Consider the following 115594-nt stretch of genomic DNA (forward strand, 5'->3'; position numbering starts at 1 on the left):
TCTAAGGTAGCTCTTTCGAAGAGGCTTGTGTCTGTGTGTGCTTTTTTCCCTGGCAAGAAGTTGAAACAGCCAGCATTTGCGGAGCCATAATGCACTGCAGCTTAGTGCAATAGGAGAATATATGCAAAATACTCTAGGGGTAAGTGCTGTGTAAGAATACAGAAAATATATCCTCAAAAAGAGAAGGGGAAACATCGGTGTTCTCTGCTTCTTTTTGCTTTTTCTTTTTTTTCAGTAATACTACTAATGTCCCTCATGTGTTGAGGCTTACTGTGCACAATATTAAATCGCTTAGCACATTATATTAGATATTAGCATAGTAACACCTTTGCTGTAATGGTTTTGCAATGATCACAGCCTCTTTTTATTTTATTTTTTTTTCCATTTTTTCATCTTGCACCAGGGAGAACCTGAAATGTTCAATTCTCAGAACAGAGGTTTTATTTTGGTCTTTGCCTCTTTGGTCCGTTTTTATGCAGATTAAAATTATTCTAAAAGTTCTGCAGTGCTTTGCAGAAACCCAGTGTTGTGTCAGCTGGCAGCATGAATGTTTCAGGTTTCTGCTGCTAGTGCTGCAGATAATATCAGCTGTAGCAAAGCTCTTCCTACGCCGTTGTAACAACAGCCCTTGATCAAAGGGCATTGAGAGGTTAAAAAAAAATGGGTGTGGTAACAAAAACATCCTTGACCTGTATAAGATTTGGGTATCTGAAGTTCAGTGAACAGGCCTTGATTTTATTTTATTTATTTGTTTATTTTACATGGGAGCTGAATGCAACTGTGGGCAAAGGGCTAAGGAACCTTTGACTTGACCAATGAGACTTGTTGACCAAACACCGAAACTTAAACATTTGCTGCACTGTACAGTTGTAATAAACAAAGAGAAGAATGTTCGAATGGCAGTTACATTTACCATTCTGTTAGAAATCTCTTTTCAGTTGCTTTAATATTTACCTCTGGCTAAACCTGTACCTGTTCTGCCTACCCCTTATCAGATATTCATTTGACTTATAAATGGGTGCTTATCAACTGGTACTTTGCTCCACTGTCTGGTGTTGTATCTCAATATGTGTTGTAAAACTTTACATTTACAAAAGCAGTGTAGTTCCATGAAGGGGAATTTTTATCAACTGTACTTGCCTTATGTTTTACAGATACTCTTTGTGTTAAGCAGAATATTGATTATTCAGGGTATTTATTTAGCGTAAAATGAAGTTTGATTATTCAGGGGTTTTACTTAGTGTAAAATGAAGTCTGTGTTGTAAAAATCTTCATTCTTTAAAGATTACCAGTCGTCATGTTTGCTAAAGGGAATATAGTCTGTGCAGTGTCATTCTGCAGTAAGGTCCATTGTCTGCCTTAAGATGTAAATGAACAAATAGGAGGCAACCATTGCTTGTTACAAGCTTTTATGGCTACGTTGAGTCTTGTGAATAGTTGTATAGAACATCCTGTATAATCTTAAAGAAAGCATACTATTTGCTAGAAGTGTAATTTCATATGCCTCTAATCAGCATCTCCTAGTTTACTCTTGCCATCTCGAATAGCAGACTTGTGTTAAATGGCTGAGTAATGTCGACATTAGAGGAATAATCTTATTAGTAAAGTCAACAGTGCCTGTGTTCTGGATTACTGAATATGGCTGAGTCCTAAACGTAAATTAGTTGCTTCATAAACTTCAGTGATGGGGTTGGAGCAGACAAACGTAGCAGTACTGCTGCCCAGTCTCATTTATAGTGTGCTTTTTCTAGACAAGCGACTCCATATGCGAATGACTACTATATATTTCTTTGGTCTGTTTCAAGTATTATAGACAAGCCAATAGCTGGTCACTCCTTATTTTGTTCTGGAGCTAAACTTAAATGCCTTGGCCAGTGGGAATGCGTCCTGAAATGCAAATACTAAGTATGATGGGAGATTCCAGTCTGGGTAAGAAATACAGTTGCTAGGGGGGAAGATGAAGCCTCTTACGTATCTTCCAGCAGTGGTTTAGGGCTGCCCTCCCCAAGCTATTTGCTCTTCCTCTCTTTTGGCATCAGCCTCACAGTGATGGTGCATTTGTATTGGGAGGAACTGGAACTACTGAGATGCAGGCACATGTTTCCTTCTGTCATGGCAAGGCAGAGGAGCATAGCAGACAGGTAGGACTAGCAAAGGCTTGAAATAATACTGTTGTTTGCTCAATGCATGCAAGCTAGATTTAAATTTATAACCAGAATGTTTGCCCTCCTTCTGGTGAGGAAGGACTCCTGATCATGTTATAACATCCTGGCATCACAAACTCTACGCTACTGCTGTTCCCAAAAGAAGCCGTTTTGACTTCCCTTATCTGTTCTGTCTCCAGCAGCTTGTTCCTTTGCCAGCTAACCCCTCTTTTGATTAAAAATAGATGAAATTAATCACTTACTTAACTAGATCCTTTTCTGGATGTAGTTCAAAACGTGGTAACATGGTAATATGGTGCCAGCTGTAGAAAGGAGTGGTGGGGAGGCAAGGAAACTTGGGGAGGAAAAGGAGGATGATGGCATGGCCATGAAAGGGGGCTGGTTTGTTCCCATTTAAAGTGTTCAGAAGCTATGGCTTTAGTGTTAACTAATACAGGCACTTGTTAGCCTCAAGCAGTACGTCTAGAAGGTGAGAACCTCTTACTGCAATGAGGTATTGATTCTGGAATCCAGGGAGAGCCATACTGCCAGATTTCAGTCAATTGCTCGAGTGGACTATCCTAAGATGTGCTTACCCTATAATTTCCACTACCGCTCCTCCCAGTTTCCATCGCCTGTACAGGGCTTGTACTGAATGCATAAATAACTAATATGCTTTATTGCAACTTCTGCCCTCTATTTTCATACTCTTCTTTTCCATATCAGCAATTACACTGTTCGTATAAGCTTTATTTTGCTCCAGTAGTGTGACACGTGATCTCAGAACCATGCCTCTGGGTTTGGGCTGAGCTCAGCGTGAGCCAGCGTCATAAGTGCTGGTCCCTGGTGTCGATAGACATTTTTTATCTTGAAGTCAATATTTAGCTGTTTATCCTGCTCCTGAAGATGCTCTGTTTTAGGGATTATGGCGCAGTAGCGCTGGTGCCTGTCAGGATGTACATCACCTCTGCAAAGCACTCTTGGGATGGTGCTCGCAGCGCAGCGAGGGCGCTCTGTGCTATGCGGGCTTTGTGCAGAAATACAAAGGACCACATGAGCAGAGGAACAGGGGATGATTTTCCACAACCCTTGCTAGTTCCTTCTGCAGTGAAGCAACTCTGACTTCAAAACCTACCGTTCACTACCCCTTCCTCCATCAGTGAAATCCATTTGCAAGATGCTAAAACTGACAAATGGCCATGAACTGGAACATTAAGGCAAGGGAAACACTGAATGTGTTTTCAAAGCTGTGTAAGCAGCTGTGGCTCATTGATCTTGCTTGATGGTGCAGGAGCATCGCACAACGCCAGCATTTTTCTTGGCTCTTTCCCTATCACTTAGCAGAAAAGGTCACCTTTTTAACTTTCTAGTTTAAGACTTGGTCATGACAAGTGTCTCATGAACATGGCTGACAATTTTGCTGACTGTGCAACAAAGTGTCTTAGCTTTGAGGGACAACTTTATCGCCTTCGTGTTGGCTCTGGAGTTCTTACTAATCGGTGTGATTCAGAGCCCTGTGCCTTTCTTGCATATGCTTCATCAGTTTGCCTTTCTTTAGCACAGTCCTCGTCAATCCATTTATTTTAAAAAATGGCAATATTTGTTTTTATCACTTTCTGCAGGCTGTTCCAGTGGAAAAAGCTCAAAATACTCAGGTTGTGGGCCTTGAGGTGCAATTTTTTAGTTTCCTATGTGGTTCCCACTGGAAGTTTACTTGCCTGGGTATGCGGCTTGGGGTCTTGTCCCACTGAAGACTTGCCTATTTGAAAGAGTTTACCAGAATAATTATATATGCCTTTAATAACAATGTAAGTCTCAAACTTCCGTTCAAGTAGGTTTTCCCAGGATTGTTTCGGGTGGCCAAAATAAACCCCCAACCCTTGTTTTGGGTAGATTTTGAGGGCTTGTCTAGGCTTTACAAACCTCTAATTGTCTTAAAGGTTCAGTACCTCTGGCCCCACGGCCTGAGAGCAGCCCGTGAGCAGCAGCGCTGCTGGGATTACCCGGCCGCGGGGTCAGGTGCAGCAGCACCGACCGCCGCTGCCTCGCTACAAGACTCTGAACGCGCATTGCCTGTCAGCGTGTCACGGAAGGGGGTTTGCTGAACACACGCAGGTCATCCGTGCATCTTGTGCACCGTGTAACAGCTCTCCCGCTACGTCTCGGGGCGTGCTTCCAGGTGGCTCCCGCAGGGAAGGGCCAGCCCGAAGGCGGCGGAGCGGCGCCGTGGGCTGTCCCAAGCAGCGCGCAGCCTCCTCGCCACGGAGCCCGGGCGGCGCGGCCCGGCGCAGGGCTGCCGCGCTGGGCTCGTCAGGAGCCAGGTTTTTTTTGAAGCAAGCAGAGGCGGCGGCGCGGCCGCACCGAGGCGGACGTTCGCGTCCTGCCTTCGAACCACCGCGATCACACAACGGCAGGAAGGCAGCGGCCCGGGCCTGACTTAAAATCGCTTGACAAAAACCGGCGGCCGCTCCCCCGCGCAGCGGAGTAGAGCCCGGCCCTGACGCCGCGGCAGGCAGCGCCTGGGCCCTTCGCCTGCCAGCCGCCGCCGAGGCTCCCAGCGCGGGCGGCGGCCGGGGCCCCGGCTGCGTCCCCGGTACCGCCGCACCGGCAGGCGGGGCGGGCGGCGGGGCCGTTCCGCCGCTGCAGCGGGGAAGGGGAGGCCTGGCCCCGCCCCAGGCGCCCTCGCGTCAGTCGGGCCGCCTCACGGAAAGGCGCCGCCGGCTCCCGGCGCCGAGGAGCGGCCGGGAGGCGCCGCCGGCCCGGGCCCGGGCCCGAAAGGGGCGGGGCGGGTGCGCGTGCGCGTGCGCCCCCGCAGCGCTGCGGTGCGAGCCTCCCGCTTCCCTCCGGCTCTCTGCGCGCGTGCGCAGAGGCGGGACGTTGTTCCCGTGACGCCCGGCCGTGGTGACGTCTGACGCTCCCCCGCCTCCCGCCGCCGGCGGCGCGGCCGACGTCACGAGTTTCGGCGGAGGGGGAGGCGGAGCTTTCGGTTGGCAGCAGGAGCGGCGGCGGCCGCCGGCCCCTCACGCCTGACGGGATTCCCCCCGGCCCGGCCCCGCCGCCGCGCCAGCGCTCCGGGGGCACCTTCGCCGCTCCCCTCCTCACGGGCCCGCCTCGACGCGCGGTTCCCTCCGCGCCGGCCTCGGTGCCTGCTGTCACCCTCCCCGCCGTGCCCCGGCGCGGGCAGGCCCCGGGCCCCTTCCCCCCCTCCTCCGGGGGGGTGGGCTCCTCTCCGGAAACCTGGCCGCTCCCTCCGCGCCGCCTGCCCAGCCGGGCCTGCGCCCGCCGCCGCCGGGCAGCGCGGGGGGGTCCCTGGCGGCCGCCCGGCCTCCGCTGTGACACAGGTCGGTGCCGGCGGGGCGGGCGGGGGCGGCTCTGGGAAAGGCCGGACGGGGGGCGGCCCTCGGCCGCCCGGATGCCTGTGCGGTGGCGGGGGGGCCGGGCCGGGCTTGTCGGTGCGCGTTGGAGGGGGCCGCCGGTGCGGGGGACGCTTGGGGCGGCCTCGGCATCCAGGGGGTGCCCGGGCTGGGGCGGGGGGAGCGCGAACCGCGCTGCTGGGAGCCGGCGGGGGCACCGGCCCTGGGCAGGTGGCGGCGGACGGCGGTGTAGTTATTTGGGGTGCTGGGGGGACACGGCGTGTTGGTTATTGACGTTACAACCGCAGAATCTCAAGGATTTTACAAGCTCTACAAATATTTATATGTCACCGTAAACCTTCCTGCCTCTGCATACTGATGCTGTAGTCTCTTGTCTTTAAATCGCTCTGCAGCGATAGCAGTGCTGTGAATTGGGTATGTAGGTCAGATTCTGCAAGGTATTTTTGTCGGGGGAATAAGTGGATATTAGGTTATTTTTTTTCCCTTACTGCTTTTGAGGTGCATTGCAGCACCCACGAGGTTGGGTTTTTTCCTGGCTTCCTCTCTTGCTTCGTAAATCTGGTTTTAGTTTTTGGCTGTGGAATTACTGAAGATCAAGGCATTAAATAAGCTCAGCACTTCTAAGCTGTATCGTATTGTGAAGTGCCCTCTGAGAGGGTGGTAAAAGATAATAGAAGCCTGCCTTCAAATAAGAGGGGTTTCTCATCCGTGCAGAAAATGTTTCTCAGCTATAACACTTCTTTTCTTTAAACAATGCAGCACGTTGCAGAGTGTAAGAGGCCTTCAGAAATGTGTTGCTACCTATATGGCAAAGACGTAGTATTTGCAGAATGAATGTCTACGTGCTTGTCTTGCACAACAGCTTGGATTCTCTCGTGGCATAGCGCTTATTAGCAGAATACCCTAGAAAGTGTCCTTTCCTATGGAATTCCCTTATGGATAGTTTTGAGGGAATGGACAGCGATGAGTTAGTACTTATGCTACACTGAAAAACCTTAGAAGAATTTTCTTGGTTCGTTGGGGTTTTTTTTCCCCTACCCTATGGCTAAACCCTTCACTGTCATTTGAAAATAACAGAAATACTGTATGAGGAAATGTTACTTTCGTGTTTGCCTTTGCTTACAATGGCTTTTTAAATAACTGCTTTCCTCAGAAATATATTAAAAAATGAGAACTTGCTATAATTCCTGTTTTCTTACGCTTTGTGTTCTGTCATTGCCACTGAAACGTATTGAACCTGAATATTGATTCAGATAATGAGGCTGTATATAATTAATTTGATTTTTTTTTCCCCCAAGGTTTTATAGTATTTTGATAAAGCAAAATAGCAAGGTAATGCTTGTCAAATTGACTCATTGCTGGAGAAAAATCTGTGTACAGTTTGTCTTGATGAACTCTGTCAGTGGTTTACCTGACACTAATGGAAGACCGGTGAAGGAAACAGATGTTTCTGAATTGCTTGTCTTGGCTTGCTGAGATTTCTAAACTGTCAGAAGAAACTTTTTCTAAGATAGCTGTGGCGTTTGGTAATCTTGAGAGCTTTTATAGTATATGTGAGTAGGCAGATATCTGTGACAGGTAGAATTTATTAACGTAGTGTAACAAGAGCATTATCTTGTTGTTTAATATCATGGTAGGGAAGCTTTTTTTTTCTTTATGTTGATAAAACTCTAGATAATTTAGGGTAAAATAAATAACCTTTCAAATTTAATCATAGACCCGTGAAAGGTTCTTTGCTGTGGTTCTTAGGAAAGCTAGTCAATGCGCAGACTTGTGGAATTTAAAGCCAATTGAGGCTAAATGCAGAAGACTTATTGTTTTATTATAAAGTTTTCTTCTGAAGAAAGCAAGAAAGTTGATCATGCTGTAAATTTAATTCACATTTATAGTTTTTACTTTACATTTTTTCTTACAATTTCCTAAAATACAGTGTTAATATTTAGGTACAAGTCAGAATTATTATTTTTTAAAACCTTATCATTATTAATATATATTTATGGAGAACTTCCTGAAAAAAGCTTTGCACATTAGCAATCTTAAGTTTCATTTTTCATCTTTCATTTATGTTATCTTTACTGCAGGCTGGCTTTTTATGTCAGCAAACAAAGTCAAATGTATAATGTGTAATTTATTTTTGTGACAGATTGCTCAGTGGCTCTCTAACTGAGCATTCTCTGAACTGAAAATAATGTTTTCTTATGAAATGCAACCTGAGAATGATAATAGAGTGATTTCCTTCATTGATTCCCCTCTCCCACCAAACACACAGCCAAAGGTGTTCTGATCTGTCAAGAGGTACGTGTTTGGTCTGGAGTAATGAACATATTTTCTAATAATTTCTCTTTAGATCTTTGCTGTTAACATTTTCCTCTGTTTAGACTACTATTTGGAGAAAAACAGATGAATGATGAGAATGTGACTGATCAATGTAATTAAGTACATCTACATCTTGTTACTTTTGCAGAGCTTATTTTCATACATATGACAAACTAATGTAAATATGTATACTGACTAGTGACTCTACCTAGGTTTATCTAATTAGCAAATAATTAAGTTTGCTGTCCTGAAAGTTTAACTTCTAAATTTAAGCTTTTAAAATTCTGAAGTAGAACTGACACAGTATTAAATTAAAAAAAAAAAAATCAGTGACTTCTATTAAGCACACTAATTTTTCTGTGGGAGAGAAGAAAAATCTTTTTTTAGAAGAATAAATACTGCATTTTCTATTTTAATATTCTGGTGTTCTGTAGTGCTAAGGAATAGGTCAAAATAGGTCATGCGTGCTATAATTGCACATATCTTGCAAAATAACATGGTAGACATAATTGGGCAGTGGAAACATGTTCAGAATGCAGTACGTTAGTCGTGATTCTCGCTTCTGGATCTTAGCGTGAGATCTTGATTTAGTAATATATTAATAACGATAAATGCAGCTTATAGCTCTGTGTTACCCTAATTTCTTAGACTAAACAGGCTTGTTTGCAAGTTTTTCTGAGATCTTTTTAATATGTTCACCTTAAGTGCATTTTTTGAGAAGCTGCAGAAGCTTTGGTGACAATAAGCGAAGGAAAGATGGAGTTCTGTGTTGGGATATTGCACTGATTTCTGTCTGTGGGAACCGCTGCTGTAGAGATGCTTGGCCCACAAATACGCATATGGCATAGCTTAGAGCCCAGCTTAATGAGGTCATTTGAAGTTGGACTTACCCCTGCTTTGGCCTTGCTCAAGTATCTGCAGTGTGCTTTAAAAACTGAGAGTCGGAATTGGTAATGTAGGGAGGCCTGTAGAGACGTGACTTTTTCCTGTCCATTTGCGAAGTCTTTTACTTATGTTTACTTCTAGATCTCAAATTATTGCATAGTTTTGAAATTATACCAGCAAACTGTAACCCAGTTTTTCACATGAGAGGAAGATACTTTTCTTTAGGCTAAAGGTTTTTTTCTTTGCTGTAGCTTTGTTTTCAGCCATTGTTTTTCTTTGAGTCCTTCGCTGTTTTTTCCTCACTTGCTTCTCTTTCCGTATTTCCATTCAATTGTTTGTCCACTTCTGCAGTAGTAAAAGATGCTGCTTTTGTGTTCCTGGTACATTTTGCACTAAGTACACCAACAGTCTGACAACAGCAATGTAATATTCACCAGCAATGTAATAAAATTCAAATGTGTCAGATATTTATGTTGCAAAGACTGTACTTTTGAAGCTCAGGTGTGATAACACTGATAAACTGTTCTCATTTGGATAAATGAAGAAATGATAGATGTATAAGAAGGGAAGGGATTTAATTACGCCAGTCCCTACTCTGAGGCAAAAGCAAATACACTGAAATCACGTCTGACGGAGATTTGTCTGATCTGCTCTTAAAAAACTCGAAAGAGGGGAATACCACACCTCTTCACTAGTCTATTTATAGCTAGTATATAACCATCAATATAGTTAGGAGGCTTTTCTTAATATTTAACTTAAGTCTCTGTCTCAGTGCTAGTTAAGCCAGTTAGTTCTTGTCCAACTATTACTACTCATGCAGGATAATGATTTCTGTACACTTTGCACCAACTGTTTGCATACGTGAAGACTGTTCTTCTGTCTCCTTTTACTTCAGACTTCTCTTTACTAAACTGTGCAAACAGGCCTTTTCTTCACAGGTCTTGTTTTCTCAGGATTGTTGTTGTTGTTGTTAACTCTCACTGGACTCTGAGTGATGTGTCTGTATCTTTTTCAAAGTTCCCCAGACAAAGCCTTAATGACAACAGAGTAATTAACTTACTCTATAAGTTGCAGCAGAAGTAACATGACAGCCTTATTAAAACATCATTCTAGGGTGTGTGTGCGTAGGTATGGTTGGGGTTTGTTTTGGTTTTGTTTTTTTCCAACAACATGAGGTCAGGTTCTTGGCTCCTGCATTTGTTAACACAGGAGCTTGTATTAACGTATGTTAAATCAGGTATCTCTTTCTTCGTATGTATGAATTTGAGTTGTCTTTCCGAAGACTAGAACCTTATACTGTATTGAAATCAATCTTTATTTCAGGTTAGTTTTCTTATATTAGCCATTTCTATACTCAACAGGATCCCTGTTCAATAAGTTATTCTACAGGAAAGTATGCAGTTTCTGCTCTTCCACATCTATTTCCCAACACATACAGTCCCTGTGGCTTTTGAATATAATCCTGCTCTACAACAGGAAACTTGATTGAGAACAAGTTCTCCTAGGTTAGATGCAGCTTCTGCTGGCAAAAATGTGTCTTTACCAGTCTATTTTATACACGTGCTGTCTTTGAAGTAAGTCATATTGCTAAGACAACTTCTGTTGGTGTAACTGTACCTGAACAAGCCTTTTGCCATTTTGAGGTGTCATACAGTCCAATGACACAGTAGAAGAGATTTTTATCCTATAAGCGTGCTTTATTGGAAGAATTGGAGAGCCAGCTACAAAACAGATGTGTTCAACATGTTTCCTGGCTTTACTCCATTTTATCTGACTTATGTAAATTATTTTATCCATAATTTTTGAGGCTAGATCACAGATGGAACAAATTGTGTGATTCTTTCAGCAGTGCTGCCTTCACAAAAAGCAAAATAGACACCAATAATAATTATTAAAGAAGGCCTTTAGTTTCTTGCAGGAAGAAGTATTCGAGTAGTCAGTGCTGATTACCTCTTACCTATCCTCAAAATTATTTTAAAATAATTTAGACAAGAGAGTTCTGTAAATGCCAACAGCTTGAATGCCATGTTACCAAAATGATAACAATGGGAACTGTAGTCTCACCGTCGAACAAAGATTTGGAAATTGGAAAACATCTGGATCAAGCTGTTGTTTGAATTAAAAAAAAAAGAGAGAGAGAACTAAAATACTGACACAAGCAGTAATTAAACTTCTAAAGAAAATAAGATGTTCTACTGAAGAACGTGAGAATTGTCACCTTAAATATTTTTTTTAATCTAATTGCTGAAATCTTACTGATAAAGCTCAAACTGATTGGTAAAGCTCAACCTGTATTTAATTGTTGTTTTGTCACACTGACTGTGTGTGTTTTTAGCAGTGCCACAATTATTGTAACTGCAGCATGAGGATATTTATTTTAAAAAGAAAAAAAAGTAATTGGAATGGCAAACCCCCAAACCTTCAAGCAGTGTTTTGTTTTTTCTATAATGGCTTGATGATAACTGAATGGGTAGAAAGTAGTAGTTAGAAAAGAGTTTCTTGTGCTGCTGATACCAGTAAGTGCAGTAACGTCTGGCAGAGATGAGGTGGATAGTGTAATGAATGACTTATTAAGCTGCTGCAGCAAGTTCCTTTAGAGAATATCTATTAAGGCTCTGTGTCTGTGAAACTGGCACTATCATGAATACCAAATGAGACTTCCAAATGAAAATTTAAATGGTTTTGGTGAAGTGGCTGACAAGTTTTAGGTAAAATCTTAATCCGTAATGAAATCAGACAAAAGATAATCCAGTATTCTTCCTTCAATGGTAAGCATGAATGAATGTTTATGGAAGAGTGAGAACAGGGCAAGCATATATAATACTTAGCTTGAATATTCTTTCAGTCCCTAACTATTTTCAGTAACGGTCTGTTCTTAATCTGGTGTGGGTTTTGTGTAATTAGTAACTTTCGGATTTTTCTCTTCAAACTTGCCCAATCCATTTTTTCATGCAGCTAAATGTCTGGCATCCAAATATCCCTTGGTAAGAAATTCTACAGGTATGCTATTTGTTATGTTAAAATCTACCTTCTTTTTTTTGAACTTAGCTTGTACTGGTTTCCTTTGGTGCCCCATTTCTTTTGGAAGAGAGTGAACAGTGACCTCTGTCCAATGTAACAATCCATCTCTCTGTTCCTCATAAGATTTTGTAGCCCTTTATCGCTTTCTCCCTCCACCCGAATATTTCCGAAACCAGAGAGTCCTAACTTGCCTCTTTGTTCCCCCCTTGTAGAACCCATTCTGTGCCCTCGATCGTACCTTTTGCTCTTCTCTGAAACTACTGTATACTGCTACGTCCTCTTCTGGAGCTGAAGGCCCCAGGACTGCTAGTGATATTCAGGATGGGCAGACAGTGATCTGTTTTGGACTGATTTCTGTGATGATAATTCCTAACATAGGCTTTCATTTCTGAGTGCTGGTAGTATTCAGTGCAAAGCCCATCGGTTTGTTATGTGCAAAGTTAGAACTGCTTCTCTTCCCCCTCCCCTCCACCCCCCAGGCTGCATCACTTTCATTCATCTGCTTTATGGCTCAGTCCCCTAGTCTGATAAAGACCACCTCCTCTACTGCAGTCAGCCCTTTCCTTGTTCTCCTGAATAACGTAGTATTGAAAGTAGCGTCAGCAAACTTTTCACCTTGCTTCTGTTTCTTGGATAATTTAGAATATGTTGAACAACACAGACTCTTGTGGAGCCCCACTGGTAGCCTCCCTCCTTATGAGAACACCAGCTATGTTTGTCCTACATTTTCTATATTTTAACCAATTTATTCATGCAAGGGTCTCTGTTTTTTCTTATGCTGTGACTGCAAGAAAGCCTTTGGTGAGACTTTTCCAGCACTGGAAATGCAAGTACACCATGATAGTGACTGAGTTCAGGTCTTTTTACACATGTTCAGAGTGCACCAAGAAATTTGAAAGTGAGGATCTCTTTTTGGAACAGCCATATCTACTCTTCCCTGCTCTATCATAATTATTCATATGTCCATTATTTCTAGTTTATTTGTTATAGGTCACACTTAACTGTTCGTAGTTCCCTGGAACCCCTGCATTACACATGCTGTCTTTTGAAAAATATTTTTAAAAGATCAGATCTGTGCAGTGGCCAAGAGGGGAGGTTCCAGCATGAGTTCTTGCTCCTTTCCTTGTGTTGCTATTGGTGCTGTAGAAGTGTGAGATCAGTTAGATGGGCTGATGGCTAATTAAAATGTAAAATAAATCATTTCAGCTGATCATCTGTTTGCTCTGGATCTCCTCCTGCTTGTCATTGAGGTTCAGCTGGAAAGCAGCAGGTACTGTAGACAAGCAGGACTACTCCCTTGGCAGAAATGCAACCTTAGCAGTGGAACTGTAGTCTTAAAGATGATGATGATTAGATGTGGGCATGTATGTAGTAATCCTTCCACTTGTATATGCTTCCAACTTTTGAGTCTGTAGTTAGTTTACCTTATTAACTGTATTTATGAGGGTTCTTACATTTTTATCAGTTGAGGGCAAAGTATAATTATGTAGCATCATAGATGTCATTGTAATGATTTGGTACCCGCTGCTAAGGGGTGTGCTATGGGAGATGCAAGAGGGAAACCTTATGAGGATACATTGTCTTTATGTCTTTGCATTTGATTCTTGAGTGTTTTGACAAAGCTAGGGTTTTATTGTTACATTTTGGTTTAAATGTTATTATGAGGGATTGAGTTGAATTTATGGTTTTTTTCTGGTTCACAGGAAGCTAAAGATTGTTACCAAAGCACAAAGTGAAAAAGGACTTGTGTACTTGACAGTTTAGCAGTATCTTAATGTGTTGGCCTATGTGGGTCATCCAGTTTAAAAACAGTGCCTGCTGAATATGGATAAAAACTTACAAGTTTGTCCATTTAGACCTGCTCAGTGAGACCTACTGGCTACAAAAATGATGCACAATTGTGTTACACGTGTGGTAAAAAAAATCTTTGGATTTTGCATGGTATGTGTTACCTATGCATGCACACAAGGTTCTCTCAGTTGCCATTAATGTATATTAAGTACACACCTGTCCATCTTCTCAGTGGTATTATTGAGCCCTCTGTACAGTGCCAAGCCTGAGAGGTCTGAGTCTACCCATACGTGTGGCTCCCTGGTTAAATTTATTGCTCTTTGTTGTTGTCGTTGTTGAATGTTTTAATCTTGAGTTTGAGATTGATTCAGGAGTGTTTTTTCTGTGCTGTGTTGGAAATCTGTATGGCTCATGAATGTCTTATCCTACTTAAATATTGCATGTTAGTGTACTATGAGATTCTTTTGCTTTTTATGTTCTTATTATTGGTGATAGAAATAATGGAGGAAATGTCTGATTGAATGTACAGAGTTAATTTGAGTTATGATGGGGGGAGAGCACATGGGGTATTGAGCTAGGAAGATTGAAATGTGAGCCAGGAAAGGCATTTCGGGCAGAAGCTCCAGGTGATGGTCTGTTAATGTTGTGGGAAAACTTGGTGGCAAGGTAGCAGAAGATGATGAGAAAAATGGTAGTTTTATTATCATACTCTGGATTTCTTCCTTGAATCGCTGCCTTATGTAGCGTGCAGGAAGAGCTGTGCTTTGAGGAACAGCTGTGCTTTGAGGAATGAGTAAGATGGTATATAGCGAAGACTGTTTGCTGAGGATTCCTCCTTGATTTGTTGCATAATTTGGAAGATGTATAGCAAATAAGACTGAGATGTCTTCACGGTGAAGATATGAGAATGTCCCTAGAGATTTAGATTCTGTCCTTGCTGGTGTCACAGCAAGATGCCAGGCAGATCATGTTAATCAGAAAGGTTCATGTGCTTTGTTGTGTTCAGGATTGTTTTGGTGCTTGATTTGCAATGATAGTAGTTGATTGGCAGTCATGACTAAAACAGCTGCAACTGTGAAACTGGGGAGTTTTGCTCTGAATGGAAGGTGCTGTCAAATGTGATGGTTATACTGAAGAAAAACAAAGTTTCTTGCTTTTAGCACCTGAAGATAGATGTTAAAACTAGCTGTAGAAATGGAGAGTGGGTTTATTTCTCTGGCTTATTTCCCGAAATAGTTGTCTTTCAGCCCATCACAGTCACAGAAATGGAAGATGAACTGAAAAGGATAGAACTAGTTACTGGAGCTTAAGGATGTGCTTTCTTCTGTATGCTCTCAGAAGCAAAATCTGACTGATGAGTTGTGTGTAATTACTCTCATACATTAATTGAAATGTTCCATTTGTTTACAATACTCAGTTTCTGCTGGAAGCCTGCTTTCTGTCTCATGTACTTTATTTTTGTTTAAAGAATAATGTTCATAGATTATAAGTGGTTTGTGGTAGGTTTACTTTTCTAGTGAACAGCTACTCTTAAAATTAATTTCTTTGTCACGGGTTGTAGCATGGTCTTCCCTTCTTAGACGTGTGAAGATTGCAGGAATCGCCAATACCAGTAGTGCTGTTACGAGTAAGTTTGCTTACCGTGTACTAGTAGTTCTTTGACTTAACTGATGATCTTGAATTCTGTCACAAGGAAGAGAGATATACCATATCATTTTAAGGTATATGCTGTGAACTGTCTGTGATACAAAAAAAAAAAAAGTTTTCCTCCTGTAGGATCTTGGATAGGGGACACACAGTTACATTTGTAGTGGGGAATGGTTTTCATTGTAACACCTTTAGCCCCTCTTCACAAATATTTTGACTTGCCAGTCATAAGTTTGGAGTAAACCTAAGGCTGATGCCACCCATGACAGCTTCAGCAGAAGGCCTCCAAATGACAGCAGCAGGTGCTGAGCCCAGAGCACCACAGAGGTTTTTTAGAAGGAGAAACAGAAACGCCTAAATCAGATTGTAACACTCATGGTAGTGCACGTTTATGGGATTCTCAGGATTAGAATTTCATGTACCTGTTTTCTTTGAGAAGCCTTTCATGGGGCTACTCAGTTCACGTAAGATGGTAAGTTAGGAAAAAGTTACAAACATCACAGAAGTGTTTTACTCTGTGTATTTGTGGGCGTTATAATGTTACCTTAATATACTGAGTAAGCCTTAAACGTTTTTGTAATGTGAGTAGCATTAATCAGCTTGTGTGGCATATAGCTTAGTTAACAGTAAGGAATTTGTTCTTCTTAGTGTTGTGATGCTCTGAGACTTTCCACCACGGTGGTGGTGATAAATTTCCAAGATGCCAGAATGATTTGGAGGCAGTGATGCAGTTATTTGTAGCCCAGTGGACTGTGTCTATTACTTTTTAACATACTTTTGTGAGAAAATCTGGTCTCGGATAAGAGTAGAGGAGTATGAGCAGTTGATTTCTAGCCAGTATGTTCTGTTGCAAAATGGGCAATGCTAAAATATTTTGCAAGGTGTCACTGTGGCATCTGTCCGCAAGTTTCAGCTACTGTGACCCTTCCTCAATTTCAAATGCATATGTTTGTTTCACAATAGTTGTGTTTTTTTTTTTTTTTTTCCCTTGAAATCATGAACGGATCTTAAGAAAGCATCATGACTTTGAAGGCAGATTGGCCTGATGTATCAGCAAAGTCATTCTTCGTTTAGGTCAAGAAATGAGCTGTGGAGGGGAGTGCTTTGCCTGCTGCCGAGGCAATAACAGATAGAGGAAATGGAGAAGTTCTGTAAAACTTGAATTAGGTGAAGAAAGAGGTCTTGTTGAAGAAAGTAGATGCTTTTCTGTTAGAGGTCAATTACAGTCTTATCTTTTTTGTGTACTTCAAGTGGAGTGGGCTTATGAAGGGTTAGCCAGTGGAGGCTCTTGATACCATTTGGAAAGGAGAGGTTCATTCAAAGCAGGAAACGTGCATTTAAGTGCCTTGAAACTCTCTGAATACGCTTATCTCTCCCTATCAACTGTAAAGGAAGTGTAGGGAGATTAGCTTTCCTAGACTACAGTTACTCTTTGTGCATATTGCTGTAAGTGTTAAGATATTTATCTCAGAAGCGTAATTTTGCTATAAACTCATCTTGAACTAAATTATCTGCTACTTTGCATTTTTATGAGAATAATCCTTAAAAACTGCGTCCTTGCGTTCTGCAACCTTCCAGCGCTTTTTAACTTTTTCGAGTCAAGATCATTGTTCATCAAGCTGATAAATGTTATATGAACGTGTCAAATTACAGTTTATAGAACAGCAGGAACTAAAGATTTAATCTGAGTAGGATGAAGTTTTACTTTTGACACTGTGCATGTTGGATCCTTCAGTTCATTCTGAAGTCTGTCTCTCAAAGTGTTTTGAGAGATGAGCTGCATTCATGATGCTAGAACTAACAGCACTGCTTTTTGAGGTTTTATCCTTCCTGTAACTGGGAGGGCACCATCCATAATTAGAAGTTGTATTTTATGCAAGTCTGGTTTGGGTTTTTTTGTTGTTGTTTTGGTTTGGGTTTTTTTTTTTGTTTGTTTTTTTTTTTTAATTGAACCTCTGGAAGTAGTACAGCTAGTAACCATTCTTTTCAGAAAATAAACAAATACCAAACCATGTGTGTAGCTGTACAGATGAGGTAAGTCTGTGTGGTCTTGTGTGCTAAATTAGACATAAATTCACTTTTTTTGCTTGCCAGGAAGATTTAAAAAGTCTTCAGTTTAAGAAATTTCAAGTCTGCACATCATAGAGATACCTGATACATCTGTAACAGCAATAAAGGTTGTGATGCTTCAGCCATCCCACACTTGCTGTCTGCAGTCTTTCTGATACTCTGCACTGAACGGTGTATCTGTAGGTTGTGTACAGAAGCAAGATGGCTTCTGCATACACTGCATTTTTATACACACAAGGATCGCATTATCCCTCTTTAATTTTGTATTGCACTTATGTTATATAATTATACATTGTGATCTAATAATTCTTCTGAATTGTCTCTTGCTAAGACTGTCCGATCTTGCAGCTGCAACTTTTTTCCAATTTCCTAACTGATTGACTTTATGTCAAACTACATTCAATGCAAAAACATTTTTGAATAAACATAATAAAACACAATATTTAGACTTACATAAAATACAACTTGAATTACGGGTGGTGTCCTCCTGGTTGCAGGGAGGATAAAAGTTCAAAAAGCGGTCCTGTCAGTTTTAGCACCATAAATGCAGCTCATCTCTTAAAAAAACAATTATTGAACACAATAAAAATTAATATTAAATGGGGTGAAAATAACAGTAAATTATTATATGTATTTAAAATATTTAACTGTATTTAAGTACATTTTGTTGGACTGTGTTTTTAAACACAATTCAGGTCATTTGCTTAAGCTGTAATTTGTGTATCTCATTGTGCCTACTTGATCATTGCTGGTCCGTCGGGGGTTGCACTAGGAATCATGTTCATTGATGTTTCCTGCTAAATAGGGATATGGATCTCAAAAGATTTTATTTTAATCCATCAACTGAGTTTTGTTAGTTAATTGAGACTTTAAAGCAAATAATTAGAATGTCATGTGATATTTTGCCAAATAGTTGGAAAAACCTAAGTAGGGTAATAGCCGTAGTTAGTTCTGTTAACTAATCTGTAATCATTTCAAAAAGCCATATTTTGCTTGGCAGTAATAATAATCCTTGAAATCAAAGCATTACTGTGTTGTTGCTTTTAATTCCATGGTAGAAACCAAGCTAATTATTACATTATTTTACTCTCAGTTGATGTGGAGGTAAATAATTGGCAGCTCTTTGACCCTTTCCTTTATCCTTCTTAGTTATTTAGACAATATTTACAATCCACTAGATTCTTCTTGTTTTCCAGCTATTTCCACATATTTGCAAGAATGGTCCAGAAAACTGAACCGCTGATTTTGTGAAGAGTCGTAGTTAGACTCTAATAAGTCCCTGGATCTTTAATTTAAAATGTTTGATCTGAAGTATATTACAAGTAGTGCATTGTATCTCTTTGTGGATGGTGAAATTTCTATTCCAGTAACACTGTGCTGTGGTTTGGATACATCCTCTTGATTTTTTTTCAAAACCAGAACAAAAAATGGATGCTGGCTATTTCTTCCTGTTTTTTATCACCACTTGCTATTTCACCATCTAAATTCAGTAAAACACGTGTATCTGAGGTGTTTTTTTTCCCCCTTACTATGTTTTTATTTAAAAAAAAAAAAGTCTGTTAACTTTGAATGAGTTGGGTGCTATTGTTTTATGAAGCCCATTATGCTGATAGTGGTAGCTGGCACTTGGTACTGTGCGTTTAAGGTTGCTTGGTCTCTGTACAATAGGTTAAAATAGATTGGGTTCTGATAAAACTGGTTTAATTACAAGAGAGTGAGAAATTCAGGGCAAAGTTTAGAAGTATACTGATTAAGCTACATACAATCAGAACAAGACATAAAATATTTTGAAAAATAAACCCAAGTACTTTTGCAGGAAATAAACCAGAAATGCTCTTTCTGCAAAGGAGTATTTGATGTGTTTATGTTCCTTACTCTGTCAAACAGTCATTCTAGTGGTAGAAGGGTTTAGTTCAGCTGTTCAGGATAGAATTGTTGAATGATGGTAACTATGGAAAAGCAACCAGTAAGGGGAAAAACAGGGGGGAATACAGTTTCTGTCTGATGCTGCCTGAGTCCAGGACAGGTAGTCCGTCCTGAATTGCTGCCCTGGTTGTGAGAGATGCTGCTCTAGATTGTGTCTCTTTTCCTTGCTCTGGGGCATCAGCTGGCAGAGCTTGATTGGTTCCGCTGTTTTACCAGTCTTTCCTAGGACACTAGAACTAGGTGGAGCCTCTCAGTGTATCCTGTCCAGTGCAATTAATCTCACTATTTATCACCATCGGGATAAATTAATGGGGAAAGAAAGTGCTTCAGAATAGAAGGGGGCACGTGGCAGAGGAAGAGCTAAGGAGGACACTATTACTGCTCTGTGGCTCATGCCCTTACTGGCGTGCTGCTGATAGGCAAGATCCCTCCCTGCTGGCTTTCAGACCTTAAGATTCCTTGAGATGTGCAAAGAATGCTGGAATCAAACGTTTTAACAGTTTTTTTTCTAAGAAACTTTTATCCATTCATTCCCCTCCAATACCTTTTCATTTTAAAAGATGCCATAGTACTGTGACAGAAAGAATATTTGTTTTTTTAATCACTAGTTAAACTTAATTTCTAATGTTCCACTTTTGACCTGCTGAGTCCTGTTTTTGTTTTGTTTTGTTTTCCAAATGTTACCTTAATTTATCAATGTGTCATTGGCTTTTGATTTGGGTTAATTGAATCTTTCTCTCCCTTTTCCACTTTCCCTGTGAACACCTTTTCTTATGTATTATTACAATATGTTAAAGATCTGAATTTTTGTAAAACTGAACTCACATCTGATGTGTTATTGTTAGACTCCAATTATTAACAGACCTTTCTGTTACCTGCTTAAATATTTTTTTTCTTGTTACTGCTCTTTGCTTCTCTTTTTTTCTGTCCTTCATGATTTTGTGTTGCTGCTGCTTTCATATTCTTTGAAAAGGGTGGCTTTTTGTGCAGTGTTCGTTTGTGTGTATGTCTGTATAAAATCCTCTCCTTTACACTCGTTTCTATGGAGTTACCTCCTTTTAGGTATCCACTAATGTCTTCTAACAATACTGAGTTTTCTTCTAGGCTTGCCACACTATGTAAGTTCCTGTCATTTATGCCAACAATGGCTTTGAGCTATGAAAAATTTTTCTACGAAGTTCAGATTTAGGTATTACTGTTTGCTGTCGTGTTCACAGACATTATTTTTATTTGATTTTAAATAAAAAAGACGACAAGCAGTGCTGCACGTTATTTTGGTTAAAGGGTCAGTAGGTGTACTTGACTAGGTGATCACTTGAGGTTTTGTCAGCTTTGCTTACTGTGATTTACAAGAGGTTCGTTGTGTGAGACCAAGCATTTGATTGTTTAAAAGTAACATTTTGGGGGTAAAACCATTTTGTCTGGCTTATTTTTCTTGCTATGAAATAAATTTTTATAGTCTTACTTTATATTCTGATTATCCATTCTACAATCTGAAAAATTACCTGTAACCAGTCACTCTTCATGTTTACCTGGTTCTTCGTATCATCTATTTTTTTTTTTAATAGACAAGGTTGTCTCCGAATAACAATGCTAGCAAATCTTGATTTCTTGTCATTTTGGTTTAACTTGCTTATGCCTAATATAGTATAATTTCCAATTTAATCTTTACCTGTGGTTGGAATAATTATAGTGCATCTTTCTTCTTTCACACTGTGTCATTTTGCTTTGCTGCAAGAATGGGGAACTATGCATCCTTGGACTGATTTATTTTAGTGAAAATTTGTAGGGAGTTGATACCCTGGAGATTCCTGCCCCACTATTGGAACAGCTTTGGATTCCAAAGGTGCAAGGCACCTTTCTGTGTAGGTAAAGTGTTACTGTGTAAGTATGAGTTCCTTACAAAATCAGTCTAAGATAGATTGCTTGCTTCTTTATATTTTTTTTCTTGATTTTTTAACATATGAGGCAGCATGAAAGCTGGCTTATGTTCTTAAGTGTTCTTAAATACTACCTTTACTGTTCTCATCTGATTAGTTTATGGCTCTCATTGTAGCCATAGCTAATGTTACTCTTTAAAAATTGTACTTCTGTTACGAAGCAGGATGCTGTAGAAACCATTTCATTTCTGCACGCTGTGTATCTCCATATTCCACAGAACTAAAACACCCTTTCTAGCTCACTTAATAAATATTCACCTCATATAGCATCTACTTGCTTTCTTCCTCTGCTGTGTGAGGGTAAAGCTTTTTTTTTTTCCCTAGCCTACAAGTTTTTGACTGTGACCAAGTCAGTCGTGAGAGACGATGTAATATGTATGCTGGTGTTTGTGTACTTTTATCTCTCGGTAACCAAGAGGCAGTTTAACCCTGTTGTGTTTATTATAGAAGAAGTGTATGCATATGAACAATTAGCACAGAGTATTTGAACAGCTAGATTATTGTCCGCCTGACTTATTTGCCCGTGGGCTTTGTTTCGTTTGCCATGAGAAAGCTAAAAACAATTTCCAGGAATCACCTGGGTATTTTCTTCCTTCAGCGGCTTTCTCAGATTCTGAAAGACTTCCAGGCTCTGTGGAAGGTGGCTGATGGAAAGCGAATCATGAATATGCATCAGCATCTCTCCACCCTTATATCCAAAATGCTGTTGCTAGGATATTCTTCTTTGCTTGCTACTCTTATCACATCATCACCTTTTTGAAATTCACTCTCTGTCATCCTTTCTTTAATTACATTCAAATTCAAGCTGCTTGTGTTTCTCTGCAAGACCTTGACGTAATCTTACTCTACCTTTGCGTCTGTTCTTGTGTTTTGCTGCCTTTGCTTCTCCTGAACCTTTCTCTGAGTTCCAGTTTTCTCTGTTTCGCTTCCTTTTTGTCCTGGACTGTCATCTGCTCTGTGTGTGCGTGTGTTTTGCTAATGCTACTTTGTAACCCTGGGTTAGGGTATGCTTTTTTTTCCCTTTCTACTGAATGTATATTTTCTTTGTTTAAAAAATGTTCATTTTTGTCAGCTTGTTTTTATTCTCTCCCCTGTTATTATAGTCCATTGCGGAAACAAGCAGTTAAAAACAGAAGTGTTTTCTCAATTCACAAAGGTGAAGTGTTCATAAAGTTTGATCTGTGTCACCTGTTTAATTGAAATTTTAATGTTGTTAGCTTATTTTTGAAGTGACACTAAATGCTAACAAAAAGATTGTTAAGACATTTAGTTGGTGATTAATTATACTTTATATTTGAACAGAAAGAATTTTGGTTAAAAGGGACGTGCAGTGAGGTGAGAAGTCCCTAAGTTATTCAGAGAAATTTAATTTTTCTAGGTTTTTTTTTTTTCTTCTAAGGAATAAGAAGGAAGTGGAAGGGAAAAGAAATGGATGCTCACTCATTAGCTGATGTTCTTCTAATGAGAGATGCCACAGAATAATACTGAAGAATGAATTCTTGTAGCTGGAGGAACTTGCAGAAGATGTTTCCTAAGATGTTTCTTCTTCTTCAGCTTGCCTGCCCTATATGAGCCCTGTAGCTCAAATGTCTTGAGCTTCCAAGTTTGGGTATTTCAGCTAGGTTGAGGAAGAACATCTGGGGTATTTTTGTTTGGAGATATAACTTGTTCTTGTTTTCTTAAAGTGTGGCAGAAGATGTAAAATGCCTCACAGAACTTTTGTGTTTCTCCGAAATGCTTACAAGGAAGTATTACAACAGTACTTCATCCAAAGTCATGAGACACATTTTTATGCTTAATGTATTAAGACAGTTAATTAAATCAGACATTTTATGAAGATGACACTAGCTCTCATTTTAAGACAATTGGATCAAATACAGAATTAAAAAAATGTTCTATAAGTACTTTAGCGAATAATTCTTTGGAAGATCCCTCAAGACTATTGCTGATTCAAAAAACATATCTCAGGAAATAATTGAATATATGTTCTGTTTTGCTTTTTTGACTCTTAAGGATGCAAAAGATGCAAAGAATCAGACATGGGGAAAAATGTTAGCTGTGTTATTTAAGGCTATAAAGGTAATCCCAGTTCATGAAGTGAACCAGATCTCCTGGCGTCTTGTGTGAGAGCAAGGCCCAAAGATTCTGTCCTTGTTTTGAGTGATCTTGGCTACTATCATTCAGCAAATAAATGAAAACTGAGCCCCTGTTTTCCTCTCTGAAGATAAGTACAAATCCCTTTCTTTTGTATCTCCATGATTTCCCTTTTCTGTTGTGGAGCAACAGAAGCTTTTTCTTTTTTAATTTTTTTGAAGCAGATTTTTCTGCCTCCCCCTGTGGTGGCATCAAGAGGCTGGAGACCATGTTAGTAGTAAAAGTTGGGGTCGTGTCTTGAGACTGCAGGCAGCCCAGGCCAGATATGCTTCTCACACTCTTGCAGGCTTTAATACTTTGCAAAGCATTAGACGGGAGTTTCTTTCCCACAGCACTTGGAAGCTGTTTCAGGTACTGTGTTGAGGCTGTCCATAGACTTGGGAGTATGTAACTCTGAATACACTTCAGCCGTGTTTTCGGCTTTATTTTACTTCTAATGTGCTCTCTTGCGTGCTCTCTCAACTAAACTGATTTCTGATGGCAGAGTGGGGCCTCTGGATCTTCTTTAAAAGCCTGATCTCTTTTTGGTTGTTATGGAGCTTGAAATAGACAATAGTAGATGAGTCATCTGATATATAGGTAAAAGGCAGTATACGGCAGAGAGCTTTATATGGCTTTCAAGGATAAATTTCTTTCTGAAAAAATATGCCAGAAGTACTTGAAGCTTTCTAGTTCCACTGGTGAAATGAATGCTCCTTAAAAAGGCTGTTTTCATGAAATGAGTATATAAGATACATGATGCCAGAAACTCTTAGATGCCTAACTGAAGATGCTCAGAAATCCTTTGGAAAATTGTAATTAATTTGTTGTTAGCTAGAAGACTTGGCAGAATATTCAGGCAAGGAACCCTGGCTGGCTGGTGCTGAAAGAGCTGGCCCACCTCCCCTCTGTTCTCACCTGTGTGCTCCCACAGGTGGCCCTGTGCTGGCATCAGGGGTCATTTGGCACTGGTAAGGAACTAAACCATGAGAAAACAAATTCTGTTTAAAAAAGAAAAAAAAAATTAGTCATATTCTGTTGGTGTAGTTCCTTGAATGAATTTGCAGGGGAATTATGTTTTATCAGAGTAGGGTAGATCTTTCGGCTCTTAGTCAGAAGGATGGATGGTCCACTGCAGCCAGGAAAAGGGAGAAGGGAATAGGCTCTCCCTGCTTGGTCGCAGTGACTGCTTGAGAAATTAGAGAGTTTTCTTCTATGATCTTGCATTAAAAATTCTGAATTCTTCATGTGGTAGCCTGTATTACAACAAATCTCATTGTCTATTTAGGGATATGTCTTTAGTTTTTTGCTGTTAAGCTCCATAATAGCATCTCATAGAAAGATTATTTTAATTGGTCCTTAATTATTGTTTTTTTCAGTCGGTTGATGTTCAAGATATTGTGATAGACAGGGTGTGTTCATAAATGTGCCCCTTGTGCTTCTGCTTTTCTGGATAACTTGTATATTGTATGTTAAAAGTTAATACCTGCTGTCTTCCAGATGCATTTGCTTTCAGGGGTGTTGGGATATCTGTGTAATGCTCTTGAATTATGATGAAAAAAACTTATCAATTGACATTTTCTACTTTATAGAATCAGTAGGCATTGATGCCTTTTGATTTGTGCTGTGAGTTTCTCATATATTTATATATATGAGCTATTTATATGTAGTTCTGAACACAGAGCTTTGGACATCAGATACAGGAGCCTGTAGAAAAAGAATCGGTTCTTAATAATCTGTAGTAGTAAGTATTCCATGTAGCAGAGTGTTATGGCTAATGAAGCTACTAATCATCACTTTCGGGTGTAGATAGATACTAAAATCAGCTTAAATCTAGAAGAATATTTAGTTCAGGCTTTGTGTCTTTTAAAAGTCTATATATGTTGCTCAGAGCCCAGTGAGGCTTTGGGGACAACATTTGTTTTCTTCACATGTCATACCTACAAATGCAATCTTATTTATAGTTTATATGCGTATTTGATACATAAAGTATTAAAAAAACTGCCTGTAAACAGTGAGGAGTTGACTGTTTTACATGGTTTTGACAACTTCAATAATTGTGTATTTTTGGTTTTGCACTTTAGGAAATAAAATAATGTTAATGAAGCAACCATTTCCCTGAAGTTCAAGTTTTCAGGCTCACTGCCATTATGGGTAAGTCTTGTGTGTAGCATATATAAAAATTTAATTTGGATACTTTTCATTTCTATTGAAGACCAAAAACATTAATGTAATACCATTCCTAGGAAATGTGCGCTTTGGCTGTGTAACTCTATGTAATGTCTACATGAAAGGCAGTGTTCAGCTGGTTTGCTAGTATTCAGAATACTTCTGGATTTTTCCATTGGAATATAGCACTTTTCCCTCACTGTGTGGTAACTTAAAAATCCAAGCATAGGAAATTGAGATTCATGGTATTAGGGTATTGAGCAATATTTACTGTGCTCTAAATGGTAATGGCTATTGGGGGGGGGGGGGGGAACCCACAGTCTATATTAAAGAATTTTATTGTATTTTCTTGTGTCATTGCAGTGCAAAGCCAGGACTGTGTAGATGGCCTAACTGTGTTTTTCTAAATATATAGCACATTTGTATTACTTTAAATTTGATGTTGATTTTACGAGTTGTGCATGCTTTTATGAGTTGACCATGTTGTTATTGTAATAGCTTATGGGTGCTCACCCTCAAAAAAATCCCAACAAACCAACCAACGAAAACATTTTTGTATCGCTTTTGTTTATCTTTTATTGTTATGCTAATTTTTTCCTAACCTCATGCTTAATAATAAAGTAGCTGAATCTTGGAATACAGCACTCTCTGGATTTCTGATATGCTCCAACATTTTATGTGAGAGAAATGACTATTGAGTCGTATTGGATATTCAGTAAACTTTAGATGCTTTGCCACAATGCTTTGGTTTCCTTTACATGAAATATGCTACCTAGTGACCGCTGGGAATGAAACCTCCTCCAACCAACTGCTAAAAGAACATTTTTTTATTTATTTTTTTTTTTTATCGCTGAGCACTAGAATAGGCTATAACACAATAAAGTAGTTTAGCTTTTTTAATTGTGGGAAGTTTTGAAGTGTGCTTTAGTGTGGGAAAGGATTAAGTGTGAGCTGCAAGAATGCCTTTGGTTCTGCCATTAAATATTGCTGGTAAAACTTGCTTTTATAGATTTGCATATCTTACTAGAGTATGAATAATGACAGCATGAGCAATGATCAAAGTTACTCATTTTCAGACCAGCTTTCTGATCTGTTAAGAATCTGTTAAATTAGAACACTGAAATCCCACAATTTCCTGATATGACAAATATATTTGGTTATATTTGAATAGAGTGTGAAGGAATTCCCATCATTGCTGAATACCTGGAATGCTTCCTTGCTGATTTTAATGCTGAGTTTTTCTCAGGTCCGTGTCTGAGAAACACTGTTCTTTGTAAATCACAGCACTTAGCAATGAATTCTTCAAAAAACATATCCATTGTGAAGTAGCAGGAAGGCATACAAACAACATTGTAAATAAATTTTGTTATCCAGTGTTCTAGATGCATGTTGAGTATAGTACTGTTTCTGTGGCAAAAAATAAATACAAAATATTAGTGACAAATTTCCCTTAGTGATGGATGTACAGGCTTTTGAGCTCCTAAGTGCTTTCCTGTCTAAAGGAGCATTCTAGTTCCAGGGCAAACCTTGTCTAGCATGGCCTCAGGCCATCACTGCTGCAGCAGATCACCAGGATTTAGGATTTTGTGTGAACTCGAAATCTAAGGTGCATAGCACTCCTGCCCCTAAAGTGTCCCTTGGGTTCAGTGCTTCTGTTTCTCCTTGTGGTTTACTCCTGCAAGCCCTAAAAAAACTACATTTGCAGTCCTGGAAAAGTTCTGTGGTGTTTTGTTTTGTTTTTATTTTTATTTTAAATTACTTCATGGGCCGTTAGCAGATGCTCAAACAGGGGAGGTGTTCCTCTAGGAGTCTGTATGCTTCTTCTGTGTGTGACTGTACCTGTTCAGGACAGAGGAAAAAATTATTCAAAAGTACTTGCTTTTCTTTTATTTTATGAATGGGGGGGCAGGGAGTATGATTTCTAGTTAACGTCTCATCCATGGACATTATTTGAAACAAAGTAGATAACCCTTTTTTTTATTAATACAGCCTGCAGTTCTGTAGAGTTGTCAATCTCTTTTATGACTTCATTTTTTTAAACCTACCGTTTAAGTGTGTTTATTGATTAAGCTGTTTATTTCCTTAAGCACCGTTAATGATAAATGAAATAAAAAAAATTACTGCCATGTTGCATCTTTAATTTGTCAATTATGTACTGAAGTGTAATATGGACTTTTAGATTTTAGAATAATGCCTGCCCAATTGTGAAATGAGACAGTAACGCACTTCAAATGTAACAGTCACTTATTCTTATCTGGTCTTTTTCTCTGAGCAGATGAGCAGCAAGTTTTGAATTCAATCATGCAGGATTTGGCTGTACTTCATAAGGCCAGTCGTCCTGTATTGCCCCAGCAAGAAACAGGAAAACCAAAGTCATCTTCACCTAAAAAACAGGTAATCTTTAATATCCTTACTAATCTATTGAACACTGAATGTCCTGCTGTGACTTCTATAATTATTTTTCTTGCCAGACCAGTGAGCATACCAGAATGAGCTATTAGTCTCCCACATGTGCTGCCATTTTCTTTGTTCATGTTCTTAAGTTAGGAGCAAAATGAAATGGTGACATTTCAGACCAGATCATAGTGTATGCTTAAATGACTCCGATCCTGATAAATTGAAGATCATAGGAGTGTTTTGACACTATGTAGAAGATTTATTATTCTTATTCTTATTCTTATCATCATCATCATCATCATCATCATTATTATATTGGTACTAGACTATTTTAAAATATCAAGGTGTGCTAGCATCTCTTATTTGGAATGCTTCTTTAGAATGAATTTTATAGGTGTACTAGATTTCCCAGTTGTCAGCTATGTCATACTGAAGAATGTCAGTACAGCAGCAGCAATGTACTTAAGCTCCTTTACTGCATCTTTGGCCTCAATTTTTTGTTTGTTCATATGCTGGAAATGTGAGTTCTTTTCAGCTCTTTTTTTTTTCTGCAGATACTGAACACAGATGGAAAAGTAGTAAATACTTAGTTGATAGGTTTGAACTACCGTGTGGAGAGATTAGGATAGGAGAGGATGTGGATTTTTACCCGAATTGTTGTAATAGCCCTATTGAATTAACTGTATGTTTATTTGATTGCATCCTTAATTGACAGTCCAATATTTCATGAAACTTCATTTTGTGCAGTCTTGTTTTAACCTGTTAAAGACCAAAGTGTTTGAATATATTTGGCTCTTACACTGTCAAAAACTGATGGCTACATCTTTTTAATTCTGTGCTTTAAAAGCTGTAGGAGTTCACTATATAACACAATGGTGCTTTGCTATAGCTCACTTCTGAGCTGTGACTTTAGACATTGAAGTAATGTGCATATATGATCCGAAATGATTTGAATACAATACATGTTCAGCAAGTTAAACTCAGAAATGGCTCAACTATTTTTCTTTTAAATGTGGTAGTGGTGAGGGGGAAATACATATTTGTCATTCTGTTTAAATTTGTGAATTTTGAAAGTAATCACTTGTGAATCAAGTAGAATCATTAAGGTTGGAAAAGACCTCTGAGATCGAGTCCAACCATTAACCTAACTGCCAGGTACACCTCTAAACCATGTCCCTAAGCATCACATCCACACGTTTTTTGGACACTTCCAGGGACTGTGATTGCACTGCTTCCCTGGGCAGTCTGTTCCAATGCCTAACCACTCTCTCCATGAAAAAATTTTACCTAATATCTAATCTAAACCTCCCCTGGCACAACTTGAGGCCGTTTGCTCTCATCCTGTTGCTTGCTACCTGGGAGAAGAGACCGACCCCCACCTCGCTACAGCCTCCTTTCAAGTAGTTGTAGAGAGCCATAAGGTCTCCCCTCAGCCTCCTCTTCTCCAGACTAAACAACCCCAGCTCCCTCAGCTGCTCCTTGTAGGACTTGTTCTCTAGACCCTTCACCAACCCTTCGCCCTCCTCTGGACACGTTCCAGCACCTCGATGTCCTTCTTGTAGTGAGGGGCCCAAAACTGAACACGGTACTCGAGGTGCGGCCTCACCAGTGCTGAGTACAGGGGCACTATCACCTCCCTGGTCCTGCTGGCCACACTATTCCTGATACAAGCCAGGATGCCATTGGCCCTCTTGGCCACCTAAGCACACTGCTGGCTCATGTTCAGCTGGCTGTCGACCAGCACCCCTAGGTCCTTTTCCGCCAGACAGCTCTCCAGCCACTCCTCCCCAAGCCTGTAGCGTTGCATGGGGTTGTTGTGACCCAAGTGCAGGCCCTGGCACTTGGCCTTGTTGAACCTCATACAGTTGGCCCCAGCCCATCCATCCAGCCTGTCCAGGTCCCTCTGTAGGGCCTTCCTACCCTCCAGCAGATCAACACTCCTGCCCAACTTGGTGTTGTCTGCAAACATTACAAAAAAGTAATTCTTTTGGAAGATACAACGTTGTTATTTGGGTATAATCTCTGTGGTTGAATGCATTTTTTTTTCTTTCCTGCAATAGTTGCAATACAATTTGATTCTTAAAATTATTATTTTGCAAAACAATTTTATTTCCATGTAACTGCAGATATTTACAGGTATCTTTGTTATCGGGAAATTGATTGCATGAATGCTAGCTTAATTACATATGTAGGTTTTAATGGTAATTCTTATGAAACAAGACATGTTTCTTAAGCCTGGGACGCTCAGCTCCGAAGTGTACATAAAAACCTGTTATGGCAGTTAAGTCTACCTGCCTGTTCATGATGGAGAATTCTTTGGTAATCAGTTCCACTCTGAATTTAAAATCATGAATCTGTTGTAATATTAAAATACATTGATAGAAAATGATGTGTTTACTTAAAGAAGCATTTGTTGTACTTCAGAATAATTTTTTGTATTTTTTACACACTGTAAGCCTCTATCAGATACCTCAGCTGAAGCAGGTTGTTAAAATGCTTGGTATATCAGAAAGGACAGAAAATTAATATGGACTGCTTAAGAATTTTACTTCTGGTGTAGGATTATTGAGTGGGATTTCATGGCCTTTATTAAAGGAGGTAGTAACAAACTAATAGTGGTTCCTTTATCTCTTTTCTTACAGAATGATGTAAGAGTCAAATTTGAACATCGAGGTGAAAAAAGGTAAGGTGGGAACACAGGAAACAATCTTGCCTTTTAATTATTTACAGAATTTTGTTGGGCTCCTATCATAAAGTTTCAAAGAAACTGTTCAAAGCATTTCAGATATCTAAGCATTTGGTTTGAGCTTCAATTTAATTTTGATATGAACACAATTTAAGGAGAATTAATCTGTTTAAAATGTGGGCTCCAAATATACATAAATGCAGAATTATCTTACTGTAGCTGTGTCCCATGTAATATCCTTCATTTGTTTACCCTTCAGATAGATGTTTGTAACCTAGAACAATTACTTAGATCATTAGCATAGATCTCAAATATTAGTAGACCAGCAAATAATTTTTTTTGCTATATCATATGCGTAATGAATGCACGATAATATATTGTTATTGTAACACCCAGAGGAAGAAGCCTGGATCTTAAAGCTCAATATTGGATTGTACTTTGGAGGAACCAATCTGAGAACTGTAATAGGAAAATTTATTAGACTATAATTAGATTGTTTTCATGGATAATTTTGAATGATCAGTTAAAATTGATTTCCATTTTGTGTATGAGAGGTGAATTATGTATACGCTTAAAGTATACAAACATCTGTCTCTGTATATCTCTCCTCTGATGGCTGCTTGAAAGCTTTTACAGAAGTCGACCTACAATTCCGTGCAGAACTGGTTTGTGGACAATTCGTTTTGTCTGTCTCTTTCTGAAAGCATAAGCCTTTATTGCACCCGCAGAGAAATGGTTATAGAATAAGATCTTTGAAAATACTTAATGTAAAAGCAAATAACATCCTGGTCATGTTATTTGTCAATAGAAATGATAAATTCTCTAAGTAAAGATTGCTTCAGAAAGAAACCTATGCTACTTCTGGGCAGTCCTTAGTGTGATGTGCAATAGATCAGTGTGCGTCCGGGCTGATTACAGTATGTGCCCTCCCTTTACACGGGGGAGTAAAATAGCAGTAAGTTCCCTAGGTATTAACGTTCTTCAGCTTCTTCCTATCACTTTTCTGAACATCACATGTAACAGTGCCTCGGTAATGGTTGAGTGCTGTACGTAATTTGTAGCAAATAAATCTTTTCAAAAGCTTTGAAAATTGAGGACTCTTCTACCTAGCAATTTCTTGTGAAATAAGTGAAAGCGTGAATTTTAAACAGAAAACTGTTGACTCACTGCCAGTTTGCACGGGCAGTGCATTTTTGCAGTTTATTTAATTCACTTTCACAGTGGACTATGTTAATCAATTCAATATGAATACAAGCATAAAGTAAGTGTGTGGAATGATACCTTTCCCAAGCTTTTATGCTGATGGGCCTGGCCCTGTTTTGGACTGTCCCAAGTAACTTGAGCCTGCTTGCCCTGGGGTACTGGGCAGCCCAGGCTCATTGCTTAGGGTGAGTTATAATACTTTTATTGCCTGAGCATGTAGGTCTAAAGATAAATTAATGAAATGATGCAAGAAAGATAAGTTATGCAATAGCTTTCTCACTGGTTTTTCAAAAGGGAAGTGGAAAAGAGAACTGATTCCAGAGTTTCTTTCGGCAGTGAATGTGGCGCTCGGTACCAAGGAGCGTGCACTGTGATGGGCAGAGTTCCAGGCTTGCTAAACAAATTGTTAACTACCATGAGAACTGGTGGGGTGTGTGTGTTGGTTTGTTCTTTTTAAATATTTTATTTTTTTTTTAAAATAATTTTTAATTGAAAATGGCCTGGCTTCTAGCCTCATTACAGTAAGAAATATTGTTCCGTAACCAGTGTACCAATTGAAACACTGATAAAAGAGCCAGGTATCCTTTGCTAATTTTTCTGCCTCACAAAATTTGAGTGCTATTTTTTTTTTGAATGTGAATTGAACGTACCTCACTAGCTTAGTCTTATTTTTGTTTAGTGGTGTTGTGTCGCAAACAATATAATAGTCTTCTATAGTAAAAGGTCAGTTACAGGCATTTTGGGCTATTTGGTTTGACGAGACATTCAGTTAAAGGAAAATCTGAGTTGTTGACCTACAACTGCACTGTTCTTACAGGAGCACACCTGAGGCACAGTTAGTGAAGAACTCAGCAGTTTGAGCATGTAATTCATTATGGTAAAGATGGTGACATTTAGTTACATTCCTCAGATGAGATAGTGTTCTGGATTTCAAAAAAAAAATGGGGACTGTAGGAGTAATTCCTTTCTGATGCTTGTGCTTGTCAGCCTGTGGTACTCCATTGCCTTAGTTTTCTGAAGCAGGAAATTTTAGAAGTTTCTAAGTATTTGCCTCTGGAATGGAGGCCTGCAAAGCACTAAGTTACAAAAGAAGCCATATGCAAGCCAGTAAAATAGTCATAATGAGATCTAATTTTATGTGTGATTATCCCTTATAACTTCTTCACTGCTTTTCTCTGTTTTTTTAATGACTCAAAATATGGGGGACAGTGAATAAAGCATAGCCTCTTATGGTCTTTGTAGTAATAAATTTAATTCTAAGATTGCTCTTAAGTAATGAGTTGCTAGATTTTCCTAAGGAATGGACAAAAATTCTTTAAATTGTGTTTCAGGATCCTGCAATTGCCAAGGCCTGTTAAACTTGAAGATCTTGCAGCTAAAGCTAAAGTTGCTTTTGGACAGACTATGGATTTACATTACAGCAATAATGAGGTAACATCCTGTGTCTTCTAAATTCTCAGTGACTTGTATATTGATTATTTTAAGGCTGAAATTTGCTCTTGTAAGCAGTGAGAATCACTCCTGTGACAAAACCCCGGATTTCTAATGTGTGTGTTCTCAAATATGTAAGGCTTGTCTACATTAGGATAGGCAGGAGATGCCTGAAATGTTTTATGAGGACAGTCATGTCTAATAAATCATGTCTCAGACTTGATTGGGAGTGAGTAAATTGTCTTCCACAGTCCTGTTGCATGACTCTGGGAGAATCTTTACCTCTTTGAGCTTTGCTGCGTTTGTAAATTTGAAATAACATTTATCCTTTCTTGTACACTTTTTTTCTTTAAGGATTTATCTTGTTAGGTAATTGCTAGAATGCTGCATTTAGTAACGTTTGGATTGGAGCAACTCCAGTTGCTCCTCTTAAAGTGGCTGGTTCACAAAGGTTTCTTAGGAACAATACTAGCGCTGTCAAGCCACTTATGCCTGATCAAGATTACTTCCAGCTTTCCTTTAGAAGTAGAGATGGAATTATTAATAGGAAATATATTTACAGATGCAGGATCCATTTTTAGGAGTTACTTCTGGTTTTTGCCTTGAGTCAGCAAAGCGCATGGAGGATTATTTGTGTGCTTGGTTATGTACAACATAATTGCTGTATCTAATCTGCATCTTTGCAGAAGAAAGTGCCTGTTATCGCTGTTTTTTGGTTACTCACTGCCTTACCAGGCACTTCTGTGAAACTGATCCTCAAAACGAAGATTTCCTACAGAAGGCTTTTGGAGATTAGGAAAGTCAGAAGAAATGGCCATTTGTGATGCTTTAGCATCAGCTCCTTTCTCTGATAGGTTTTTAGGCATTTGAGCACGTTTTCTGCTTGTCATCTTCTGCACTCGTTGGCAAATCATCCCATCAACTTTCAGAAATGTGATGATAATAACCTGTTATTAACATTAAAACTGCAACTTAAAACTAAGAGTATGCTCATTTGTAATCAAGACCTTCATCCCTCACTCTCATTTCTTTTTGTATAAAAATACTGTATTTCAACTGATGTTGTATTTGAGCATCACTGACTGAGACTGTTTACAAGTAGAATAGATTTTTTTAAAAATGTATATCGTGCTGTTCCTTTGTTACAAGCGGAAGTTGTAATTTACAGACCTGAAACATAAGCCCAATTTTAATTGTTATAGAACTCACATCTCAAGTATACTTTAATGGCATATCATTTTCTGTTCCAAAGATCTACGTCTGCCAAGTTAATTCTAATTAATTAGATCCAGGGAGATTCTAGTGAGGACTACACTTGTTCCATGTGGATCACATCATGCCTGATAACTTCCTTAACAAATTCTGTTATTCAATGGAGAAATTCTGTTGGTGATACAACTTCAAATAAATATAGTTGTAATATTGTGAGATAAAAAAATGTGCTTTATGCTCTATAAAACAGAACTTCTTTTTATTTATCTTCTAGACTTGCATTAACTTAGGCGATGGCAAATACACTGACACTGTTGCACATGTTTCTCTGAGACTTGTAGGATATTAAGTTGTACATGCGTAAAATGGTTGCTCCTTCATTGTGAAGACTTGTTCAGCCATGCTGTGCCTATTGAAGGCATCTGAAGGAAGAGTTAAGGTTGAACTTCAGACATTTTGGTGGTAATTTGAGGCATCATTTAATAAATTTTATTTTCAAGACATCTTTTCTTTTTTTTTTTTGTAATTTTTTCCCCTTTTTGTAGCTTGTAATTCCATTAACCACACAAGATGACCTGGACAAAGCTGTTGAACTGCTTGACCGTAGCGTTCATATGAAGAGTCTCAAGATATTACTTGTAATACACGGAAATACACAGGTCTGAGTTGACATGCTAAATGTCTTTTTCCTCAATTTTTATATTGAAGTATAATTTGTATCTTTTCTTAAAGATTACATTTTTCCCATTGAAAATATTACTGATTGCTTCTTCAGTCCACTTTAAGCATGTAGTAGCATTTTGTATTGACTCGGTTTTAACTTTTTCCTAGATACTGTTCCTCTGTCTTTGTATGCCTTCCCTACAATGCTAGAAAAGTGTTCCTTAATAGGATGATGATGTGATACAAATTTGAGAAGCACATAGAATTTTAAGTAACTGTAGCTGTTTGAAACTGTTCTTTAAGTGGTATGATGGTGAGGCTCTGTTGTTGCAAGTTAAATGTTTTGCTGTAGCAAACAGTAGCAGTGGACTATAAGCTAAATACTGAGTTATTTTGGTATTATCTATCACACCACAGCCATGATATTGATAGGATTTGTATACTAGTACATATTGAAAATTATTTTTAAATACTAAGAGTGAGCTACTAAAATGAATTTTGATATAAATTGACAAGCTTCTTTTTGACTGCTTGAAAAAAGGGATGTGTTGCACAAAGCCTTTAAAAGTTTGCAAAGTATTTTCATTGTATAAAGTAATAATTGCAGTTTGTAATATGTATGTATTTTCAGTCACCCAGTGTAAATAACGTGGAACCCTTGCCCTCACTGGAAGATTTAGATAATACAGTGTTTGGTGTGACAGACAGAAAAAGGCGGCTGTCTGTAATAGGTAAGCTACATATTTCAATAGCTTTAATTGTAAAACCTTTTCTTTTGTAGTATTCTCTTCATGAAGATCTTGTTCTCAGCACAGGCTGTTTGAATTTGTCTTGCTCATCAATGACTCGTCATACTATAGAGTTTGCACTCAGGGGAGTGAATTTTGAATTTTAAGTCAAAGATGGTTTAAATATATACAGTACAGAAAGCTAACCAAAAAAATCACAAGTAAATGGATCTATGTAGAATTATTTGAGGCAACCAATGGGTATCCTAAAAAGTTGATGTTAGTACTCCCCTTTATTTTCAGATACAGGAATGAGTTACTGAAAAATCTGTTTGTTTATATGGCAATGGGATTTTCCTTGCTCAGTTTAGGACTCCCATATTTTTTAATCGTAATGTGTGAACGTTTGTTTAAGATACTTATTTTGGCATTATATAACCTTTTTGCCTATTCATGTTTTAAAGTTGGTGTGATGTTAACTTCCAAATTTAATTATTAAACTAGAGAGTTTAATGAATAATTTTTCAGGCAATTTAATTAATATGCATTTATTATGAATAGAGGTATTCATGTTCTTGCAGATGTAGTATTCTACAAAGAAAAACTGAAATTCTCAAGAGTTGGAAAGGATTAGTTGACATGGGTGGAAGGATTTGAATTTTTGTTTTGTTTCAAAAGAAGAAATCTACCCAGTTAGATATGTGAGCACATTATATTTCTGTTCCTATGTAATGAAAATTCTTTTTAATGCCATTGAGGCAACCCTGCCCCAAATTTTTCATAATTCCTGGATTACGGATTTTAAATGCTATACGTAAGTCTTGTATTGCCTAGGCATTTGGGAAGTTTTTAAAGCAAGAAGTGATCCAGGCAGGCTGAGTGCCTGTGAAGCATTTGAATAAATCTGCTGGATTCTGGGTTAGTGAAGAGACTCTGACTAGCCCTTTTCTTTCAAAAGGTTCTAATACTCGTGACAGGAGTTCACCTCCCCCAGGATACATTCCAGATGAGCTGCATCAGGTGGCCCGAAATGGGTCCTTCACCAGTATCAACAGTGAGGGTGAATTCATTCCAGAAAGTATGGATCAGGTACGTGTATGTTTTATTAAAATTAAAGTTTTTGTTAGATTGATTTATGAAATACTGCTGTTCAAAAAGGATGTGGAATTGTTAGAAAGAACTGCTAAAAAACTGATGACAACCCTAGAAAACATGATCTGTGAGAGAAGATTAACCACAATTGTGGTTGTTTAGTCTTGTAGAACCTGTTTTTTCTCTGTAAGTCTCATAAATTATTTAAATATGTTGCTACAAGGACAAAGATAATATTCCTTATTTCCATGATAGTTGAATGAGGTAGTGATAAATATAAATTACAGCAAGAGGCGTCTACATTAGAAAGAAAAAAACCCTTCACTTTAATGAGAAGGATATGGAAGCAAGACCAGCTTTACAACTTTCCCAGGTAATCAAAGGAGGTTTTAAACGAAAGTTTGGATCTGTCAGAATTATTTGGACTCAGCTGATACTGTGTTGGGGTAGAGGCAAGGGGATGGTGATGGGCCTGGTATAAATAAGGTCCGAAATACTTTCCACAGTCATGTTTTTGTGGGGGAGGGTGTCACAAAAGTATGCTATTTTGTTCTCCTTATTCACCTGCATTATTGGTGTGGGATATCAGCACACTTAGCATGAATAAAAATCCTGCTCTCTGAATATCAAAATTGCCCCTAAAAAGAGCAGGAAAAAAATGGAGGAATGTAATGGCTCACAGAATTGGCAATGGACAAAGAGATATTTTAAGAAGGAAAAAAAAAATAATGCTGCATACCCAAATCACTTCAAGTTCTTGTTGACTTTGGCACTGTATTCACAAATGGCAAGAGGCAATGGTTTTTATGAGCTGACTAAGTGAGAGACAGATGATAGAGTAAAAATAGAGGCAAAGAGATTGTGCAATTTGTTGCACAATTTCAATGGCTGAGCTGGGAATAGAGACTCAAATCTCCTAATTTCCAGACCAGGGTGCTATTCATTATCATAGCCCTGTGGTCAGATCCAGCCCAGGCCTGGATTCATTCAGTGAAATGATTACTTTTGGCCTGGGTAAAGTCATTTTTGGTCACTGACTGGTCAAACAGACAGATGATCTCTGAGGCCAGGATGTCCTTTCAGTCCAGAGTATTCAAGAAACATGTAACCTGTCTTGTACACAATGCTGTGTAAGCTGTCAGCAGGGTTTAAATACAGGAATTTTACTTTCATAGGAAGCCACATTAGTTCAAACTAAGCAGCCTCGAGGGCCAGATTGGGGTGTTGGGAACTCACAACCTCTGTTTGCTCCCTTCCCCCTAAGTCACTGCATCACCTTGGCAAGTGTTGACCAGGTTGCCTACATCTGTCACAGCCCACCCCACAGAGGCAAGAAGGGAATTTGGGAGTGGAGGGCTTTGCTCTGCTCTCCTGTTGATCTGCCTGAGCACAGCTATTTGCACTCCGACAGCAGACCCCACACTTTTAAGAAGAGATGATGGGTTGGATAGAAGCAGGCCATGGTCTGCCAGTTGGACCATGCTGCATTAAGTTATAGCGGTAATGAATCTGGCAGCAGATGGGCTTTTTTCCCTTTCAGGACCCACTGCTCAGCATGAGAAAAGAGGAATATAATTGCTGAACCTATGGTAAATGTTGTCCTCCCCGATACAGAGTTAATTTATGTGTCTTGAATTTGCAGAGTGCAAACTCACTTTCTGGACACTATTTCTTTAGTAAGTCCATGATTGGTGCTCGGCAAAGTATGTGCCCAGGACCTTTAAGATGCAGCACAGACCATAAAAATTGGAGGGGCAAGTGCTTAATTTACAGCAGAAGACTGGCATCCAATTCATAGAAAATAATAGATGTTCTATAATATACCAAAACAAACTTTATTTTAGGAAGGAGCTCATTTTAAGACAACATATGAGCTTTCCACTCTGTTTTTGAGAGGCAGGCTGGTAAAATTGTCGCATTCAATAATTCAAAATTTAGATTCTGTTTCCACTTCTTTCGCAAAGTAAATCTGTAAAACATTTCAGATTGCTTTACTGCAAAACAGAAGGGAGTGATGTTTGCCTGTCATCATACTTAGGACTTTAAGGGTGGTAGTGCCAGATAAATGAAATGAATGTCAGCCAATAGAAATAGATGGTAGTCAGGAGGATGCTCTTTGCTATCAATCCATTTCTTTTTCTCTGGATTAGAATTCGAGCAACAGAGAAAGTGCTGCTGCTGATTTTCATTATGTAATAGATCTGGCTGGGATAGTCAGTTTTATGACTTCTTCAGACTGATACATGGCAGATTTCACACAGCTCACGAGCATTGATTACTAGGTAGGTTGTCAGAAGTGTTTTAGGAAAAAAATCTGTCTTTGGTGTTTTTGTAAAATCCAGTTTCAGATGAAAGTGTATTTTATTTGAAACAGGACTTTGGGTTGGGTGAAAAGGGAGAGTGTTTATAAATTTTATGTGGTCTCCCTCTTTCTCCTTCCATTTTCTCTTCAGTTCTATTTAAAATTCTGCATAACTCAGTTGAAGTCCTAACTAGAGATTTAACGTTTAAAAGCTTTTTACAGTATTTGGTTTTCGCTGTTTTCTGTGACTTCTAGTTGGCCAAACTGAAACCACTACAGAGATTATATAAATTCTGTTCATCACAATCTGTGTCATATTTGAGGTTTTTTTTTCTTTGGTGACAACAAAACCCACATTTTTTTTTTTAAATGTCCCAGCTTTTTATCCTTTAGAGGCCTTATTTTTGTTATTCTATTAATCTACTCATGCAGGCATTGATACAATGTTAAGAGACAATGGCATATACAGGAAGAACATAGCAGTAACAACTTGTTAAGTACAAAGCATGAAGCAGGATTAAATAGCTTAACTATACTCTAGTTAGATGCGAGAAAAATGACAGAATTGTTTCAGGAAAAAGAATGTAATGCAAGTTCAACTATGGCAGCTAACTTTTTCTCTAGTAATTAATGTTTCTGGTTTGGTTTTGTTTTTTATTAGGTGGTTCAAAGCAGAAACCTTCAAGCATTTCAAAAACAAAAAATTGAACTTGTTGGTCTTTCTCTATTTATTAGATGCTGGATCCCTTGTCTTTGAGCAGTCCTGACAACTCTGGCTCGGGAAGCTGTCCCTCACTTGACAGCCCTTTAGATGGGTAAGAATTACTTACATTTATTATTTATCTTTATTAGATTGCATAATGTGTCAGTTGTAACATGTAACTCTCCAGCAACAGCTATTATGGAACTTCTTCCAGAAATTCCTCTGTAAGTTGTAGAACAATTATAAAAGCTTATTGAAACTTAATTGCTTACTAATGCATGGAAAATAGAAGTAGCTTTTTTTTTTTTTACAATTTGCATTTGAAACACAAAAATTTAGATTTCAGATCCTACAAAAATGTACTGAAGACTTTTACTAAATTTTGCCAGTCTTACATATATGTGAAGTATATTCCCTGGCAGTGAGCAGCCCTGTCAAATTTACATTTCTTAGGTACTGCTATATGAAGTAATCTTCCTTTTTCCAAGGTTGAGGGTACCTGATTCAAGAAAGAGCGTAGAGTAATTTAAAGACTTCAACAGACAGTGCCCTCCTTTTCTTTGCAGTTACTGTGCATTCCTCTCCCCTTGTTCCCATTGCAGACTTTCCACTTATTTTTCCTTGTTTAAACCTGTCAGCAAGAGGCAGCATGTACTGTGGTGGGTCTGGAGATCTATTTTGATTGATCTGTTAGGAGATTCATGTGTTTTGATAGGGTCACTGTCCACAGTTTCTCAGCATACTCCTGTTTGGCTTATGGTTGGTCAGGCAAATAACCTCAGGTCTTGTGTTGCTCAGATTGGCTACTCGTTTATTTGGAACTGCTATACAAATAATACTCTACCTAAATGTTTTATTTAATTGGTAGAAAGGTAAAAAGTTGGAAATGATTTCCTGTGGCGATTAATGAGAGCTATAATATTCCATAGTACCATTTCATTTGAGAATATGTGATTTGAGGAGACAAATAAATTTGGTTTAACAAATAAATTTGAGTTAAATAATAAGTCTCCATTTCACAAGCAAGAAAACAATAGACATGAAAAGTATTTTGTGGTTGGAGTGTGACAGGTTATACACACAGTGTTTAATGTAGCTACATAGGATAGAAATTCTACCAAATATCACATTTTTAGTTTTTTGTGGGGCAGGGGTAAGTGGAAGAAGGGGAAACAAAGCAATCTTAATTCAACTCGTGTTTCTTCTTCAGAACTTCTTTTGGTTGTTTTTTATTTACTTCATTTGTCACCTCTACTTAGTTTGTTTTCCTTTTTTTTTTTTTTTTTTTTTTTTTATTCAAGTATTTCCTACAAAGATGTAGGTTTTGTCTCCATTTAGCTTCTGTTACCCATTAGAGAAATTCTTACGAGAAAGAGGAGGACATTGTTTTGGTATGTTTATGGAAATATACTGTAATCGGTTGCTCTGACTGGCAATCCCATCCATTCCTTTTGGTGGCTGGGAGTTACATACCAACTGTAGGTAAGAAACAATGTGATCATATAAGAACCAAAACATTCTTCATCATTCTATAACTCAATAAAATTACTATCTTAATCCTGTGACTTTCATGGAGAGAAGAGGAAATATTTTGAGACGTTAAAAGGTTCTGCCTTTCTTTGGTTAAATTTCCTCAAGAGTTTTTGTAGCCTGTATAAGAGATTTTGCCAGTCTATAAACCTTTGTGTTTAGCTATAAAGGTGTTAAACATAACAGTGCGCCTTTGTGGCTTTAATTGTGATAATTCATGTTTTTACTAATATCATTGCTCATTAACAGAGTCTGTTGCTTTCTTACTACATTAAGCTCAATAAGCAAGCTTTTTCATTGTTGCTGATCTTGAATTGTTATTGATACTTGTTAGATTTTATTTTCAAACTTGGGTTTCACATTTGTAAACTGGTGCAGCAACTTGTATAGCAGTAACTTTTCATCAGTCATAAAGAATTGTGAGACAGTAAGATGTTTAAGTACTAGATTAACAGCAGTTTTTAGATGCTGTATGTTTTTTATACTTCCAGAGACAACTATCCTAAATCTCGGATGCCAAGAGCACAGAGCTATCCAGATAATCATCAGGAATTCTCAGGTAGGCAAAAATCACTGGACGTACTAGCTTTCCAGAACTCTTCCTCTTGCAAATAATAGGGCATAGAAGGGAAGTTCACATTGAGAGGTATTATGTTATGCAAACTTAACATGGTAGGAGAAAACAAACCCCCAAATCCAATCCAAATGCACACAGTAAAAAGATAAAATGAAATATAAGATCTTCCAAATGTTTTCTTCTTTATTATTGTGTAACACCAGTGTTAGTGTGCACAGTATAACTTATCTTCTTCTCTGAAAAGAACAAATGATGCAGTGGATAGAGGCATGCAACAGTTTGTTAAAATGGGACTGCAACAGCTATCTCTAAGTTGGCACATAACCTTGGTTAATTTATTTAATTTTGGAGTGTTGTGATTTAACCCCAGTAGGCAGCTAAGCACCACACAGCTGCTCGCCCACTCCCCCCCGCGGTGGGACGGGGAAGGGAATCAGAAGGGTAAAAGAGAAAACTCAATGAGTTGACATAAAGACAGTTTAATAGGTAGAGCAAAAGCTGTGCATGCAAGCAAAGCAAAATAAGGAATTCATTCACTACTTCCCATCAGCAGGCAGATGTTTAGCCATTTCCAGGAAAGCAGGACTTCATCACACCTAATGGTTACCTAGGAAGACAAACGCCATCACTCTGAATGTGGCCCCCCGCTTCCTCCTTCCCCCAGCTTTACATTGCTGAGCATGAGGTCATATGGTATGGGATATCCCTTTGGTCAGCTGGGGTCAGCTGTCCCGGCTGTGTCCCCTCCCAGCTTCTTGTCCACCCCCAGCCTACTCACTGGTGGGGCAGTGTGAGAAACAAAAGAAGCCTTGATGCTGTGTAAACACTGTCAGCGGTAACTAAAACATCCCTATGTTATCAACACCCTTTTGGTCACAAATCCAAAACATAGCCCCATAGCAGCTACTATGAAGAAAATTACCTCTATCCCAGCCAAACCCAGTACATGGAGCCTTCATTTTCTCATGTGTGAAACAAGGATCACTTTGAAGTTCTCACGACTCCTGTAATTGAAAGCACTGCAAAGTGAAAGGATGAAGGAGAACTGTGTGCTGTGCCTATAAATTAATCATCACCACTACTGTTGCTTTCATACAATACTCTGGCTTCAATCCAAGTTGTTGTGCATGGTTCAGGATACGAAGTGCAATGGGTATCCTTGAAAGTGCTTTGAAGTGTCTCTCATGGACATGCCTCGCTACAGACTTTTGCTGTTCAACAATAATTACTTTCCAGTGAATCTGGGGTGGTTTGTGTTTTTTGGTCTATTATATACTTTAAAGCTTCTTTTTATTTTGTTTATGAAGCTTTATCTAGACAACTGTGATGGTGTGCTTTTAGTTTTAAGAACTCCAGAGCACTTAACAGATTGCACCACTTTTAAATGAAAATAAAACTAAAACTATGTATCAGAAGCATTTGGGTGGCAAAGATAAATACCAAAGAAGTTGGAAATGTCAGAAATTAGTTTCCCTCTGGTAATCTTAATCTAGTTTACTTGTGGTTTTTTTATTACAGTTACTTTTCTAATAAGATGATCTTGCAATGTTTTTTTTGTTTTTTTTTTCCTGTGGGGTGTTCTGGTATTTTAACAATGGGATAGACAGCAATCATCAATTGAAACAGAATAGTATACAGAGTCAGAAAAAATGTCCCCCTGGCCTAGTCTTTTCTCCTGCCACAACCAGTACCAGGCTTCTATAGAGGAGCGTGTAATATTGCTTCCTCAGAATATATTCCTAGTCATGTATGGCTTCAGGGTTCTGCAAATGCAAGATGCTCTTCTGTGATTTGATGGATTTTCTTTTTCCTTCCACAAATTTTTCCAGTCCCTATTTCAACTTGTATAAACTTTCTCAGTATCAACAGTATGTTATGACAAGAAATTGTGCAACTTATTGAAGAAGTATGCCCTTTGTGATTTTTTTTTTTTTTTAATAGACCTCTTTATCTCCCTTTCAGCTATTGCTTTTCTAGTCTATAGAGGCCTACATTCCTTATGGAGAAGCAATTTTGTATCTTTGATCATCTCTGTACTTCTAAATCTTTTCCAGTTTTACTAAAACCTTTGAAATGGAGTAGACCAAAACTTTTTTCAGTATATCTTAATGATTTATAGCATTTAATTTGCTTCTTAGCCAATACAGAGAGTTCAGCTGCTGCTTTATTGGAACTCTCTATCACAATCCTTTACACTAGCCTACATTGAATTTCACCTGCCATTTTAGCATCCATTCATGTAGACTTTTAAGGGCTTTCCTTAATTCTTCTGTTGGCTTTATTTCTTCAAATGATTTTGTTACCTCCCTATTCACCGTTCCATCCAGATAATTCATGCATAATTAAACTGCATGAGTTGTAGCCAAGATCCCTGTGGAACTGTTGACCATTTACTCCCACCTTATGTACTTATCATCTAACCACTTATTTATGCATGAGGGACTTTTCCCTTTACCTTATGAATACTTTTCTCCTTTAATAATTTTTAAAAGAGGACTTATTGAATGTGTTGTAGTAATTCAAGCTGTGTTGACTCATTCACCAATTTTTCATATTTATGCATTTTTAAATTTTATTCATTGTAACACTTTCTGCCAATTTTCCTGGTGAACTGTAATTTCCCAGAATTCCTCTAGAAACTATTTTTAAAACTGGAGCAGTTAGGCATGCTGCAGTCCTCTGACATTCTTTTAAGCAAGAGGTTACAAACCACTTGAGCTATTGAATTCTTGATCCTTTGGAACTTTTGCCTGAATGTCCTCTTAGGTCGTGCGATTTGTTAGATTTGTGGCTTTTGTTCTATAATCTTTTCTTGCTCTGATGCTTCAACTTGGAGCATATCCTCTAATACGTTCCCCCACGTTTAAGTTTATAATACCAAACTGACTAATTTAATATGCTTTTGCCATGTTTGAAATTTTGAAATGTATCTTTTCATTTTCTAGTAGAGTATGATATCCCAATATTTGAGAAATTTGGAAAGGGGGGGACTTATCCCCGAAGATACCATATTTCATATCATCAACAAGACTACAATGATGGTAAGTGTGAATACTGTGAGTTCTACTTTATTAATCTGCTTTTTCTTTTCTGAAAAAGTGAAGAAGAAAATTTGGATTGTAAAATCTTAATGAATGAAAATATTGAAGAAATTCTTTCCCCAAACTCACTTGCTAAACTTCTAATGATTGATAGAGCTGCTGAGCAGCCTTACCTCTGGTAAAGTTATGGATTACAGAATTTGTGACTCATATGCACAGCTATGAAAATGTTCTCTATCTTTGGCCATGCAGGAGTCATCCAGTGTAAGCTTTTGACCTTTGTGACCCTTTTCTATCCAAAGTAGGTATGTCAGTTAGTTTGTCATTTCTTGTTTTTCTTACCCAAACCAAAACAAAAAAAAACACAAAACAAAACAAAAAAAACCCCAAATACAGTGGAGTTCCTATTAATGCATTCTCAGATGAAGAATAAATAAAATTGAAGAACTAACAATTAGCTGGTGAAAGAAATTGTTGGAATGCAAGGCAGCACCTGCTGATGTGGCCACAAAACTGATTTGGACAGTAATAACATTGATGTAAATTTAACACATGTTAAATTTCCAAAGGAAGGAAAGGGGAGCAGCTGAAGGATTGTCTGGCTTGAGGGTGTGTCAAGCACTAGTTGCAAAGTGTTAAGAAGAAACTTCTCCAAAGACCAGATGGTTTCATTTGCAGTATGGAATGAGCACAGGAGTAAATGGAATTCTGTTAACAGAAATCACAGAAATACCAAATTGAAAGACTGCAAGGCAGCTTCGGTCCAGTCCCTTGCTCTAAGGCAAGATTAAAGAGGCAAAGATCTGTCACGTTGACTTTTAAGTAAACTCTAAACTGGCTTTAAGAGAAGAGATACTCATTTTCTTCATGTAACTAACTTCGAAGATAGCTTATCTTATAACTTACCTTTCTTTGTCTTCTAAATAATTTTTCCTGCAAATGAAACTAGTAACTAGTTACTCCATTTTAACACAGTGAAAAATTGGTCACTGTCTGTATATAACACTATGTCATACACGCATCTGTTTTCTCTCCTTATTTTTCTTTCAAGCCTCAAGCCTTACCTCAGACATTTTTTCAAGCCTCATATTTTTCTTTCTGGTCTCTTCTCTGTTCTTGTAGTGGCCAAACTCGATAGAGTACTCTAGCTGAGGCTTTTCTCATGGCCACTTTATGTATAACATAGGATATAACCATAACTCGGTATGTAACGGTCATTTTAATAGATTCCAGAATGACACTTTACTTTTTTTCATAGTCACCATACTGGCTGCTGTTCAGTCTGTGGTCTGTAATAGTTCCTATATCCTTTTCTACATGACTTTTAGCCAACCAATTACTTTACACTTTGTGGTTTCTGCATTTGATTTCTCTTTAATTGTGTAAGTTGTACTTCCTTACTGAATTTCATCTTGTTGATTTCTGAATCATCTCCAACTTATTAATATCATTGTGAATTTTGATTTTTATCTTTAAATGGACTTCCAGCCACACTTAACTTGATGTCATCTGCAATATTTCAGTGTGTTATGCTCCATCATATATACATCATCAGTTAAAATAGTGTATGGAAATGGACTGAAGGTAAACTGCTGTGGGTGTCCACTTAAATTATCCTCCCCTTGGATGAGAAATCACCGGTAACTGCTCTGACTCTGTCTTGGGCATACTCTGCATAATAAATTGGTCTATGCAACACTTCACTAGTTAGCTTATGAGAATGTCCCGATGCAATGGGGAAATTGGATTAGCTGCATGTGCCAAACCAATTATGGCTGGTTTATCACCTTATCTTCTCAGTGGTTTATAAAACTGCTTGATAATTTGTTTGCATATCTTTCTTGGAATTTAAATTGGCCAGACTAGTATATAAATCTGAGTCCACTTTTTCAAAGATATTTTATCTGCCTTTTTCAGTCCCTGGGAGCTCCTTCGCCAGTGTAATACCTAATGAATCGGAGACTCCTTCAGCTATTTCTATGAGTTCTGTAAGATGAAACTTGGTCAAGCTATGCTGACCTAAAAGTGTTCATGTTATCTAAATATGTTAACATGAATTGTGTTAGTCATCTGATTGTAATTAACCTTTTTGAAGATTAATGCCCCCCCTTTTTTTTTATTCTAATGCTGTAGCCATCTCTGAATTATGCATTGTTTGTGATCATTTCTTTATTGTTTTTAGTATTTTTGTGGTCTTCCTGTTGATTCCATGTGTAGGTCTTTCTCTGCGTTCAATTCTTACTAGTTTACAGGATGGAAGATGCCAACCTGGGCACCACTGGAATGTAAACATCTCTCTCACCCTCCTATTTATCAGAAAATTGGTATTTACACCCTAATAGAGCAATAAAAGTAGAGGCAGGGCATTTTCCTTTCTCCTCTCACAGCCCTCCGGGTTTCTGAAGCGTGTCAATTACATTTCAGAACAGTTCCAGAATTTGGTCCTAATTTCAGTCACTTAAATGTAAACCAGTTTTTGATTCAGTCTAATTCTTACATACATCTGTGATGAATGGTTGTTTTCTTCTAGGTGGAAAGTTAAACGAGTAAATTTCATGATCATTACAGTATCATACGCTGTGGAAGATTTGAACTACATTATGTGGAATTTGTAAATTATTTGCATACACACATTGCACAGCAGTGGTTTTTGTAGTGTAACATTAGGATTCTTTATATATCATTGAAGGTCGTAAAACTTTTCCAAGAGCCAGAAGGACTCAGGGGAACAGCTTCCGATCACCAGTTAGTTTCAGTCCCACTGATCACTCGCTGAGCACCAGTAGTGGAAGCAGTGTCTTTACGCCAGAGTATGAAGATAACCGAATGAGGAGGAGGGGAAGTGACATAGACAATCCTACCTTGTCAGTCATGGACATCAGCCCACCCAGTCGCTGTAAGTTAAGGCATTTTGTGAACTCCACTGTAAAACTCTTACCTTTCAAGTATATCATGTCAAAACTGTGTCATCAAAATACATGCAATTGAATAATATGTTTTTATCTCTCTAATAGGAAAACATCAAGACTGTATGCTCATCAGTTTTTTCATTGCTTACTGTACCAACCTTCATGTAGATTTTCACATGGAATTTGCATCTGTGATAAAAAAGCACTGTAAAAATATTTTTGATGATTTAATAGACTCTTGAGGACTGAAGAAGGGTTATGTAGGTTGCAGTTACTATTTATTTTTGCAGATGTTGGTCAAGTTTTCTGATAAATTGTAGACCCCAAGTGGTACTGTTGTATATCTGTGGTGGCATTTCAGGAGCAAATATACTTTGTGATGACGTCAGTAGCTGGTACATGTTAATCGTACCTCGATTTATTAAAAAAATGTTACTAAGTTTGTTTTAACATGCCTTTTCTGTTTTTCAGATTAGCTGTTGCTAAGTTGTTTTAAGTATGTCTATCTCTACCACAAATTATTTTGTGAATAAATTTAAGTAGCTCATGTTTTCCATCTTACAGGAAGTTTTATTGATCTTTGTAACTTACATGGGGAGGTTTAGGACACACAGTCTCTGTTGTAGAAAAACGTAGTCTTTTAAAAAATTATTTTCTGTGTATTCCAGTTTTTCTCGATCAGCTGAATAACAAGCTCATTTGAAAACCAAAACATACTTATATTTTCAGCACCACGAGCTCCAACTAACTGGAGACTTGGTAAACTGCTGGGTCAAGGTGCATTTGGCAGAGTATATCTGTGTTATGATGCTGATACCGGAAGAGAACTGGCTGTTAAACAAGTTCAGTTTGATCCTGATAGTCCAGAAACCAGCAAGGTAAGTGATACCAAAGAGAGAGTTTGTAAAGGGCTTCCGCTCAAGTGGTGTGTTCTAGACTAGACTGACGTTCTTTTCCTTGAACAGGATGATGTTTTAAAACATGTTGTGCTTTCATGTCCTTGTTAGGAATTCTGTTTTGTTAGTACCTCAGAGAATTAGTTTGGTTACCTGATTTTAATGTTACATCCCATTTTTTAATTTTCAGACATATCCTTACGCAGTGAACATACATAACTTAATTTGGTGACGTCTTAGTCTCTAAAATTAAACAATCCATTATGAAGAGTGCTCTGAAATAGATAATTATACTTCTAGGAATTAGAACAAGTTCCATTTATAAACGGAAAAATCTGTACTAATTTAAGTGTTCCTGGAAATAAATTCTTGAGGACATTTTGTTTATCTATGAAGACAGTTTGAGATACTTTTTTTATCTTTTGGGGAGATTTTTTTTTTAAACTTTGGGCATCAGGGCTAACTACTGCTATTCACTGTATTTCTCTCTGAAGAGCAAAAGTTTCACTGTTAATTTATTCTTTCTCTAAAATCCAACTTCTCCTTCTTTAAATACTGGACACTTGAGGAGAGAAGCTATTTAAAAGTAGCACCGATCTTCTTTTTCTTTTTTCCCAAACCGTACTTGCTGCTTTTTACAGGATGGAAAAAGAATTTATTACTTTTCCTGCATTAGGACTGCATTCTGCACTGTGGGGAGCAAGGCTGGGGAAGCAATGGCTGTAGCAACAGTTTTGTGACCTCACTTGCCATAGCGTTTTGTAATGTGTACCTCTCGGTGTCAATAAATCTGTTTTCCTTCTAACCTCAGAAGTGTGAAGGTATCAGGAATAGTCTGTGACAGACAAAGTAAGTTTTGATGAAAGACTTCTAGGTGAAATTCGGAATCCAGTCAAGTTTGAATTTGTAGGTTAGTATTTTTCCAGCATCTTGCTGTACAGTCCCTTCCAAAATATCTTCCTGTTTGCAAAATTTTTAGTATTTCGGATAGCTCTAGAGAAAGCACCATATGTGTTAATGTTTTCCTTTGTTGTACTTCATTATTACAATATTAAGTGGTCCTCAAAGGCATTTTTAAAGTATATTTTTTAAAATATTTCTAAAGTCATACTGGTTTTTTTACTTCCCTCAATCTAATGGTGAAACTTTCTTGTTATAAAATGTATAAATTTACATAAGCTACAAGAGTATTTTGTTACTTAGTTTGCATAACCCTTCAATAGGTACATACTGTCCTGCTTTAAAAAAATCCAAATCCAAAACATTATTATTACTACATCAAGCATGGTAAATCTTGTCTGTTTTTTTCCTTTTAGGAAGTAAATGCACTTGAATGTGAGATTCAGTTGCTGAAAAATCTGCTGCATGAAAGAATTGTTCAGTATTATGGCTTCCTGAGAGATCCACCAGAAAGAACACTCTCTATATTCATGGAATATATGCCTGGGGTAAGCAAGAGAGCCTGTCCACTTCAACCATCGTTTCTATGCAATATGATGAGCACCTAAGTAGACAGCTTTTGCAGAAGTGCACACAGATATTAAAGTCCAAGTTAAAAACAGTGGCCAGAGGTGGCTACTGACAGGTGCTTACAGGAGCCTATCTTCTCCATTGCTTGTTCGCGTTTTCAGAATTACAGTGGTTTGTACAAAAGTTGTTTGGATTTGATTTTGGCATAAGTGCCTGGCAACATCTTTGAAAAGACAATATTATCATTAATAAACTCTTGAATCTTCCTGAATTTTAATGGTTTTTTTTGCTGTACTTCAGCTTGTGCTGTTGTGTAGGCACCATCTCAACTGCTCAATTATTTTGGGCCAACAAAAAGTAGCTAAGATGAGTGTGGGAATAAGTGCATACAGAAAATAATCTTGGTGCTTGTTTTTTGTGTGGCACTTAGGTACATGCTGAACTGTTGCTCTACTGTTTTGTTAAGAAATACTGTCAGAAAACTGTAGATTTTCAGTTTTTCACCAAGTGAGGTCAGCAGAGCTAAATAAAATGTGCTCACATGAAAACACAGGCTCTGTATTTCTGAATAGTTACAGCATTCTCCTTTACTGTGAGACTCCAGAGAAGAAAAGTGGTGTGGGGGGTTTTGGTGGTGGTGGTGGTGTGTTGGTTGGGTGGGTTGGTTGGTTGGTTGTTTTTTTTATATGTGAGTTCTGGGCTTTGTTTTGGGGGCCTTGTTGAATGTTTCCGAGATTCGGAGGACAGTGTCACAGAAGTAATCTTAGCAGTTTGTAACTCTGTGTGACAAAGCCAGGTTATACAGAAATAGTTACGAAACGATGAATTTTTGATTTAATGTCATTTTAAGCCAAGACTTCCTTACCTCTTCATTTTTACATAAAGCACTATCCTCCAGCATGGGGTGTTTTTTTCTTGACAACCTTTGTTTTTTCCTGAGTATAAACTAACCAGGGTAAACAGCATGCGTTTTGTCCTACTTGAGTATCACCACTTAGCCATCAAAAAAGTTGAGAGTGGCGTTGGAAAATACTGCTGTTCTCTTTTTCTGTACATCACACTGGAACTATTCAGCTGCTTGACAGTTTTAAAGTTAATAGCTTAACATTTCAGTATATGACTTCTCTGTCCAGCCACGTTTTTGTCAAAGTTTGTATTTTTCTCAGTGGAGGTAAAACTATATCCGTGCTTTTAAGTCTATCTAGAGAAGTGTTACAACTTTAAATGTCTACATTTCAGGCATTCATTGAAGTTTAACTGTAGTATTAGCCCACTTGTGATTCTAGAAAAGTTAGTGGTTTATGCTTCTTGTTTGCCATAGGGTTCCATCAAAGACCAACTGAAATCATATGGAGCACTCACAGAGAACGTGACTCGTAAATATACACGGCAGATTTTGGAAGGAGTTCACTATTTGCACAGTAATATGATTGTCCATCGAGATATTAAAGGTAATGACAGTAGTGTGCACAGTCCAGTGCTCTTTACTACAAATTTTTTTCTAGTCTTGTGTGAAGCGCTAAAACATAATTAAGTTTGAAATGCCAAAATACTGACTTAAAATCAATGAGACTGCTTTCCATCATTTATTGCTGTCACCGTTGTAACCTGAGGGGGGAAAAAACAAGCATCTTTGTGATGTTCTAGCAGACTTCTGAAAATGTTTCCATAGTCTCTGTCTGCAAAACAATCATGATAAATTTCTTTCTGAATTTATTTTAGTATTAATAGTTTTGAATACATCAAAGGGTGATGTCATTGCAAATAGATAGAATGTGCAGAGGAAAGCATCATGACTCGAAAGTTTATTTCTAGAGTTTTGTTTCTACCAATTACGTAGAAATTACCCAGCATTTCACTGGTACAAGAAATGACTGGCAGAGGTGACTTGCCTGATCCAATGACTCAGATTTCTTTGGGTTTACTGCCGGGAAACCTGAGGAAACAGACATATTTACTTTCTGCAGATAGATAGAGGTGACTTGCAAGTGCTGCATAAGCAAGTTACGAATATGTAGGAAGATGGTGGTGTGCAAAATAGCTGTGTTGAACACAACGCTGTAAAACTTTTACAATTTTCCTGTTGCTTTGTATCATTAGTTTTGTTCCAAAAAAGGTTGAGATATCCTGATGAATTTGTGCATACTTCCGCAGATGAGTGTTTTGAACAAATCTGTAACACAGTTTGAGATTTTGCTTTAATATAGTATGAAGACATTTTCAGTTGTGTGGAAACTTCTTTCCTGTTTCTTTTTATTTCCCTTGTATGGCACATTCCTTACTTTGTCAGGAAGGCTTCACAAAGTGACTGGACCTTCCCAGAAGAGGCTTAGGATGCAAACCAATGTGTACAATTCATTATTTTCTGAACCTCAGAATAAAGCACTAGGAATGAGCAGAGAAAGTAATTTCTCCGGCTTGAAATGCTAGGCTGGTCTTGCATTCTATCACTGAATCCAAACTTTTGTTGCCATTTTCAACGCCAAAATGTTAACAGGCTGTTCATGAGCGTAACGTTGTGTTTCCTTCCTTCCAGGAGCAAATATTCTGCGAGATTCAGCAGGCAACGTGAAGCTCGGTGACTTTGGTGCCAGCAAACGACTGCAGACGATATGTCTCTCTGGTACAGGAATGAAGTCTGTCACAGGAACTCCGTACTGGATGAGTCCAGAAGTTATTAGTGGAGAAGGGTACGGCAGAAAAGCAGATATCTGGTATGTTAAAAAAAACTTCTCTACTGAAAGGTGTCATATCAGAATGGGCTCTCTTCCAAGAGAGTGTAAATGCCCGTTATCTGAAGTTCACGTGTTTCATTCTGGGGCTTAAGCCGAAGAAGGGGGCAAGTGTGAGCACTGACAGTCATATTTGGAGAGTGTAACACTGAATTTTTTTATTTGGCAATTCCTCAGCCCGTTGATTCAGGTATCATAAGAGAATCCTTTGAACAGACCTTTCATGAAGTTAAGATTACCAGACTATTTATAAATCCTGGAGAGGTACTGGGTGAAAGCAACATGTGAAACTTTGAAGCATCAGTTAAGTCAATGTCCTGTAATGAATCTTTATCACCAAAATACCTTTGATGCAAGGCAGAAAATGAAATGATGGTCCTTTAAAAGACGAGCCCATAAGAATGAATTAGCCAGATTTAAATGGGAGGTATCAAAAAATCATTTGATTTAAGTTGTTATTAAATATTTAAGAATTAAGAGGGGAAAGGTACATTTTAAAAATGAATGTTTGTGATACATTGTGTAATATGACATAGTCTAACATAGTTCTAGCCCAAGGGATAGATGATTTCAGCGATTAGACTCCTTGCACTGCAGGTGATCTGCAAACACACCGAATAACAGGTAGGCAGCACTAGATATGCAGGAGTAGTAACACTGTGTGTGTTTAAAAAGGGACCACATTATATCCAGCCAATGGCAATACTTGTAATGTCAGGGAAATTAATTTAAGCTATTTCAGACCACTTAGTAATTATTCTGCTATACTTGAATAGCAGAACAGACTTATAGATTTCAGGCAGTTGACTTGTTCAGCTTTGAAGTATTTGTGCCAAGGCCAATGCATGTTTTTGATGGAGAAAATCCTGATTAAAACCAAGAAAAAATACTGAATTTTGACTTCTGTCAGTCAGCAAGTCATTATTGTGTAAAGAAATGTACCTCTGTCTAACCATAAAACTTCTTGCAAGCATCTTGAAAAACCATAAAACTTCCTGAAAATTGGGAAATTATTCCAGCCTCTCCATTTTGCAGTATCATTTGCTTGTTATTGGAAGAGGCTGATCTTGCAGGAATTAGGGAATGAAGTTTTTCTGGCCATATGCATGCCCTTCTGCCTTCCTCAATCCTTTAAACATAAGCTTTGTATACAAAGATTGTTTAGGATCTTAAAATTTTGTTTGGCCAGCTAAGTATGTTTTTAGTATCCTTAACTAAAAGAGGAAGATACCACTGAAGCATGGTTTTAAACTTTTCAACCACCATGTTATGTTTGCACGTTATTCATTGGTGATAAGTTGTGCGTTTCTGATGAGCTAGCGATATACGCAGTATACTGAAAGCATTCCCGTTCCTTTGCATTCCCCTTAGGCCTTAATGAGCGAGAAGGCTTTCCAGCGCGTTCCAATCCTGCAGGTGTCCAAAGAGCTGGGGCACAAGGGTTGCGCAGCGCTTGTGGCCTGTGTTGGCCTGCTGAGCACTGAATAGCGGCAGTGCCGTAACGCAGTTGGGATTGCCTAGATCAATATCTAATTATCTCTTCACTGAGGTAGTAGCTTTTGGCGAAGTGAAGTAATAAAGTGAAGATGTAGGTCGTGATTTGTGTAACTTTGAGATAAAGTGTATAGCTGTACATGCAGTTTTTTTAAACACCTGTTTTCCGCTGAAGTTGCTCTGTAGAGTTAAGTGGACGCTACTTATCTGTGGTATTTTAGTCGCTCTCTGCTATTTCTTGTTTTCCTAGGAAGGCATGACTCTGTAGTAACCTGCTGTTTCACTTCTGCCTCTGTTTCAGGAGCGTAGGTTGTACAGTGGTAGAAATGCTCACGGAGAAGCCCCCGTGGGCAGAGTTCGAAGCAATGGCTGCCATCTTTAAAATTGCCACTCAGCCAACCAACCCCCAGCTACCACCTCATGTCTCCGACCATGCTCGGGATTTCTTGAAACGGATTTTTATCGAGGCCAAGCTGCGACCATTTGCAGATGAACTGCTAAGACACACGTTTGCACACTATCACTAACAGCCTGCCTCAACTCAGCTTGCATCTACTGCATTTATTTTCTATTTGACTGCACTTTTATTTTTATTTTTTACAAGAAAAGGAGAAAAAAGACAAGAGAGAGAATATTCTCTTGAATCTTTGTTTCACTTAGATTGTAAACAATCTAAATTTTGTATCTAAAATGAGAATCTTCTCTCCCTGGCTCCTACCAGGACTAGAACTTTTTGTTTCTATAATGTACTGATGTGGTTCATGTAGATAAAGCACTTTAGTACATATTTGTTCCTTATTTAAGGGGAAAAAAAAAAAAAAGAGACAAATGCTTGGACAGTCAGGAACTGTGTGACTTTTTCTGACACCGCTGACTGACTCAGGGTGCAGGGAAAAACAGACATGCAGCTAAAGACAAGAAGGTTACTTCTCTGTGATTCTTCTTTATATTGTAGGTACTTGCAGCAGAGAGTTCTAAGTTCTTATTGTATTTTAGCATTTTAATCAGTTTCTGGATTTTACAGTTTAAGCTGGAACACGCAGTTCTAAGAGTTAATGATAAAGCTGGAAGAACTTGGAACTCTTTGTACAGCAGCATGTCTAACCGGTACTTCTACGTGACCAAAAGAAAATAACAGAAAAGAACTCAACACTGATGTACTAGTTAGAGGTTTTGGTGTAGAACTATTGTATTACCTTAATAGGAAAATTATTGCAGGTAAACAGATTATGGACCCAGACTCCTAGGAGCTGCTATACTGCAAGGGGAAAATTTCCATAATAGACAAGGGTCAGCTGTTGGATGTAAATAGTTAGGAGAATGCCTCCTGTTGTATCTGCCAAAGAGAACCTCTGCTGCATAAGCTTGGAGGGAGACGGTTATCTTAGATAAGAAAAAATAGTGATGTTGAGAGTCAGTTCTCCTCCACAATCCCACGAATGGCTGGAGGGGAAGGGGAGTGACTAATCCTGTGCAGTATACGAGTTACTTGATTCAGAATGAGCTATAAGAAATGTTTTCAAAGCTGTCGAGAGGCGCTAGGCTGGAATGTATGTCAACATCAAGTGCCTGAATAATATAAAATTCTTCCCATTATGCACCAAAAAAATCATTTTAGTAACACAGTTCAGTCATCTAGGATGTGTTGAAAATTCCTGAAATAAAGTTAAACATCTTTTAACACCAGGAATAAGTCACTGAGAAAGATAACACTCCAGTTATATTTTTAATAAGGTAGCGATGATGAATCTGCACGAACAAGGAGGCACAGCACAAAAGATTGTATGAAGAATAGGCCAAAAGCGCAAAGAGACGTGAGCGTGATTACTCCAGCCTGATAATCCAGATGATTGGTGTTTGTCAGATTTCCAACTGTCATAAAACGTACGTTAATCACTTTTTCCATTTCTGAAAGGGTATAATAAAAGAACAAAAGTAAAACTCTGAAATACTGCTTCTCAATCGAGAAGTCCAGGTACCGATCAGGTGTAATGAATAACTGACTTTTCACATCAGGAAAGTCAAACTCTCATATTTTTGTAGAAGAAGACAACATAAAAAATTTAAAAGGGCATTTGGAAATAAACTATTGGACTACAGAACTGAAATAACGTATACTGTTTTGGATGATTCATTGCTTGCTTTTGTTGCTTTGTAAAGGCAGAGCGGGCTGGTGCTGTGAGCCTTGTCCACTCTGAGGAGGCTCTACCTGTTTTGCATCTTTAAAGGACTATCAGAATTACGAAGTGCATGGAGATAGAACAGTAAGTTTACCCATTCCCATGGTAGTTCACTCCGAGATTTCTGAATTTATCCTGCTAACTTCCAAATTTTGTACCAGAGCATAGGCAGGAGTATGGATCTATCCTCATCACTTTACCTGTAGTGGAGTAAGTAGTAGATGACGTTTTTGAGGTCGTCTCTCCTGAGACTGAGAGGGGTGCCTCCTTTGGTTTATGTGAGTATTTTACCCAGCTTATAATTTTCTCGGTCAGGGTACGCAACTGCCCAAGGTTTTCTGAGCACAGGAAGAACTAGTCAGACCAGGTAAAGTTTAGAAGGCTGCAAGGAAAGTCAGCTTCTACTGACTTTTTTTTTTTTTTGTGCTTCTCTGTCACTACATAAGAGCTATGAAAGCAGCCTTTAAGAAGAATTGGTATGTACTCTGCTGTAAAGGACCTTTGCTTTATAAGCAAAATTTAGTGACAGCAGGGATGCGAAGTATAATATAGAGCCTAATAGTTTATGTAGGTAATTTAAAGATCGTATAACTGAAATGATTGATTTCAAACAGATTAAGAAGTTACCAAAACCAAGGTGAAAATGTATATAAAAATCAGTAGTGGACAGTGATATCTGAAAAGGTAAGGAAATTTTATATTACCAAAAAAGGACGTTAAAGGGAAAATGTAACCAGGTTTATCTGTAGTGTTCATAACATTTAAATATACTATTCTAAAAAGAAACTGCACTCTCTGAAGCTTGAAAATTTTCAGAATCTAGTTTTCTTATAACGTGTCCTTTTTGTGAGACAGTGCTGGCTCATGTATATTGCAATATCACTTCCTCATTGTGAGTTTTAATTACTGAATCATTGAGTTTGCTGCTTTTGTGCCTTTTCTAAAAAATGGCATTCAGTCATGACAACGGTAAGCGTTTTGGAGCCAGGAAAAACAGAATTTGCAGAATGCATTGTCCTTAATTTCTTTGACATATCAGAAAGCTGCAAATGTACAGACAGGGCCTCTTAGATGAAGATGACATTTGCCAGTTCCAGCGATTCTAGTAAAATTCTATTAATTTAATCAAGATTACACTTGAGATGGGTTTTTTTCACCCTGTGGAGAATTTTTCTACTGACTTAAGCAAATTAGAGTAAATTAGATGGTTATTAACTTAAATGTTTTGAGCTAGAAATAATTATGAAGCTAGATCATAACCTTTTTACCAAAAGGTTAGCTAATATTTATCCCCTACTGGAGTAATTTAGTAAAACAAGCTGCAGTAAATAACGCAGTACCTCTGTATACAATGTCTGTAAAATACTTGCGTTGACTCCCGGCGTGATAATGAACAAACCCTAGTTCTAGAATTTGAGAAGGCGCGTGGAATTGCACGCTTAAAACTCTGTTGGAGGAGGCTTGCAAGGCCAAGACCCCTGCTCACGACTTCTAATATCTTGCTAACAAAGATACCAGCATTTTAGAATCATTTGTTGAATCCAATTACTAGAAAATGCTGATGAAAACAATACTGTTGCAGGCTTGTTTTGCTTTTCTGTAAATGCCACGATGAAGCTAAGCTCTCAAAAAATAAGGATCGAGGTTCCCAGTGAGTATCTGCTAATGAATTTTGTTACTCTGTTTGTTGCACATATTAAGTAACAAAAGTCAAGCGACTTCTGTAGTACGGCTTTAATGGTGTACCTAACAGTCCCGTTAGAGTGCGACTGAAAGTTTCAGTCGTGTTAGAGCAAGTTGTTTATTTTTAATTGGGGTGGTAGAAATATCCATGCAAGGACTTAAAAAGGTGTGGATCTAATAACTGCAAAGTTAAATCTACATAGACTTTTTTTCTTGACAGTTTAAATATAGTCTTAAAATTTTAACTTGATTTGCAATTTAATTTGTAGCTAAACAGTCCTTTCACTATAACAAAATGAAAAGTTATTTGGGTTTTTTTTAGCTAGTGCCTTTTTATCTGTATGCCTTAATTTTGTTCGTATTTGAACACCATATTGAAATACATCATACAATTCCACGTCACCAAAACGGTCTTAGAGTGTGGGTTTGTTCAAAGTGCCCAAACCAGAATTCGCCAAACTGCATTGGAAAGGGTTCTTTAGTTATAACCTGCTGCAGACATTTAAATTGGGAATTTTAAAACCCGGGGTTTGGAGCGCTTCCAGTTTTCTATTTGCATTTTGGAGATTGTACACCGATGCACATAACAGAAAAAGGACTCACGGAAATACTGTTAGAGTTGAGATTTAGCTTCCTAGCTCTGGGTACTCGACTCGGAGTTTACTGTAGAGACCGCAGCAGAGTTCTTAATGGACTTGAAATTACAGTCGGTACATTTGTAAACGTGGTACTGTATTAAAAGCTGTTTACTTTCAATACACAGGAATATGATGAGTCTAAGCAAATCAACAGATTTCTCAGTGAAGCTAGCATCGTGCCCATGAAATTCTTTCCTGTGTCTTTTGGATAATCCTAGTGCTGCCGTTGTCTTGACTGAAAGCCTTGTAGCACCTGTAGGTACAGCGCAGTACAGCAAGCCATTCTTTCGGACAACACAGAGCAATGTCTAACTGCAGCTTCAGAGACTTGAGCAAATTGGTCAGATCTTCAGTTATTTATAACCAATTTCTTTCTTTTTTAATCTTGAAAGTCTTTGTCACGCATATAGAAAAGCCTAATGTGTGTGCTTGAATGTAAGTCCCTATGGTGTTTCTGGAAAAGCAAAAGTATTACTGCCAGTATCATTTCTTCTTGCTGGTAACTTGCTGTCTTGTGTTAATGACAAGTCTGCAGTGTAAAATCACATACAATTACCAAAGCTTTTCTATCCCCATATACATATAGCCAAAAGTGATGTTTCATGGATTAGTACTGTTACTTCTAGATACGTATATATCCATCAGTAAGCTATTGCTAACTGAGTAAAGCAGGTACTAGTAAAAAGTGATAGGCACTGCCCATATTTAAGAGATTTGGATGTTTATAGTTGCTGTTTTGATGTGCAAAATTCATGCCAGCATTAAAATGAAGAGTTTGCTTTTTAAAACTCTTTATAACTTAATCTTATTGTTGTCATTCTAAAATCAATGCCGAAGCTTGGTGACTAAACCCGGTGACTTTAATAGCCAGGTTTGAGCTTTGGGACATTTAAGGAACTCCATGAAGATAAGTAGATTTGTGACCTGAACTGCTCTGTGCGCCATAGTAAGAACGTTTCAAAGCTGCTGGGAAGCGGTCCGCTTGACGTGACGGCCAAAGGTCCCCCACCGTTACCGGGGTGCCGGTGCTGCCTTCGGGAGGAGCCACAAACGCACACCAAAGCGAGCAGGCAGAACTGCGACGGCCCGGGGTGTCCGAATCAAAATCCTCGATCAGAAGCAAAGGAGCTCCTTTCTCTTTTTATTTCCCCCACTCGGCCTGCACGGTTTATTTTTCTCTCTGGTTGGCAAAACTTAAATACTGCGTAGGTGGCTGCCACTGATGGCTCCTGAATAAGGTGCGAGTTAACAACGTACAGCTTTACACCAGGGCCCCGTCGCTTGAGCCCAGGACGCTGCAGCTCCTGGGTTTCTCTAGGAATATGTACATGTGCGTATTTGAGGGGTAGACGGGATGGAGGAAACGGAATTTCTCACGTTTCAAAGCACGGATGCTAGCAGTCACGCTTTGGCTAGGTCTTAGTTTTCATAAACTTACTTTAAAGGGAGAGGAACTGGATTAAAACACATAAAAATTCTGTCTCATGGTTCAGCCCTTACGTTGAGTCCACCGATGAGGATGGGAGGTCAGGGTCTTCTGTCGAGAGAGGAGGAAAAGGATACTGTAACGCCAGAGTGGATATTCGTGAGAAATATGTCAGAGGTTTTTCACGTCTTTTACCCCAAAACCAGACGATCCTTTTCCCCAGAGGTGTTATAACGTGGATGTAAAAACAAGGATTGCCTTTTCTTTTCTGAGCAGGCGTTAGCTTGTCGGTTCCCTAGTGTTTGTTTCTCATTGATCCCGGTATAAAAGGTGGTGTCATCCTCAAATTGGAGCGGTTTAGTAAAGCATAGTGTCTGTCATCTCAGACCTCGCAGGAGTCGTATGACGGAGTATCACTGTAAATACGTGGAGGAGACTTAGATGAATTGGAGCATAGGCTTTTAGTTTTCATGAAGCTATGAATGAAAATTTGTAAATTTACTCTTGATCTAATGTACATTTTTATGTAGCCATTAAATTCTCTATTTAATCTATCAGTTTCTCACTGTAAATGTTTTTACTCTCAGTTGAATGCTGGGCACAGTTTGTAATGTATGTACACAAAGGTGTTTTTTTCTATCAACGTTGACTTTTTTGCACATTTTTGGAAATATTTAATTTGTACACTGATTTAATACTCTGACCAATTGTTGATGGGTGTATGAGAATCACGTGTGTGTGCAATGTACTACTGTCTGGATGTATGGTTTTTTTATTACTTTTGAGATGTTGCTACCAGTAACTGCACTGCTGTTGCTGCTTTACATGGAATATCTTGTGTATAAAAAAAAAAAGATAAAAACAATTAAAAAATTAGCCTATGGTTATCTTGGTTGAGGAACTCAGGAGTTGAGCGTTGCTTACCAGTTCCGTTTGTCTGACGGCCTTCCCGACTTCCAAACAACCCAACCCACAAACAACCCGCCCCCCTGTAATCCGGTATATGCTTTGAACGTGTGTGTGTGTGTGTGTATATATCTCCCAGTAATCTTATTCCACAATTTCATTTCTACATTTTTATGAACTTGTTTTTTAAGGGTACTGTTTAGTTAGAATAATTAAATATATAAAAGCTTTGAGAGATGATTTACTAGATAAATATATTTTCAGCTGGCTGATGTTCAGAATATTTTCTTAATTTTTGTTTTTAACCATTCAAAATGTATTTGTATTTCCAAAATCAGACACGAATTGTACTTAGAAATATATTAAAACACTCTGTAGGGACAACAGTGTGATTTCTCTTTTAAGAATTTTGTATTTTTTTTTTTATTATTTTTTGGTACCTGAATTTCCAATTGGCTTTTTTTTTTTTTAATTGCGCTTTGCGGAAGCCTATATTTTTAATTTATTTATTTTTTTTTTAAAGAAACCCAACCCTGTCTCTGTCTTGCCCCGCTGGTACGTGGCTGTTTCGAGTGCGGCTGCCCGCCGCAGCCGAGGCCCCGCTCCCCCGCCCGCCCGCGCCTCCCCCCGCGGCGGCGGCGGCCCCGGGAACAAAAAATCGACGGCATCGGCGCTGGCCGCGTGCCTCCTCCCTTCCCTTCCCCTCCCCTCCCATCCCGCGCGGCGGAAGTGACGCGCCGGGCGGGCGCTGGCGCGCGGCGGGCGCGGCGCGGCGGCCATGGGCAGGAAGGAGCGGGGTGAGCGGCGCGGGGCGGGCGGCGGCGGCGGCGGCGGCGGCGGGGAGCGGAGCGCGGCCGGGGGCGCGCGGGGCGGGGAGCTCCGCTGCGGGGGGCCGCGGGGCCGGGCGGCGGCCGTGCCGCCCCGTCCGTCGCAGCTGCGGCTCTGCTCCCAGATAAGAAGAAGTCCAAGAAGCGCCATTACGATGACGACGAGGACGATGAAGACGAAGCTCCCGGCAAGGAGTCGCAGGAGGCCGTGCCCTCTGCGGCGGGGAAGCAGGTGGAGGACAGCGGCACCAAGGTGGACGAGTACGGGGCCAAGGACTACCGGCAGCAGATGCCGCTGAAGGCCGACCACGCCTCGCGTCCCCTCTGGGTGGTAGGTGCGGTGCGGCCCGCCCCGCCGGGCTGCCGTCCGCGGGGCCGGGGAGGGCGCGGGCGCCTCCCCCGAGAGCTGGCGGCCCTGCTCGCAGCGGGCTGCGGGCCGCCGCGGGCGAGCCGGCCGCCGCGGGCCTGTGCGGGGGGGGTGCGGGCTGCGGGCAGCCGGCGGGGCGGGGCGGGGCGTGCGCTCTGGGCTTTCCCCCGCCGTGAGGAGGCCGGGCCCGAGCCGCGGGCCGTCCGGCAACGCGCGCTCCGCTCGCCGGCGTCCCGCGAGGGCGCCGAGAAAAAGGGTCTGCGGGCGGGCGGAGGGAGGCCGCCCCGGGGCCGGCCTCGCGGCTGGGCCGAGGGGAGGTGCGCTCTCCTCCTGCTGCCCGCGGCGCCCAGGTCGGGCTGTGAGCAGCGCGGCAGCGCCGCCAGCCGCTGCCCGGGGCCCCTCGGACGGGCCAGCTGAATTGCTGCCGCCCCGGCAGCCCCCTCGCCGGTCCCCTCTCCCTCGGGCATCCCTGGCTGTGGCCGTGCCACCGACCGGAGCGGGCAGCGGAGCACCTTAAGCCAGGTGTTTCCAGGAGGGAGGTAAAATGGCTTGTGGGAGCGACTGCGTTGGCTCAGGATACAAGCGGGATCTGTTGTTGCAGTGTCACGGCAATGGGGTTTGTACGTTGGAAGGAAACAGCCTTAAGGCAGGCGGGTCTCGTCTTCCGTAACTGGTACCGCTTGTTTTCTCTGCCTGCCCAAGACACGGCCGGTCGTACAGGCGTGTGGAGAAGAGGTGGTTGCCCTGCCAGCACCTGTTCCTGAATGCTGTGACACAACTGCCGTCTCTCCTGCTCCACTCCTTCTGCGTAAAACACATGAGGAGTTTTGTTCCGTTTCAGGGGAACGGGCTGGAAGCTTGCCTCTGCTCAAGCAATTTGCTTAGCATTAAAAAAGAAAAAAATACCCCGACATGTCAGACTGGAAAAGCTTAATCGGTCTGGGCATGGTTTATTCCTAGTGCCATAGAAGGGGCACGGACAAGTCAATGTCTGGACCCTTTGAGAACACTAAAGTTGAATGCTCCTGTGTCTCCTTTCTTTTTCTCATAACTTCGTTGTTAGGGCAAACGCTTTTTTTGAAACCCTGTGGTGCGTTATTACCTAAAGAGCGGGCTGCCTCTATATCGTAACATCTGCTTTATAGGACGTTTCTGATTCTGCTCAACTAACACTGTTGCGCCTTCAGCCTTTCTCTTTATTTCTGTAGGCTCCTGATGGCCATATTTTTCTGGAAGCCTTTTCTCCAGTTTACAAATACGCACAGGATTTTTTGGTTGCCATTGCTGAGCCTGTGTGCAGACCGACCCACATTCACGAGTACAAGCTGACTGCTTACTCGCTGTATGCTGCTGTTAGCGTTGGCTTACAAACGAGCGACATCACGGAATATTTACAAAAACTGAGCAAGACTGGCGTCCCAGATGGAATAATTCAGTTTATCAAGGTAAGACTATTTTATTGGCATTAGAAATATATCTACTGCTACTAGTGAAAGCCTTTCCTGCCACCTCTGCTTAATTGATTTTTTTTTTAAAATCGTTAATTCATTGGTCTTACCGTCTTATTCTATTCTGTCACTGTTTCAAGAGAACAGAGGCTTTATCTTATTTTTGCCTGTTTCTATAGTATATGGCTGCACACGTACTGTTTTCACAAGATATCCTGTGCGGGGTTTATGCCATCTAAAAAGAAGTACACCTAAGCATCTGTGTGCGCCCTTTCAGGCAGTCGGAATTGTATGTGGGGAAAGTTCCCTCGCGTTTGCTCTGGAAGACTATGAGTGTGGGAAGCGGTCTGGAATAGCTGGACACTGTAAAACATAGCTTATCGTATCCTGCAAGCGTCGTCTTGCAGTCTTGGAAGCAGGTGGGAATTGGGTGTAAAAACTGGGTATCTGTGATTGATCTCCTGCGTGAGACGATGCACGCGTCTTCTGAAAATACCTCTTCGGGTTTGTTCCGTAAGCGTAACGACATTGCAAGTAAATGTTTTATGATACCGTGCTTCCCCACAAAGACCCAAAATGCGCTGCAGCAGTTGGTCCCAACTGTCGAATCGCTCTTTTGCGTATTCCTGATGACTGCTCTTGTTCCTCTGTAGCTGTGCACCGTCAGCTATGGGAAGGTGAAGCTGGTACTGAAGCATAACAGGTAAGCGGCTTCTTCCTTAACGCGGGTGGCAGAGGAAGTCCTCCAGATGCACAGCTCTGCATAAATGAGTGGTCTCAGTAGCTGTTGAGTCTTAAAGCTCCCAGCTGAGTGTGGCATCTGTCAATACAAGATCACTTTTTTGGTTGTTGAAAGTATTTAATATGTTAGTCAATGAATTCAGCTTGGTTGTTCCGAGCTACCAGTGGTTATCATTACATTTTTAAAAGTAGGTTGCAAATTTGATATTCTAGCTTGTTTCTTTATTGCTTGGACTTGCAACATATCCGTAACGTTTTCAGATAATTGTTTTGTTCATTCCTTCCTAATTTACGTGAGCCTGGTTAGACAAGTTTTTCTACAGCTGTCCTTCAGCCTCGTGTGTTCCGACCTGTAATCCATTATTCAGGAAGGATAAGCAAATCCATGGGCAAGAGGTGTGTGCTTGTGGCTGGGTCGAATCTGGTTTGTTTTAAACATAGAAGATAATGTTGGAAGGGACCTTGAGAGGTCAGCTAGTTTAGAGCTGACCAATTTTATACAAACCTGTGGTTCTGCGGTAGAGAGAGGGAAGGGAGAGACAGCAGAAACCTGAAGCTACGTCCACACCTTGCTGTGTTTTCTCTTTCTCCTTTTATTTCTTCTGCAAAGTTCTCTCTTGTCCAGCAGCCATAGATGGGCCCTGGGACTGTAATGCTCTGCTCGTGCTGCTGCTTTTTTGAACCTGCTGCTTTGGGTAAAACTAACGCTAGTATTACTCGCAGGTTTTTGTCCTCTTCCGAGGTGTTTCTGAGAATAAGATGTCTCCCATGCCAGTTCAGACTTAAGTCTCTCTTGGCTCACATTTTAACTGTGATCTCCAACCAGCGTCTTTATTGATGAATCTCTAGGGAGAGAAACAATTTCAGGATGTGCTAATTGAAGTTTTTAGATGGCTTGTGTTTTGGAGGTTTTGGGTTTTTGTCTTTTGGGCTTTTTTGGTCCTGTGGGCAGGACTTTAAAACACCACATCCAGTGTTTTCACAGACTCGCCTCAGTTCAGTCTCAAAAACGCCACAGATTACAAATAATATTGCATGTCACAGGCATGTGTGAGAGCTCTCTGTAGGCAGTTCCGCTGGAGGTTTCCCACTCGTGTTATGTTAGAGAACATTTGAGCAAGGTGGATAACTGCAAAGTACATGATGCTTTTGGTACGAGGCTTCTTTTAAAAATTTTGATTGCCATAATTTCGTTATTTTTAAGTTGCCACCCCCAAGATGGGATACTTCAGAGTGCATCTGGGATAGCTATTTTATTTATTTAAGTATCTATGCTACTCTTCCTGTAAGTTATTCAGGTGATTAGTTCATAAGAATGTTTTTCTTTGTTCTTTAATTTTAGGTATTTTGTGGAAAGCACCCACCCTGATGTCATTCAGCAGCTTCTGCAAGACCATGTCATTAGAGACTGTCGCCTGAGAAATGCTGAGGGTGAAGAAACAGAGCTCATTACAGAGACATTCACAAGTAAATCAGCGGTATGTTTGGGCATGGTTTAAAATGGTGGAATTAACATTGGATAAACTGTTGAGTAGTTCGGAGTGATAAAGTGTTTGCGTGTTGTATCAGCATTTGCTTTCAGTCCTGTCACCAATGATCTGTCCCTCCGTAATGAGCCCAAATTTAGCGGGTGGGTGGGGGGTGTCTCTCATGAAACCTCCGGTGGAAATTCCTGTCCATCTCTTTCAGATCTCCAAATCCAGTGAAGGCGGCTTTGGTCCCTCAACGTCCCAGGGAACAGATGCTCAGAATAAGCCGGATGTCCCAGCTGACTTATTTGAGTTTTATGAGCAGATGGACAAAGATGAGGAGGAGGAGGAGGAAACGCAGACAGTATCTTTTGAAGTTAAGCAGGTATGAGTATTTTAGTCTCTACATTTGTGGCTTTGGGAAATGTGCCCGGGACTTGCAAATAAGCATGAGAACTTAATGTAAAGTACTGTGATTCTTTGTTTGATGGGGGGAATTGCTGGAAATCATTAACATTTCGTTCCTTTTGCCTTCCAAAATCTTACAATCTTCCTCTTCAGTACAGAGGGCGGCAGACTGGGTATTGTTCCTTCCCTGCCTGCAGGACTTAGTTCTGTTTGGGTTTGTTGGGGTTTTTTTTCTGTTTTTGTTTTGTGATTCATATTTGCAGAAGAAATGCTTGATGGTTCTGATTTCCTAGCTTGAGAAGGGTAGCTGGAGGTCGGAGCGCAGTCCTGGCTTGACCTTCAGAGAGCTTTTGTAAATTTTCTCAAGTTGTTTTTGGACTCGGTGATTCTAATGATGTCTTACTGGGGAAAACGGAAAGTTTTTAAAAAGATAGCTTAGTAGCTATTTTTTTAATTTAAAAACCCCAAACCAAACCAACAACCTTCTGGTGATCGAATTAACCTGTCATTGTGGTGCAATAACTGCACTACCAGGGTACGAAGATTTTCCAGATAACAGATGTGCAGCTTTGGTAGGTCCTTCTGTGTAACACACAGAACCTTTTGTGTCTGTTTTTGAGCTCTTTGTTGCAGGACTTTAGGGTGCAGTTTAGTCACTGCCGGATAAACAACACATCTGAGATTAATGCGTCATGTTCTTCCATCTGTCTAAATAGCCCTCTCTAAGAGCAACTGTTATTTAAAATGTTTGAGGGGGGCGGGGGTGGTCACAAATAAAGTTTTTGGAATAAACTTTAACTCTTGCGGACTTCGTGAGCATAAAAGATAAATGTGATTTCACAGGGCCGTATATAATCTGGTTGTTTGGAAAAAGAAAGAATTAAGTCAGACGTAGAGAATTGACCATCTGAAGCTTTGTTTCCTCTTCAGGAGATGATTGAAGAACTTCAGAAGCGTTGTATCCATTTGGAGTACCCCTTGCTGGCAGAATATGATTTCAGAAATGATTCTGTGAATCCCGATATTAATATAGATCTGAAACCTACAGCGGTTCTCAGGCCCTACCAAGAGAAAAGCCTACGGAAGATGTTTGGAAATGGGCGAGCCAGATCTGGTGTTATTGTCTTGCCATGTGGTAAGTTTCTGGGTTGGTATTTAGGGGTTTTCTTCTTTATTCGCCTGTAGAAAAGTAACTTCCAAATATGACAGCTGCTTAGATTTCAAGCAGTAGTAGGGACTGTTCTGGGTACCACAGGCAGAGTCCTGTTGTTTTTCAGGGAGTGGTTGGCAAGGCTGTGGTGCGGGAGAGCCCGGTTGATAGAGCTGTCGGGCATCTGCTGAGCAGTGCTGTCAGTGTCCCCGTAGCGACTGAAGAACTGATTTGTGGTTGGCGTAGCTTCAAATTACCATTCGTGCTTTTACCGTTCCCTCTGAGTCAGCTCTGCTGATCTTCCAGTGAAATGTAAAGCTGTTGGCATTGGAATCATTTGTTCCTTTGTTGGGAATAGGGGAAACTGGAAATACAAATGTGGCACGGGGGCGTGCAAGGAAGAAAAGAGCCTTGTGTGCACAAGTTCTGGGCAGGGGAGCTTGAGAAAGAAGTGAGGAATGTGCAGATTGGGACAACCTGCGGGAAGCAATGGAAAAGGCAGAGAAAAGAGACTGCACGCCAGTGCCCTTGGTACTGGGGATGGAGGAGGCACATGGGAGATATGGCGAGGGCCTGAGAGAGTGTGTAAGGGATGCTGGAAGCAGCGTGAAGGAGGAATGGAAAGATTTAAGGACTTGCTATGTGGGGGAACGAACAGCTGGCGGAGGCAGTGGGATAGGTCACCTCTAGGGGAAGCTTTCTGTAGCCACCTGGAATTTAACATGCTTTTGAAATTAAGAAAGCATTAAAATGACTGCTTCTAATTGGCAAAGCCATTGTTTACAATAATTTTCTTGAGAAAATACAATTACGTGTCAAGTAGACAATCCAGCTGTTTTTTTTAAAGTGAATACTCCATTTCTTTAAGACTATTATAGTAAAGAAGCAACAAAGAATTTGCCCTTAAGTGATTTCATATCCTGTCACAGTTTTCCTGTTTTCCTTTGCTCTTTTTTTTTTCCTCCTACTCCAGTGATATCTGAGAGATGACAAACGAACATCACTCTTCTTCCCCTGCAGGTGCTGGCAAGTCTCTAGTCGGAGTGACGGCTGCCTGTACTGTCCGCAAGCGGTGCCTGGTCCTTGGTAATTCTGCAGTGTCTGTAGAGCAGTGGAAAGCCCAGTTCAAGATGTGGTCCACCATTGACGACAGTCAGATATGTCGGTTCACTTCTGATGCTAAAGACAAGCCCATTGGCTGTTCTATTGCTATCAGCACATATTCCATGTTGGGACACACGACAAAAAGATCCTGGGAAGCAGAAAGAGTCATGGAGTGGCTTAAAAGTCAAGAGTGGGGCCTTATGATACTTGATGAAGTACATACTATCCCTGGTAAGGAAGTGGTGTGCAAACCTTTCATGTTACATACACTGTTAACGCTACTCTGCTTTTTTAGAAGTGGTGGTTTTTTGCTGTCTTTCTCAGATTAATATAGTGAGTAAACCCGTGGCTTAGGGTTTCGAGACAAGTAAACTGCCTTGTTCTCCCTTTTTTTTTTTTTTCCCCCCCTTCCCCCTGATACTACGGAGTTTAGCTGACAGTTAGTTTTCTGAAATCCTTCAAATTAGACACTGTGTTTTTTATAATGGCAGTGTGAAATACAAGTGCCTTCTCCTTCTGTGTAGGTTCATAAAGTGCTCTTAAGATACCTGAATTACATTTGTATAATCTTGCTGTAGACAAATTTGAACAGGAGAGGAATTCATCTGCCTTCTTTTCTTTTGAGATGTAGTGGCACTGTAGGCTAGATTTTAATATCTATTTCTACTCAATAAAATATGAGTAACCATAGTGATTGCTGTCTAGAAATAGATGTTGTATTTGAAATTACTAGGTAATTGAGATATATACTGTCGGAAAGCAATAATGTAGTATTAAAATGTCTGTGGAATAATCCTGGCTAAAAATACCACCCAGGATTCTGTTAGCTGCTCTACCTTATTCTCATGATTTCATTTGAATGTAATTTGGTGTCTACAGAAATGATGGATTTCAGAAGTAGACCTTGATGATTAGCTGCTATTTTATCGAAGTAGCATATTGCTGCCACCGTTCTTTCGCTTCTGGTCTTTCTTGGTTTCATAAAAATTAAGGTATAGAATCTCCTCTGTATCTTCAGGTTCTGTGATTACAGGATCCCTAGCAATACTAAAGATGAGTAATCCTGCCATATATTACAAGTCCTGAATGTGGCAGAGTCAGCCAAGAGTCCTCGTGTCATAGTTCTTTCTATGAAATGCTATATGACCTGAAACAAGCCATGTAACCTCTGAGTATATTAATTTTCTCTTGGGAAATGGCAAATAATACAGATGCCAGAAGGTTTACTGAGATTTTCAGAGTACACTGAAAATGTAAACTAAAGCTGCAATCAGTGTGAAGTTTTGCTGTACCGCAGATTTGTTAGAAGTGTATGTGAAATGGGGTAAAATTTCCCAACGCTGTGCTTGCTTTGTGTTCAGGAGTTGTTGAAAGTGTTTTTTAAGTTGCAGTATTTGTCTTCTAAATCCATGCAGGAAAGTAAACAGAAAATTTGTCTTGCATTTCTTAGCAAAAATGTTCAGACGTGTGCTCACTATTGTACAAGCTCATTGTAAACTGGGGCTGACTGCTACCCTGGTCAGAGAAGATGATAAAATTGTTGACCTGAACTTCCTGATCGGACCAAAGCTCTATGAAGCCAACTGGATGGAGCTGCAGAACAGCGGCTACATTGCTAAAGTCCAGTGTGCTGAGGTGATGCTCTGCTTTTTGGTACTACTAGTGTTTATTTAGTATGCTTATAACTTTTTTTTTTTAAGGAAGATGTATAAAATTTTAAGTATTTAACTGGGAAAAACAGGTGCCCTTATGACTTTTCATTTGCTTTGTCGCTTAGGCAAGGCTGCCTCTGGTCAATATGAACATGTGGCAAATCCAGTAGCCACGTGTTCTTGAGCCACATGTTCTCCAGAGTGACTTCAGCACTCTTTCTCTTTGGGGGGTTTGTGGTGTTTGATCAGCTGTTTCCAAGTCAGCATTTGGAAACGTGGACAGCGGTTGCAGTACTGTAGGCCTAGTTCGATGCAGTGGACATTGATGTTGTCTGACTTGACTTTGTATCTTAAGCTCAGTTCTCTGTGCTAGCGTCACATCGTAACATTGTGTTATGATGAGTGTAACATCAGGTGGGATGCTGAAAGCTGCTTTTTAGAGACTTCAACTGGTAGAGCGTCTGTAGTCGTTTGAGGAAAATTCTTGTAACTTTTAAAACAAAGAAGGATAGTAGAAAGTTTTTTCTAAAAAAAAAAAAAAAAAAAAGACCTGCTTATTTCAACCTGAATGCACGAGGGTGAAAATTGACAACATAGAGCTGGATCTTACTGTCTCTTTACGATATAATGGCGTGTGACCTCTGTTCTTTCCAGCATGTGGATGAGAGAAAAATCCAGTATCAGAGAAGTGGAAACCTTTCACACAGGCACATAAGAATGTTAAAGTAACCTTTCTAGGTCAGATTAAAGGTCTAAATATATTGTCTCTGATAGTTGTCAAGTAAGATACTTAGAGAAGTATATAAAACCAGGGCAAACATATCTGTTACTCCTCCTCATACTTCTCCAAGCCCTCAATCATTTATGAGCTTTACGTGGTTTCTGTGTAACCATCAGTGGGTTTCTTTTTCGTGAACTTGTCTGGACTCCCATTGAATGGAAGTAAAGTTTTAGCAGCTACAACTTGCTATGGTGGAGTTTCATAACTTAACTGTCTCTTGGGTTTTTCCTGGGGATTTTTTGCTTGCTTTTTTTGTTTGTTTGTTTTTGTGGGTTTTTTGTGTTGGTTTTATGTTGTTGGTTGTTGTGTGGGGGTTTTTGTGGGGTTTTTTTGTTGTTTTTTTTTTAACCTGTCTTGCTAGTTTCATGCAATTCTTCCTAGCTCTGGTACTGGAATAAAAGATGCAGGTGCAGGTCAGCTGTTCTCTGTTTGAACTTTGTGTAAACTGGAGGTTATAGAACTGGAGGTTATAGAAGGAAAACAACCCTACAACTATTTTTAACTAATAGAATGCAAGTGAAGAACATCTAGAAAATAACTAGGTTGAATGGAGAGTAACCAGTCTGCAAACCCAAATTTGACAGTTCAGGCACTTAAGTTAATTCTGCCTTGGGAGCATAATTCTTCTCAGTCCCTGAACTGCCCTTTAGACATTGAGAAGTGAAGCATGGGCTACTGTTGTTCTTAATGATGTGAAAATTCTGCACGTTTATATTCTTTAGGCCAATGTTTTGAAACAACATTGGATGGGACTAGCAAAAGCAAAGAATCAAAATAAGCCGTGTTGATGGCTGGTAAATAACAAGTCTAATACATGCACAGCTGCATTGCATAGTTGTTTGGATTTTCTTGACATGCTGTTGAGAAGTAGCATCTTTAATCAACTTGCCTTATTCCCCATAGCCAAGACGTCTGGTTTGCTCTTTAAGTGCGGTTCTTTCTGGGTGGCAAGAGAGGGCAGTGCTGCTGTCTGGTAAGGCAGGTCATGGTCATTGCAGGTACTACTCTTTCACTGCTCTAAAAGAGAACAAGGAGCACAGTTAAAAAAGCTAAAAGAAGTTTAAAAAAAGAAAACAAGCCTATTCTTTAACTGTATTTTCAGAGTTTTGTATTTACAAGTAATCCCTTTCCCAGCTGCCATACTAAGTTTTTGGCTTGGAGTGCGCATCTTGAAAAATGTAAAAGTGAAAAGATATTAGGGTGGTGAGAAGTAGATTTTATCCATTTCCAGATCCAGAAGAGAGTGCAAATACAAATCAAAATATATTCAGTTTGCTGTGTAGTCAGAGGCATTGAGCAATAGAGGAATTATTTTACTACAATCAAATGTTCAGTAGTCATATCTCATTCTCACTTTGAAGTATTCTCTTCTGATTTAAGAATTTTAAATCTTTCATATAGACAGCATACAATAACAATGGAGCCTATTCAGTGCGTAAATTTATTGGTAATGTAGTCAAGGGATAAAAAAAGCCTCATCTAGCATTTAACTCACTGGAAAAAATGTTTTGAAACAAAAAAAGTAGTTCTTAACAGTACAGAACAATTCAGGTTGTTTAAATAAACTCCTGGAAATTGTCACATAACTTCCTTAGCTGGTTATGAAGGAAGCTTTTCTTTGCAGTATTCTGTTAATTTGTACTGTGCAATGGCTATGGGGGAATAACCTGTATACAGCAGAATGAACGTCTTCTAAATTATACGCACTATGGATAGTGTCATTATATGCTATAGATAGTATGGTTGCTTTGGCATAAACTTTTAAATTCATAATTTCTTCTATTTTTATGCTACAGTAGAAAAATATCTCAGTAAGCCTAGACTTGTGGAGTACTATGATACTTATTTACATAATAAAATAATCGCTTAGGGAAACGTATTGAAAACTTCTAATCAGTCCTAGTGTTTTGAAAGTTGTAGACTCAATAGCTGTTCATTTCAAATAAAGGTCACTCCTTTGTGGGTATATGAAAAAAAGATTGGTAAATTTGTTCTGTAATGAAGACTAAATGTGTCTCTAAGCTTTTAGAATATGGATGAAAATGAATTTTTATGGACAAAGCTTTGACTGCTGTGGCTGGGCGATTACACAGACAGTTTGTTCCCTTAATTATTGCTCTGTAAAAAGTAGTAGCATTCAGTAAAATTATTAAGTATGAAACATAAAGGAAATCTCTCTCAGTAGTCCTGTTCCAATCCCACTGCCTATTTCTGTTGTGAATCTCGCTGCTAAAGCATTTTGGAAGGCCAGAATATTAATGATGTTAAACAGAGCTTGGCAGGGCTGGAGACTGCACCAGTCGGTGCCTTTCATTTTAGTACATAAATTACTGTGTTAAAATTTGTGGCCTGCGCTATACAGAAAGTTATAATGTGTTATTATCCCCCCAATATCTCTTCAGTTCCCACAGGAATAAAATAAACAAATAACAAAGGGTTACTTTGTGTGTGTTGTATGTTTTTTAATTCTAGGTTTGGTGCCCAATGTCACCTGAATTTTATAGAGAATATGTAGCTATCAAAACAAAGAAACGGATACTGCTGTACACCATGAACCCAAATAAATTCAGAGCCTGCCAGTTCCTGATTAAGTTTCACGAGCGACGGAATGATAAAATCATCGTATTTGCCGACAATGTGTTTGCGCTTAAGGAGTATGCAATCAGACTTGGGAAGTAAGTGTCCACAAGCAACGATGGCACGGTTGTTTTCCTCCTTCCTGGAAAATTGCCTTGTAATCTCACAGCTTTCTTTAGATATTTCTTTTAATTCTTTGATTTAACGCCAGTCGTCCTGTATAGAAAGGAGCTCAGGAGGGTGGCTTTTTGGGTAGATTTTATTGGCACTGCAGCATTATTTTGGTGGAGAACCATTTGAAAAGAACCTCTGTTCAGCACTTGCCTGAGAGGAGTTTTCATCCAAGATTTCTGTGAAAGACTGTTAGTATTTCTCCATTCATTTTATTATTATTAAAAGACAGTGGAAAAATGAGGGGCTTTTAAAAATAGTGCTAGAACTATTTTTTTAACAGATGGTAGCTTCCCCTGTCTCTCTGAGATGAAGTTTTTCAAATAAACACTCTGGATCTTTCAAGGTCTTTTGGGACCCAGGGTGTTCCTCTTCAGGTTCTCAAAAGGTCTTAACCTTGTCTAAAAAACCTAAGACAAACTTTCTGGGGATCTGTGCTGTACCAGTGCACTGCCTAGAACTACTGTAATCGTTTACTAAACAAAAGGATATTGCTCCCATGAGCTCCTCAGCTACCTTAAATGACTCCAAAATGAGTGTACTTGCGGAAGGTGGTACGAATAGAGTTTAATGAGGCGTTAGCATCAGCGTGTTTGTAGGATTTGGGGAGGGATGATCAGGGAGAGTGTTTGCCAGGATCAGGCATAGAGCAACTGTTGGGGAAAATAAGCATAGAAGCTGGCCTCATCCTTTCTTTGATGAGCCCAAATAACGCCTTCCTTACTGGAAGCTGTGGGGCAGTTTGACTGCGAATGATTTCATGTCTAGGAATTTCAGCAGTACTTCTTAGCAAAACCACAAACAAGCCTTACACTTTCCAAAATTCATGATCAGTTTTGACTGTAGTTTAACACCCATGTTGTGCTGGCTTGCTGTGACATCAAATAGCAAGCAGAGCTAATGGTGCTGGATGAATTCCAACACCCGTGGTCTCCTTCATAATTTTTTTTTTTTAATCTGTCTGGACAGAGATTAGCTGTAGTGATGCCTCTGGAACGTCTCTAGCAGCGTTCAGTGCACCGCAGAAAAAGCCTTTAGTAAAGGTGATGCTGGGAGGGGGAGCTCGCTACGTAGCACAACAGTTAAGGGGGTAGATGCTGTGGAAGCATACCAGGAGAACCAGTTGAAGAAATATTAGGTGCTTGCTTTTCATGTTCCTGAGTGAATTCTCTGTTCCTCTCATGTACGGAGCTCCAGGTTATATGGCCATCAGCACTAGAAAGAAAGGAGGCTTGCAGTGCAGGATAAAGGTGAGGGAGTCTTTACCTGAACGAGAGAATTTCCTATCATAGTTTGCTATGAGCATGCTGAAACAAAGGGAACTGTTAGTTTGGGCGGGGCAGGAATTACATCTGTTAGGAGGAGAGAGCAGCCCAGTGGGTGCGGTGGTAGTGGCCGAGGCTGGCTCCCCGGCCTGTGCTGGCCCAGCAGGAGGACAGTTCCCACTGCACTTCTCATGACCTGATTCAAGCACGTAGGGTGGGTGGGCTCCCGGATGGAGGGAGAGATGGCCAGGGTGGGTGGGCTCCTCGATGGAGGGAGAGATGGCCACCATCTGGCTGCCTCTGCCGCTTCTTCCCTGACCCCCCCCTTTCCCTTGGTACTGGCAGGGAAAGACCATGCACATGACAGGAATTATTTTGACTATCATTTTGGGGGCCACAGAATTCAAATGTGCTTAGGCCAGCTTTTACTCTGTTGTGAGTCTGTCATTCAGTGTCGTATAGCTCATGTGCTGACTGTTTTTTACTGGTGTTATTAATATGTTTAAGTGGCTGCTTCTGAAGGACTATGTCTCTACGGTTTTGTCAGTTAGTCAGTTCATGGGAGAGGGATCTATCTTTGCAGATCCCTCAAACATCTTTTTGCAGTGAGGAAAAGGGGTCATTTTAAAAAAAAAAAATCAATCTAGCATTGGGTGTTCTAGGTTCAGGAAAGTACTCAGATAAGTGTTAATGAATCCTTGTCAAGTAGGATCAGGGGAGGGGGTAAAACAGAGGATTGATAGCCAGGAGCTCTACGTTATTAAAAAAATGTGTTTGAACCCTTTCTGGTGGCTTTAAGAAACAGAAGGCTTGCAAGTGCTATAGTTTCAGGTTAAATCTGTCACTTAAGTTTTGTTGGGGATTAAAATCATCACAAATATTAAATGAAATTTCAAATAAGGCTTAAAAATATTACTAAATGCTACTAATTGAATAATAATGGTATTGTTTCAGAGTTGACTCATTTGGCACTTTCATTTTTTAGTTGTGTTTTTCTAAAAATCTGGTTCAATACACTAAATAGAAGAATTGGATTAGAGGTGACTAGGATTTTTTGGTAAAAGAAAACATAGAATAAAGTTTGTAGTAAAGAAAGCAAGAGAAGCCGACGCACAGTAATTAGTACTATGCACTGCATGTTCAGCTACCACCCATCTATGTGCAATATTGAAAGTTAAATGAAACATGTGGGGTTGGTTCCTTGTGTTAGAAATAACATATGGAAGTGTGAACAAACTAGAAATTATAGAACTTGATTCCTGTTATTTGGAGATGCTTGTTAATGAGCATTTGGAAAAGCAGTGCAACAGATGAAAAAGCAGTGTCTATGCGCTCCTGCGTGCCTCTCATTTTTTATGTGGGCTTCACCATTTCTAGCTTTTCTTTTTTTTTTTTTTTAACTCTGCTTAGGCAGGAAGAGAACACCCAGACTCTAGAGAGAATCTTGGAAAATTCATGGTAGCCCAAGTTACTCATGAATGTGGGTGACTGAGAGTTTGTGTGAGCCTCCTGGATTGAGATACTAAATGTTCCAGGTGATTCATCATCAAACATTAGAAACCTTAGGTGAAATGCCACTGTGAGCTGCTTGTGGCTGTGGAACATCTGGGACCGTGTTCTCACTTCAGTAGGCCCAGAAGGTATTAGGAGGGGCAAGAGGTTAGCTTCAAAAGCAAAAATAATTTTCCCAGAATAATATCCAACAGCCAGCTTGTGACACTCCGCATATCGTTGATAGAGAAGCCTGGATTTTAAAGTGTTTAAACAGGAAGCAAAGGTTGCAGCCGCCAATGTGCTAATTCAGTAGATCTGAGGAAAAAAAAATCTCTTATTTTAACAGCTGCCATCAGTCCTTCATGTAGGCTTAGCAAATGTATTCAGTCTGTTGATATACAGCTTCATTGGTGCAAGTAATTGCCAAACATTTATAACTGTCAGAATTGCTTTCTGGCAGACTGGGTTGCTGCAAAGGCTTCCACAAACAACTGGGCAGCTGCCAGAAAGAGCCAAACAAGCTAAAAGTAAACTGTAAGCTGTACCAAAATCTGTTTTGTTTTTGTATCGGTTCAATGTGTACACGCTCCCTGCCATGGTATCTTAGTACCTCAAAAGAAATGATTGAGAAATCTTGAATTGATTTAATTTGCATATGTTCTGTTCTTTCCAGACCCTATATATATGGTCCTACTGCACAAGGAGAAAGGATGCAAATTTTACAAAACTTCAAGCACAATCCAAAAATCAACACTATTTTCATTTCCAAGGTAAGTGAGGACATGCAGTGTGTCCCTGTACCTATCTTCAGAGTGAACTTTATTTAAGAGTAAGTTATATGTGCATGTTGTGCATCTGACACCTTTGTACCGCAGATTGCAAAGGTGTAATTTGTATTAAGTCTTTGTTTAAGATATTTGGAAATAAGATACTGCTCAGAGGCTGCTCCTCTGTTATAGGTAGGTGACACATCCTTCGATCTCCCGGAAGCCAATGTTCTGATTCAGATTTCGTCCCATGGTGGGTCTCGAAGACAGGAGGCTCAAAGGCTGGGACGAGTGCTGAGAGCCAAAAAAGGTAAATGAGGTGGTGGTTGGGCTCTGGGCCTCGGATCATAGTATCATAGAGTTGCATAGAAACTGGATGTTCATGATACTTCTTTATATTGTCCTTGGATTATGTTGTAGTCAAAGAGGATATATGCCTGTATACCAGTGAATGAAAATGAAGCGTTTCCTGCGCCAGTAAAGCTTTGTGTCGGGAAAACTTCCAAAGGACGAAGAAAGCTGAAGGAAAATGAACTTTTTGTTCTTTGGTGGTTCTTTCAGTTTTTCATTCCTTGATAATTTCCTCAACATTAAATTGTTTTTAGAAAATCATACTATTACTCTAAAAAACAAGTCTCTAGAAAGCACGTTTTTGATACTGCAGATTACTTACTTTTAAAAATGGGATTTGGTTTCCAGCTAGTTGTGTTTCTGCAAAACATAACCAAGGAGCTCTTTGGTTGGAAAAATGATTCTTAAAACACTTTCTACTTACACTTAAGATCTGCATACACTTATTTTATGTGCAGTTTGTGCTTGTTACAGCTGAGGTTTTGTTTGAAAATGCGAACAAAACCCATGTTAGTGAATTAACAAAGTCTTAGTGAAACCTTGGGTTTTAAAAGAGAACCCGATGCTGTTTGGGTAATAGATCTTCAGGAGTGTAAGTTTAAAAAAAAAAAAAAATGCGCAGCCTGGTATATCCTGGGCTTCAGATAGCCCTATGAATTCTTAGCTAAATATCTTTGTCTCGCCTTTTTTAGTGCAAAAACACTGTAAACACCAGTCTACATTGATAAAACTTTTCCTTTGTGTTTTTCTGTTGAACTTTTTTGACATGTGTTGCAATCCTTGATCTTGACTTTTTACTTCTTCTTTACATAATACACTTAAAAATAATTTTATCTTTCACCTTGCCTAGCATAATAAAGAAGCAGGTTCTTCTCAGAGCACCAGTGTAAGTGTGTTAGTTTACATTTCCTTTTTCATTTTTTCCTTTTCAGCCATTCTCAAGTTAAGAACAACAGCAGGAATTTCCATGCTGTGTACTTTGTCAGTCAGCTTATATAAGGTCTGGGTGCAGCTAAACTTTGCACATTGTTTTTGTGGAGAGACAACTTATTGAAACACCTATTTTCAGTATTCAGCCTTCTTTTGTTCTGGGTTGCAGCGTTCCAAATGGAACTAATCACTCGGTGTCTTTGTCTCCTAGGCATGGTTGCAGAGGAATACAATGCCTTTTTTTATTCTCTTGTATCCCAAGACACTCAGGAAATGGCATATTCAACAAAGCGACAACGGTTTCTTGTAGATCAAGGTTATAGCTTCAAGGTAACTTGTCCCTTCTATTTATTATACTTGTGGCCTAAGAATATAACTTTCATATTTTTTCATGTTAGTATTAGGTCAAATCCTTGCGAATTCCAGTTATGGAATGTATTAATGAAGGTTTTGCTCACAAGCAAGAACTGTTCCATTATTGTTTAATCATCTATATTACTGTGAGGGTAGATACAAGTAGCTTAGTACAGCTTCTAGAAAGGTAAGTATTCTAACTTCAAATGAAGCATCTGCTGGGGAGTGAAGCAGAATGCTACTTCATGGTTGGTTTATAATCATGCTCTTCAGTTGTCCATCCATGCAGGCCTCCTGTTCTACATTATCGTACTGGTTGTGCATAAAGCGTTGTTCATAGGTATTCGTGCCGTAGTGGCCAGCAGCAATTTGGAAAACTTCCAAAACATCACAAGTCACAAATGATTTCCAAAGAACTCCAGTCTCAGACCGGTATTTCACTATGGGGAGAAAATCTTTTTCCTTGTGGCTAAAGACAGCATACAACGGGCAGGATTCATCCATCCTACGTTCGTACATCTGACTCTGGGAATTGTAAAGTTAGGTGTCTGAAGTGTCTAGCAACCCGTTCCAAAAGAAATACCTTTCAGGGATCATTGTCCATGCATTAATCTTCTGCAGTATTTCCACAATGCTGTCCAGAGCCTGCAGTGGTACAGAAAATCAGTGAGGGTGCAGACTTGTTGATACAGTGGTTCTGTGATAGCGGAAACTGGTCTGGCTAATGGAGGTCTTCAGACTGTGCTTATTTAGCCTCCACCAACAGTTTGACCTTCCTCTGGTAATTTTTTCTGCACAGAATGAAGTATATCACCAAAGTCACTGGGTTGAATGTTAATTGATTAAGAAATGACAGAATTTACTGCAGGAAAAGGCTGTTACTGCAGAGTAGAAATCTTCCTACCTACAGGTAAAACATACTCCTCAAACTAGAGAACATTTTCAGCGTTGATGATGTGACAGAGCCATGACTTGAAAGTCAGAAGTTTCCCTTTTGTAAAAGACTTAATGCTGTCTCATTTCTCCAGACATACTTGAAAATCGATCACCCCTTGTACTTCAGTTTATTATGTATCTCTATGTCACCTTCTTCCAAACATAAAATCTCATTCCATTGAAGCTCCTCTATTTCATAGATTTCACGGTATATCTCGTTTATTTTTCTTTTAATCCATGGGCTGCCCCATATGCTCATCTATTGGGTTGTTAAATGCAACAGAGTGTCGTGATAGCTCTTGCTTTTAGGTAGATTATTCCTTTACAAAACTGGAGTTCACTGCTCTGGTTAGAACTCTTCCCAGTAAGAAACATTGCTGAGAAGAAGAATAAAAGATAAGGCTCCCATATCTATCTGCCTTTAGGGAACAAGCTCAAGCTCATGGCGTTGACAGAAACATGCAAGGATAGCAGGAGGTGCCAGGGCAAGCAGCCTCCGCTGGATTGCACTTGAGCCTAGCTATTAAAGAGCTTTTCCTCATGAGGCCCACATGTGATACGGGACATCCCTATGGGTAAAACCTCTCTGAACTGCAGCTATGCTGAAGTAAATAATCGCTCTGTAATCACTGGCCTATTAAAGAGAGCTTTAAGGGGGTCCTCACACCCTAACAGACATCTCACAGTCTTTATTGGTAAAAACCTTGTTTTGCTTTGTAGTGAATGATCAAACCGTAGATCAGTACTAAGCTGCAACTAATTACAGCAAATGCATCTATGTGGCTATAGCCAAGAAGATTAGAGAAATCCCTTTACTTATATTTGAATGCCTTTGATTTTAGAACTAAGAGAGAGGTTAAAATAGAGGGATTTTATTTTGCAAGGAAGACCTAGTCCTAGGAGCTTTGGTGTAATATGGGAAAAAAAGCAGTGCAAGTGGCAGCTGAGTATCTGCAGCAACATTTTAGCTGACCAGTAGTGGAATGTTCTTTATTTGCCATTTAGGAACAAAATGTTAGAAAATCTATTTTCTTCTGTTTGCCAAACTTTAAGCCTTAGTCATAGCTGGCATCAAAGAATAATGAGGCTGGAAGAAACTTCCAAGAAACCATCTATTGTGTTCATTCCAAGCCAGGATCAACTATGTATGTGTCATTACCAGCAGATGTTTGCCTTCTTGTTCTGCCAAATATGGAGACTCTACCTCATCTTTAGGTAATTATTTCAGTGCTGATGTCCTCTCCTTCAGAATTTTTGTTCCTGATGCCTAAATTACTAAAAATTCATTGCTCCTTTAAAAGGGTAACAGTTGTCACTTTTTTTCCTAGGACTTACTTTCTTCTCACCATCTCTCAATAGCTCCGTTCTCTGCCTTTCATCAAAAAAAGGACTGGAATAATATTTTTTTGCTGAATCACTGATTTTGTCTTTGCTTCTTAAATAGGAACCTTGTCATCACAACTTACTGCTTGGAGTCTGATTTTCTAGTGGGTGTTTTTGGTTAGCTAAATATAGTTTAGTTATTTACTGTATTGTGTTTTTATGTAGAGGCTGAATGTAGGATATATTAAATTTTAAACCAATAGCAGAACCCCTCACTATATCAAAGAATTGGGGATAACTTTAAACTTGGCATCTGTTGAACAGCTTAAAAAAACGATGATGCGGTGGGAATTCTTTCCGTTTTATGAATCACAGCACTGTTCTGCAGCCACAACTGGAAACAGGCTAATGCAATTTAAAATTGCTTTTCGTGACTCCTTTTTCTTTATTTTTGAGATGATCATAGCACACGCGCTTCTAAATAAACAAGAAGGGGAACCATAGTGTTCCTTTAGCCACAGAGTAGGACAGGTTGCTTCCCTGAATGGATTCTTAAAGCTAGGACATTTCTCAGAAAGATGTCTGTTTTCAAATTAGAAACTGCCATTGACAACAGCCCACAACACTGCTTATTCGTTCTAGTGTTTCACTACCCTGTTTTTCAATAACAGTACTTTGCACCTAACGCAGATTTGTTTTGCCTTAAGCTGTATTTATATTGTTTTATCAGTCTTTGTGATCAGATCCAGCCCAGATTACTAAGGTAATTAGTTGCTGATTGTGTTGACTCAAGAGATAAGCTGAAAAAGGAAGATGAGGAGGGGAAACATTACATAATCAAGGGAAACGGCTGAATTAGAATGTCTTTCTCAAACCCTCTTCAAGTTGGAAACATAGTGGGAAAACTGAGATTCTCATGTATAAACATATGTTTACCAGAATGCATTTAACTGCAGCAAAAATTTCTTGGGAAATTTTCAAAATACCTCTAATTAAGAAAGCAAGCTGTCTGTTGTGAAGCTTTATAACAACTTGAGAGCTTTTCAGTTCTTCAGAAGAGGTTTTTCAGCTAATGGAGTATATGGCATTATGTTGCCAGTAGATGGCATGTGCCCTGCATCCATGGTTATCAAATGAGTTACTAAGAATTTCAAAGAGAACAAGCCTAACAGTGAAGTTATCTTGTGTCTAAGTACACAAATGTTGACAGAGTCCTTTTGCTCTACCGCTGATGCTTCGTTGCAGGTTGCTGCACTGTCTCTCAACAACTGATCATGCATCTCAATTTGTTAGGGTTTTTTTTCCCATATTGTTCAATGTTTATTGCTAAAATTCTCAGTGTCTGGAAAGCTAGTGGATTATTTTTGTTAAATATAAAGTACTAGTTCTTAAACTAGACAAATCTAGAGCCCACAGCATGAAGCTAAGCTTTCAGTAAATTGAGCATGCATCTGAGATATATGTCCTTTGGTCAGGTTCTTGGTCAAGCTGGTATGGACAGTGTTTGGCTGACATCCTCTGTCCAGACTTTTTCTTTTCTTTTTCCAAATGTTTGTATTTTGCATTTCCAGCTAGAATATAACAAGGGATGTGTGTGTCTGTATATATGTACACCACTTAGCGAGATTTTATATGTATCGGCGCTGTCTGTAGTGTTAAGCTGTTCAGACCATTAATAAAAGTTGAAGGCAGTTCTAAGAGGATATGGAATCAGAAATCCTTGTCTTGGTTTTGAATAGCTAACGCTGAGGAGGAAGAGCCCTCACCTTGTACTGTGCTCTGTTTCTTAGGTAATAACAAAGCTTGCAGGCATGGAAGAAGAAGAACTTTCATTTTCCTCCAAAGAAGAACAGCAGCAGCTTCTCCAGAAAGTCCTACAAGCATCTGACCTGGATGCTGAGGAGGAAGTAGTCGCTGGAGAATATGGTTCAAAGTCAGCTCAGGTAATGAAGAATGCTTTGAAAAGGATGACCACAATGCAACAGAACTGGACCATTCCATTTTAATTCTAATTGTGATGCCATCAGTGATGCCCTAGTTTCTTTGCGAAACAGTGGAGAACAGACTTATGTTTTTAAGCTGCATTAGCACTTAGCTATTTGAGTAATTCACTTGTTGGGCTCTAGAAAGAAGTTAGACATGGAATTCATGTCCTTCTCCATCACATTTGAGGGAGAAGATGACAGATCTATTGGTACAGATTTTGAAGTAAATCTTCTAAGTCACAAGCAATGAAAATATTTCAAAACACTTTTAAGATACACATATGTCAGAGCACATACTCTTTTGTGGTGGCACTGTGCTCCTTGAATCATGCCCCGATTTCCTCATGCCCAGAGGACAGAAGCATAAGGGCCACTTTTGTTCATTTTCAAGAGAAGTGCTATTATTGTAGGTAGTAGTTTGACATTTTCAGGAACAGATATAAGAAAAATAAATAGCCTGAAACGTTTATTGATACGTAAGTTAAAATCAAGCTACAATGTGATAATTAATTTTTTAGGGTTAATTTTTAGCTAAATGGCGTTGTGCTGAAATACCTTAGAGTGGGAATTCCTAATGCATCTTTCCGTATTAAACCTTACCTGTATTTGTGTACTTATGGTGAGTGGCAGGCAGTGACTTTCTTTGTAGAAATTCTTAAGAAAAAAAAACTTCAATGGCTTTTTGGCATTACGGTCACTAAATGAACGGTGCTGCCCAGTAGCCAGTGGGCATCAGTAGCTTAGAGCTGGTCTATCTAATCACATGCTGAGCTCGTGTTTTTTCTCCCCTTACTTGCAGGTGTCACGTCGTACGGGCACAATGAGCTCTATGTCAGGAGCAGATGATACAGTTTACATGGAATACCACTCTTCACGGAGTAAGGCATCTTCAAATAAACACATCCATCCACTATTTAAACGCTTCCGGAAATGATGTCCTTCATGTGTGCGTTTTGTTAAAACTGTGGATCCATGTACCTGTTTCCATAACTAAAAATATGGAGTTGAAATTTCGGACAGGTCCTTTAAAAGACTTCTTTTTTATATGCATCTGTATAGCCACATATTCACTTAGCAATATATGTGCTCTCATGGGTGAATGTGAAAGGAAAAAAGGAACTAAATCTTACCACAGGAAAGATATTATCCAGTGACTGGATCCTGGTTATACCTGTCTGGTTTTCAGGGTAATTAATAGAATTTATTTTTATCAGCTGAAGACCCTTTTTCAGAAGAATTCTGGAAAGGTTTTGTAAATGAAGTTTGTACTGATGTTTGAAATATTATTTATCTGATTATTGTGTCTGCTCAACAAAATATTGTTTTTTGAAATGCTTAAATAAAAATCATTCATTGAGCTGAACAAATCCTGACAGGAGCACTTTACATAATATTTTTAAACTGGGAGCTAATTTATACTTATGACTTAACCTGTCTTAAAATTCTAACAAATTGTTTGGAAATATTTTGATGTTCAAAGATAGGGAGAAGGAGGGACTCTGTTTCCAAAGTAAACTCAAGAAAAGCATTAGTAAATACAAATAAATTCTGTGCTCCGTTTTCCTCATTTTTCTTGCTACTGTTGAGAAGTTGCTGAAATAAAAGCTGTTTCCGTTGTCATTTATATTCTATTTATTAACCATGCAATAAAACCATCGTAACTGCTAAACAGCACAATGTCACTACAGAAGTTATTATTATCAAAAAGCATTTTGACTTGTCATAAGGTGGGTTGGAAGCAGAGGTGTGAAGGAAGGATTCCTGAGTTCGGGGTTTTTTTGTTAATGAAGACTGCGGTATATTTCTAGAAAATTTGAGGAGAGGTGGTGGTGGTTTGTGGCAGAAGAACGCTTTTTAAATAACATCTGCTTAATATTGTAATGGTTATGCTACTTAGTATTGTATTATAAGGTGGTTTTTTTTGCTGAGAGTTTGTAGAGCTTTAGGAACAACCTATGAAATAACATTGATCTTGATCTGTTGGTTTGAAAGAGGTTGGAAGGATGTTGGTTTGAAATAGGCTGGAAGGATGATCTATGGTAGAGCTATCCTGGTTATATGACAAACGTGCTTCAGAAAAATATTGATTCTGTTTCTTACTGGCATAAATTCACAAACTGAGAATATAGAAATATTGGAAGCGTAATTCAGAACACATGGTGCTTGTTTTGAGTCTCTGTATCAGAGTCAGGTAGTTTTGAAAATGGAACTGATCTGGTTCAGTTTAAACTTTGTTTGGTCTCTGAGCCCTACGCCACAATGCGTGGTGCTTTCTCTTGTTCTGAGTCTTCTGCCTCACAAACTGGGACCAGTCATGACAGTGCTTGTGTGGCTTATATGGAAGAGATTAATGTGCAGTATTCTGGTGCTGATTACCTCTCCCCAGTTTTAAAGCATTATTTACTTCTAATAGTAATTTGGACCAGCTCTTGTGGCAAGTTAGTGGAAAAATGATAATTTAGTATAATAAGAGGGGTCTGTGACAATGGGATAGCTGAGCAAGGCAGCCAGCTCTGCATAATTCTCTCTAACATGCTTTATGAATTGCTTTGGAACTATTCTCCACTCTTCATAATGTGAAAAAAACACCCTACTACATGTGGAAATGGCTTAATAGTAATACTAATTTTTGTAATGGTGACACTAGTAGTAGCTGGATTTAGGACAGCACTCTAGTTCTTCTGCAGTAAATCTTGTCTCTGATGACTAATGATCTTACTCTTCTCAGTAATGGGTCTGTGTGGGATGCAGTACTTTAAGCATCAAGTAAAGCATAATAATTTTATGAGGTAGGAGTGACTCCATGCTTCAGCAACAGCGTGTTGGTATTCAAACTTTAGATGTAATTACTTTGATATGATTACTGCAGTAATTACTGCCTGCTATTATTACTCCAGACTCTGTAGCTGCGAATGGTGGACTGCTATGCATTTACTTACTACAAAACAGTTGCTGCTGCACATGGTAGCATCTGTACTGGAATACGGTCAGTCGGTTCTGCTTTCCAGGCAGGGGTCGGTCGCTGAGAAACACCGCTGGTTCCTGGGGCTTGGTCCTGGTACTGGCCCCTCACTACTCCCACAGTCCTGCAGTGCTCAAAGGTACGACTGCTCACCTGATGGTCGCAATAGCCTGCTCCAGAACTAGTCTGTAATCCCAGCCCTCTACGAAATTAAATTGTCTTGTTCCGCCACAAAACGCAGCGCTGCGTTTTGTCAGGCAGGTGTCTTTATTTGAAGCAATACTGTAGACTGCAATCGTAACGCTTCACCGTGACCAGACAGTGTGCGGTGGGCTCTCGCTGCCCTGCAGCCTGAACCCAAAGAATCGGGGCCCCAGCTCTCTGGGAGTGCAGTCAGGTCCTCACCTGCTTTATCAGATGCTCCTGTTGGCCAGTGCTGCTCTCGCACAAATGGATAGCAAGATCCCTTGCTAAGTAAGCTGTGGAAACAACGCAGCTGAGAGCTCCACATTTGCCTTGAAAATGGTGCACGTGAAGAAAATCTTGCTTTCTGCCATTGCACTGCTGTATACCTCCCCTTCTGAGAGGCTGCCTTTATCCCTACAGGAGCATGCTTGCACAACACCATGTGTTTCCTAGCAGCAGCAAGGTGCAATACAGTTCATGGATCCAGATGACTTGCAAATGAACAGTAATAGCTAGATGATTACCCGGAAAAGATTTTTTTGCTGTAGCACTGTCGCTAAACTGGGGGCTAAATAACATAGGTTATCATGGCAAAACTGTTTCAGACCCTGAGCAGTGGCAGAGGCAGGTGAACTTTAGGGTAAGTATGTTATTTCTTGGAAGTCTGTGGACAGAGGAGGTGTGATTTTCTTGGACATAATTCAGGTTTCCTTGCTGAAATAAAGGCTTTTGCTCCCTGGCCACCTCCTTACTGAGGCTGAATTCCATACCACGCAAGCTTAATCTTCTTGAGGAATTGTCATTTTTAATAGTTCTTTTCTTCGTGTTTCTGATAGGCTACAATACTGAAACTTGTGTTCATGTGCTCTTTATCCTCGTGGCAAACCAGCAAGCGTCTGTGAAGGGATTAATGCTTGAAGGATATTGTTGTTATTCATTAAGATGGCCTTCTAGACCAAAAGGGCCCAGTGACATTGGGGTGGCAATTTCAGCAGCGTTACAGCTCAGCAAAGCACTAAACTACACCCAGTTTCTGTTTCTCTGGTTCCTTATGCCCTCCCAGTGGTCATAATTTTTAGTAGTGCCTTTTTTCTAGTGTGTTTAAAAACTTGAGACTTCAAGGCAAGTATTCTTAGGATAATTTCATGTGGTACACAATAAGAAGAATAGGATAAGGATCTAAACCTGCTACAAAAAGTCTAAAAGTAGAGCTGAATTCTTTATTTGTTCCAGTCCATTCATGGGGTTTTTGTTAAGCACTAAACAGTAAATCATGCAGAGTGCTATCAGCACCTGGGACTGGCTAGCTTGCTCTGGTACAAATATCTTCTTTTTGTACAATATTCGATTAAGAATTTTAATTGTTGTCATACGGTAGGTGAAACCAAAGATTGAGAGAAGTTGCTTTCATTTTTCTTTTAAACTAGATAGTAAATTACCTATAAGCTCTGTTCTCACCTCATTGCCTGATAAGTTCAAATTTGTCCCCTTTTCAGGAGAAAAGCATGGGAATTGAGAAAGCATTTAAAATTCCAAAGAAGTAACTTCACAACTTGAAAAGATCTTTTGGAAGATGGGTTTGAGGACAGTCAGAAAAGGCAAAAATCATGACTAACTGTATGGCTTTTTCAGTGAAGAGATGTTTCAAACGACACTGAAAATTTTTGCTTACATTTCTGCCATTTCAACACTGTTTTTCAGCTTTTCTTCCTTGCAAATGTTCTGAAGAGCCTATCTGTACAGTCTTAGCTGAAGGTGTTACTTGGGCAAAGTTAAATGCCTCCGATCAAATCTCTTTCACTTCCATAAATTACACTTGTAGATGCATTAGCTCTTTAAACAGTTATGTAAAACATACAGTGCAATATTTATTATACTGTATGTCACAAAATAATGTTCAAATCATTACAAGACAGATATAACCAAGACTGTTAAAAACTGAGACTAATTCTAAGAAAACAGAATTGCTGGTAAGATGATAATGTAACCATTGACTCTGAATACTGATGTCATTAGGACACAAAGAAAGCTTCAACTGAACTTTGTCAGAGTTCATGCAAAGACGAAGGCAAGTTTAAATTGGATTTAGAAATAACTAAGTGAAGGTAAGAAAGTACAATTAATATGACCCCACTAGGGGGTCTAGACGGAGAGAACAGTGTGACTGCCGAGTTGGAGACAAATTATCATCCAAAAATAACACATAATCAAAATTATCAGTAGTCAAGTTTCGTTATGCACCAGGATCACAGTATAAGCTAAAGTTAACTAAAATCAAAGCACTTCTACTGTAAAGAGGCATGTGCTCCAACTTGTTTGAAATAACATAAGTCCAAACTGACTAGTTACATAAAACAATTTTTCAAACTCAGCAGACTGACAGGCTGGGACAAACGCCATTGTTTAAATTTAAAGAACTGTGAGTGTGTTTTCGAGTCACTGTTAAGACATCTGATAAATACACATGCTGGAAAACTGTTGAAGTAAGAGAAAATATTTATCTGCCAAGTCACATAAATGTGTTTTGGTTGGCTAGTGCTGATGGTATAACTTCTCCCTTTTTTACAGTTTGGTGGGTTTACGTGGATTGGAAGGAGGTTTTATATCGTGGCTGCTACACTCACCGTTATTCCTGGGAATTCTGTGGCGATACTACTGGACTTCTGTTACCTGAAACAAGTCTGAAGTCTGTGATCATATTTGGGAGGAAAATGGGATCAGGCAATGCCAATCCCTTGACCAGTTTAGGTTACACCCTAAACCTTTCGCTATGTAAAACCCGCTGCTGCTCTTTCAAATGTTTGTTGGTTTCTTTCCTTCACTATTCCTTTCTTTTCAAGTCTACTCTAGGAAACTGTTATTTCAGCTTCATCTGTCTCGTAGCATATCAATTTTGACTTTTACTCATAATGTTGATTATTTAACATGCTGCAGTTTGCATGTTTGACCTCCAACTCAGATTCTGCAGTAGTAAGGATGCAAAGTGTGTCAGTAAAACAGCAACCTTCGTGGCACATACATACATTAATAACTCTAGTTTGAAAGTCAAACAGAACCACATGATTATGATCTGGCACAGCAGAGAAGCAAATAGTTTAATTACGCATTCCATGTTGTGGTAGCCCACATGTATTCATTCAAATTCATAAGTATTCCCTTCCTGTATTTGGCTATGTAACCACCATACAGTTTGGCTATTGTTGTCTGGAGTATTCTTATTCTTTTTCTATAGTTTACCTACAAAACCAAACTTGTATCTGCACTGATGGGTTCCTATAGTATTATTGATAATTATTGTGTAGTAGTGTTGTAATAGCGTACCTGAGCCTACATCTACTAGTGGCTCTGCATTTCCACTCCATCTAACAAACCTCGTAGAAATATCTATTATTTATAAATATTTTTTGAACATTAAAGCAGGGTTATTTGATAAGCTGTTTTGTGACCCTTCTGTCATCTGTTATTCACTTCTGACAAACTACAGTACATAGGCCTTTTAGGCCCACTGGCCCTCAGACCTACTACTGGTCTACCACCTGCACTACGTAAAAATTATGTTTCTGTGGCGGTCAATCCACTCATATCTCCTTTTGCACAAGGAAGGCGCTCTTTATACAGATTGCAGAATGGCATCCTTATTCCCCTTTAAATCCTTCTTCTGTTATAGCCAAGAAATTTAGCAATTTTTTGTGCTTTATTAATTTATTCCTTTCTGTTATACTCGGCTGGTGCCTCTAACCTACTCTGGAATTTCTTCAGGATGGGGTGTTTTTAGTTTTGTTTGTAAAACACTGATGGCACTTTCTAATAAAAATACAAGATAGCAAGTAGTAATGGAGGTGTCTCATAGGCGGTCCCTAGTTAGGACTCTCTTCTCAAATGGCACATGCATTCCACCTTTTCTTTAAAAGCAGACAGCCAGTAAGTATAAAATCTTATTCAGAGTTAATTATGTACTTTGAGGTTTTCCTGTAATTTTTGTTTTTCTTTTTTTCCATTAATAAATATTTGCATGTGAATAATGGGGGAAACTGTCTTAGACTTTCCACTGTTGAGCACTATCTAACAACCACAACAAAGTCAGCAGAGAGAGCATCAAATTCCTCAGGAGACTTCTTAGCACAATGGATCGGTAGAATTTTTTCCTGAAATTGGCTTTAGTGTGATTGTATAAGCTGCACATATAAACTTGATAGCTGGTAATCACAGAATGTTTGATTAATATTAAAGATTTGCTGAGGATTGCCAATAATGAGATCTGAAGTTCTGCAGCTGTTTTACATGCCACACCAGGTCAGCTGGTAAATATACATAAATGTCTACAGGTAGCTGTTACATTGGAGGGTTCATTAGTGAACAAGGTAACTGTTTGAGAACAGCTTAGCAAGGTAGAAATTATGTAACGAATAATCCGCCAGAGACACTACAGATGTGAAGGAGCATAGCTGCCTTGGCTGCAATTAGAGACAAGGCAGCTCCACTTAAACTCGCAATACAGCACTCTCTCTGTCCTGTATTGCTGCCTTGCATATTGTACGCAAGTTCTATGGTTTCGTGTCTTCTGAAGTGAATGGCATATGGATGATTAGTGCTGTCTTCAGCTCCCCGTTTTACTGAAAATGCATATTCCCTGAGCGTTTACCTGTTTATTTTAAGTGGGATCTGTGTTTCAGACCATTTTAGTGCAAACAAACAAACAAAAACCTAACAAAAAGTAAACTGCCTAGAAGACTGAGTGAAAGTGGGGTTATACAACACAGTTCCTGTGCTGGGACTACTGCCACCTCCAGAAATTCCTCAGAGGGCAAACAGGTACTGTTCTGGTGAAGTAGTTACAAGACAAAACTTCTGAAACTCTTTTTCAAGTAGCTTAGCTAGAAACACTCTCTCCTACAATGATTTTCATGGAAAAGAGGTAATGGTGGGAAAAAAGTAAATGTCCAAATATGGAATTAACTGCAAAAATGTACAATCAGAGAAAACTACTGCTAGTTGCAAAACTGTAGCCTTTACAGCATGATGTATCTGAGTTTATCTCACTAGCATATTAATAGAAGCAGATGCTTTACACTATCTTAATGGTGTATGAGTTTAAAATAATTAAAAAATACCTACCATACTGATAGCTGTGAGCAGCAGTTTTTAGGAAGGATGCGTATATTCCCTTCATCAATCCAGAAATTAGAATATAATTTTTTAAAGCTGGAGAAATACTGCATGAATTTGAAAAAAAATCATTTTCAAATTATTAGTACTGAGATTAAGAATTTTTTTCTTTATTCTGATATAACATTTAATACGTATAGCTAAGGGTTTATATTGCTGTTAATTACAAAGTGAACTGATACTCTTTCTGTTTGTTGACATACAATCTAGCGACATCTGTTGTTCAATAGCTTTAAATTTTTGTGATTATTGTTCTTAGAATATGGCAAATGTAATTTAGATAGCGCAGATAACTTAGATAGTTTGGATTGTTCTTTGCATGTTCTAGGACTTGTGTCCATCTTTCCTGTTGAATAAAGAGATGTTCTGTTCTTAAATCCTCCTGCAGACATCTCATAGTGCATCTGCTTGCTCTGGGAGATATTCCTTGTCATTCTTGTCCTCCACTGTCCATAAGTGAGACGTGCAATTAGCCTTTCATTTACTTATGATGATAAACTTGTTCTGAATTTCACACTCACCAGCTGGTTTCAATATTTTTCCCCATAATATTTGGTTTCTGAGTAACTATGTCTCTCAAAGCATCTTTAGATAAATATTAAAGAAATAATGTAGCTACACCATGTAGAAATGTAGGAGGAAAAGGGAAGTTCCAGGGGCAACCTAGACCTTGATATACCCAGATGTGCCTGACAGATGTTTCTCAAACCTGTTCTTACAAAGTTCAGTGACAGGAATTACATAACCTCCTGAGGTACCTTGGCTGGCTGAAATATCTAAGAGACATCCCCAAAATACCTGAGATAGCAAGGCTACCTGAAAATCTAACCAAGAAATCTGTAGCTGCAAACTGAGCCCGTTATGTTCTGTCTTTGCTCTCTGACATGCATCTTTTTTTAACAAAAGATGTACACGTCTGTAGGCTGTTGTCATGCTCCTGGTAGTCATCTTTCCCAGATGAAATAATTCTCTCAACCTTCTCCTTATGTAATTTTTAAAAAAATCTCCTCTTTTTCCCTGTTGCTGTTCTCTGGACCCTTTCAAGTATGATGAAGCCTATTTTAAAGACATTATTTAGGTTAAACCAATATGCACTTTATAGATTTTAAGGCTGTTTACCATCTGCCTTTTATTCCTGTAATATTTACTGCTGTATCTACAAAGACTGATGCACGTGTCTAACTTCAGAGGTAGATTTATTTCAGTGGAGTTATCAGTGGTAAAATTAAGCATGTACACAAATCTTAATTGGATTGTGGCCTCAAAAATATAAATGTAGAAAAATAAACAGAAGGAAAACAAAGGCAAATAACTTTGAAGCTCACTAGACTTACTTTTCCAGCAGTTTATTCTTAACTAAGTTCCGGAAAGGTGGATCTTCTTTGAGACTTTCCTTTGTCCTCAAGTTTTACCTGAGCTTCTCATTCAGTTAAAACCAAGGTGGTCTCTTCCACATAACTTCTGAAACTAATCAACAGTTTACAGATTATCACTAACACCTGCAGAATTATACAGCAAAAGGTATGAAGACAGCACAAAAACTTTTGAAATTGTGCAAAACAAACTGATACACAGGTTGGAGTTCAAGTTCTCTGTGTGTGATTATAGATCTATGCAGCCGAATTGAGGAAAAACTATGGTGGAACAGTATATGGTTACAGGGCACTGGTTATTTTCTACAAAAGTTGACACAAGCTGCTGATGGGAGTATATGCTGTCCAAGACATAAATCATTCTGCAATACAAATAACATCCCTGGATACTGTAATTTACAGGAACGGTTTGTAAGGTTACTGTGTAAAACCATTGCTATTTGTATGTGGATGCAGAAATGTTTTCCATATATGTTGCAGGATGATGAATGGTACTAAGAGAACTTCTTGCAGAAAATACGGTATTTTCTAACATATGGGAATGAATTAACGCCACAGAAAAACTAGCCCTAAACCCACCTTTTTAATGAAGGAGAAAGATGGGATAATCCTTGTGTGAGCTTTTTGCCAAACCAATGGGGGAAAAAGGGGAAAGTCTAAACTTTGCATGCTTAATCGGTAAATTTATCTGATTTGAATTATACAAAATAATAGGTTCGTTCTATTCAGTCTCATCCCAGACCCACCCCCCTTTTCCAGCCCTAGGGGAGGGAGCGTTAAATAATGGTCTGTGTAAACTGATGCTCATGCAGTAAGGGTTCGGAGAAGCGCTGCTTGTACAAGTTAAAGCAGGCAGTGAAGAAAGAGCAACCAAATAAAAAGCAGCTGCAGGAGCAAAGTGGACCTTTCTGAAATTAAAAGACATGTCTTTCCTCACCAGAGTTTTGACAATGAAATGCAAGCAGACGCTTGAATCTGAGAGGACTTACCTTCACCATGCGGTTTTCCTCAGCAGGTTTCACCAGCTGCCCAAACTTTCCAGCAGCCCGCCTCTGGAGGTGCCCAGCAGCTCACCGGCGGCGGCAGGGGACAAAGGCGAGGGGACGGCGGCGGGTCCGGGGCGCGCAGGGCAGCTGCTGAAGCCCGCCCCGCACCAGCTCGGCAGGGTGAAGAGCCTGCAAGAAATGCCGGGACCCAGCACCCTCTACAACCTCTACGAGTTCTTCTGGAAGAACGGCTTCGACCGCATTCACGAAATCCAGGTACAGCTGACTCGGCTATTTAATATTCTGTTCACGGCAGGATTACTTAAACCTTTCCTTTTCTCCCCTTACAAAACGTTGCTTAACCACCGGGTCACCGGCACGGCAGCTCGTCACCGCCGCGCCGCCTTCCCGCGGTTATGAAAGGGTCGGGATCCGGGGGATCCCCCGCGTTCGGGCCCCGTCTCCCGCAGCGCTTCGGAGGTTTGGGCATTTTTGTTTGGCCGAGGAGCCTCCGAGTACGTGGCTGGCGAGCCGTGCCCGCAGCCCGCTCCCGAGTTCCCCCCTTTCCCTCCTTCGTGGGGTGACCGCCTCGCCGGCAGCCCCACTCTTTGAGCTCTCCCCCTTTTCATGTTTGTGCGTATTTTGAACTTTTAGGTAGGTGTCTTAGACTGGGGGAAAAAAAAAATCTCCCATCTTTTTAAGCTGGGTTGTTTCACAAACACGCACAGGACTGATTTTCGGCGGGCAGTGCTGGGAAATGCGGGCTTCCCCCGAGTCCCCGACGGCAGCACCCACCCTGAAGGTGAGGCCGTGCCGCCGCCCTGGGCTGTTTCCACCCGGGATCGCCTCGGTCGTGCTGCGGCTTGCGGCTGAGGCGCTGCCGCCCGGGTGGTCTGCGGGGAACTCCCGCCGCCTTCCTTCCTCCAGCTCCTCTGCTGCGGCCAGAGACCATTTTGTCTCGCCAACCCTCGCTTCTACCCTGGCCTCCCCTTACGTAAATATACTTCGCATATATAGGTCCCCTGAGGGGGCGGTGGATGCGCCGGGCCCCGCTTGCCGTCAGCGCTGGCCGGCCCACGGCTGCCGCCCCCCTCCCCTCAGCAGGAGGCGGGCGGTTTGAAACCTTCCCGGGGCGGGAAGGGGGGGGAACGGGAACGGGAACGGGAACGGGGGGGGGGCCGGCGGCGGTCCCGGTGCCGGCTGGCGCTGCCCGCCCGCGGCCCCGCCGCCCCCTCCCCGGCGGCCCCATTGGCGGGCGGGCGGTGCGGCGAGGGGGAGGGGAGGCGAGTGGCGGGAAGCGGGGCCTGAGGGCGGTTGATGGCGGGGTGAGCGGAGGGAGGGAGGGGCGGCGGAGAGCGGCTCCTGTCACCTGGCGTATGGCAGCTCTGGAGTAGGCGGCGGGGTGGGAGGCGGTAAAATAAATCTGAAGGCGGGTGGGGGTTGAGGACTGTCCTCTGTGGTTCGGGCACCTCCACGTCTGTGGTGCTCCACGGGCTGCGGCGTGTCCCCTTCCTCAGTCCCACCCGGCGAAGGTGGGTGAAGCACGGTTACCCGTGCTTGGGGCAGCAGGAGTTGGGCGAACGAGTATCCTTCCTCTGTACAGCGTTTCTTGGACGGTTGGCACGGGCAGCTGTCTTACTGTAAGGCTGTCTTTATGCAAAGATGAATTTTTTTTGGTTGCTTGGCTAAACATGTGGGTTTCATTCCTAAAAAGTCACAGTGCATCTCCTGGGGCCCCTTCCCCACGTAGTCCAAGTGATTCTAAAGTGAGCACTTGTGTTTGAGGGAGTAAAGCAGTGTTTTTCACCCTTTGTCAGTTGTGGATCCATACCGCTTTCCACTGGCAGTATGGATCTCTGGGAATACCTCAAATGTGGCACTTATTATTTCGCTTTTCTCAGTGACCTTTCCCAGATCGCTAAGAAGGGATTCACAGACAACCCCAAGAGGTTTCACTGCCTGAAAATCACTGAAATGGAAAAAAAAGTGAAAGAGTGAAGTAAAAACAGAAAAGGGAAACCAGACAGAAGAGGACAGAACTTTAAATCGTTTGAGGATCAAAACTTGAAAGTTAGGATTTACAAAGGGCCTAAAAACACCAGAGAAAGACAGGCAACCCTAAAAGAAAAAAAAAAAATCACACCTGGCTTTGTTGTATTTACCATTGAGATTTCTAAAAAGAAGTGTTAGGCTCCTCAGTCTGTGCTGTGTTTGATGGCAGCCGAACAGGATTGCTGATGATGAATTGCTCAACTTAATTGCTTGCTAACCAAGACATATGCAGCTGAAACTATGATTGGCTAAAGCTTTTTGTTGCATTATATTTCTTATTTTTTTCTCTACCTCTGTGGTGATGCACAGAATTTGAGAGGCACTCACCATAGTCTCATAACACTAAAAAAATACTACTATTGAATTCAGGCTTCCACTGGTCTTTCACTGTCAAAACAGTGAAAATTGTTTGAATATTAAAAGGAATAATAGACAAACTAAATATATGCTTTTCACTACCACTAGCTGATAGGGAAATTTTCTTCTTTAATGAATGTTATTCGTAGAAAGGAAAGCGGGAGGAAAGATAAGGAGGAGTTGTAATATGATACGAGTTTTTATTCTGTTTAGAGTCTCAAAAATCACTTTACAAATCATGGATGCCCTGTCTGCATACATGCTGGATGCAAACAGGCATTAACTGGATTAATAACAGTCTGTTAAATTTAACAATACAGTGAACATCAGGAATGAATTAATCTGAAACCCTTTGGTAACCAGCACAGCTACTTAAATGATGTCCTTCGGCGCACACAAATATTCGTATGCTATATGCAGAAGGGGTGGAGAAGCCGAGCGCTTTTTCACAAAGGAGGTTCTGTTCTCAGTAACATGATTCCAGTTAGTCCTGGCCAAAGCAGTAATGCCTACAGCAATTATGACAAAGGGGAAGTATTTTTAATTTGATGGGGTTAGATCTCTTTTGTCTCATCAGTGCTATGCAAGTGTAAAGAAAAGAAAGGTGAGGGGGAAGGGCTTGGATGCTGGCAGTTTGAATTTATGATGTGTGAAAGAATGTCTGGTGCAAGAGTGGTATGTGAGACAGGAAAGTGTAATATTTTTAAGGTTTGGAACAAGGGAAAGCAAACCTATGTTGTGATAGAAAATATGGAAGAGAAATTCCGGACATTTATTTAAACATGAAGTTGATACACTGAACATCATTTTGTTGAAAGCAAGAGATGTCCAAATACCTTGTCCTTGTCTGTTACTGGTTTAAAACTAATATTTCATTTATTTGATTGGATAGCTTGACACTTGATTTATTTTCTGTTGACGTTTATTCTCCCACGGAAACCTCACCATCAGTGGAAAAAACAAGCTGCTCCATAAATAGCAAAATGTGTTGAACCTGTTTTTCTGTGACTGGTGACCTGTATCCCCCTCACCGCACTGCCTCTTCCTTGCAGCATTTATCTCCCAACTCGTGCTTTCCTTTAAACACTCATGCTCTCAATTCTCTCCAAGTCCAGTTTCAATATCCCTAAAATATCTCTGGAGCAAAAGATATTTTGGGTTTTGGGAGTGCTTGTTTGTACGTTGGTCTGCATGTGGTGTTTGGTTAGCAGCAGACCAAGCAGAAATTCTAACAGTTGAGTTCCTGCTGTAGCATTTCCCTCATCAGGGTGACTAATATGTGTGTCTCATTTGAATCCAGATGCTGATTTTTTTTTTTTAAATGGTAAGAATATAATTGCAGGAGACCTTTAACTCTCTGTTAAACTTGACTGAAATTGGCCACTGTGTTCCAAATGTAGTTAAGAGGAGACTGGCAGAGACCACAACTGCAGAACTCTTGTTTTATTTGGAAACCAGGCAAAAAGAGTTACTTTTTTCATAAGCACTTGGTACCATATGCTGAAGAGCGATTCTTGTATCTTAAACTTATTGTTGGCAATTAAATAATTCATCTCTGTAACAAAGACTGGTTAAAAAAATATTTCTCATAAGTTAATCTTGGGTCGGCAAAAGACTTTCACAGTGTGGTTGTATCGAACATCTTTGATTTATAGTAAACATAACTCTGCAAGCAGATGTCTTTAGATTAGATGTGGGTAACGTGTTAAAGTTAAACTTTTCTCATTTTAACTTGTTTTGCTACTTTAACCTGAAATAAAGGCTTTAAAATTAAAGGCTTTCTTAAATCTGAAGTCCTAATAATATCTCTTTAACAACTCCTTTGCAGTTTTGTTTTTTTTCCCCTCAAATGATGATATACCTGTACTCCAAGTGAATTCCTGGGAGTTGGGTGTTCCATTTGACAACCATGTCAGAATGAAATTTGTTTAAAATAATCAGTAAGATTTCATGGGACAGCGATAGCGCAATCATATTGGAAAACTTCTGAGTTTATTTTTATACATAATTTAATGTTTTCCAATCCTCTTTCTTAATTGCCAGTTGCTTGCCTCCAGCTTGAATCATACAACTTGTGGATCAGCCACTAAATAAACCCCACTGAAGGAATAAGACCTCAACTTTTCCTTCCTTTTGCAGAATTAACGTATGTCATTCTAAAGTTCGCTGCTGATGAAGCTGTCCCAAAATGCAGTTTCTCACTAGGCTGCTATGCTATCATTGTCCTTGGTTAGGTGTGAGAAACTTATAAGTAGTTTTCTGTAAAGAATCAAATGGTTTATTGACAAAACACATTAAAAATAAATTATTATATTTTTGCATTATACTGTTAATTTCACCCTGTTTCTGTTTTTCATTTTCAGACATGCTTTCTAACCTGTTTGATCTGAAGAGGTGTTTTTAAGTGCCCCAAGTCCTTTCATCTTCTCAGTATTTGGTTTCACTCACGCTTTGTGCCTTAGAGCTTTGGGTTTTTTCGGTCAGAGGTCCTGAACGGTGTGAACTCTCTGTTTGCCTTGTGAATATTTCACAGTAATGCTTAGGCGCTTTCTCCTGACATTTCAAACTATTCCTTGACTGGAAGGCTGGGGTCAAGTTCTAGATGTGATAGATTGATTTACTGTATGACAAATTGTCAGTTTCCTTTTGTGTTATTTTTCCTTAGTAATACTTTACTTCTGTTTCTCTTTGTTGGTGATATTGTAGCAAAAACACACTCAGGAATATGGAAAGATCTTCAAGTCTCACTTTGGTCCCCAGTTTGTTGTATCCATTGCAGATCGAGATATGGTTGCTCAAGTCCTCCGGGCAGAAGGTAGAGCACCACAAAGAGCTAACATGGAATCCTGGCAGGAATACAGAGACTTACGAGGGAGAGCCACAGGACTTATTTCTGCGTAAGTGTTGTTGCTCCTTAATTTTCTAAGTTTTCCTGCAAAAGTTTAGTGATTTTCTGAAGGACTGTACAGGTCATCTGGGAATTCAGGCTTTTCTGTGTGTGGAAATTTGTATGTCTAGTGGGGGGGAAGAGGGCAGGAATTTATGGTAAATTGTCTGTTCTGCTGTAAATTTTCAAAGGGATGGTAATGATCTGTAGTTTGAATGTGGAGTAAGCTACCTTGCATAAAACCATTGAGGAATGTGTATCAACTAGAGATGTCTGAGCTGACTTGCTCACCTGGAAGTAGTGTTGCAGAATAGGGCTTACTAACTTTGGCACAGCACTGCACAAATGTGGTTTTATTGCTTCAGATCTAGTCTGTTGCATCCAGTTGGCAGTGTGCTGTGTGGACTTGTTGGCTCAGGCTGGCTTTAGCTTTATTGTTCACCAAAGTGCCCCCTCAGTAGATTAATGCAGAGAAATCACTGTCCAGTAAATTCACACTGTCGCGCATACCCATGCAGATATTTTTGTACATGGCTGATTCTAGAAGAGTTATCTGTCTTTAAAGCTTGCATAAACTGGCAGTGCATGTGGGTGTGGTGAATTGCCACTGGGAACTACTCACAGTCCTGACTGACATAGGATGTTTATTTAGAGGGAAACTAAATTCCTGAGTCATAGACAGTCTGTGTCTTTCACAGTGGCAAAAGGCGTTATGTATTGCACTGCAGACTCAAATAGTAAGCTGCAGTTCAGAGTCAAACTAACAGTTCCTTGATATTTTGTGAAATGAGATCTCAGATCAAGAGATAGTCAGAAAATGTCTGTTAAAGAGATTCAGTTCTTTGCTGGCCAATAAGTTTCTGTACCTCACAGCAGCATTGCTCCGGGTGAAAGAATTTAGTGGGAAATACTTACATAGCAATTTAAAATAAACGCATAAAAGACAATTGCCTCTCTTCATAAGGAATTGAAAAATATCCCTGGAACCACTGTTTCCAAATTCTCTACTCATATGAAGCATGCAGATGCCACAATTCAGATTTTTAGTCTTTAGCAGAAAGATTTCAACACATAGCTCAGCTCAAGGAGAATCTAGCTGTAAATTGTTTCTCTGTAGCTAGGTCTGCTATCCTATCACTTTGCAGGTTTAGAATTAGGGTAACTAAAAGTGACGTATCAGTAATGGCATTTATGGTACTAGCTCAGATCATTGGTTTGTCAGATCTGGATGCGATACCTTTGGTAATTAACCACTAATTATAGGTAAAAGCAATTTTGCAGACTATCCATTCAAATATTTATTTAAAGTAATTTTAATAAGAATATTTTACAAATTTCTTGTGTTAGCTACTACTAAAATACGAATATAGAGACACTTGACAAATTCAGAACACTGAGTGGACACATTCTGTCACTCAGACCAGAGATTGACTTACAGATGTACATACATGTTGCAACACTGAAATTTAAAGAGTATGGGCAATAAATACAGAATAAAAATGTAGGAGCATAATACCAAATATATATTACCATCATTTTCATTTTGCCACTTGCTTTCATTTGAGATGAAAAATCATAAACAGTTTCATTGCAGAGCTCTTACCCGGCTAATGATTGTTAAGGAGAATTGTGTATAGACATTATTAATAATTTCTTCTAGGGAGGGGGAACAATGGCTAAAAATGAGAAGTGTACTGAGGCAAAAAATTCTGAAACCCAAAGATGTGGCTGTTTACTCTGAAGGAGTCAATGAAGTTATCACAGACTTAATTAAAAGAATTCACACCCTCAGAAGTCAAGAGGACGATGGGGAAACGGTGACCAATGTTAACAACCTTTTCTTCAAATATTCAATGGAAGGTAAGCCCAGGCTGTATAACATCTGTAAAGAAAATAGATATAAAGCAGTGTGCTTATGGTTAGGCATTTTTGTCAAATGACTAGTGCCCCATTGTGATTAATCTGAAAAGGGAAGCTTGATATTCTGCATTCAGGTGTCTTCCTACTTAGTGCAGTAGATACCAGCAGAGTTCCTTGGCAGAGTCCAAAGAGATGATACCTTGTATTAAGGGACAATTCCTGTGGAAATGCTGGTATATAGGTAAAAAGTACAATCAAGGCCCTGAGCAGTTTCAGTACTCCGTATTTCTGTATTAATTTCTCAAGAATAAGGATGTCCTTCTAACAGTGTGACTTCTAAGACAGGTTAATTTAACAACATACTGGCCAAATTCCAGGTGGGGAATCCCTGTGTGATGTATGTAAACTCTGTTCATAGCTTAATGGGGGAAAAGATACTGCTTTCCCCTGCCTACACGTGCCAACTGTGGGATTGTTATGCTTGCCTTAAAATCATCTGTCGCTGGCTACCATTAATGAGGGAACGCTAAATGGAACTCCAGCCTGAGCTGGTACAGCATTTCCTGTGTTCTTATAGAAATCTAATGGCGATTCATATTTCATGCATTCCTTTCACTGACTGCATACAAGCTGATCTTGTTATATGTAGTGCCTTTTAAAAACATTGGCACTCTTTGCTGACAGGCAGCTGAATAATTTGACATTTGCAAGAATTTCCAAATTGCTCACCTAGGAAGACGCTGCATCAAATGGCTGGCTGGCTGTTTGGTAAACTAACCTGAGTCTGTTCTACATTAATAATGTCTAAAAATGGCATGCAAATGAGAATTGCCAATTTTATGGAATTTTAAACTCTGAGCTTACAGATTCACTTTAACTGATGGGTTAGTTCAAATTCTTCACATTCTTTTAGCTTTTCATTTATAACTTGTGCCTGGCACGCACTTATTTCCTATATGAATTGCAGTTTTAATTAACTTACACTGTCAACTGTTCAGGGAACCAATGTGTAAGATTTTTTTGAAAAGACCACGTAAAGAGCAAAAGAATGCATAAGAACTAGCAGTTGCTGAAAGAGGCACAAGAGAAATAAAAGGCACAGAAAAATATTTTCCCAGAGAGGAAAGTTAGGGAAGGAAGAGTGAGTTCAAAACAGCCAGATTTTAAAATTATTTTTGTCAATACGGAAGAAATGTGAAACAAAGAACAGGGGAAAAAGAAAAGTTTCTTTATATATATATACACAGACACACATTTGAGAATTTATGGAGAGTTTGATGGAGGGCAAGATTAAGGTTAAACATCATATCTATTGTACCTGTTTTTAATAGGAGAAACAGAGAAAAAAGAGACTAGAGTGATAATAGACCAGTTACTCTAATTATCTAGTTAACAGTTATTTTAATAATTCCTGGAAAGATGTGGACAAACTGTTAACTAATTAATTTAAAAGCACAAAATTTATTTAAAAACATTTGATTTGATGCAAATGCCTTTGAGAAATTATCTAAATGCCTTTTTTAAATTGCCTGATTGCCCCACTGGATTTTAGAAAAATCATTCAATAAGATTATTTTGATAATAGGAATGCTTTTTGTACCGTACCATGTGATATTTTCATAAATACACTGGGTAATGCGATCTAGATTTTGCAAGTTGGGAGGAAAAATTGCTAGAAACCTGTGTTCAGAAAGTAATTAAAAATGGTTTTCTGTCAAACTGAGAGAACGTTTTGGCTAACTCCGGTAGGGCAGTTTCTGGCTGAGTTCTGTCTAATATTAATAATTTAGGTATATTTATAAAAAACTGAGCTGACATTGCAGGGACACTAGTGGATGAGTATTAACTTGATAAATGGAAGAAATGGCCCAGAGTTGAGAAGAAGAAGAATAATTTAATAAATATATACATATAAACTACTGTTCTTTGCTAGGGGGTGGAAATGGTATTTCTAGTAGGGATCACTGGAATACTGCAGGCCGAACATCTGAGGAAATTATAGCAAGTCAGGAACAAGAGACAAGTCAATATTGTCACTTGCAACAGACTCGCACACTTGCCGTTTTTCAGGGCCCCATGGAGTATATTGTGTGCAGTGAAACCACTGTCTAGACTGCAAGCTCTTTATCCATTTATGCATACTCATTTTTCATTTACTACCAGCTTATGACGAAGAAAGGCATAGCCACTGCTAGAAATGCCTGCATTATCACAAGTTATCAGAAATAGCTTTGGACTTGTATGTCCCTCTGTATTCAGAGGCCAACACGGCAGGCTCAGGATTTGCGGTGCAATGCAAAGCACAGTAAACATGCTGGAGGGCTGCTCTGCTTCTGGTGGAATTCCTGGCTGTCTTCTCATGCTGAGCGTTATTGACATAGTAGCCACTGTCTCGCTACGCTGTTTAGCTGGGATTTTTCACTGTGTTTTAAATTTCTATTTTATCTGCTTTCAACTGCAGTAATAACTAAACATTTTTAGAAGGTAATTCTATTATGTTAGCATTATAATTCCTTAAATTATTAATATGTATATGTGCACGTGTATAGCAAATTCTTTGATTTTGTATGTGCAGGTGTGGCAACTATTCTGTATGAATGCCGGTTGGGCTGCCTGGAAAACAACGTCCCGCAGCAGACTGTTGAATATATTGAGGCTCTGGAGTTGATGTTTAGTATGTTTAAGACCACTATGTATGCAGGTGCTATTCCCAAATGGCTTCGTCCACTTATTCCAAAACCCTGGAGAGAGTTCTGCAGGTCCTGGGATGGACTCTTCAAATTCAGTAAGATTTAGTAGTAGAAAAGTTCAGCTGTGTTTCTGCAGGTTCTGTGTGTGTTTGAACAGGACTTGCTGCATTTCTCTTCTAAAATTATAAGATACTGTGGTAGAAGTAAGTTTCATATTAAACTCAGACTGGCCAAGGGAACAGTTTTAAAAAATACTCTACTGAAAAAGAATTGTACCAGTACACTTTAAATACTCCCTTATTTTATACCACTGTTTGTTTATTTGTCTTCATCTGTTTCAGCACCCAGTCCTCACTCTGGGTCTGAGTGCTTTGCCAAGACTTTATCTTAAGCCACTCAAATTTTAATGAGGGTGGTTTTGTTGACTTCAGCAAGTCTTCAGTCAGGCACTCTGACAAATAATCACCACTAAAACTGACTAGAAAGTTAAAAAATGAGACTCTAGCAATTAATTAAACTCTTTGTGAAGTTTATATATACACATACAAGCATATAAGTTGACACAGAAGTACACTGCTGTACTACAATATGGGTTTTTTGTGACTAAAGCATTCCAGCCTACTTTATCAATTAGCTTTCATGTAAGTAAGAAGAAGGGGTTGTCTTTGCAATATATTATTTTTAATATTCTGGAGTGTTTAAAAAAACCTTGAACCCTTTTTCCCCCTCTAATGTTAGAAAGCTACATGCATTTTTAAATTTATTTTATTAGCATTGTTTGTCTAGGTAGGTCTGTGTACATCTTCTTGAGAACAGATTATTTAGTTTATTAACTTTTAATATGCCTAATATGCTTTATTTTTAATATGTATTGATCTGTACCTACAGTAGGCATTAGTGAATCCATTTAATGCTGATACAGGTGTGTTTTCTGTGAAACACATACTTTTTTACACTGCCACTTTTAAATTATTTCCCACGGTAAAGCACTCTTGTTCCCTTTTGTGGGTTAAAAACAACAGCAGACTTCAGCTTTATCCTAACAGCAGCTGAAAAACTGTTCTTGGAATTTGTTCCATTTGAAACTCATTATGCTGTTTCTTTGTTTAATCCCTTTCTGAAAAAGGAATTAAATGGTGAGAATGACTGTATGTGATGTGTGTGTTTGTGTAGGTTTCATAAAGCAACATGTTGATTCTAGTTCATTTTTTTGTAAGCGCATTCTGTGAGGCATTAACTTTATGAGGAGTTTTCCTCTTTTTAAAGCCCTCGTTTCACTGAAGATGCTGTTTGTAGTCACCAAAGTATAAATGGGACTGTGGGTGAAGTTGCTCAAAATGTTATTCACTGAAGTTTTCCAATTTTTGTTATTACTTGATGCTCCCCATCTTTGTCTTCAGTGTGATTCAGTTCTGTGGCTTTGACCTTCTGGTTGCTGCTAACATCTTGTAGCAGCCGCTGCGTGCTGACTTGCAGCCTGCTCTGCAGAGTTCACCACTTCTTGCAGGGTCATCAAAAAACAGGCCAGGTGGGCGTAAAAACTTGACCTTGAGCTTCCTTCGCCCCCAGTCAGAAACTATAGTCTCTTGTGTCTTTTCCTCATGCTCAGCATTCTCATGCTGTGAGCTACCAAGGCTCCTGTCAGCTCTGTCTTTCCTTGCTGTGAGGACCTCCACCACCACTCTATTATTTTTTCCTTGAAAAAATAGATTCAAATATTTTGTCTTTTGATGGCTATGTAGCGTAGTGTAAGGGGGAAATGTCATTACTGAATGGAACCAGCAGAAAAATAAAAATGGAGGCTTAATGATTTTTTTGAATCCCAAAGGTCAAATCCATGTTGACAACAAATTGAAGGCTATTCAGTCTCAGCTGGACCAAGGAGAAGATGTAAATGGTGGGCTACTTACATACCTCCTAGTGAGTAAGGAACTTACTTTGGAAGAGATCTATGCCAATATGACTGAAATGCTTCTGGCAGGAGTGGACACAGTAAGCTTGATATCATTTTTCTTGTGCACAATTGTTTTTGTAAACCAGTACCATTCACAGCTATCTTCAGGGGGGGTTATGTTGTTTATAAGGACATAATTTCTGATACAGTTAAGTCATTACATCTTCAAAATGATAGAAGATACAGCACTGTGTAATCTCTCTACTAGAATGAAGTCAGTGTAGTTCTGGTCTAGCTGTGGTTTACAGGAACGCATCATTTGGGAGTCAGTTCCACAGTTTATTAAACAGATAAAATAGCAATTGTCTTTACATTCGGCTTGAATTTCATACATTTTCTTTTCCTAATTTGAGTATCAGGTTGGTATTTGTGCTTCTTTAGGTAGACCACAATAGAAAAGGCTGCTGAAAGTTAGTGTGAAAATATTGATCGATAAACTCGTATGTAGAATTTGGTAAAGGATTTTTACATATGGCCAATTAAATCAACCAGGACACACATTATGGATCAGATACCTGGTTTGTGCTGAAGTCCATTAGGAGGGGGGTGTTAGGCCAGTGCTGAAGTAGGTAAGGTGTAAGTTCGCTGCTCATGCTTGTGCTTGCAACATACAGTCAGTCTGAGGCAAAGAGCTGTGGTGATGGGGCTCAGCATTAATGAGGTTAGCGTATGAGGTATGCTAACACCTAGTGAAGCATTTTAAGTGGCCATCTTTCCTAATTCTTCTGATTTGTCATCTGGGGCATTTGAAGAAACATTAAGGTCATATATATATCTTACCCTCCTTTCATTCCTGTTGTGAAATCGGTGTAGCTTAGTATTGACTGCAGCATGACAAGAATAAGAAAAGATAAAAATGATCTATTGTCTTGTAGATACAATGTATATAGAGTTATTTAGAATATCAGTGAACACCATTGTTGTAAATTATTGTAAATGAGCAATTTTTTAAAAGAAATCTATATGAATTTTATAAAGAAAGTGCTATGTAGGACTGTGTTTAATAGTCTTACAGTAGAAAAGATTAAAATAAGTAGAAAAGTAAAGTAGCCTTGAAGTAAAAAAACCTCTCTAGATAATTGAATTAAGATTTTTTTTGATTTAAGAAAGTTTGTAAGGTTTCTAAAGAAAACAAAAAAACCCCCAACAGTAATACTTTTGAATTCCAACATAAGGAGCATATGTAAAGCTTATTTATGTGCAGAAGATTATTCCATTGGTTAAATATCTCAAGAGCTTATGAGTTTAGAGAGCTTTTTGATGTTTGGTTCTTAAGTAAAGCACAGTTATTCATCCCATTCATTTTCTAATCTTTCAGACCTTTAATTTTCCATTTTTAGTGTGTGAGAGAGTTTTCATTAAGCTAAAAGGACAGTGTTCAAGTTCATGCCAACAAGAGTTTCTCTTTCCATTTGACTCAGCTTTGTCAGATGGCAACAATCATTTTGTGAGAGGACGGTACTTCTGATTTCCTCATTTCCAAGTACAAGACAGAAATTGAGGGAACCTTTTCTCCCCTACTGCTGTCACTTCAGATCTCATTTTATCTAGAAAATGAAAGAGGTTTAGAGGATTATAAAAGCTTTCAACAAAATTGTAAGGCAGTTTTTGGCTACAAAGCATTTTGGCTGTCCCTGGAACAAGTGCTAATTTTTAAGAGGTTATGAAGGAGCTGGGAACCTCAGAAGAAAAAGTGTTTATATCGGAGAAGTTCTGTATACAGCTGGCGCAATTGCCAGCTCCTCTGAGCTCTGAGATGAATAGGGCAGGGTTGCATTTTAGCAAGGGACAGCCACTCAATATCAGAAGAAGAAAAAAAGAAATGTTCTGAGAATGATACTTCCAGCATTATACCCCAGTTTGAAGACAAGACATAAAAGGTCACCATCATGATGAATTTGCGTTCTACATTGATCTTAAATGTAAACCCAAAATAATTTCCAGAAGTTGGGGTTTTTACCCATACATTGTTTATAACCTTAAGCTTTGTTGTGCCAGTGAGTGGGAAGCTGAAAATAAAACTGTTTCCTGCCAAGAAAGTGAAACTGGTTGTCTGTCTTCATTATACAAGTTGAAAAAAAAAAAAAACATTTTAAAATAATTCAAGAAAATTAGGATAGAGGTTACAATTTTTCTCTCTTAAATGCTGTAAGATACCAAGAACAACACAGATAAGGAATAGAACGATTACATTGTGACTTTCTCTGCCATACTTACTCAGGAACACTGAAAATACATTTTTCATGGTAAACTTTCTGTCTTCAGTGATGACTGTGAGGGAAACGGTCTCAAGTAAGACCATTTGCTTAACCTTAATGTCTTGGGTGCAGCTGATAGTAGAAGCAAAATGTCCTGAGTCGGTCCAGTATTTGAATAGAATAGTCCCTGAAATCCAGGTAACTTAAACACAGGGACTCATGGTTAAATGAATGGTAAATATTGGATCACAAATAAAGAATTGAAATACTCTACTTAGTTCCATGTTAATACAGATGGAGTGAGTTCATGGTTGCAGAGTGTGTCCTAAACCACAAATGTGCATTGAAGTGCAACTTTTCCAGCTGAGGTGAAAGAGGATTAGGTGAAAGGTTCCTTTAAATCATCTTGTGCTCAAAGTTGAACTATCTTCCACCTTGTGTTCTGTTTCTTTGTTCAGACAAAATATTTTTAAATGATTTTTCACACAGTACCTCTTTTCTGGAGCCTTTATGATTATTAGAATCATTAATTGGTGGGGTATATTTTAACATTTTGGGGCCACTTTAAATATATAAGCTCCTCTTGCAGCTTCCTTAAGAAAGCTTTCAATAGGATGCTGAATTTCAGTCAAGTGGGTGTTTTCAAGAGGTAGAAAATGCCAATTGTGGTGTAGCACTCCTTACCAAAGAATAAAGTATAATCTTAACAGTGATAATATAAATTCTGTTGCGTGGATGCCATGAGGAGACCACAATATGCTTAAAATGTAATGTTCTGAGTATTCTCTTATCTTGTTTTCCATTAAACGTTTTTGTTGGGAAGAAAGGTGAAACACATGTTGAAAACTAACAGTTAACTTAATCCAGTGCTGTTTAGAGTCTTTATGTTTCAGTATTGTTTATGTAGATTTCTTGCATTTGGTTTTTCTATTGCTTTTTAATATTTCACTGGGAAAATATCAGCATGGGTTGTTTTGATATGTGGGGGATTTTTAGATGGAAAAAGGATGAAGGAGGGGATGGTGAAGTCTGACAACATCCCATTCAGTCCAGATGTGAATCATTGCCAGTCTGTTTTATAACTTTAAACGTATAAAACTGATCGTTTTTCTTGGCTTGAAATTATTCTTAATCTAATCTTGTTGGACTTGATGATGATGGTTGTGGTTTCTTTCTTAGACTTCTTTTACTTTGTCCTGGGCAACATACTTGTTGGCAAAGCACCCTGAGGTTCAACAACGTGTTTATGAGGAAATAGTCAATAAGCTGGGGAAAGACCAAGTTCCTGTTGCTCATGATGTCCCCAAATTGCCTTTGATTAGAGCTGTGCTGAAAGAAACCTTGAGGTAAGTAGCAGACAACTGCAATCATCAATTAAAAAATTTAATGCCATGTAGTTGTAATGGATTTTGAGTTCATGCTAACGTTTGTATTTAATTGTTGTTACTGCTATTTGCTGCTTCTGCTTTTATTTATTGTAGCAGTATTGTGTCCAAGAAATTAAATATGACTATTTATGTAATGTTTAATGTTTGTAAGTATGGTAGAAGTAGTATCACATATGTAGGATGTGTCTGTTAAGGTAGGTAATTGAAAGCTTGATTTTTGCCTTTTAAGTATTAGCTTCTATGATGGACTGTAACAACCTCCTCCCCCTCACACTACTGCAAAGTGGTACTTTGCAGTGCCACTACAATCATTTTAAGCTTCTTGACTTAAATTGAAGGCATGTGACATGCTTTTTTTATATGCTTATACCAAATGTTCATGGTGAGGTGAGGGGAGTAAAGAGGATTTTAGAGAAGGCATCAACAAGGCTTTTTCAGCTCCCAGTAGTGCTAAAACGTCTCCAGCTTGACCGACTGGCTGCATGTTTGTACATGTGTAAAACAAATAAATATATATAGACCAAAGACCTTAACCTCCAGTTGCTAGTAAATAACTTTTCTCAGGTATTAATCATATTCTCACAGATGATTCAAGGTCTTTGAATCTCCAAGGTGTTCTGTACTTTTGAAAAACCTTTTTGCTGTGAATGCATACTACATTCATATTGCATATTTGTGAATGCAAATTGGAATCTAAACTTTTTAAGCTGTATTAGTTATTACTATTGAACTTGTATATATTTGTCTCTAGGCTATATCCAGTATTGCCAGGAAATGGAAGAGTGACCCAAAAAGACTTGATCGTTGGAGGATACTTGATACCTAAAGGGGTAGGTTCTATTACAGTCCTCTGCAGAGAACACAGTTTCATTTTTGTTTATGAAATGTGATTTGTTACAATGTATAAGCATTTCATTGATTTCAAAAGATTTCACCAAGCTAGAGCATTAAGATGCCAGTATTTCAATAATATGCATTTATATGACAAAAGTGGATTTTATAATTGATTTGTTGCTGTTGTTTTTTTTATATTTGGGTCCTCACCTGCTAATCAAATTTACCATCATGGCTTGTTCTTAATATTCTTGAGGGTGCAGTCTATTGATAACATCTCTGTGCAATGTTACAATTTGACTAAAAAAACATTCATTATTCTTGCAGCTTTCTAATTCTTTGCCTATTAATTCCCTTTGTAGAAAAAGAGTTTTAATTTCCTTTTAAAATTATGAATCTTTCCTTTATACTATTGAAAGATTACACAGAGGTCATGGTAGAACTGTATGGCTCTATTTTAAATGACAGCACTTCTGTGTTAGAGCAACGTAGCTTTAAAACAGTCAGGATTCTTAATTCTTAATATACTTATTTAAATATTATTCCACACACATCCACACCCCCCCCATCCTCGTGGATTTGTTTGAGAACATCACATCAATAATTGCTGGTTTTTTTCCTGTGGTGGCTTTTTTTTTCCTTCCCATCCTCCGTTTTTTCCTTTTCTGTTGTCTTGTATCTCATCTCCCTTTCTCTCGTACTATCTTTTTGAGACAATTCCCAATACTTGTGACTTTTGTTCCCATCTCCTTCCCCACTGCATCTTCTCTAATACATCCAGCAACATATAAAACAATTTGAAGATTATTTCATTTGACCAGTTGAGAAAGGGATCTGATTTTCTAGGTATCCTTTTTTCTTCTAGAATTACTCAAAGATACTTAATTTTTATCACCTCATATTGCAGTAATTACAAATGCCTTTTCATTTTCTTATGTGTATTGGAGTTAGCTAAATATAAATATCATTTATTTCCTCAGACGCAGCTGGCACTCTGTCATTATACTACTTCATACAGCGAAGAAAATTTCTCAATGGCAAATGAGTTCCAACCTGAGCGCTGGCTGAGGAAAGATAATTTCGACAGAGTAGACAATTTTGGTTCCATCCCCTTTGGTTATGGCATTCGAAGTTGTATAGGAAAAAGAATTGCAGAGCTGGAAATTCATCTTGCACTGATTCAGGTTAGAACTATGTGACAGCATTACAAGAAGAAAAATATATTGGTATGATTCTTTTCTATGTATACCATTTCTGGATATCTTACAGTGCACAAAGACTTTGTTTTGGAGTGTTGTCTAGCATACTCATCCTGCAAAGGCTTAAAAAATTGAAAATAATCATGCTTGAAATGTAGCGCACTAGTTAAACTACATTGCAGAAGAAAAATTCTTTATAGTACAAATGAAGTAAAACTAAAGGTAAGATTGTTAAGGAAATACATGTATTTAGTGCAGAAAGTTTTTGTAAGCAAATTGGAAGTCTTTCTTAATGTATATTAGAGTGGTTACCTGCTCAGTTTCAGTATTTTAGTTACAAAGAATTCAGTACTTACAAAGACATAAAAAAGTTTTTATATCCTTGTACTGACCACGGTGTTAAGACAAATAGTAGAATTTTTCTATGTTCTATGGTTTTATGTTCCTTCTTGTTCTTTCTTCTAGCTTTATGTATATCTAAAATGATAATAATTTATAGTTATATAAGTGGTTAGTACATATTGATATATATTGTTTTCCATTGTTTCATATCATAAAGAAAGCCTTCCCAACAGCTGCTACATTTTTTGTCATTTACAAGACACCCTTTAACTCAAATACTGAGCTCAGATTGTGCAATCAAAATGCAAAGATTTGGAAACTATTTATAGTTACTTAACTATAAAAATATTTAGACCCATTATATGTATTCAAAGCAAAGCTTGATTGAATTTGCCTTTGAATTTCCTTAAGTAAACTCGTAGAGCAATCTCTGAACAATTAGCGTCTGTCTTTCGGAACTCAGAGTGAGATAGCTCTCAGGGGGCTGGACAAAACAAACATACTTGCATCTTTTTGAAAAGGTGGATCAAGGAAGTAATAGAGAGCCTGCTTTTGTTTTCTGGAAAGAAACTAGAACAAAATAGCACACAACCTATTTACAAGCATCGAGATGATACTTAAGTGATTTAAAAATAGAAACACGTGAAGCACCCAGCTGATCAAAGAGAAATTGTTTCAGACCAGTCTGATTTCTTTCTGTGACTTGATCACTTACCTAATGTGGTGGATATAAAATAAATCATGTATTCTGACTTCAGGAAGTATTTTTACATGTCCTATACATTGTTCTCACAATTAAATTAATCAAATTTGTTCCAGATGGAAGTACCTATAAAATGCATGCACAGCTGGTTGGAAAAAAGAAATAGCTGGAGGCGGTAGCTGTCAAATATTTGCTGTTGAACTGGGAAAGCGTTTAATTAAAACTCTGTGAGAGTCTGTCTTGCATTTGATTTAGGTTGGTATTTTCATTAACAGTGTAAATGATGGATTAGAGAATACTTTTAGAGTTTGCATAGGATACCAAGCTGCATGAACTAAGTTAAAATCAGAGAATGTGAATATAGAATTATGAAAAAATGGAGAAATGTTCCAGAATCAACACAAAATTGTTCACTAAGGACAGTTGCAAGTTACTGCTTTTGAGAAGAAATCAAATGCATAAATACAAATTGCTGACCAACTGGCTGGGTGATTAGTACCATAAAAACAGACTGGAGGGATATAGTAAAAAACAGTCAACAATAGTGGTGCTAGTTCTGACAAGGCAGTGTAATTCTTGGGTATATTAACAGTATTAACAAGCATGTGGTATGTCAGAAAGAGAAGCCTAAATTACTCAGTCTTACCAGACACTGATGAATCCTCAGGTAGACAATGATAGGCAACCGACTCCATGTGCTGCATTTTAAGGACAATATAGTTAAGTTGGAGGAAATTCAGAAGACAGAATAAAAAGAATGAGAGGTTTGAAAAAGAGAAGAATGAGATGAAAATCTGATCAAACATCTAACACTAAAAAGGCAGTTATGTATAGGAAAATAATGCATTGTTCATCATGCTTCCTAGGAGATGGATAAGAGAAGATTGCTTAGTTTATAGGAAAAAATGTTTGAGATTTAATGTTAGGAAAAGTTGAGGATGTTGCGGTATTTCCTTCTTGAAAGTCTAAAAATAGAGAGCTGAGGTATTCTATGTTCAGCTTCAAAATGGATGAGATATGCCTTGAAGTTTGTTTTAGCCCACGATTTCTGTGATTTATGTTTGCAACCGATTCTCTCAGTTTCATTAAATGTATGGAAATAGAGGTTTAACGTATAGGGAACCTGTGTGATTGAATTATAGTGATTCTATTCAGGAGAGGTTCTAATATGTGACTCCTTGAATTATGATTGTTTAACTTGGTGCACTGGACAGTTGCTGTCTCATGTTTGTTTTTTTTCCTTCTGCCCAGGAAGAGAAATGTTTGCGATGGGATTTGGACTCTATTGCTTTGTTTTGTAATTGCACATATTGATTTGTATTAAAGGAAGTGAAATCAAAAACACATAGAGAGAAAGCTCACAAGGTTTGAAAGAGAGCTTAGTTTCTTTGATAGCTCAGGCTGTTTAATCTAGTTGTGTGGAAATGCTTCAGAAAGGACTGGCTCAGTCCTCCCTCAGAGGAGGGAAATTTTTAACTATAATCTTCACCTTGTAACAACTATTTTTTCTCCTGTGTGGGAATCATAGCACTTATATTCCACAGAATTGGCAACAGAAATTTTGTTTGTGACAGTCTGTTATGTTCTCTTTTCTGAAGTCTAATCTTCATCTGTAATTTTGCAGCTTTTCTAATACCTGTCCTGTTTATCTTCACAGTTGCTTCAGAATTTTGAGATCAAAATATCTCCCAAAACTGAACCAGTTCATGCCAAAACTCATGGACTTTTGACTCCTGGAAGCTCCATCAATGTGAGATTTTCTGACAGAAAGTGAGACTCAAATGTTTTGGAAATACTTGTGTGATTTTCATGGGAACAGACTTGCATCTTTAAGGATGTTTAATCATGCTTGTTCTGGCGTTTGTATGTATTTGGCAAAATGATCAAGTATTATGTTCTGCCTTAGTTACAGCAGTACATCATAAGAGAAATTACCTCTCCTATAACAGACTATTACACATTTGAAAATATATACTGAAAAAATTCCTTCTTGCACTGGGAATCTCCCTTTACCTGGAAAGATTTCTAGAAATAACAACACATGATTGAAAAAACCCCACATTAAATTCAGACATGTCAGTATCATTCAGTGGTTTTGTTACACTGCTTTGTCATAAAAGTCAGCTACTCAGTGAGTCTATTTGAGAGCAAGAGGATTACTATATAATATGTGAAAATTAGCTGCATTTATGAGTTTGTGTTTTCCTGTTTCTTGTACTCCAGTGTTTTTTAAAAGTTTCCACCTAACATTGAAATTATGAGATCATTTTTCTCTTGTCTGTAAAAACATTTACTCTACATGTATTAAAAAATTAATGCAGTAATATGAAAAGTAAAGATAGAAAAATTACAATTTATGTCACTTTCTTTAGACTCTACAGAACAATTAAAAATGTATCCAAACATAATCCCCATAAAATGTTTCTGTATAATTGTAAGAAAAAATTAAGAATCTTGAAAACAAGAGTTTAAATGTCACATTGTAGAGTTATGAACCCAGACATTGTCCTCATCACCAAAGCATAAGCTGAGTGGAATAGCACAAGCCACTTTCACTGTTCTAGCTATGTTTGTTCTATGCCAAAACCAAATGTAAATAATAAAAATGAATTAGTTGTTACATTTTTATCATTTAATTAAAATATTACTATTACTACCTTCACAGTTCTTCAACAGTAAAAACTGGAAACTTCCCATTGTAACATGCTGAACCCATAGGCAGGTGCGCAGTTGCCTTCTGTAGGATGGAGATGTGACTACTGAAGTATTTGGAGGTTTTTTTACTATCTAGTGTCTAATACAAAGAGTGGACACCTGAAAGGGTTTTTTTTAATTATTATTTTATTTTTCCTATGACAACTAACAGAAAAGTCTCTCTTGCATGATACTTTAGTCTTCAGATAACTTTAGTATCACTGCACTAACCTTACGTTCTCATTTTTGAGAGAAACCTTATGCTTTGGGACCATGTTATGCCTTGAACAACACTCAAACCTGCATATCTAATATGAAATTAACTATTTAATTATGTATAGTTAACTG

At 39.1% G+C, this 115594-nt stretch overlaps 3 protein-coding genes across 14 annotated transcripts; all 3 read left to right on the forward strand.

Moving 5' to 3' along the window:
* The first annotated feature begins 5084 nt into the window (after nt 1-5084).
* On the forward strand, nt 5085-61294 carry MAP3K2 (mitogen-activated protein kinase kinase kinase 2). 3 transcript variants are annotated; one of them, XR_015698777.1, is made up of 18 exons: nt 5086-5485; nt 25332-25401; nt 27692-27810; nt 30456-30496; nt 33034-33133; nt 34891-35004; nt 35640-35739; nt 36695-36825; nt 39866-39945; nt 41855-41922; nt 44886-44981; nt 47671-47877; nt 48620-48768; nt 50103-50234; nt 51578-51707; nt 52793-52970; nt 54784-56366; nt 56643-61294. XR_015698777.1 is itself a non-coding variant. In XM_087731723.1 (17 exons), exons 2-17 carry the CDS (start codon nt 25398-25400, stop codon nt 55007-55009), a joined length of 1872 nt encoding a protein of 623 aa, XP_087587849.1. In that variant the 5' UTR covers nt 5085-5485; nt 25332-25397; the 3' UTR covers nt 55010-61294. The 3 variants fall into 3 exon arrangements, 2 of the variants coding, with proteins under 2 accessions (XP_087587849.1, XP_087587848.1); XM_087731723.1 differs by having other exon boundaries at nt 5085-5485; nt 44889-44981; nt 54784-61294; XM_087731722.1 differs by having other exon boundaries at nt 54784-61294.
* A 711-nt stretch (nt 61295-62005) lies between these two features.
* ERCC3 (ERCC excision repair 3, TFIIH core complex helicase subunit) lies at nt 62006-84500 on the forward strand. 7 transcript variants are annotated; one of them, XR_015698795.1, is made up of 15 exons: nt 62006-62112; nt 62268-62473; nt 63718-63954; nt 64611-64660; nt 66041-66176; nt 66388-66552; nt 67506-67710; nt 68746-69060; nt 70280-70464; nt 73735-73937; nt 77443-77539; nt 77729-77846; nt 79029-79147; nt 79971-80081; nt 81161-81327. XR_015698795.1 is itself a non-coding variant. In XM_087731906.1 (15 exons), the coding sequence occupies exons 1-15, from the start codon at nt 62094-62096 to the stop codon at nt 84347-84349; spliced, it is 2343 nt and encodes a 780-aa protein (XP_087588032.1). In that variant the 5' UTR covers nt 62006-62093; the 3' UTR covers nt 84350-84500. The 7 variants fall into 7 exon arrangements, 6 of the variants coding, with proteins under 6 accessions (XP_087588032.1, XP_087588034.1, XP_087588033.1 ...); XM_087731906.1 differs by lacking the exons at nt 79971-80081; nt 81161-81327 and adding exons at nt 83221-83373; nt 84215-84500; XM_087731908.1 differs by lacking the exon at nt 79971-80081 and adding an exon at nt 83221-83357 and having other exon boundaries at nt 81239-81322.
* A 4685-nt stretch (nt 84501-89185) lies between these two features.
* CYP27C1 (cytochrome P450 family 27 subfamily C member 1) lies at nt 89186-115350 on the forward strand. 4 transcript variants are annotated; one of them, XM_087732478.1, is made up of 10 exons: nt 89186-89249; nt 94118-94364; nt 99204-99394; nt 101045-101244; nt 103820-104029; nt 105763-105926; nt 109266-109432; nt 110226-110304; nt 111289-111492; nt 114210-115350. In XM_087732478.1, exons 2-10 carry the CDS (start codon nt 94287-94289, stop codon nt 114324-114326), a joined length of 1410 nt encoding a protein of 469 aa, XP_087588604.1. In that variant the 5' UTR covers nt 89186-89249; nt 94118-94286; the 3' UTR covers nt 114327-115350. The 4 variants fall into 4 exon arrangements, with proteins under 4 accessions (XP_087588604.1, XP_009472105.1, XP_087588602.1 ...); XM_009473830.2 differs by lacking the exon at nt 89186-89249 and having other exon boundaries at nt 93969-94364; XM_087732476.1 differs by lacking the exons at nt 89186-89249; nt 114210-115350 and adding an exon at nt 112669-112758 and having other exon boundaries at nt 93969-94364.
* The last annotated feature ends 244 nt before the right edge of the window (nt 115351-115594 follow it).

This window comes from Nipponia nippon, unplaced genomic scaffold (genome assembly GCF_047370975.1).
Source record: "Nipponia nippon isolate SJK-2023a ecotype South Korea unplaced genomic scaffold, ASM4737097v1 scaffold_5, whole genome shotgun sequence".
Taxonomy (NCBI): Eukaryota; Metazoa; Chordata; class Aves; order Pelecaniformes; family Threskiornithidae; genus Nipponia; species Nipponia nippon.

What these genes read in the sequence shown, in the direction of transcription:
- CYP27C1 (XM_009473830.2), top strand. Translation starts at nt 94,026, where the DNA reads ATGTCTTTCCTCACCAGAGTTTTGACAATGAAATGCAAGCAGACGCTT. An exon ending in CTTCAAATATTCAATGGAAG is followed by an intron (nt 101,245 to 103,819) that starts GTAAGCCCAGGC and finishes TTGTATGTGCAG; the next exon opens with GTGTGGCAACTATTCTGTAT. An exon ending in GATACTTGATACCTAAAGGG is followed by an intron (nt 110,305 to 111,288) that starts GTAGGTTCTATT and finishes TTATTTCCTCAG; the next exon opens with ACGCAGCTGGCACTCTGTCA.
- MAP3K2 (XM_087731722.1), top strand. An exon ending in TACATTACAGCAATAATGAG is followed by an intron (nt 33,134 to 34,890) that starts GTAACATCCTGT and finishes CCCTTTTTGTAG; the next exon opens with CTTGTAATTCCATTAACCAC. An exon ending in AAGGCGGCTGTCTGTAATAG is followed by an intron (nt 35,740 to 36,694) that starts GTAAGCTACATA and finishes TTCTTTCAAAAG; the next exon opens with GTTCTAATACTCGTGACAGG.
- ERCC3 (XM_087731906.1), top strand. An exon ending in CTGGTACTGAAGCATAACAG is followed by an intron (nt 64,661 to 66,040) that starts GTAAGCGGCTTC and finishes CTTTAATTTTAG; the next exon opens with GTATTTTGTGGAAAGCACCC. An exon ending in ACACTATTTTCATTTCCAAG is followed by an intron (nt 77,540 to 77,728) that starts GTAAGTGAGGAC and finishes CCTCTGTTATAG; the next exon opens with GTAGGTGACACATCCTTCGA.